Source organism: Cherax quadricarinatus, chromosome 21 (genome assembly GCF_038502225.1).
Source record: "Cherax quadricarinatus isolate ZL_2023a chromosome 21, ASM3850222v1, whole genome shotgun sequence".
Classification (NCBI taxonomy): Eukaryota; Metazoa; Arthropoda; class Malacostraca; order Decapoda; family Parastacidae; genus Cherax; species Cherax quadricarinatus.
Genome location: NC_091312.1, coordinates 876,840 through 1,021,018, shown reverse-complemented (window position 1 = coordinate 1,021,018; position 144,179 = coordinate 876,840).

The following is a 144,179-nucleotide window of genomic DNA, read 5'->3' as shown; positions in this document are numbered from 1 at the left end:
TTTCTTACCATTTGCTGTAGTGTTTCTCTAACCTTCAATTTGTTAAGAATTATACATGTAAAACACCTAAGTATCGTTATGTATTGGAAAATTTTTCTCCAACCAGTGGCTTTTTCAGTCCGATACGGAGATTATATACGAAGACAGTAGATGAGGAGGTAATCAGTCCCTCACATATGTCTTAATTGTTCATCGTGTATGCTATTAGTGTAATGATACTTGTAGGCAATATTTTATTCTTCTGTTCATGTTATTCATCAGTTGTCTCTCCTGCTGTGTTGACACGAGAAGTTACAGCTGAAACTATCCTTGTTTTTCTTTACAGCCTCAATATCCAAGTTCAGGGCAGTTAATTCAGTGTGGGTTGATGGTACCCAGTTTTGAACTCACAGCCATTTCAAGAAGTTGATGATTAAGATCACTGGCGGAACTGGTGGGGTTTGAAGTCATGGCAAGTGAGTCGTAAAACTTCCTGGCCAGGTGGCCAGGTGGCCAGGTAGTTAACGCACTGACCTGTGAGTTTTAGGACTCTCTTGAAATGAGTTCAAACCCCACCCGTTTCTTGGTTAGGTATCTTTATTGATGAAATGTTTCACCAGCGCTGCAGGCTTTATCAGTTCGAATACATACATGAAGAATAGTCCCGTGAAAGTCGTCATGAGGTTCCTCTTCCAAGTGAGGTTTTAGAGAACACGGAGGTGACTCACAATCCTGAAGATAACACTGCATCCAGGATTGTGATTCATCTCTGTATTCGACTGAAGAAGGGCGAAACATTTCATCAGTAAAGATACTTAGCGTTGCACACGTGTCTCGCCCATCACCTTGTCAGTCTCATAAATCGTAATATGATAATTTTAAAGATATCTGGATGGAAATTAGGTATCTTCTGGACGCACTCATCCAGCAATTCCATTACGCTGTTACAATGAGTTGAATATAATTGGATGAGTATAACTAGATAGGTGCGACCAGGTAAGTCCGCGTCTCTCCCCTTCCTCGAGTTATCCCTGTGATGCCACTTCCCAGGAAGTTACGTATCACCCCCTTCCCCTGCTCTCCCTGGCTTAGTTATTTTTGTGTTTTGTAGTGGTTCATATAAGCTAAGTGACGGGTGCTTGCATTCATCTATTAAAAACTACGAATGAATGCTGTTAATAAAGACTGACGTGGACTTTGTTCCCTTTCCCCAGGTGAGTGGTGGTGTTCCTCCCTGCACCGGTTAGTCGTCAACCTGCAGGTGAGTGGTGGTGTTCCTTCCTGCAGCGGTAAGTTGTCAGCCTGCAGGTGAGTGGTGTGTTCCTCCCTGCAGCGGTAAGTTGTCAGCCTGCAGGTGAGTGGTAGTGTTCCTTCCTGCAGCGGTAAGTTGTCAGCCTGCAGGTGAGTGGTAGTGTTCCTCCCTGCAGCGGTAAGTTGTCAGCCTGCAGGTGAGTGGTGGTGTTCCTCCCTGCAGCGGTAAGTTGTCAGCCTGCAGGTGAGTGCACCTGGTGGTCTGAAGGTGAGTGCACCTTGGTTTACTTTGTGTATTGTGAATAAGCTCAACTCCATTCTTCAGGTGGATATACCTTGGAACCTACACGAAGTTGCATATGGATCCACCAGACAACTTGCACATGGGTGTACCTGGCAACCTTCACCAGTAAATATATATATATATATATATATATATATATATATATATATATATATATATATATATATATATATATATATATATATATATATATATATATATAATGTTCTCGGAGTCTTACCTAAAGACATTTAGTTACAATATTTAGTTACAAGATTCTTGCTAAATGCTTCTGAGTGAGCTTTCAGATTATACTACGTCAAAAAAAAAAAAATTCCCTCGAAGGCAGAGTGGTCTTAGAATTCAGTATTAATGTTCTTATGAGCTCTGGTCTTGCAGTACGGTTAAGTATGTTAGTGGGTAAGAAAATGTTTTCTGGGACTTAAGAAATGTTGGTTACTAAGTTCAAGTAGAGACTGGAGGAAATTATCAGGAAGTTTATCGTCACATGTGGGTAAGAGATGGTATTGATGTGGGTAAGAGATGGTATTGATGTGGGTAGGAGATGGTATTGATGTGGGTAAGAGATGGTATTGATGTGGGTAAGAGATGGTATTGATGTGGGTAAGAGATGGTATTGATGTGGGTAAGAGATGGTATTGATGTGGGTAGGAGATGGTATTGATGTGGGTAGGAGATGGTATTGATGTGGGTAAGAGATGGTATTGATGTGGGTAAGAGATGGTATTGATGTGGGTAAGAGATGGTATTGATGTGGGTAGGAGATGGTATTGATGTGGGTAAGAGATGGTATTGATGTGGGTAAGAGATGGTATTGATGTGGGTAAGAGATGGTATTGATGTGGGTAGGAGATGGTATTGATGTGGGTAGGAGATGGTATTGATGTGGGTAAGAGATGGTATTGATGTGGGTAAGAGATGGTATTGATGTGGGTAAGAGATGGTATTGATGTGGGTAGGAGATGGTATTGATGTGGGTAAGAGATGGTATTGATGTGGGTAAGAGATGGTATTGATGTGGGTAAGAGATGGTATTGATGTGGGTAAGAGATGGTATTGATGTGGGTAAGAGATGGTATTGATGTGGGTAGGAGATGGTATTGATGTGGGTAAGAGATGGTATTGATGTGGGTAAGAGATGGTATTGATGTGGGTAGGAGATGGTATTGATGTGGGTAAGAGATGGTATTGATGTGGGTAAGAGATGGTATTGATGTGGGTAAGAGATGGTATTGATGTGGGTAAGAGATGGTATTGATGTGGGTAGGAGATGGTATTGATGTGGGTAGGAGATGGTATTGATGTGGGTAAGAGATGGTATTGATGTGGGTAAGAGATGGTATTGGTGTGGGTAGGAAATGGTATTGATGTGAGTAAGAGATGGTATTGATGTGGGTAAGAGATGGTATTGATGTGGGTAGGAGATGGTATTGATGTGAGTAAGAGATGGTATTGATGTGGGTAAGAGATGGTATTGATGTGAGTAAGATATGGTATTGATGTGGGTAAGAGATGGTAGTGATGTGGGTAAGAGATGGTATTGATGTGGGTAAGAGATGGTATTGATGTGGGAAGAGATGGTATTGATGTGGGAAGAGATGGTATTGATGTGAGAAGAGATGGTATTGGTGTGTGTAAGAGGTGGTATTGATGTGGGTAAGAGGTGGTATTGATCTGGGCAAGAGATGGTTTTGATGTGGGTAAGAGATGATATTGATGTGGGTAAGAGATGGTATTAATGTGGGTAAGAGATGGTATTGATGTGGGTAAGTGATGGTATTGATGTGGGTAAGAGATGGTATTGATGTAGGTAAGAGATGGTATTGATGTGGGAAGATGGTATTGATGTGGGTAAGAGATGGTATTGATGTGGGTAAGAGATGGTATTGATGTAGGTAAGAGATGGTATTGATGTGACAAGAGATGGTATTGATGTGAGAAGAGATGGTATTGATGTGGGAAGAGATGGTATTGATGTGGGAAGAGGTGGTATTGATGTGGGAAGAGATGGTATTGATGTGGGAAGAGGTGGTATTGATGTGGGAAGAGATGGTATTGATGTGGGTAAGAGATGGTATTGATGTGGGAAGAGATGGTATTGATGTGGGAAGAGATGGTATTGATGTGGGTAAGAGATGGTATTGATGTGGGTAAGAGATGGTATTGATGTGGGAAGAGATGGTATTGATGTGAGAAGAGATGGTATTGATGTGACAAGAGATGGTATTGATGTGAGAAGAGATGGTATTGATGTGAGAAGAGATGGTATTGATGTGAGAAGAGATGGTATTGATGTGAGAAGAGATGGTATTGATGTGAGAAGAGATGGTATTGATGTGAGAAGAGATGGTATTGATGTGGGAAGAAATGGTTTTAATGTGGGTGAGAGATGGTACGAATGAAGGTGAGATATAGTATTAATGTAGGAGAGAGATAATATTGATATGGGAAGAGGTGGTACGTATTACTGTAGGTAAGAGATCGTATTAATATAGGTAAAAGATGGTATTAATGTGGGAAGAGGTGGTATTAATGTAGGTAAGAGATAGTATAGGAATAGTAGAAGGTATAGCTACCAATGACAGGACACAAGTTCGTACATCTAAGACATCTTTATAGGACATGTTTGGGTCTTAGGAAGTCAGTCACTCCAAGTGATACATGAGAGTGAGAGAACACAAAGGCCCTAGGACCGAAATGAATCCAGTAAAGATGTAAGTGCATAAGCTGTGTTCCCTCGTCCATAAGATGACATGAAATACAAGGGAAAGTGCAAGGTAATGCTAGGTGAAATGAGTGTATTATGTGAGAGATGGTCTTGTAAAGTTCACCGAGGGTGCCACGTGTTCACTACTGGTGTGGATCACATGATTGTTCCATGTGATGCTGTGTGTTCAGCACTGGTGTGAACCACACGAGTGTTCCGTGTGATGCTGTGTGTTCAGCACTGTTGTGAACCACACGAGTGTTCCGTGTGATGCTGTGTGTTCAGCACTGTTGTGAACCACGCGAGTGTTCCGTGTGATGCTGTGTTCAGCACTGTTGTGAACCACGCGAGTGTTCCATCTGATCTTGCGTGTTCAGCACTGGTGTGAACCACACGAGTGTTCCGTGTGATGCTGTGTTCAGCACTGTTGTGAACCACACGAGTGTTCCATCTGATCTTGCGTGTTCAGTACTGGGGTGAACCACACGAGTGTTCCATGTGATGTGTGTTCATCACCAGTTTGAACAGCACGACTCCTGGTACAATGTGCATGTACAATCTAGACAATAAACTGATGGAATATGATTTTGAAACATGATAGTAACTCTGAATAAGAATCTGTTTATAAATATACCTCATTAGTCATTTGTATAATGCCATTCATTGCTGTTGTTGCTATTATTATTATTATTATTATTATTATTATTGAATTAAATTTTTCGATCCTGCCCCTAGGTAAATGACACGTGATGGTAACATAGCAATGTTTAATGACAGATGGCAGTTTGTTGATGTTTGCTGACAGGTTACAGAGACGATTGAGACCTGTGGGTGTTTACTGGCATTAGAGAGACTTTTCAGCATGAGAAGAGAACCTTACTAGAAATGGTATAGGAATTACGTATATACTGCACAATTATTGTCTAGTGACAGGCAAGTTGAGGTGCAGGTGGAAATCCGTGGATGTTTCACGCCAGGTTACAACATAGGTAGTAACCTGTGGATGTTAATACTGGTTCTTGCTATACCAGAAGGCCTCTACCCACCTGACTTACTTCTCGTGAAGAAATTCTTTACCTTGCTCCTTTATCAATGCGTGTTCCGATTTTCTTCACATTTTCTTGCTCGAGTGTGAGTTGATGATGGTTCAGGACAGGAGCGAAATGTCGTCCAAAATTTTCTTTTAAAAAAATTTTTTTATGGGGAATTAAACTCACGTGAAGACCTTTCTCTTCAGTTTCGTTTTATTTTATTGTGTTTTCTTTGAGGTGCCGCCACCTCTCTAATTGGTTCAGCCTGGTGTGTAATGACGTATCAGCAGGTTGTGATTGACGCTGCTGAGGGTGTAAGACAGCTGGGAGAGAGGGAAGTGGGGAGTAGTGGGTTATGTGGAGGGAGGAAGGAAGACCCTGCCATCTAGATTCCATCACCTATCGTCTCCTTCAACATCATCTTGGAAGTTGCTAGACACGTCTCGTTCAGCTTAAAAGTTATTGTTACCGATCTGTGGCTCACAGTCGGTTCTCGTCCGATATTGAGGTGCATGTGTCTGCTTGTGATTTTTATGATTTGTGTGTCTGCTTTTGATTTGTGTGTCTGTTTTTTATTTGTGTCTGCTTTTGATTTGTGTGTCTGATTTTGATTTGTGTGTCTGTTTTTGATTTGTGTGTGTGCTTTTGATTTGTGTGTCTGCTTTTGATTTGTGTGTCTGATTTTGATACGTGTCTGATTTTGATTTGTGTCTGCTTTAGAGTTTTTGTTCTGTGGATGTTTTTAATGAATATGTGGGGAATTTTGTAGCCGGACAAGCCTGGCCTGGGGCCGGGATGCTGCAGTAATAAAGCTCTGGAAACCAGTCAAAGGTATATCAGAGATAAGCTGTCTTAGAAATTCCGTTCTGTACTTATCTTTCAGTTGGCAATTTGGGTTTCATGAAAGCGTGAACCCTGGTCAGCCTCCCAGGTGATCTCCGACTGTACTCACCCTGGTTGGTTGGCAGAATTTATTCTTGGGGTTACAGATTTTTTTCCCCTCAAGGCACAGTACTCATCTCACTTTTGTTTCTCATTCTTGTAATTGACATAGACTGCTAAGACAAGAGTGCGGCCAACATTAACATCGTGGTTGGTGAGGCCTTGATCCATCAGGAGGCCTGGTCTGTGACCGGGCAGCGGAGACATTGACCCTCAGAAGCATCCTTCACCTAACTACTGGTTTACATTCTCTCCCATTTCACACCTAAAATGTGAACTGGCCAGTGTTTGAGCGCTAAGCTTTCTCTCCTAACAGTCTCGTCAGGTTCCAGTCATGTAATCCCTATCCTGACCTAACAGGACGCTGAGACACCTTTCGCTGACGAGTGCCTGTATCACAAAAATTACATGTATCTCGCTTTGTATCGTTGGAGCTCTGTGTACGTACTTCGTTCATGTGAAGACCAATGTATGTGCGCGGTACATATGGAGAGTGATACAGTGGTGAAAGTGGTGAAAAATACATAATTGCAGAAGGGAATTTAATTGAGACGTTTCGCATGTGGAACAGGCTTCCTTAGTCAAGAAAGAAGCCTATTCCACAGGCGAAGCGTCTCAATAAAATTCATCTCTACAGTTGTCTTCATGATTCACGAAATCGTAATGACACGATTGCAAACAAACAATACCACGGGCGGGATTTGAACCCGCGGTCAGAGAGTCTCAAAACTCCAGACCGTCGCGTTAGCCACTGGACCAACTAGCAACAATACGATTCTTCCAACTAGGTATATTTCTACACCATAGGAAGGTTAGCATAGGCACCACCGTGACCACAAATGCAAGTTTTTACAGACGAATCTCCAGCTAGCGTGGCCGTGACGAACTCTAGCTCAAGTCCCCTCACTGCCATCAACATGACTCACTCATGGCAGTGAGTGCAACGAGAGACCGCCAACATGCACACCGGTTTCAGACCGTGACCTTGAGGAAACTGATGATATGCTCATGCACACCGCCTCCAGCCCGTGACCTTGAGGAAACCACTGATGATATGCTCATGCGCACCACCTGCAACCCCTGACCTTGAGGAAACCACTGATGACATGCTCATGCGCACCACCTGCAACCCGTGACCTTGAGGAAACCACTGATGATATGCTCATGCGCACCACCTGCAACCCGTGACCTTGAGGAAACCACTGATGACATGCTCATGCGCACCACCTCCAGCACCATACTCATACAATTTCATAGTCATAAACAATAGCAAAAGCTCTGTCACATGTCTTAAATATCCCATGGGGATGGAATCTTAGAAACAGCCGTCCTCCCACAAGCTCTCAACATGGCGGATATAAACACCTACCTCACAACGGTGACAGTTAAGCAATCTCAAAAAAAAAAAAAATACCAACAGCACTGACGCTTCACATAACCGAAATATTTTAAAGAGTTTAAAGAAGCAAGATTGCTAAAGATACACATTCACAACAATTGTTCAACCCAGGACAGGACGGGTTTAGAGCAGGTTTTGGATGCTCTGGAAGAAGAGCAAAATGCTGGCGTAATATGCACAGATTTTTGCGACAGCCTTTTGCAAGTGTGAACGTGGTGTGTTAGTAGACAAAATTCGTACAGAAGGAATACCTGGAGAAGTTGGGAGATGAAACTTCGATTTTTTTTCTAACAAGTCAACAAAGTGATATCACGTATCTCCACAGTGAAAAATTCTTCTTTTTAAAGAGCAAAAGACACGATAAGCTGTGAAAAGCAGAGGTGAGACATTTGTTCTAAGAGATAACTCGAATTTCAAGAGCTCAAGGTTTTTCATCGCCATCCCTTCATCTGTTGGTAACTTGATAAAACCCACTATGTGGGCGAAACGTTGTCAGCAAAGGATCACATTATACTCTATTTGCCTCTCGCGCCTCTCTCCATTCAACTGTACGAGGGATTACCTGTAGAGCCCTGACTGTCTTCAAGAGGGATCCTTATAAGAGAAGTTCCCTGAGAGAAGTTCCTCATCAGCCGGACTCGAAGCAGGATTGTTTGCAATAAGCATCAGGTAGTCTGAGTGATAAGGTCATCAATATGGGGTTCTGGTCTGGGGCCGGGTCGCAGGGAACCGTTTACAGGTACATCACAGTACTGATTAGATGACACCAGGTAACCCGTTACCAGATAGATGACACCAGGTATCCCGTTACCAGATAGATGACACGAGGTAATCCGTCACCAGGTAGATGACACCAGGTAACCCGACACAAGGTAGATGACACCAGGTAACCCGACACCAGGTAGATGACACCAGGTAACCTGTCACAGGTAGATAACACCAGGTAACCTGGCACCAGGTAGATGACACCAGGTAACCCGACACCAGGTAGATGACACCAGGTAACCCGACACCAGGTAGATGACACCAGGTAACCTGTCACAGGTAGATAACACCAGGTAACCTGGCACCAGGTAGATGACACTAGGTAACCCGGCACCAGGTAGATGACACCAAGTAACCGGTTACCAGGTAGATGACACCAGGTAATCCGTCATTGATAACCAGTTATCCTTGACCCTCGATAGTCTTGTCCCGTCCCCAGCCTCTTTCCCCTCACACCCCTCTAGCTTCTCTCCTCTCCCATCCTATCCCTTCCCTAGTGCATCTCACCCCTTCCCTCTTCCCTCGTACCCCTCCCCCTCCATTCTCTCGCGTTGCTCTCCCCCCTCTCCCCCTCCCTCACCTTCAGCGCCTTCTGCATGTCATGGTTTAGTCTCCAATTACACAGGATTAACATGGTAATCTGTAGTAATCTTCAGTCCCGTTCACTCTCACAACCCTGCCATCCTGTGTGTGTGTGTACTTACCTATTTGTGGTTGCAGGGGTCGATTCACAGCTCCTGGTGTGTGTGTGTGTGTGTTTGTATCTGTTTGAATTTGTACGGTGAGTGCTCCTGCTGCTTGAACTGTCGACTGAAGAAAAAGTGACAAACGTCATCGAGGTTCAGTTTGACCCTTGTGTGACCCTTGTTTAACCCTTGTTTCTGGCGTCTCATATAGCTTTGTTGTGGGTTCACAGTGTGTGTGTGTAGAGGATATATACATTGTGAGGTGTGCGTCTCCCAGTGTAAATATGCTGAGAGTTGACCGTAATACCTACTTTCGTGAAGCAGTCTTGAGTGGTGGTGAACAGGTGACACGCAGCTTTAATGACCCTCGTGTAATAGACTTTGAGCGGCATTAAACCACCACCCAGAGGTTGATGCACACACTGCCTCTGCTGGCATATTCTTACAACTACCTGTCAACCTGTAGTCAACCTATAGTCAACCTATAGTCTACCTGTAGTCTACCCGTAGTCAACCTGTGGTCAACTTGTATTCTACCTGCAGTCTACCCGTATTCTACCTGTAATCTACCTGTAGTCAGTCCTAGATGTCACCGCTACATAAAACTCGACAAAGATCTAATTAAGCTTTATATCGAAATCTCTTATATTTTAGGATGTTGGAAATTATCAGGTACACGACTTGATAAATTCACATGTGCAACACTTGGGTATCTTCATTGAGGAAACGTTTCGCCACACAGTGGTTTCATCAGTCGTATATGTCAGCGTCATATATAGGCTGAGGCGGAGCAAAGAGAATTTCATATGACAGTCGCTTGTCATAGCCATACAGTGCAAAATGGGACGTCTCAGTTATCGAGCTGTTGTGTGAAGAGTTTAGGTTACACTGCACATCTAGAATGACCTCATCCCATGTGGTACAACTCAGATTGATAGTCACTCTGAGTATCTTTAGGATCGTGCGATTTGTACGTTCAACAAGGTCGTTACTCGCGGGATGACATGAAGATACTGGCTCTAGGTGAATGTTAAATCTAGAGCAAAGGTTCTGCACTGTGGCATTTATGAACTCCGACCCACTGTCTGACAGAAGGACACGTTACCTGGAGGTTACCTGGAGGTTATTCCGGGGATCAACGCCCCCGCGGCCCGGTCCATGACCAGGCCTCCCGATGGATCAGGGCCTGATCAACTAGGCTGTTACTGCTGGCCGCACGCAGTCCAACATACGAGCCACAGCCCGGCTGATCCGGCACTGACTTTAGGTATCTGTCCAGCTCTCTCTTGAAGGCAGCCAGGGGTTTATTGGCAATTCCCCTAATGCTTGATGGGAGGCTGTTGAACAGTCTTGGGCCCCGGACACTTATGGTGTTTTCCCTTAGTGTACCAATGGCGCCCCTACTTTTTATTGGGGGCATTTTGCATCGCCTGCCCAGTCTTTTACTTTCGTAGGGAGTGATTTCTGTGTGCAGATTTGGGACCATTCCCTCCAAGATTTTCCAAGTGTAGATTATGATATATATCTCCCTCCTGCGTTCCAACGAGTACAAGTCAAGTGCTTCCAAGCGTTCCCAGTAGTTAAGGTGCTTGACAGAACTTATACGTGCAGTAAAGGATCTCTGTACACTCTCTAGATCTGCGATTTCACCTGCTTTGAATGGAGATGTTAATGTACAGCAGTATTCCAGCCTAGAGAGAACAAGTGATTTGAAAAGGATCATCATGGGCTTGGCATCTCTCGTTTTGAAAGTTCTCATTATCCATCCTATCATTTTCTTTGCACGTTCGATCGTGGCACTGTTGTGATCCTTGAAAGTGAGATCCTCAGACATTACTACTCCCAGGTCCCTTACATTATTTTTCCGCTCTATTGTATGGCCGGAGTCAGTAGTATACTCTGTTCTAGTTATTATCTCCTCCAGTTTTCCATAACGAAGTAGTTGGAATTTGTCCTCATTGAACATCATATTGTTTACCGTTGCCCATTGGAAAACTTTGTTTATATCTTCTTGGAGGTTAACCGCGTCCTCAGCAGATGACAGCCTCATGCAGATCCTAGTATCATCTGCAAAGGATGATACGGTGCTGTGGTGTATATCTCTGTCTATGTCTGATATGAGGATAAGGAATAAGATGGGGGCGAGTACTGTGCCTTGTGGAACTATGGCAGCCTCCGATTTAACTCTGTTGACCACTACTCTTTGTGTTCGATTTGTTAGGAAGTTGAAGATCCATCTCCCCACTTTCCCAGTTATTCCTTTAGCACGTATTTTATGGGCTATTACGCCATGATCGCATTTGTCAAATGCTTTTGCAAAGTCTGTGTATATTACATCTGCATTCTGATTTTCTTCCAGTGCATCCAAGGCCATATCATAGTGATCCAGTAGTTGTGAGAGGCAGGAGCGACCTGCCCTGAACCCATGTTGCCCTGGATTGTGCAGATTTTGGGAATCCAGGTGATTTGCAATCCTGCTTCTTAGCACTCTTTCAAAGATTTTTATGATGTGGGACGTCAGAGCTATTGGTCTATATTATTATTATTATTATAATCAAGGGGGAAGCGCTAAACCTGGAGGATTATACAGCGCCTGGGGGGGGGGGGTTGTGGAAGGCATTCAGGCTTAATTCGGGGAACTGGAGCACAGATCCAATTCCCTAAATCAAGAGCCCCTCACCAACATCAAGGAACCTTCCTTGAGGGGCTATTGGTCTATAGTTCTTAGCTAATGCTTTGCTGCCACCTTTATGGAGTGGGGCTATATCCGTTGTTTTAAGTGACTGTGGAATTTCACCCATGTCCAAGCTCCTCCATAGTGTACTTAGGGCACGCGATAGGGGTTTCTTGCAGTTCTTAATGAAAACAGAGTTCCACGAGTCTGGGCCCCGGGCTGAGTGCATAGGCATGTTGTCAATGGCTTTTTCGAAATCTATCGGAGTTAGGGTAATGTCGGAAATCTGGCATACATTTATGGAGTTTTGAGGCTCATTCATGAAGAAATCATTTGGGTCGTCGATCCTCAGACCGATTAGTGGTTCACTAAACACAGAGTCGTAATGGGTAAGTATGACGGAGAACAGCATGTTCCCGGAAAGCATTTGCAGCAGTCTCGGCGGTTTTATCAGGGATGGGTACTAGCTTACAGTAAGTACCGTGTGAAGTTATCCACCATTACAAGCAGGTGTTTATTACCCCTCTCCGAGGTCGAGAAGTTCGCCAACAGGTCGACATATACAAAGAAGAATGGTGAAGATCAGAAGGAGTTTAAGGTAATCAGTCCCTCAACCTAGAGTCGATGTAATCGGTCCATCAATCTTGGAAAGCTTGATGGACTGATTACATCGTCTCCAGGCTGAGGGACTGATTTCCTCAAACTCCTTGTGATCTTCACAGTTCTTCTTTGTACAGGACTGATGAAGCCACTGTGTGGCGAAACGTTTCCTCAACAAAGATACCCAAGTGTTGCTCATGTGTTATCCAATGTCTTAGTGAGGGAGGGAAGGAAGGGGGAAGGGAGGGAAGGAGGGAGAAAATGAGAGAAACCTTCAGTTCACATCAAACGTGTCCTGGGATGTTTACTGAAGGATGATACATCCTGACCTAAATCATCCTAATGTTGAAGGATGATGACTATATCCGATACGCTCTCCGGGGTCGCTGCTCAATATTTACACGTTAAACGTTGATATAGAACCAGGGAGGGAGGCAAGGACGAAGGGAGAGGGAGGAAGGGAAGGACTGAGAGAGGAAGGGAAAGCGAGGGAAAGGGAAAAGAGAAGGAGGAAGGAAGGGATGGAGCGGGGCAGGGAGGGAGGGGGTGAGAGAGAGTGGGAGGAGAGAGACAGGGAGAGAGGGAGAAGAGAGGCATTGAGACTAAGGGTGGAGGAGTGAAGTTGGGCACACAGCAAACGTGGCCCAGGATGTTTACCAAGCGATGATACGCGCGGCATAATTAGGTTTGTTGGGAGGGAGGGAGGGGAGAGGGAGCAAAGGAGGGAGGGAGCGGAAGGAAAGGCGAAAAAGGGGAAGAGAGAGTGAAGGAGCCAGTACGTAGGTACCTGGAAAAGACAGGTCACGCTGAGGCTGAAAACTGCAGTAGCTGCTTGTATCTAGATTAAGAAGTTTCCTGTATTATCAATTGTGTATGAGTCAAGGATAGAATAGCAGTGTAGATGGCAGCGGGACAGAGAAGGCAGAGAAAATGGCTGGGAGAACAGATGTAAACGGATATAATGAGGATGGACGGATGTGCAACATCTGGGTATCTTTATTGTAGACGTTTCGCCATCCAGTGGCTTTATCAATACAGATTCTAGGACACAATTAGCAATGCATCAAACCCACTGGCCCAAGTCAGTCAAGTCTAACTCACACCCACCCACACCTACCCACACCCACTAATGTATTTGTCTAACCTATTTTTAAAACTACCCAACATTTTAGCTTCAATGACGCTTTTCGGGAGTTTGTTCCACTCATCTACAACTGTTACTAAACCAGTGCTTTCCTGTATCCTTTCTAAATCTAATTTTATCCAATTTGAGTTCTGTCTTGATTAGAAAATTTAGCACGTTATTTGCATCACCTCTATTTATTCCTGTTTAACATTTATACACCTCAGTCATATACTCCCTAATTCTACGCCTTTCTAGAGAGTGCAGATTCTGGGCCTTCAGTCTGTCCTTGTAGGAAAGATTTCTGATACATCTTTCTTTGTACGTTTTCCAGCTCATTTATATCCATTCTGTACTACGGTGACCAGAACTGTGCAGCATATTTTAAATGAGCCCTAACCAACGATATATAGAGTTGAATAACCCGAGGACTGCTGTTATTTACTGCTGTATAGTCCTTGTGGCTTAGCGCTTCTTTTTGATTATAATAATAATAAATGCTGTTATTTACACTTTTTGATATAAAGCCAAGATGAAGAATTAGATACATGTTCAACATGAATACAATTCTTTACCTTGTAAACATTTCGCCATCCAGTGGCTTTATTAATACAAATTCAAGGATATAATTGGAACTATATACAAAAGATGAGGTAATCAGTCCCTCAGTCTTGGTGCAGAGTACCTTAGTTGTGAAGAATCTGAAGAATAGGCATGAAGATTGACAGTTATATACTGGCGTGAGGTGAGGGACGTGTAGTGGACAAAGACAGTCACTGGTAGGTGGGATTTCCAAGTGGAAGTAGGTCATACCCGACGGACGGGCCAGTAGTAGTTAAGAATTGTGGAGATGTCCTCTGGGCCAAGATTCCATGATGTTGCATGGCTGACAAGTTGTACATGTATGGTATTTAATACCGACAAGATGAAGAATTAAACATGTGCGCAACATCTGGGTGATAATGTCTTCGTTTTCTACATGTCCCTCACCTGACGCCAGTATTTAAGCGCCTGTCTTCATGTCGGTGCTTCACTCTTCACGCCTACGGTGCTCTTCACCAGCTCCAAGGCTGAGGAACTAATTATCTCATCTTTTGTACTTCCAATTATGTCCTTGAATTTGTATTGATAAAGCCACTGGATGACGAAACGACTACAGTAAAGATACCCAGATGATGTACATGCGTCTAATTCTTTATCTTATCGGTACTGTATACTACACACGTACATGAAGCCAAGAATTCTATCATTTGTATTGCGAACACTCAGGCGCTGTTGTCTTGGCTTTAGATTACTGCCAACCAGAACTAAATCTTTATCGCAATAAGTGATATTAAGATCTTCATTAAATTTGTAAGTGTCATGATTATTTTCCTTTCCAACACTTAGAACTTTATCTACATTAAACTGCATCTGCCACTTCTCAGATCACTGCATCAGTCTAATCAACTCTTTTTGCAGCGCTCTAGTGTCCTCGTCAGAATTAATTCGACGGTCTGTTTTGGTGTCGTCGGCAAACTTGCTTATGTCGCTATTTATTCCCTAATCTATTTCGTTTATATAAATTGTGAACAAGAAAGGGCCCAACACTGACCCCTATGGATCACCGCTTGTGACGCTTACCCACTCTAATTTCTCCCCATTTATGCAAACTCTGTTGTCTATCTGTCAACCGCACCACTATCTATGAAAAAATTTCTCCTATTCCGTAAGCCTCTACTTTCCTCAATAGCCTCCATTGTGGAACTCTGTCAAAAGCCTTACTGAAGTCCATATACACATTATCATACTCATTACCATCATCTACCTCCTCAAATACCTTAGTGAAAAAAAGTTAGTAAATTCGTAAGGCAGGAACGCCTCTTTGCAAAACCGTGCTGAGATTCATTAATCAATTTGTCTTTCAAGGTGGCTTCGATTAGCTTCGGCAGTTATTGATTGCATCAGTTTTCCCACAATGGAGGTTAGGCTTATTGGTCTATAGTTCGAAGGTAAGGACCTGTCTCCTGCTTTGTATATAGGCATAAAATTTGCCATTTTCCACTTGTCTGACACTCAGTGGCGTTGCTAGGGTTGATGTCACCCGGGGCGGCATCTTTGGTGTCACTCCCATCAAATCCAAGGACGGGGGGATGGGGGGGAGTAAACCCCAGTTACGTCACTACTGCATAACCAATGACTAATGTTTAGCAATGAGAACGTTTAAGGGCCATAAACCGAACAGGAGAATGCTTCTCAACTTTATTAATGATAAATAATCGTAGTAATGTTGAGGAAACATAAACTCAAATACCACTTTGAGTACAGCCAACAAATCCTACATTTATTCACCTTCAACAATGCAAAAAAAAAAAAACTTGAAAAATAAAGAAAAACATTGCAATATCAGAGAAACACTAGTTCCGATTTGACCTTGAGTACAAGTAACATATCAACGAATAAGATCTTACATTTCCTTGCCTTCAGTCGTGCAAAATCATCTATCATGTCATCAGAATCAATGCTGTCAACTGACCCATTTTCTATGGATAACATTGCTAAGTTAGAGATTCTGCATTGACTCATTGTGAACCGTAAATAGCTTCAACTTGGAGAAACTCCTTTCGCAAGAAGCCACAGAAACACACACATAGTAAGAAACAACCTCAGGCAGAGTGTCAGAGTTGGAAGAGATTCAATGAAATCCCATTCAACTATGACTGTTGGTGCATCCAATGAAGCCCAGTTCTTAATTTTTTCAAAATCAACATCAGCAGCTTGCAGGTGTCTCCTTAGTCTTGGTATTTCAAGAATGAGCTCATTCTTGCATATTTCATTATAGAAGACTAAGTCTTGAAGCCATCACCTCCAATTCTTCTTCAGTAGCTTGCACAAGATTCTTTGTTTGAATGACCGCAAACATGGCTGCCACATCCTTGATTGCTCATGATCGCACCTTGAGTTCATTATGAAAGCGGTCAATGCACTCCAACATCGCCCTCTTGTTTTCTTCCTGTAGAGTGAGTCGGGAATCTCTTGCCTGCTCCCCTGCCATCCTTTTCTTTAACCTAATTCTTCTCTCTGTTGGAAATCCATACTCCTCACATTTCAAAAGTGCCTGTTGTGTTGAATTCTCCACTATGCGATCTCGTCCTTCATACAAAAATAATCGCAGTGCCTCTAACTTCACCACCACTTTGTCAAGAGTTAAATCTTAGTCTGCCAGTACTGCTGTGCAAGTTGAACCTCCCAAAGTATGTCACACCAGAAATACACAGAACAAAAATGTGAAATCGCACACAGCAGGGAGAAGACCTTGTGCTGCTCCTCTTCTGTCCAAATTTTCCTGGGGATCGCAAAGAGCTTCAATCGCTGCCACAAATTTCTCGAACGATTCCGCTATTGGTTTCACTGCACTGTAATGAGAACTCCATCTTGTTGTTGATAATCTTTTCAAATAAACTGCAGTATGGTCCGTTAATACGTCCCATCGATGGGTGGAGGAGGCAAAGAATGTGTACGCTGACTCAAGACTGACAAAAAATTTCACACATGATGAATTCTCGGCAAAAGAATGTTGACCACACAAGTTCAATGAATGGTCCACACAACCACTGAAAATTGCCGCCTTGTTCTTTTCCTTAAGAATGGCTTGTACACCTCCATGGACCCCGGCCATGGTGGCAGCATTGTCAAGTCCCTGAGCACGGCACAGCATGAAGTCCAGTCCATCACTTTCCAGCTTTTTTAGGATATCCAAACTGATATCAGCAGCTTTTTTGTCCTTCAAATGAAAAAAAAAACAAGAAAAGCTTCCTTCACTTGAACTCTTCCATCCTCCATTTGCACGTACCTGATAACTTCTGACATTTGGTCAGTGTGTGTCACATCTGGTGTACTGTCAAACATAACACTGTAGTATACTGCTCTCTTGGTATCAGTAACAAGCTTCACTTTGACCCGATTTGCCAGAACACTTAAAAACTCATTTTGAGTTGATGGTGAGAGATACGAAACTGATGACGTGTGTTCACTTGAGCTGCACTTCAGTCTCATTAGGTGCTCTTTTATCACAGGATCATATTTAGCCATTAATTCAACAATCTCAAGAAAGCTTCTTCTGTTTGATGAGAATTCATCCTCCCTGTGGCCGCGGACTGCTAGGTTCTATTTTGCCAGAAACAGTGTAATGTCCAGCAAACTCTACAATATTTCCCTCCACCTTTTCTTCTGAATTTCCATTGAAACAATTATTTCTGCATCTATGGTTTTGTTCACCCTTAGACCGGTTGCCATGGTTTTCCAATTCTCGAGGCAACGTAGGTGTTCATCAGAAGTTTCATGATTGTAAACTTTTGTATTCAGCTTCCACCACATTTGAAACCCAGACACAAACTTTGATGTTATACTTGTAACACTAGAGGTAAACAATCTATAGCAGTAACAGTATAATTTCCCACTGACTGGCGAGTACACTGTCTGTGATCGCAAAACTTTCTCACCATTCTGCATTTGTTTGTAGAACCATTCTTTAGAAAGCTGACGTTCATCCCCTTCTTCATTTTTTCTGTTTGTAACACGAAAATGACCATCCTTGTTCTGATAAACATAACTACCTCTTTTGACGATTTCAATTCTGGAATGGTCTGGAACTGGAATTTTCCAAGAAGAAACGTCTCACATCGATGCTAACTCTCTGACTCTCATTCCCTTCATTCCTTTCGCTTATATTACCATTGTCGGAGTCAGAATCGATATCAGTGTTATCAGTAAGATCATGACTAAAACCATTTGATGGGCTGACCATTATCGGTTTTCTTGAGATATTGAACCTAGACTCTGCCATTTTTCTCATTAGCTGAATTTTTTAATTTTTTACCTTCCTTTGTTTGACATCCACTAGACCTCTTCGATTTATTCACTCCACGAAGCATAATATTATATCAATGATCTGAAAAAAGAATGCCAGGTTCACCGTTTTGGTTCTACTGAATGTTCGGCAATTTTTAATGGTGATAAACAAACCAATGGTGCTAATTCTATTATGCTACTGAGGATGACCATGAAGTTAGGAAAGGAAATAAATGGGTTATATTAGGATGAAATTAAGACTAGCAAACAATAACTGTTGTTTCATGATTGCAATAATTGTTTCAGTAGAACCTAATTGGAATATTTAACTCCTTTTCCCATCCTACTTCTGTTGCCTTTTAGCATAGAAAAAAAATTAGCCTACTTCCCAATGAATTGGCGAAATAATCATAATGGTCATTATGATTGTAATACTAATGTGTACCATATTATTTGGTAAGCCTCTTGGTCCTATAGGCTTTAGCCCACCAGGATGGTAACAATAATACATGGTTAAAACAGATATCGACATAAATACAGTAGGCTAAGTAGGTACAATGCATCAGATACGTAACATAAAACATGAAAACTTGCAATTAATAAAAATTCAAAGGCAAGGCCAAGTTTTTTCAGTAAATTTGTTTTATGTTTTATGTTACGTATCTGATGCATTGTACCTACTTAGCCTACTGTATTTATGTCGATATCTGTTTTAACCATGTATTATTGTTACCATCCTGGTGGGCTAACTTTACTGGGAATGTGAGTGTTTAAACTATCAAATTAAATCATTTGATCTGCCACGAACACTGTCCCTAAGATAAATAAAATCCCTCAGTGATAGCCATAATATAATGATATAATGGAAAAGTACTTCATCACAGTGAATTAGTTAATACCGAAAAGTCATAACTTCATTAACATTGGTAGTTAGGTACCAGGTTATTTCAACATTTTATTACTGAAAAGTCATAACTTCATTAACATTGGTAGTTAGGTACCAGGTTATTTCAACATTTTATGAATGTCAGTTCTCACCCGTTCATATATCTTGATTCATGACATGACTGACATCACCAATAAGCAAAAGTAAAGCTCAAAAACGATAATTACCTGACCCTTTATTTAACCCAGCCACAAATACACCACCACCTGGACCAAACTCACTCGTGGGCGGTGCAGCAGACACAATGTTACGTCAGTGATGACTGATCATAGTGATGCCAGGTCGATTACGGGTTTTTCCAAATTATTGTAAATAAAATTATCGATTTATCGTAGTTTTTCGTATAGCGTCATTGATTTTCACTATATAGGCCTATTTGTCCTCTGTAATCATATAATAGAAACAAAGGATTTTTCTCTTACGTTGCTGCAGCACTCTTTTGGGTATCGTGTCACCTTCTTTAGAGGCTCCATGGTGTCACCCCTTGATGGTGTCTACCATTGCTCTGTTGCTCTCTTCGTATTCTTTGTTTGGCCTCCTGCAATTTTGTGGTGGGTTGTACATCACTGCAATTACCACCTTACGGGCCCCAGACCGGATTGTTCCTACTATGTAGGCCCTTTTGCTCATTCCATTCATTTCCTCATATCCTCACTGGTTTTTGATGAGCAGTGCAACTCCTCCTCCCCCTCTGCTTCCTGTTAACATCCTGGTGAGTTTCATTTCTGTGAGTGCTATTATGTCTGGGGATGTCTCCTTGATTCTTTCATGCCACTCCTCGCATTTATTTGTTATTCTGTCTGCATTTGTATACTAAACCTTCAACTTATTTTCAAAATTGTGGTCTGGGGGGTATGTTGGGGTTGGGGAAACGGGCGACCTGATGAGGAACTGTGGGCAGTTGCTGTGTAGGTGGAGTTTGTAATGAGGTGGGTGGGGGCACTGGGTATGGCATGTGTGTTTTACGTTAGAATGTTTGGTTGCATTGGTGTTGTCCTGGTTGGGGGGCTTCTGTAGGTGGTCGTGAGGGAGGCTGTATTTGATCTTTCTCCTGAGTTGGGTTCTCCTGTCCATCTCCATCTTTGCCTCTCTTTCCTCCTTTCGTCTTTGTACCCTCTCTTTCAGTTTCTGCTTTTCTTCTCATGTTCTTTCACAGTCGAGATACACCCTCTGGTATGCCGACAAGTTCCTTGGTCATGCTTTCTCCTGCAGGATCCTCTTTCGAGCTGATTCTGCCTTGAATATCACTTTGGCCGGTTTCTTTTTCTTGCAAACGCCCTATTCTCAGAAAATTTGCCAACTGGGTCATGTCATCTCCTATTGCTTTCATGATGCTTTCAATTGCTTTATTCTTCCCTTGTCTTCTTGATTTACAAGTTTTCCCTTCAACTTCCTTCTGACTTGCATCTCCCACTTCCTGCTCTCCATTTTCATGCTGAGCTTTTCTAGCTTCCTTCCCCACTCATGTTCCCTTTTCATGAGCTCTGCTACCCAGTCTTCCTTCCCAGACTCATCCTCTAGTCCCCTGGTTTTCCATCCTACTCTCTGGCAACCCATTATTTTTTTTGGTTGCCACAGAATGAAAAACTTATGTATTTTTGTGTGGGTGTTTGTGATGTGCGTTTGTGTGTGTGTGTGTGTGTGTGTGTGTGTGTGTGTGTGTGTGTGTGTGTGTGTGTGTGTGTGTGTGTGTAGGTGTGTGGAGCAGAGGGAGAGAGAGGAGAAGGGAAAGGGAGGTAGGGAGAAAGGGAGAGGAGAGGGGAAAGTGAGGTAGGGAGAAAGGGAGAGGTGGGGAGGGAGAGAGAGACAGTGGTGAAGGGGGACATGCGGAGGGGGAAAGAGGAGGGAATAAGGGGAGGGATAGTCACAGGGAGAGTGGGAGGAGTGTGTGTGTGTGTGTGTGTGTGTGTGTGTGTGTGTGTGTGTGTGGGAATGTGTGTGTGCGGAACTATGTGAGTGTGGGTTTATTGAATATATGGAGCAACTTGTAAAGCACTTAAGGGGTTGTTCACTACCCTGACAATTAATGACTCCTGCAGTAACCTTGGGTAGCCCTCAAAAACAATAATATTCACAGAGCAATTAGTTGCGACTCGCACACGCGGTGCCCCTACTGTGTGTGTGTGCATACCCGCCTATTTGTGGTTGCATGGGTCGAGTCTTAACTCCTGCCCTCGCCTCTTCACTACTCGCTACTAGGTCCACTGTCTCCCTGATCGAAAAGCCTTATAGTAGCCTCTGCTACTTCGCTCTCCAGATTGTTCCACTTCCTGACAACTCTTTGGCTTAAGGAATACTTCCTAAAATCCCTATGGCTCATCTGAATTTTTAACTTCCAGTTATGTGTGTGATAGAGAGAGAGAGAGAGAGAGAGAGAGAGAGAGAGAGAGAGAGAGAGAGAGAGAGAGAGAGATCAAACTTGCCACTAAAGTCGAGTATATTCTTGAGTTCATATATTGAGGCTTCCCACTTTTTCCTGGTGCAATTCCCCTTGATTGAGATTTATTGCGTGGTACGAGTTAGGATGCTCGTGTTTTATTGCCAGGTGAGCTCAGGTGAGATCAGGTAAGGTCAGGTGGGACCAGGTGAGCACAGGTGTACCCAGGTGAGCTCAGCCTTACCAATTTACTAACTTTTTTCAATAAAGTATTTGAGGAGGTAGATCATGGTAATGAATATTATATTGTATATGGACTTCAGTTAGGTTTTTGATAGAGTTCCACATCGAAGGTTACTGAGGGATGTAGAGGCTCACGGAATAGGAGATATTTTTTTCTGAATGGAGGCGCAGTTGACAGATAGGCAGCAGAGTGTTTGCGTAAACAGGGAGAAATCTGAGTGGGGATGTTTCCTAAGCGGTGTTCCACGGGATTCAATGTTGGGCCCTTTGTTGTTCACAGAATTTACATAAAAGACAGACTAGGGAATAAATAGCGACATAAGCAAATTTGCTGATGACACCAAAATAAGCCATTGAATTCATTCTGACGAGGGCACTAAAGCTCTGCAAGAAAATCTGAATAGATTGATGCAGTGGTCGGAGAAGTAGCAGATGCAAATTAATATAGACAAATGTAAAGTTCTAAGAGTTGGAAATGAAAATAACCACGACACTTATAAACTTAATAATGTAGATCTTAATATCACTGATTGCGAAAAAGATTTAGGAGTTCTGGTTGGCAGTAATCTAAAGCCAAGACAACAGTCCATAAGTGTTCGCAAAATAGTGAATAGAGTTTTTGGCTTCATATCAAGAAACAAATATGAGCAGTCCTCAGGTTGTTCTTCAACTCTATATATCCTTGGTTAGACCTCATTTAGACTATGCTGCCCAGTTATGGTCACCGTATTACAGAATGGATATAAATGCTCTGGAAAACGTACAGAGGAGGATGACAAAGTTGATCCCATGTATCAGAAATCTTCCCTATGAGGACAGACTGAGGGCCCTGAATCTGCACTCTACAGAAAGGCGTAAAATTAGGGAGGATATGATTGAAGTGTAAATGGAAAACAGAAATAAATAAATGGGATGTAAATAAAGTGCTAAAAGTAACAAACCAAGACAGGAGTCGCAACAATGGTTTCAGATTGGAAAAAAATAGATCTAGAAAAGCAACAGAAAAAGCACTGGTTTGGTAATAAAGTTGTGGATGAGTGGAACGAACTCCCGAGTAGCGTCACTGAAACTAAAACCTTGTGTAGTTTTAAAAATAATTAGACAAATATTTGAGTGGGTTAGATAAATACATGAATGGGTGTGGGTGGGTGTGAGTTGGATCTGACTAGCTTGTGCTACTAAATGGAAGTAATCTGACTAGATGGGTCAAAATGACTCACGAAATCGTAATGACACGATTGCAAACAAACCATACCACGGGCGGGATTGAACCCGTGGTCAGAGAGTCTCAAAACTCTATGGTGTAGAAATATACGTAGTTGGACGAATCTTATTGTGGCTAGCTGGTCCAGTGCCTAACGCGACGGTCTGGAGTTTTGAGACTCTCTGACCGCGGGTTCAATCCCGCCCTTGGTATGGTTTCAAGATGGGTCATTGGTCTAAGCCGGGGGTTGACATGGACCTACTTTACATGGGTCAGTAGGCCTGACGCACTGCTCCTTCCTTTTGAAGTGAATGTGACTTGAACTTAACCTAGCATGGGCCAGTAGGCCTGCTGCAGTGCTCCTCCTTATGTAGCTGGCACCAAATGAGATCAGGTGAGGCCAGCAGGAGCCTATGCTGTATTATTATTATTATTATTATTAGTGTTAATGCTGCTCTTTTCTGGTAAACCATACCACGGGTGGGGATAGAACCCGCGATCAGAGAGCCTCAAAACTCATTACCTTTTCTGGTAGTTTGGTCCCTGATCTGTCCTCTGGTTTCCTCTCCATTTCCTCACACTATTGTGGGTTTTTGGTCCAGCACACAAGTTAGGTTCCTGTTCATAGTGTAGTTATTTGTGAATAAGAAAATAGGATCCTAAATAAACAAAATGGGGGAACTGGTTCGTAGAATCTTTTCAAAACCGATAGGGATTCTTCAACAGTGCTGGAGGTTCTTCAACAGTGCTGGAGGTTCTTCAACAGTGCTGGAGGTTCAACAGTGCTAGAGGTTCTTCAACAGCGCTGGAAGTTCAACAGTGCTGGAGGTTCTTCAACAGTGCTAGAGGTTCTTCAACAGTGCTGGAGGTTCTTCAACAGTGCTGGAGGTTCTTCAACAGTGCTGGAGGTTCTTCAACAGTGCTGGAGGTTCTTCAACAGTGCTGGAAGTTCTTCAACAGTGCTGGAGGTTCTTCAACAGCGCTGGAAGTTCAACAGTGCTGGAAGTTCTTCAACAGTGCTGGAGGTTCTTCAACAGCGCTGGAAGTTCTTCAACAGTGCTGGAGGTTCTTCAACAGTGCTGGAGGATCTTCAACAGTGCTGGAGGATCTTCAACAGTGCTGGAGGATCTTCAACAGTGCTGGAGGATCTTCAACAGTGCTGGAGGTTCTTCAACAGTGCTGGAGGATCTTCAACAGTGCTGGTTTTTCTTCAACAGTGTTGGAGGTTCTTCAACGGTGCTGGATGTTCTTCAACAGTGCTAGAGGTTCTTAAGCAGTGCTGGAGGTTCGTCAACAGTGCTGGAGGTTCTTCAACAGCGCTGGAAGTTCTTCAACAGTGCTGGAGGTTCTTCAACAGTGTTGGAGGTTCTTCAACAGTGCTGGAGGTTCTTCAACAGTGTTGGAGGTTCTTTAACAGCGCTGGAGGTTCTTCAACAGTGCTGGAGGTTCTTCAACAGCGCTGGAGGTTCTTCAGTGCTGGAGGTTCTTTAACAGTGCTGGAGGTTCTTCATCAGTGCTGGTTTTTCAACAGTGCTGGAGGTTCTTCAACAGTGCTAGAGGTTCAACAGTGCTGGAGGTTCTTCAGCAGTGCTGGAGGTTCTTCAACAGTGCTGGAGGTTCTTCAACAGTGCTGGAGGTTCTTCAACAGTGTTGGAGGTTCTTCAACGGTACTGGAGGTTCAACAGTGCTGGAGGTTCTTCATCAGTGCTGGCTTTTCTTCAACAGTGTTGGAGGTTCTTCAACGGTGCTGGAGTTTCAACAGTGCTGGATGTTCTTCAAGAGTGCTAGAGGTTCTTCAGTGCCAGAGGTTCTTCAGCTGTGCTGGAGGTTCTTCAGCAGTGCTGGAGGTTCTTCAACAGTGTTGGAGGTTCTTCAACAGTGCTGGAGGCTCTTCAACAGTGCTGGAGGCTCTTCAACAGTGCTGGAGGCTCTTCAACAGTGCTGGAGGCTCTTCAACAGTGCTGGAGGTTCTTCAACAGTGCTGGAGGTTCTTCAACAGTGCTGGAGGTTCTTCAACAGTGCTGGAGGTTATTCAGCAGTGCTGGAGGTTCAACAGTGTTGGAGGTTCTTCAACAGTGCTGGGAGTTCTTCAGCAGTGCTAGAGGTTCTTCAACAGTGCTAGAGGTTCTTCAGCAGTGCTAGAGGTTCTTTAGCAGTGCTAGAGGTTCTTCAGCAGTGCTAGAGGTTCTTTAGCAGTGCTAGAGGTTCTTTAGCAGTGCTAGAGGTTCTTTAGCAGTGCTAGAGGTTCTTTAGCAGTGCTAGAGGTTCTTTAGCAGTGCTAGAGGTTCTTCAGCAGTGCTAGAGGTTCTTCAGCAGTGACAGAGGAGTTTCGTGGTATTAGCAGTGCTAATTACTAATAATTAGTTTGTGTTATTTATGTTACTCTTGAGATATGGTTGGTGTTGTATTTACCCCCGGGTCCTGTTCCTTCACTGATATTTTCTCATTTCGTTCCGGGTGTTGTTGTTGTGTGTCCGGTGTGCCCTTACCTTCTCCGTCTGCCCTTACCTTCTCCGTCTGCCCTTACCTTCTCCGTCTGCATGATCTTGCGCTTGTTTGGATTAAACTCCAGAAGTCACCCTAGTGGCAGCTGTGGGTTTAGTTAATTAGTTGCTAGTTTAGCGAGTCAAGTGCAGGTTCTTGTAGACAAATGGGCGTTTCAAGGAACAACACAACTCTAAACGTTGCCAAACGTAGTTTAGCAAAGTTATGTATGGTTTTAGTGGTGCTAGGTGAGTTATAATAGTAAAGTGAGAGTAGGTAGTCTCAGGGAGACTTACACAATGCAATACAATTTTTTTTTCTTTGCAGGTTTACATTGAGATTCTTTAGTTACAATAATGAGTTGCAGTGCGAAGAGAATCACTATCATGCCACGGCATTATGCATAGACAATCACTATCATGCCACGGCATTATGCAAAGATAATCACTATCATGCCACGGCATTATGCAAAGATAATCACTATCATGCCACGGCATTATGGCCAGACTAAATTAATGGCTTACAGACTACCTAATACTAGAGAAATTGTTTAAGCAGATAGTAAATTAGTCAAACTTACAATCAAGTTATAATCTGGGGATATTACATTGGGACATTTTCAAAGTATGTTGTAGGTTGTGTATATCAGTAGTAAATATTTAAGTTATGCTAGTGGAATATAATATTGAGCGTTGGTGAAAGTAGTTCACAGTATGAGAATGTTACAAGATGGTGTAAGGTAGTATAGTTTTGTGCAGGTATTTATTCTACACTGTAATATTAAGTTATGTATGAACCTTGAATATTTAAATTTTGAAATTTTAAGATTTAGGTAATTGGGAGCTTTTTTTGTAAATTTAAGTTTAGGGTGAGAAGATGGTTTTTGAGGAGTCTTAAATTGATATCCAGACCGGGTTACTTGAGTATTTATTGGTAATGAGTTCCAAATTTTGGGACCCTTTATGTGCATAGAGTTCTTGAATAATGTGATGTGGACACGAAGTACATCGAAAAGTGATCTGTGTCTTATGTTATGGTCGTGTGTCCTATTAAGGTTGGTGAGGAGAAGTTTGAGTGAAGGGCTTATGTTTGAGTGTAGTGTTCTATGTATGTAGTAGGCGCAAGAATAAGTATGGATGTTCTTTACGGTGAGTAGTTTTAGATATCTGAATATTGGTGGAGTATGCTGTCTGGAGTGGGAATTTGTTATCATTCTGACTGCAGCCTTTTGTTGAGTAATTAGTGGTCTTAGGTGATTTAATGTTGTTGATCCCCATGCACAAATTCTATAGGTGAGATAAGGGTATATGAGTAATACAGTGCAAGGAGAGCTGATTGTGGAACATAGCACCGTATCTTTAATAGTGTACCTATTGTCTTAGAGATTTTCTTGGAATTTTGTTGTATATGGGTCAAATAGTGCCAAATAGTGCCAGGAGGCTAGGTATTGGCACTTTAGGGCCAGTCTTGATAGTTGCTAAGAGAATCTGGTCTCTGCTGTGAGAGTCTGGCCTCACCCACCTGATGAAAGATCAGCTGGGTGAGATCATGGCAGGTCAGTTACGCAAGTGCAGGACACTGCGGGGTATGGTGTGTTGTCCATCCTTGCTGCATGTAAAGGGGACATTCTGAGAGGCGACTGAGAGGGAGGAACATGTGAGAGGTAGGAAGATGGGGAGGCGGGCGAGATGGAGAAAGATAAAGAGTGTGAGAGGAAGAGGATGAGGAACCGGTGATAATTCTCGCTTAAAGCTCGTGACGCTGAAAGGATTGACACACCTTGTTTTCTCAGTCTGTACTCGGAGGGACAGTCACCAGCAGCATCCTCCTCACCAAGATACCAGTATCACCAAGAACTCAGCTGACCATCACACTGTAAAGTCAAGTAGAGTCAGCGTGAGAAGTCTTCCAGTGTGACGCAACTTTTCGGTATAAAAAAAAATCTGGGAATATGCTGACATGGAATATTTTTTTTCCTGGGGATAAATCCTATACGTGACTCAACACAGAACACTGCGTTGTGGAAGAATATTTGTATGCAGTCTGGACATTAATTAGAGGATTTAGACAGTCCTTTAATGTCTTGAACTATTCCACTTACAATAAAAATGCAGTGTTATGTTACCCCTATCCATAAAAAAAATCGCATTAAATATGCAAGGAGAAATATGATAGTCCATTCTGACCATAATATAGATAATGGGGTCAGATTGTGTGACTGTCTCTGGAGACCTGACAGCATTATACAGATTTACGATACCATAATAAAAGTGTTGATAAATACCTCTCGGGAAAATATAATAACTTAATCTGAATATTGGTCAGTAATGCACGCAGAGTGTGGGAACTGGTCAGTAATGCATGTAGAGTGTGGGAACTGGTCAGTAATGCATGTAGAGTGTGGGAACTGGTCAGTAATGCATGTAGAGTGTGGGAACTGGTCAGTAATGCATGTAGAGTGTGGGAACTGGTCAGTAATGCATGTAGAGTGTGGGAACTGGTCAGTAATGCATGTAGAGTGTGGGAACTGGTCAGTAATGCATGTAGAGTGTGGGAACTGGTCAGTAATGCATGTAGAGTGTGGGAACTGGTCAGTAATGCATGTAGAGTGTGGGAACTGGTCAGTAATGCATGTGGGAACTGGTCAGTAATGTATGTGGGAACTGGCCAGTAATGTATGTAGAGTGGAAAAAGAGGTACGGTATACACAGGTCCAAGTATATACAGAGGTTAATGACAATACAGAGGTAGTCAAAAATTAGCACATGAGAGCCTGTGGACGGTGGATCAAACTATCAACTGAAATTCAGAAATGTAAAGCAAAATGAAGGGGAAAGGACAACAAGGTCAGGAAATACCAGAAGCTGAGGAAACACTCAGAAGGATAAACAACTCATTTACTCACTGAAACCAAGGTTGAAACTGTCACTGAAAAAATGAAACTGAAAATATAAAACATGTAGATGCCATGCTAAGAGAATATGCAGATATGGAAACACGGGAACACAAACTAGAATACATCCAGATACATAAATCCAGGAAGTGCATGAATAATCTAAAAAAATGAGAGAGTGTCGTTTTGAAAATGAATGCTGGCATTATCACCCTGGGATGTGCGAAACATGGCTTGAGAGAAGCGATATTTCGCAGCCATGTCAGAGGGATGTTATGAGAGGAAAGATCAGATAGAAAAAAAAACGAGTTCACAGATGGAAAAGATTGATTTTTGTAGATTCAGAGAAGTACTGGTAAAATACCAGGACAAACACTGGAAGACAGCAGGTGGTACAAACACTGGAAGACAGCAGGTGGTACAAACACTGGAAGACAGCAGGTGGTGCAAACACTGGAAGACAGCAGGTGGTGCAAACACTGGAAGACAGCAGGTGGTGCAAACACTGGAAGACAGCAGGTGGTACAAACAATGGAAGACAGCAGGTGGTGCAAACACTGCAAGACAGCAGGTGGTGCAAACACTGCAAGACAGCAGGTGGTACAAACACTGCAAGACAACAGGTGGTACAAACACTGCAAGACAACAGGTGGTGCAAACACTGCAAGACAACAGGTGGTGCAAACACTGCAAGACAACAGGTGGTGCAAACACTGCAAGACAACAGGTGGTGCAAACACTGCAAGACAGCAGGTGGTGCAAACACTGCAAGACAGCAGGTGGTGCAAACACTGCAAGACAGCAGGTGGTACAAACACTGCAAGACAACAGGTGGTGCAAACACTGCAAGACAACAGGTGGTACAAACACTGCAAGACAACAGGTGGTACAAACACTGCAAGACAACAGGTGGTACAAACACTGCAAGACAACAGGTGGTACAAACACTGCAAGACAACAGGTGGTACAAACACTGCAAGACAACAGGTGGTACAAACACTGCAAGACAACAGGTGGTGCAAACACTGCAAGACAACAGGTGGTGCAAACACTGCAAGACAACAGGTGGTGCAAACACTGCAAGACAACAGGTGGTGCAAACACTGCAAGACAACAGGTGGTGCAAACACTGCAAGACAACAGGTGGTGCAAACACTGCAAGACAACAGGTGGTGCAAACACTGCAAGACAACAGGTGGTGCAAACACTGCAAGACAACAGGTGGTGCAAACACTGCAAGACAACAGGTGGTGCAAACACTGCAAGACAACAGGTGGTGCAAACACTGCAAGACAACAGGTGGTGCAAACACTGCAAGACAACAGGTGGTACAAACACTGCAAGACAACAGGTGGTACAAACACTGCAAGACAACAGGTGGTACAAACACTGCAAGACAACAGGTGGTACAAACACTGCAAAACAGGTGGTACAAACACTGCAAGACAACAGGTGGTACAAACACTGCAAGACAACAGGTGGTACAAACACTGCAAGACAACAGGTGGTACAAACACTGCAAGACAACAGGTGGTACAAACACTGCAAGACAACAGGTGGTGCAAACACTGCAAGACAACAGGTGGTGCAAACACTGCAAGACAACAGGTGGTGCAAACACTGCAAGACAACAGGTGGTGCAAACACTGCAAGACAACAGGTGGTACAAACACTGCAAAACAGGTGGTACAAACACTGCAAAACAGGTGGTACAAACACTGCAAAACAGGTGGTACAAACACTGCAAGACAACAGGTGGTACAAACACTGCAAGACAACAGGTGGTACAAACACTGCAAGACAACAGGTGGTACAAACACTGCAAGACAACAGGTGGTACAAACACTGCAAGACAACAGGTGGTACAAACACTGCAAGACAGCAGGTTGGGCAAACACTGGAAGACAGCAGGTGGTACAAACACTGCAAGACAGCAGGTGCTACAATCACTGGAAGACAGCAGGTGGTGCAAACACTGGAAGACAGCAGGTGGTGCAAACATTGGAAGACAGCATGTGGTGCAAACGCTGGAAGACAGCAGGTGGTACAAACACTAGAAGGCAGCAGGTGGGTCAAACACTGGAAGACAGCAGGTGGTACAATGGAAGACAGCGGGTGGTGCAGGACAAATACACAGGAGTGGAAGACACAAATTGAAGCATTCAAACCGCAGAATCAAATCTAAAGCATGCCTCACCACCACTATACAAACTCTCACTACTGGACTGGACACAAACTGGAAAAGCTAGAGAATGTCTGAAGGGTTTCAGTATCACTTGTGCCAGAGCTGAGAGAACTGCGGTACCCAGAGAGACCGAAACAACTGCATCCGACACACTATGAAGGAGAAAAAAAGGAATGATGTATGTATGAAATCCTAAGAAGCATTGACATGGGAGATAGAAAATAGGAAGTCCGAGAGGAGGGAACAAGGAAGGAGGATCCACAGATAAAGCTAAAGGCACGGCCATAGCTATGTCAGTGTTGATTTATTCTTAGGTTGGTTGAAAGGTGAAATAAACTAGATGAACCTGGCCCCAGACCGGACTCCCGGAGTGGAACAACTCGAAACTCGTCACAGGTATATCAAAGGTAAGGTAAACGAAGCGGTGGAGGCTTTCCCCAGTCTCAGCTTTAAGAGGTGATGTGGCAGTGTCAGTGAGGCCACATTTCAGTAGATGTTGGTCAAGCTAACCTATGACGCAGGGCCAGCGGTGCTCTCCTGACCTCTCCCCATACAAACTGTTCCCTAAGTACACATCAAGATTTTCAATAAAAAAAAAAAAACAGCCAATGCTGGATGATACAAGAATGTGTATATGGAACAGCACCATACTTAAATAGATGTATTTTGGTCATTGTGTGGTCCGAGAAAGGTATCCCCGGTATTGCATAACCCCAGCCCTCTGCATCTCAATGCACGCGATTGGAATAGTGCAAAATGCGACACAGATTTGAATGCATTTAAATATTAGAGATATAGAATTTTGAGTGAATCTGGAGTGCCAATTACAGGTTATCATATGGAAACTAATATTCCAATTTCTCTAATAATAATGTACATATTAGGACAGGCACAGCCCAACACAGATTCAAACTTTCCAGCAAGAAAAACCTGCTTTAGAAGTTTAGCCAAACTGAGGAGGAATTCTGTAGTTATCTAACAAATATCCCATACTACACTAAGTTCCAAGCCGCTCGGAAGCTACATTGTCAGGTTTGAAACCAAGCAGACAACAACCTCAAATTATCAGAATCAGTAAAAATATCAATTCGGGACCTAACCAGCCAAACTCAGTCCAAACTTTTCTGTGTGTAAGATTGACCAGTGATTAATGTTTAGTAACATAATCTATGGATACAAAAATAAATCCGATACAGTGGTCTTCAGAACACGCAGATATTACAGCTTGTTGCGTACAGGGCCACTACTTAAGCCTGTTTAGCCCTTTCTTGCAACAAATAAACAGGATTGAATATCCTGTTCTAGATGAAATCATTCAAGGTTCAGTAGTAAACAATGTTTCTTTCCGGTTTTTTATTAAGTTTCTTAATAAACCATAGAAGGGTTTTATATTAACTTTAAAAAGGTCGCACCAAAAAACAGTACTCATGAAATTTACACTTAAGTTCACTTAAAAGATAATACACAGTATTATCTTGATTATAGTACTGAACGGCTCTAGTATCATAACACCTCTTCACATAATAACACTTAACTCAATCCAAATGAGACAGAAGACGTAACACTTCAATAATAATTCACTCTTATTCAACTTTCATAATATACTAAGTGAGATTAGGAATATTTTACACTTAAAGGAATTTTGAGGCGAGTCTGTCTCCCATGACTTTTTCACCGTCCTCTTTGAACCAATACTACTTAAATTCACTCCTAGCAGAGCTAGGGACAATCACCAGCGTCTCCAAAACAGCAACACACACTTCGTCCGAGACGTTTCTGTCAGATACCGTCCGAGGTACTGGAGGGTCACTAGGGAACCTCATGTGGGACCAGAAGTTTAAATCCAGGAATCAGGGAGCTTCCCTCACGAGAGGTGAGGAAGGTAAGAACTGAACTCTGTGAGGCTTTACCAGCCCACTTTGCCTCGGTCGGAGCAGGGGTCGAGCAGCTCAAAACACCTACTGGTGCTTGGCCAGGTCACCAGCAGTTGACACTAATTAAATGACCTACCTAAATACAAAGGTAAGTAATACGACCAGATAATATTATAAAGTCGAGTAAATCCATTTTAGCTACTAATGGAATTACTCCTGAATATAATATTAAGTGAAATAGCAAAAATAACATGTAATAGTATACCATTGTGATAATAAGAAGAAAATGAACAAAATGAACAAAATGAACAAAAGGGTGTAACACAGCTAAATAAAAATTACATTATCTATGTATATTTAAGCTGAGATAATTCAGTCAAGTCAGACACTGACTTCTGATCAGCAGAGACATTCTCAGCGAGACCTTGGAACACAGCTTTGTAAAATTGGCAAATTAAAACTTACAGGACTCAAAAGAAAGAGGAAACTTGTTTTGAGAAAAACACATCAACACTATAAGCTTAAAGCTGACCAGAAGTTGTATTATTCAGGTTAAAAAATTAAGAAATTTGCGCCTATAAAACTTAAGCCTATAAACAAAAGTTTCAAGAAGGAAACATTCACAAGCCAAGGTATAAGTCGAGGCATGATACAAGCCAAGGTATAAGTTGAGATATAATACAAGCCAAGGTATAAGTCGAGGTATGATACAAGCCAAGATATAAGTCGAGGCATGATACAAACCAAGGTATAAGTCGAGGTACGATATAAGATAAGACATAAGCCAAGGTATGATGCAAGCCAAGGTATAATCAAAGCCAAGGTATAAGTCAAGGTATATTACAAGCCAAGGTATAAGTCGAGGTACGATTCAAGCCAAGGTGTAAGTCGAGGTACAGTACAAGCTAAGGTATAAGCCGAGGTATGACACAAGCTAAGGTATAAGTCGAGGTATGATACAAGCCAAGGTATAAGTCGAGGTACGATTCAAGCCAAGGTGTAAGTCGAGGTACAATACAAGCCAAGGTATAAGCCGAGGTATGATACAAGCCAAGGTATAAGTCGAGGTACGATACAAGCCAAGGTATAAGCCGAGGTATGATACAAGCCAAGGTATAATCAAAGCCAAGGTATAAGCCCAAGTGTGATACAAGCCAAGGTATAATGCAAGCCAAGATATAACCTGAGGTATGATACAAACCAAGGTATAAGTCGAGGTATAATACAAGCCAAAGTATAAGTCGAGGTATAATTTAAGCTAGGGTATAAGTCGAGGTATAATACATGCCAAAGCATAAATGGAGGTATGATACAAGCCAGGGTATAAATCGAGGTTAGTATATGCTAAGGTATAAGTCGAGGTATAATACAAGCCAGGGTATAAGTCGAGGCATAATACAAGCCAGGGTATAAGTCGAGGCATAATACAAGCCAGGGTATAAGTCAAGGTATAATACAAACCAAGGTATAAGTTGAGATATATACAAGCCAAGGTATAAGTCGAGGTATGATACAAACCAAGATATAAGTCGAGGTATTATACAAGCCAAGGTATAAGTCGCGGTATAATACAAGCCAAGGTATAAGTCGAGGTATGATACAAACCAAGGTATAAGTCGAAGTATGATACAAACCAAGGTATAAGTTGAAGTATGATACAAGCCAAGATATAAGTGGAGGTATGATACAAGCAAAGGTATAAGTGAAGGTATGATACAAACCAAGGTATAAGTGGAGGCATGATACAAACCAAGGTATAAGTCGAGGTATACAAACCAAGGTATAAGTCGAGGTATAATACAAGCCAAGGTATAAGTCGAGGTATAATACAAACCAAGGTGTAAGTGGAGGTATGATACAAGCCAAGGTATAAGTCGAGGTATGATACAAACCAAGGTATAAGTGGAGGTATGATACAAGCCAAGGTATAAGTCGAGGTATGATACAAACCAAGGTATAAGTGGAGGTATGATACAAGCCAAGGTATAAGTCGAGGTATGATACAAACCAAGGTATAAGTCGAGGTATGATACAAGCCAAGGTATAAGTGGAGGTATGATACAAACCAAGGTATAAGTGGAGGTATGATGCAAGCCAAGCCAGCAGAAAAGCTCCCCAAGCTCCTCCAACGTTTATCTGCCGTTAATGGTGCAGAGAAACTGTTTTTTTCCCTGGGTTAGGAAGCAAGCGTGCCAGCAATTAATGACAGAATATATCACCGGCTGCTTTCCCAAGTTTGGCCATGTGGCAACATAGAAGAATCCATTTACTTAATAGTGACGTGACTGTGCGCAGGCAACTGCGTCCAGATTTAAATTTGATACTCGGTCTGAGCTTTAGGGGAAATTGAAATATAAATTCTGTGCGCTGGGCGCTCCGCAATTGTATTATATGTGTGATATAAAGCCCAACTCGTGAAAAGAGGGGGGGAGGGGATTTTTTCGTTCAAACTGGGCGTTCGAGCGCATAAGTACGCATACGTGTGTTTGTGTGTGTGTGTGTGTGTGTGTGTGTGTGTGTGTGTGTGTGATGTTGTGTCTCCTTGCTTCTAAAATCTCATTTTCCATTTCTCCAAGTATGTTCCTCCCACACCCCTTTATCTCTTCCCATCTTCTCCATCCCTTTCAGCCTTTCCGTCTCGCTCCACATCTTTCATTCCCTCTCTCTCCCCTGCTCCGTTCACCTCTCCCTTCTCACCTACCGCATCCCTTTTTCTCTCCCCTATTTCTTGTACCCTTTCCCTCCCACAGAAATCGTTCCCTTCAAAAGCAACAGGCACGTCAGACGATGCAGTATTTCCCCAGTGAAAAACATGTGTTACACGAGTACACCGAGACAACACAGTGAGTGTAAGGGGCCCGAGAATATTCAGTGGCTTCCCACCATACATAAGAGAGATTACCATGTGACATACTAAGAGTATGTTACATTTTATTGGGCGTATGTCACACACCCATATAGGCATGTATCCCGACCAGCGGACCAGGTGCTAGAGGTTTAACAATCAAAGGGGCCCCGCCGTTATACCAGTACCTTGGTTCAACCAGCCAATAACAAGGAAACCCACCAAAGCTGTGAAGCGATGTGGTACACTCGTGAAACAACTTTGGCAGACTTGCCTTCCCTGCTGGTCGTCACGGTTCACCGTGTCTTGTGCTTACATATGCCTCATTGATCACCGTGTCTTATGCTGGCTTTTGCCTAATTGTACATAGTGTAAATACTGTACATAGGCTATAATATATTGTAAATACAATATATAATACTCTGCTGTCTTTTGCTTGTTCCCAAGTGGTAATTGTAGTTCGGCAAGGTGTGCAAGTCATACTTACACCTGTGTTCGTAATAGATCCCTAGCTGTCTTCAAGATTGGACTGGAAAGGTTTCTCAAGTCAGTTCCTGAGCAACCAAGCTGGAGTTCGTACGTTCGACGACTTGCAGCCAACAGTAACAGCCTGGTTGATCATGCCCTCAGCCACCGGGAGGCCAGGTCAAGGACTGGGCCGCGGAGACATTGACCCCAGAACACACTCCAGGTTGATATCCCTTTCACTTCTTCCCTCTCCACAGCCTTTTCACTTCACCTGTCTCCCCTCCCCTCCAACCCTTCCCCGTCTCCCTCTCCCCCAGCCAACCAATACCAGAGCGACGTTATCAGAATTAGATTATCATAAGTTTGTCAGCGTAGTAGCGAGCTTGCTGAGCCAATATTGCTTGGACACAACACAAGCCGCTTAACCCGCTACATAGCGGCTTCTGCTTAACTTTGAACCCGCTCTTATTAGCACGAGTGGGTGATGGGGGAGCGGCCCTACCCAGGCTCTCAGCTGGTGGGTGGTGGAGGAGCAGCCTCAGCCAGTGAGCTGGTGGGTGGTGGAGGAGCAGCCTCAGCCAGTGAGCTGGTGGGTGGTGAGGGAGCAGCCTCAACCAGTGAGCTGGTGGGTGGTGGAGGAGCAGCCTCAGCCAGTGAGCTGGTGGATGGTGGGGGAGCAGCCTCAGCCAGTGAGCAGGTGGGTGGTGAGGGGGCAGCCTCAACCAATGAGCTGGTGGGTGGTGGGGGAGCAGCCTCAACCAGTGAGCTGGTGGGTGGTGAGGGGGCAGCCTCAACCAGTGAGCTGGTGGGTGGTGAGGGAGCAGCCTCAACCAGTGAGCTGGTGGGTGGTGGGGGAGCAGCCTCAACCAGTGAGCTGGTGGGTGGTGGAGGAGCAGCCTCAGCCAGTGAGCTGGTGGGTGGTGGAGGAGCAGCCTCAACAAGTGAGCTGGTGGGTGGTGGAGGTAGCCTTAACCAGTGAGCTGGTAAGTGGTGGAGGAGAAGCCTCAACCAGTGAGTTGTTGGGTGGTGTTGGAGCAGCCTTAACCAGTGAGCTGGTGGGTGGTGGAGGAGCAGCCTCAGGCAGTGAGCTGGTGGTTGGTGGAGGAGCAGCCATAACCAGTGAGCTGGTGGGTTTTGGGGGTGCAGCCTCAACCAGTATGCTGCTGGGTTTTGGGGGAGCAGCCTCAACCATTGAGCTGGTGGGTCTTGGAGGAGCAGCCTCAGCCAGTGAGCTGGTGGATGGTGGAGGAGCAGCCTCAACCAGTGAGCTGATGGGTTGTGGAGGCAACCTCAACCAGTGAGCTGGTGGGTGGTGGAGGCAGCTTCAACCAGTGCGCTGGTGGGTGGTGGATGAGCAGTCTCAACCAGTGAGCTGGTGGGTGGTGGATGAGCAGCCTCAGCCAGTGAGCTGGTGGGTGGTGGAGGAGCAGCCTCAACCAGTGAGCTGGTGGGTGGTGGGGGAGGAGCCTCAACCAGTCAGCTGGTGGGTGGTGGGGGAACAGCTTCAACCAGTGAGCTGGTGGGTGGTAGAGGCAGCCTGAACCATTGAGCTGGTGGGTGGTGAGGCAGATTCAACCAGTGGGCTGGTGGGTGGTGAGGGAGCAGCTACCAGTGAGCTGGTGGGTGGTGGAGGAGCAGCCAGAACTAGTGAGTTGGTGGGTGGTGGGGGAGCAGCCTCAACCAGTGAACTGGAGAGTGTTGGGGGAGCAGCCTCATCCAGTGAGCTGGTGGGTGGTGGAGGAGCAGCCTCAACCAGTGAGCTGTTGAGTGGTGGAGGAGCAGCCTCAACCAGTGAGCTGGTGGGTGGGGGGGGGAGCAGCATTAACCAGTGAGCTGGTGGGTGGTGGAGGAGTACCCTCAGCCAGTGAGCTGGTGGGGCATCAGCCTCAACCATTGAGCTGGTGGGTGGTTGAACAGCCCCATCCAGTGAGCTGGTGGGTGGTTGGACAGCCCCATCCAGTGAGCTGGTGGGTGGTGGAGGCAGCCTCAACCAGTGAGATGGTGGGTGGTGGAGGAGCAGCCTCAACCAGTGAGCTGGTGGGTGGTGAAGGAGTAGCCTCAACCAGTGAGCTGGTGGGTGGTGGAGGCAGCATCAACCAGTGAGCTGGTGGGTGGTGGAGGCAGCCTCAACCAGTGATCTGGTGGGTGGTGGAGGCAGCCTCAACCAGTGAGCTGGTGCGTGGTGGAGGAGCAGCCTCAACCAGTGTGCTGGTGGGTGGTAGAGGAGCAGCCAGGACCATTGCGCTGTTGGGTGGTGGAGGAGCAGCCAGAACCAGTGAGCTGGTGGGTTTTGGGGGAACAGCCTCAACCAGTGAGTGAGCTGGTGGGTCTTGGAGAAGCAGCCTCAACCAGTGAGCTGGTGGATGGTGGAGGAGGAGCCTCAATCAGTGAGCTCTTGGGTGGAGGAGTAGCCTCATCCAGTGAGCTGGTGGAGGATCAGCCTCAACCAGTGAGCTGGTGGGTGGTTGGGAAGTCTCATCCAGTGAGCTGGTGGGTGGTGGATGAGCAGCCTCAACCAGTGAGCTGGTGGGTGGTGGAGGAGCAGCCTCAATCAATGAGCTGGTGGGTGTTGGAGGAGGAGCCTCATCCAGTGAGCTGGTGGGTGGTGAGGAGCAGCCTCAACCAGTGAGCTGGTGGGTGGTACCCCTCAAGGAAGGTTCCTTGATGTTGGTGAGGGGCTCTTGATTTAGGGAATTGGATCTGTGCTCCAGTTCCCCGAATTAAGCCTGAATGCCTTCCACATCCCCCCCCAGGCGCTGTATAATCCTCCGGGTTTAGCGCTTCCCCTTGATTATAATAATAATGGTGGGTGGTGGGGAAGCAACCTGAACCAGTGAGCTGGTGGGTGGTGGAGAAGCAGCCTCAACTAGTGAGCTGGTGGGTGGTGAGGGACCAGCCTCAACCAGTGAGCTGGTGGGTGGTGAGGGACCAGCCTCAACCAGTGAGCTGGTGGGTGGTGAGGGACCAGCCTCAACCAGTGAGCTGGTGGGTGGTGAGGGACCAGCCTCAACCAGTGAGCTGGTGGGTGGTGAGGGACCAGCCTCAACCAGTGAGCTGGTGGGTGGTGGAGGAGCAGCCTCAACCAGGTTGCTGGTGAGTGTTACTGCTGTGAAGCTTGACAATAATGTTCGTGTTCAGTGGTGAGGGTGGTGGTGGGTGTGGTGTTGGTGGTGGTGGGGAGTGTGGTGGTGTTGGTGGGTGTGGTGGTGGTGGTGTGTGTTGTGGTGGTGGGTGTGGTGTTGGTGGTTGGTGTTTGGTACCTGTAGGAGATTTCCGGGGGTCATTTCCCCCCCTACACTGCTCCCAAACAAGGCCTTTACAATCAAAACCTGATGACCTAGGCTGTTATTACTGGCCGCAAGCAGTCCAGCGTACGAACCACAACATAGCTGGTTAGGAACTGTTTTTCAGGATCACTTCCAGTTTTCCCTTGAGAACCGCAGACTTTTGTTGGTAATTCTCCATATGTACAGAGAGAGGGCGTTGAGGAGTCGGGGACCTCTAACACTTACCGAGTTCTCTGTACTGTACTACTCACACCCATGCGTATTATTGGAGATATTTTGTACCGTCTGCCAAGTCTCTTGTAGGGAATGGTTCCGATGTTCAGGGTTAGGACCAGTTCCTAGAGGATTTTCCAGGTGTAGTATTATGTACCTTTCTCACCTACGTTGTTTTCGGTAGTTCTGTAGTTAATTGAGTGTTGGTGGGGGGATTGTTGGGAGTAGTGGTTGTGATGAAATAGGATTGTGGTGATTGGTGGTAGCCTTGTTGGTAGTGGCGGTGTTCATGTGTGGTGGTGGTGCTGTATTTTTTAATAACATTGTTGGTGGTGATATCAGTGATGGTGGTGGATGTTATTGGTGTCGATGATGGTGATGTTGTGATAGTGATGTAGGTGATGGTGGTGATGTGATGGTGGTGATGTAGATAATGGTGGTGGTGATGATGTTGTGATGGTGGTGATGCTGTGATGGTGGTGTAGGTGATGGTTGTTGTGATATCAGTGGTGATGGTGGTGGTGATGTTGTGGTGATGTTGTGATGGTGGTGGTGAGGGAGATGATCAGAGGGGATGGTGGATGTCGTCAACCATGCTGGGAAACAAGACTTTGATGGTTATAACATGAAATTGATAATAGGTGAGTGTCGCTTTCATGTCACTCATTACAACCCTCGCTTCCATTATGAAATTGTGGCGGGGAAGCTTGGGGTAGCATCAGTAGTGAAGCTTGTGGTAGCATCAGTAGTGAAGCTTGTGGTAGCATCAGTAGTGAAGCTTGTGGTAGCATCAGTAGTGAAGCTTGGGGTAGCATCAGTAGTGAAGCTTGGGGTAGCATCAGTAGTGAAGCTTGGGGTAGCATCAGTAGTGAAGCTTGGGGTAGCATCAGTAGTGAAGCTTGGGGTAGCATCAGTAGTGAGGCTTGTGGTAGCATCAGTAGTGAAGCTTGGGGTAGCATCAGTAGTGAAGCTTGGGGTAGCATCAGTAGTGAAGCTTGGGGTAGCATCAGTAGTGAAGCTTGGGGTAGCATCAGTAGTGAAGCTTGGGGTAGCATCAGTAGTGAGGCTTGTGGTAGCATCAGTAGTGAAGCTTGTGGTAGCATCAGTAGTGAAGCTTGGGGTAGCATCAGTAGTGAAGCTTGGGGTAGCATCAGTAGTGAAGCTTGGGGTAGCATCAGTAGTGAGGCTTGTGGTAGCATCAGTAGTGAAGCTTGGGGTAGCATCAGTAGTGAAGCTTGGGGTAGCATCAGTAGTGAAGCTTGTGGTAGCATCAGTAGTGAAGCTTGGGGTAGCATCAGTAGTGAAGCTTGGGGTAGCATCAGTAGTGAGGCTTGTGGTAGCATCAGTAGTGAAGCTTGTGGTAGCATCAGTAGTGAAGCTTGGGGTAGCATCAGTAGTGAAGCTTGTGGTAGCATCAATAGTGAAGCTTGTGGTAGCATCAGTAGTGAAGCTTGTGGTAGCATCAATAGTGAAGCTTGTGGTAGCATCAGTAGTGAAGCTTGTGGTAGCATCAATAGTGAAGCTTGTGGTAGCATCAGTAGTGAAGCTTGGGGTAGCATCAGTAGTGAGGCTTGTGGTAGCATCAGTAGTGAAGCTTGTGGTAGCATCAATAGTGAAGCTTGTGGTAGCATCAGTAGTGAAGCTTGGGGTAGCATCAGTAGTGAAGCTTGGGGTAGCATCAGTAGTGAAGCTTGGGGTAGCATCAGTAGTGAAGCTTGGGGTAGCATCAGTAGTGAAGCTTGTGGTAGCATCAGTAGTGAAGCTTGGGGTAGCATCAGTAGTGAAGCTTGTGGTAACATCAGTAGTGAAGCTTGGGGTAGCATCAGTAGTGAAGCTTGTAGTAGCATCAGTAGTGAAGCTTGGGGTAGCATCAGTAGTGAGGCTTGTGGTAGCATCAGTAGTGAGGCTTGTGGTAGCATCAGTAGTGAAGCTTGTGGTAGCATCAGTAGTGAAGCTTGTGGTAGCATCAGTAGTGAAGCTTGTGGTAGCATCAATAGTGAAGCTTGTGGTAGCATCAGTAGTGAAGCTTGTGGTAGCATCAGTAGTGAAGCTTGTGGTAGCATCAGTAGTGAAGCTTGGGGTAGCATCAGTAGTGAAGCTTGGGGTAGCATCAGTAGTGAAGCTTGTGGTAGCATCAGTAGTGAAGCTTGGGGTAGCATCAGTAGTGAGGCTTGTGGTAGCATCAGTAGTGAAGCTTGTGGTAGCATCAGTAGTGAAGCTTGTGGTAGCATCAGTAGTGAAGCTTGTGGTAGCATCAATAGTGAAGCTTGTGGTAGCATCAGTAGTGAAGCTTGTGGTAGCATCAGTAGTGAAGCTTGTGGTAGCATCAGTAGTGAAGCTTGGGGTAGCATCAGTAGTGAAGCTTGTGGTAGCATCAATAGTGAAGCTTGTGGTAGCATCAGTAGTGAAGCTTGGGGTAGCATCAGTAGTGAAGCTTGGGGTAGCATCAGTAGTGAAGCTTGGGGTAGCATCAGTAGTGAAGCTTGGGGTAGCATCAGTAGTGAAGCTTGTGGTAGCATCAGTAGTGAAGCTTGGGGTAGCATCAGTAGTGAAGCTTGGGGTAGCATCAGTTGTGAAGCTTGTAGTAGCATCAGTAGTGAAGCTTGGGGTAGCATCAGTAGTGAAGCTTGTGGTAGCATCAGTAGTGAAGCTTGGGGTAGCATCAGTAGTGAAGCTTGGGGTAGCATCAGTTGTGAAGCTTGTGGTAGCATCAGTAGTGAAGCTTGGGGTAGCATCAGTAGTGAAGCTTGTGGTAGCATCAGTAGTGAAGCTTGTGGTAGCATCAGTAGTGAAGCTTGGGGTAGCATCAGTTGTGAAGCTTGTGGTAGCATCAGTAGTGAAGCTTGGGGTAGCATCAGTAGTGAAGCTTGTGGTAGCATCAGTAGTGAAGCTTGGGGTAGCATCAGTAGTGAGGCTTGTGGTAGCGTCAGTAGTGAAGCTTGGGGTAGCATCAGTAGTGAAGCTTGGGGTAGCATCAGTAGTGAAGCTTGGGGTAGCATCAGTAGTGAAGCTTAGGGTAGCATCAGTAGTGAAGCTTGGGGTAGCATCAGTAGTGAAGATTGTGGTAGCATCAGTAGTGAAGCTTGGGGTAGCATCAGTAGTGAAGCTTGTAGTAGCATCAGTTGTGAAGGTTGTGGTAGCATCAGTTGTGAAGCTTGTGGTAGCATCAGTAGTGAAGCTTGGGGTAGCATCAGTAGTGAAGCTTGTAGTAGCATCAGTTGTGAAGCTTGTGGTAGCATCAGTTATGAAGCTTGTAATAGCTTCAGTAGTGAAGCTTGTGGTAGCATCAGTTGTGAAGCTTGTGGTAGCATCAGTAGTGAAGCTTGTGGTAGCTTCAGTAGTGAAGCTTGTGGTAGCATCAGTTGTGAAGCTTGGGGTAGCATCAGTAGTGAAGGTTGTGGTAGCATCAGTAGTGAAGCTTGTAGTAGCATCAGTAGTGAAGCTTGTGGTAGCATCAGTAGTGAAGGTTGTGGTAGCATCAGTAGTGAAGCTTGGGGTAGCATCAGTAGTGAAGGTTGTGGTAGCATCAGTAGTGAAGCTTGTAGTAGCATCAGTAGTGAAGCTTGTGGTAGCGTCAGTAGTGAAGCTTGTGGTAGCATCAGTAGTGAAGCTTGTGGCAGCATCAGTAGTGAAGCTTGTAGTAGCATCAGTAGTGAAGCTTGTAGTAGCATCAGTAGTGAAGCTTGTGGTAGCATCAGTAGTGAGGCTTGTGGTAGCATCAGTAGTGAAGCTTGTGGTAGCATCAGTAGTGAGGCTTGTGGTAGCATCAGTAGTGAAGCTTGTGGTAGCATCAGTAGTGAAGCTTGTGGTAGCTTCAGTAGTGAAGCTTGTGGTAGCATCAGTTGTGAAGCTTGTGGTAGCATCAGTAGTGAGGCTTGTGGTAGCATCAGTAGTGAAGCTTGTGGTAGCATCAGTAGTGAAGCTTGGGGTAGCATCAGTAGTGAAGCTTGTGGTAGCATCAGTAGTGAAGCTTGTGGTAGCATCAGTAGTGAGGCTTGTGGTAGCATCAGTAGTGAAGCTTGTGGTAGCATCAGTAGTGAAGCTTGTGGTAGCTTCAGTAGTGAAGCTTGTGGTAGCATCAGTTGTGAAGCTTGTGGTAGCATCAGTAGTGAAGCTTGTGGTAGCTTCAGTAGTGAAGCTTGTGGTAGCATCAGTTGTGAAGCTTGTGGTAGCATCAGTAGTGAAGCTTGTGGTAGCATCAGTAGTGAAGCTTGTGGTACCATGAGTAGTGAAGCTTGTGGTAGCATCAGTTGTGAAGCTTGTGGTAGCATCAGTAGTGAAGCTTGTGGTAGCATCAGTAGTGAAGCTTGTGGTAGATTCAGTAGTGAAGCTTGTGGTAGCATCAGTAGTGAAGCTTGTGGTACCATGAGTAGTGAAGCTTGTGGTAGCATCAGTTGTGAAGCTTGTGGTAGCATCAGTAGTGAAGCTTGTGGTAGCATCAGTAGTGAAGCTTGTGGTAGATTCAGTAGTGAAGCTTGTGGTAGCATCAGTAGTGAAGCTTGTGGTACCATGAGTAGTGAAGCTTGTGGTAGCATCAGTAGTGAAGCTTGTGGTAGCATCAGTTGTGAGGCTTGTGGTACCATCAGTAGTGAAGCTTGTCGTAGCTTCAGTAGTGAGGCTTGTGGTAGCATCAGTTGTGAAGCTTGTGGTACCATCAGTAGTGAAGCTTGTCGTAGCTTCAGTACTGAAGCTTGTGGTAGCATCAGTAGTGAAGCTTGTGGTAGCATCAGTAGTGAGGCTTGTGGTAGCATCAGTTGTGAAGCTTTTGGTAGCATCAGTTGTGAAGCTTGTGGTAGCATCAGTAGTGTAGCTTGTAGTAGCATCAGTAGTGAAGCTTGAGCTTGCGGTGGCATCAGTAGTGAAGCTTGCGCTTGTGGTAGCATAAGTAATGAAGCTTGTGGTATCAGCAATAGTGAAGCTTCAGCTTGTGATAATATCAGTGAAGCTTGTGCTTGTCGTAGCATCGGTAGTGAAGCTTCTGCTTGTGGTAGCATCAGTAGTGATGAAGCTAGTAGCTTCACTAGCGATCTTGAAGCTTGTAGCAGCATTAATAGTCATTTTTTTTATTTTATTATACACTTCATACCCGCCCTGCCCTTATACCTACCCTGCCCTCATACCCGCCCTGCCCTTATACCTACCCTGCCCTCATACCCGCCCTGCCCTTATACCTACCCTGCCCTCATACCCGCCCTGCCCTTATACCTACCCTGCCCTCATACCCGCCCTGCCCTTATACCTACCCTGCCCTCATACCCGCCCTGCCCTTATACCTACCCTGCCCTCATACCCGCCCTGCCCTTATACCTACCCTGCCCTCATACCCGCCCTACCCTTATACCTACCCTGCCCTCATACCCGCCCTGCCCTTATACCTACCCTGCCCTCATACCCGCCCTGCCCTTATACCTACCCTGCCCTCATACCCGCCCTGCCCTTATACCTACCCTGCCCTCATACCCGCCCTGTTTCGGGTAGTGGAAAGATTCCAGTGGCAGGGGGTGTGTCTGGGAGAGTAGGAAGACTGGAAACCCATCAGAGGCGGGTCAGCTAGATACAGTGGTAATGAACTACTCACAAATTTTGTAAGTTAGTGACAATGGCAGTTGAGTGATTCACGCAGCCATGAGTTCATGGCTGCGTGAATGAGGTTACAAGTTATTTTCAACACCCAACATCTAGTAACGTACGGCAGAATTTGTGCAAATTTAAGTTTTCTCTGTTAATTATTTACAATAGGCAAAGTGAGGGTATTGTGTTTATAATGGCTGGTAATGTGTCACTGTAGGTAAAACAAAATGTTGATATTTCTTGAGCATTTATGAGTTGTCATTGAATTCAATATTGGTGGTGCAGCTGATGGAAGCTGCTGCAAACATCAATAATAGAAGGAACACTTATGAAGCATGATGTATACAGGAGGACGGAGAAACAGCAATGCAAAGGAGGAGACGAGTAGGAGAACAAGGGAAGGAGGAGGAGGAAGAGGAGGAGAAGGAAAGTGAGCAAGGAGAGCTGAAAGGAAGTATGTTAGATAATGTTCTCAAAAGATGATGGTAGGGCGGGAAGGGGAATAAATAGTCATGCAGGATGTTGAGATTAAGATGATTATTTTTTTTATTTTAATTTTAATAGCAGCAAACTGCGCTTACTGCTTGCTTCATTCACTATTACTGTCGTGTGCTAGTTATGTCTTGTCGCTGGGAGATGCTGCTGTATCGACCGGTGCCAGGTCCTTGACGCAGAAGAGGCGCTCTGTGTCGATAACCAGTTGTATAATAACCAGATATTCCATTAATACATTTAATAACGTTGGCGGAGAAGGTCCCCGAGCGACGTGGCTTCTCGAGGCTGCTGGTATCCACACGTCTCGCCTGTCTTTCGAACCGATAGTTTATTCAAGCAAGTCCCTTTTCTCGGACTCCTTGGCTGACTAATGTGGACAGTATAGCGTGTGGACCTTTGCTTTAAGGCATTCTCCAGTTCCAAGAATAATATTACCGCCAAAGCAGTATTGATGTTTACCACCAGAGTAGCTAAGTCTTTGTGAAGGCAGACTCTTTTGATGCATCCTAATGTGTGTTTGTGGAGTGCTGGCAGTTTACATTAGATTCTTTTGAGGATTATACGTTCAGTGGTGTTCATGGTGCAAAAAGTTAGATATAGGGCAAGACTTGGGTGGTTTCTTTGTGCTTAACACTCTGACCAGCACTTTCTATGACACTGGTAATCAGCCTCTCAAGACGTATTTATGGCCCGGCGGAACACCATGTCTCCTGCAGGACCCGCAGTAGTGATATGTATTAATTCATAACTCTGGGTGCTGTCCCAGTCTTAATTGCTTGTCCTACTTCATTATGAATTATTTGTGTTAGTAAGTTGGTCTGTGTTTTACCAGTCTATAACTTGTCTTGTGAATCTTATTACCTTTTTAGATGGCTTAGTGTACTGGGACAAGGGGTCTGACTGCCACTCTCCTGAGGACATTAGTGCGTGTTTGCCTGGACTATTAGTTAAACTCAGTGAATGTAAAATACTTTTCTGACAATCTGGTGTGTCACTAAGGTGACCTTTCAAAAGGCTTCCCAGGTGACTGCTACAAGAGCTCTAGTTATTTCAGTGAGGCTCCTTCAGTGGTTCTTCTGGTGTTCTGTAAAATCAGTAATCCCTCTCTATACTGTCTGTAGCTGAATTTCCGGTCTGCTGCCACTTCAGTCGATGCCTGCCTTATTTCTAGCTCTATTAAACTGTCGCTAATTGACTTTATTCATAGTCTTTTTCCGTTGTGTTTTGGTACAGATGGAAGTGCAGCTATAATTGTGTTCGCAACTCAGCCGGATTATTATTATAATCAAGGGGGAAGCGTTAAACCCGGAGGATTATACAGCGCCTGGGAGTGGGGGGATGTGGAAGGCATTCAGGCTTAATTCGGGGAACTGGAGCACAGATCCAGTTCCCTAAATCAAGAGCCCCTCACCAATATCAAGGAACCTTCCTTGAGGGGAACTCAGCCGGAGATCACTAACACCAGCAGTAATCCTTGCAACTCATTTTGCAGATCAGTAAAACGCTGACCAGCTTATAGACACAGTCCATAAAAATCTGAGAGATCCAGCTTGCCACCTTGCATGTGTGCCATTCCCTCCAGTTGTTGGAGATATTCAGCACTACCTCGATATTATGAATCTATATATTTGTATGCAAGTAGTGACTTAGTGTACAGTGAGAACCTTTACTCGAGTGAGAGATATGGGAGAAAGTGTAAAATAAATCCAGTGAGGAGGGGTGCGGTGCGGAATCAACATCCGGGGTCCCAGACAATTCAACATCTCACCAGTAGATATCCTCTTGTTTAAGAGGAAACCGGACAAGTAAGTATCTTCACAAGGTGCCAGATCAACCAGGCTGTGATGGATATGTGGGGCAGCGGGCCTTCAGCAGCAACAGCCTGGTTGACCCGGCAAGCACCAGACGGGACGGGCTCCGAGAGTAGTTAAACTCTCGAAACTCTTCAAAGGTATATCAAAGGTATAAGGTATGTTAAACTCTTGTTCTTGAGATGAAGGTAAGAAAAACATGCATATCTTCGCACACCTGTCCTTTGTGGCAGTGAACATTGCTGGTAACCTGACCTCGGCGTGTCGTCTGTTTGGAAGGTCTGAAGCACGAAGATATCATTGGTTCTGGTGGTGCGAAAAAATAACGTACGACGGTGAGGAGAAAATGGAGGAAAGAGATGACGATGAGGGAACAAGTGGACACCATCTGGGATATGTGACAGAATTGTGAGGCCTTTCCTTGATGTTCTTTCGCTGATACGTCCCGGTCCCTTGACCAGGCCTTCTGGATGGTGGATTTATCAGTTGCAGACTACTGGTCCTTGTAGCTTTTAATACTACGTTTTGCCCATAGCGATGGTTTGATGGAACTTAGCAAGTTTCCTCTGGAAAAAAAGAGCTAAGAGTGTTTTGATAATTTCCCCATATTACTGAAGGGAAGATTTTTAGAAAGATTTGAGCCCTCCCTTTATGTTGTGTACCTATTTTGTGTCTCAGGTATGAATAAAATGTATCAGTCTCACTGCTGCGGGGTGTGCAGTTTGAGAGAGTTCAAATGTTCTCAATAGTTTAGGTGTTTGATTGGATGCGGGCAGTGAATGTTTTTTGTTTTGTGATTAAATAGTTTTGGGCGGAATTGTGGTGTTTGCGAGCAGTGAAGTAAATAGCTAATGTCGATGGAACTCTAGGTTACGATGTGATAGATACTGGTAACTGGTGAGTGTGTGATGGGTAACATGAGTCAACTTCTCTACGTGATGATGAACACCGCGGTAATTTTGTGAGTTAGGAGTATAGGTGGTAACAGCTAATGTGTCACCTGAAATATCTGAATGCTGTGGAAAGACACTTATGTACAGTTCAGGACATTTATTAGAGAAAACGTTTCGCCACGAGTGGCTTCTTCAGTCCTCTGAATGGTTTTGGGAATCATCTACCATGCAGCCTGGTCTCAGACTTGAGGGTCTGTTAAGAGGCATCCTCATGGCTGAAGCTGGCCAAGTATCACATCAGACTGGCGCCTCCCACGCCAGTTGCTATAAAACCGATATAAACTTGAGCTGTTCTCAAAACTCGTTACAAACTCTGTGGACCTCGCATAACCTGGGAAGAGGTGATGCATGTGTGTGTTAACAGCCGGGGAGGAAGGAAGGAGTGGAGGAGGTGTGGGACGGTGTGTCCAGAACATTAGCAGCAGCAGCATAGGTAAAGCGGCGTTTCACTTGAACATCCCCTCCCACATTTACATTCCTTAATTTCCTCAGGTGAGGAGAAGTAAGAAATAGTTACACACATGCAACACTGGGTACACTCATGTTGAAGATATTTCGCCAACCAGTCTGAAAAACCTTGGCTGGCGAAACACCTTCAAAATAAAGATAACCAGGTGTTGCACGTAAGTCAGTTCCTCAGTTCAGTATTGTATACCATATCTTTTATGATAAACAAGAAAATGTTTTTGAGAAGGTGAGGATAGGGCGAGTTAGAAAACTAATGAAGATATAAATGTCAGTGAAAAATTGAGACGTTCCTATAGCAAGCATACTGTAGCATAGTTCCTGCTATGGCAGTCAGCATTTACTGTACTATAGTGTGGAGTATTGATGAAGAGGCCAATGAGACAAGTGTGTATTGAGGTGAGTGTGTGGAGGGAAGAGGGAGGGAGGGAATACCGCTCGTTGTACCTGTCTGGTGAATAGTAGAGGATGGAAAAGGAGGTACTGCTGTTGATCCATGTTAGGAACGATGTCATTCAGAGCAACCTGCATTATGACACGTTGGGGACGTACAGTGTGTGTGTGTGTGTGTGTGTGTGTGTGTGTGTGTGTGTGTGTGTGTGTGTACGTGTGTGTGTGTGTGTGTGTGTGTGTGTGTGTGTGTGTGTGTGTGTGTGTGTGTGTGTGTGAGTGTGTGTGTGTGTGTGTGTGTGTGTGTGTGTGTGTGTGTGTGTGTGTGTGTGTACGTGTGTGTGTGTGTGTGTGTATGCGTGCGTCTGTGTGTCTGTGTCTGTGTCTGTGTCTGTGTTGGGAGTTGAGAACGTGTCAGAATGACTTGAGTGAGAGTGTGAATGTGAGTATTGGTTGATGGGTGGGTGTTAGTTGGTGGGGGTGGGTGTTAGTTGGTGGGGGTGGGTGTTGGTTGGTGGGTGTCATCTAGTGGAAGGGTTGATTGGTGCCACGTAAACGAGATTAGTGTTGGAGGGAAATAGGGGGGGGGGTGAGCCAGAGTCGAATTAATTAATGGTGATGAGGCAGCCTCACGCCCTGTAACTAATTACTGAGCGTGGATCATACAGTTCCATGCTCCATCACTCTCCACCATTCATTACTAATCTTCACCATCCTCCACTAGTGTAAGAGGCCTGAGAGTTTTCAAGAGCTTCCCTTGATACAGGAGGGGAATTACCAAGAGATTTCTGGTTGTCTTTATCAAGTTCTTCAAATCAGTTCTTGATGAGCCGGGCTGTGATGCACACGCTGGACTAATGGCGAATACCACTAACAGCCTGGTTGATTAGGCCATCCATCGGGAGGCCTAGTCAGGGACCGGACCTAAGGGGGCGTCGACCCTCGAAACACACTCCAGGTAGACTATATATATATATATATATATATATATATATATATATATATATATATATATATATATATATATATATATATATATATCAATAAGAACACTGCGCTAGCCAAAGGATTCGAACCCATGTTGTACTGGCCTGCCTAATGGTAAGCGAGAACCACATGACGCTTTAAACGTCTTGTAGGGTTGGGTGGTCCTGTGGTTTAAAGCGTCATGTGGTTCTCGCTTACCATTAGGCAGGCCAGTACAACATGGGTTCGAATCCTTGGCTAGCGCAGTGTTGTTAGGTAAGACACATATGCAACAGTTAGGTATCTTTATTTCGAAACGTTTCGCCTACACAGTAGGCTTCTTCAGTCGAGTACAGAAAAGTTGATAGAAGCAGAAGATACTTGAAGACGATGTAATCAGTCCATCACCCTTAAAGTTTTGAGGTGGTCAGTCCCTCAGTCTGGAGGAGAGCATTGTTCCATGGAATGAAACAATGAAGAAGCCTACTGTGTAGGCGAAACGTTTCGAAATAAAGATACCTAACTGTTGCATATGTGTCTTACCTAACAACCTGTCGGTATTTTATACCATTTTATTATTCAATCTAGCGCAGTGTTGTTATTGATCAATACCACTCGTTCGTGGATACATATATATATATATAATATATATATACATATATATATATAAATATATACATATATATATATAATATATATATACATATATATATATATATAATATATATATACCTGGTTACCTGGAGGTTATTCCGGGGATCAACGCCCCCGCGGCCCGGTCCACGACCAGGCCTCCCGATGGATCAGGGCCTGATCAACTAGGCTGTTACTGCTGGCCGCACGCAGTCCGACGTACGAGCCACAGCCCGGCTGATCCGGCACCGACTTTAGGTATCTGTCCAGCTCTCTCTTGAAGGCAGCCAGGGCAATTCCCCTAATGCTTGATGGGAGGCTGTTGAACAGTTTTGGGCCCCGGACACTTATGGTGTTTTCTCTTAGTGTACCAATGGCGCCCCTACTTTTTATTGGCCGCATTTTGCATCGCCTGCCCAGTATTTTACTTTCGTAGGGAGTGATTTCTGTGTGCAGATTTGGGACCATTCCTTCCAAGATTTTCCAAGTGTAGATTATGATATATCTCTCCCTCCTGCGTTCCAACGAGTACAAGTCAAGTGCTTCCAAGCGTTCCCAGTAGTTAAGGTGCTTGACAGAACTTATATGTGCAGTACTATTATTACTATTATCACACTGGCCGATTCCCACCAAGGCAGGGTGGCCCGAAAAAGAAAAACTTTCACCATCATTCACTCCATCACTGTCTTGCCAGAAGGGTGCTTTACACTACAGTTTTTAAACTGCAACATATATATATATATATACGTATATATATATATATATATATATATATATATATATATATATATATATATATATATATATATATATATATATATATATATATCCCTTATGTTTAAACTTCCTACTCATTGCTCATTGCTGCAACATTGCAAGCTCTTGATGATGTGTTGATTGCAACACGAGAGGCCTACAGCTATCTTTAACCCCCTTTCTGCCATGGTTTTGCATCTTGTAAGGCTTGCTCACGATTTTTTTTTTTTTTGCATACATAGAGGTTCTCGGTCTGATGAATTAGACCCTTAGGTCTTCTTCCTCCAACCGATCCTGAGTCTGCCCAGTTCCCTTCCCCATTCTCGTCTTCCCCATCCCTCCTCTCCCATCCCTCCCTTATCCTTGTCCCGTTTGTAGTCCTGCCCTCTGGCATTACGGCTTCTAGGTAGGGGGAAGTGTGCCAGGGTTCCTCCCACTCTGTAAGGTCCCTCGGGGTGGTCTAATTTGCCGGGGAATCTGGATCGTCTGGAAGCGCCCTGCTCCTTTCCTGGATTTCCGGGGGTTGAGTGGGGTGTTCTGCAGATGACTTAGGTATCTCCAGAGGCTGCCTATCCGTTCTGAGAGGTGGTAACCTAGGGATGTATCCTTTGTGGCAGTATCCGACCACCCTCTTTTTTGTCTGCCGAGGTGACTCGGTGGATGTGAGGTTGCTATCCCGGTTTACTGTAGGGTATAGCATGGGTTCTACACTGCATCTGTGTTGCTGGCGGTGTCGAGGTTCTCTTGGACACGAGGATGGGGGGAACTTACAGCCCTTTCTTGTATTTGGTTTCTGCTCATTCCACCCAGAAACGACCTACACACGACATCCACTTCCTTTGCATATCACATTTACAAGTACACAGTGGACCAAATTCTTTTACTTGCAGCCGATGTCTCCTACTGATTATCTTTCAGGCCATAGCATCGGTAAAACTCTCTTATGACGTGTTGGCCAAAATATATCCTTTCACGCTCTTCAGAGCAGTGAGGTGCAGGCCAAGCTCATGATATCTCCCTTCTTACTTCTACTGATAATGTTCTTTTCACAGTTCACAAGCATGCTACTCTCAATTCTTGCAGTGGTACGGTGGTCTGACTGCATACCATTGTACAGTGCGATTTTCTGTCTTGCGGTAATGATATTTTAGAGCAATCAACTCTCTTAGGACCTTCTGATTCTCAAAATGGATAGTATGTCCTGCCCGCCTGAGAGTGGAGGTGCTTACCCAGTAATGTCACCCATTTAACCTTTGACCACTGTGAGCTCCCATCCTCTGTTTTATATCGTTTATATCACAGGACATTGCCTAAGAGCCCATAAGGTGGCCCCTATGCCCAAACAGTGATGTAATTATTTGCACTTCAGACATCCAGCTAAATACTGCAGGTCTGTGGTGGAGTGCCCAGTTTGCAGTGCCGTGGATCATGCCAATTATTACAACCCAGGAATTCAAAGGCCTGTTATCCTGGGTGTAAAAGGAGCAAAATAAACACAGCAGAAAAACTTTTGACTTATATTATCCTTTCACCAAGTAAGAACAGAAGTTTGTACACTATATACACAACAATAGGTATTATTGTACGCCACGGTAAGCAAGGCAGAATAGATGCCACTAGAGAGCAGACCGTGCTTCAACCAGCTCTAGAATGGAAATGACAAGGGCAGACAGGCAGGTGGTGCAAACAACACCTCTGCGATTACCAGAACCATCTTTTCGGCTGAACCTGGGTACTGATCGAACGATGGGGCCCCATCGTCCGACCCTAGTACTGGTTCGCTGGTTGGGGGAGATAGCCTTTCAATGAGGGTGTGTACATGCACCCAATAAAGGCTATGGGCTCTTTGCATGCCACTCCAATACATCTTGCAGTCTTCACCCCATTTGTTTTAATTGCAACAAAGCTCACCCTTCTTTTTCTTGCTGATGTCAGGTCTATCTTAGTGAACGTGAAATCCATTGTCATAAGAAGAGAGAGGGCCTCATGCTGTGGTTGTCTCTCAGCTCACCTTCAGGGGAATCTTCCTCATGTTCCTTATTCTCGAGTGGCTAGGAGACCTCCAACCTCTGCCTACCAGCTCCTCCGGTGCTGTGTCTTCCAGGGGGTACCAGGGTTACCCCCATCTCTAATTGTTTTACGTTTTTGTCTCTGAAACCCCCACCTCCTTACCTCTTACTACCTCTACTTCTTCATCTTCTTGCCCCCTAGTTTCTAAGTCTGTGAGACCTCACACACTGCACCTTCTTTGCGCCTCTCACCTGCAAACTTGAACCTGTCCCCTAAGCCCAAGTCTTTTTGCATTCCTCCAGTGCTTACAACTCCCCAAGAGGTCTCCTTTTCAGCCTTGGAGCCCAGTTCTCACCCCCTTTCTAGCTCTCACATGAAGATGAAGGTTCACCTTCCTTTGTGTAGTCCCCTCTTCTCATGTTCCCTCCCAGGGTTCTTCTCCAGCCCCCTTCCAGACTCCTTCCTCTCCTTTTTCCCCACATTTCTTTTCTTCTGTCCCCACTGGTACATCTCCCCAGGTTCATACTCCCCTCCCCTCTTAGACCTGCTGGGTTCCCTCCATTGTTTCCCCAGTCTCTACTTGCTCTCCCTCACCTGTCTCTGAAGTCATGGCATCGGCGTCTTGTTTGGCCGTTGAAACACTTGAAGCTATCCCCGATTATATTACAGAGACAAAACCCTTGATGGACACCGGTGCACCCCCATGCTCTTTCTTCTTATTTTTCACAACCCTCACAGCAGTCTTTTTCCTTCACAACATTCCAATTCTTCCCTGCTTATGCGCTTTCCATTGCCTCCACATGTTGATTTCATTGACCCTACTAGCCCATAGATTTTTATCACTTCTCATTGTTGGAATACCTGTTTTTTGAATTATGACTTATTTGCAATGGAATATTCATGGCCTCATGGGTAATTGGGGAGAGCTCCAGGTTTTGCTCTACCAGTTTTCTTAAGTGTGTGTTGGGTTACCAGAGCCTAAAGTTTGTTTAACTGTTATCTGCTCTGTTTTGGGCTACATACTATTGCATTCTTCTGATCCCCTTCCTGATGAAACTTTTAATGAGAGTGCACTTGTGCATGTTGGTATACCATTTCATCAGGTCTGTTTGATCTCTGCTGCATTATACTGCAGCCTATATCTTTTTTCACAGGTGATATATAGTTTGCTTTCTATATCTCTCTCCTTCCCATGCATTATTTATCTTGGATGTTGCATTCTTGATCTCTTCTCTGCTGCTGTCCATCTTGTTGTTGGGTGATTTTAATGCTCATCATTATCTTTGGGGAGGGTCCCACTGTGACTCTAGTGGTGATCAGTTGGAGACTCTTCTCACTTCTCATCTTTCACGTTTTAAATACGAGTGCTCTTGCCCATTTTGACTCGCATTCAGTCTCTTGCATTGATCTTTCTACTTGCTCCTCATCAGTTGCACTTGATTATACTTGGTCTGTTCTCCTGGATTGGCATGACAGGGATCACTTTCCTATTCTATTTACTTCTACTACATATTCCCAACCTCCTCGTAGCCCCCGCTGGCAATTTGGATGAGTGAATTAGGACTTATACTCTCGCCTTACCACTTTTTGTGAGGACCCTTCTTTGTCCTCTACTGATGAGCTGGTGCACCTTTTTTCGACCTTAGTTTTGACTGCAGCATCACATTTTATTCCTCAAATCTTGAGCAGGCATTCTCAGATGTGTGCTTTGGCAGTCTGCGTGTGCACGTGCAGTGCACTTGAAACATGTTGCATGGGGCCATTTTGGATAAAATGGACCACAGATTGTCTTCTGGATTTTAAGCAGGCAAGGGTAGTCGTTTGCCATGACTTCCCTTATGTGTGTGGTTTGGAAGAAGGTACGGAAGTTGTGCGGCCAGTATGCTCTGGACCCAGCTCCTATTTTGGGGGTTGCTGGTGTCAGTGTTGCGGTACCTCTTGAAGTTGCCATGAAAATTGGGAAATATTTTGTCTGTCTTTCCCAAGGACTTCACCTCTGTCCCTCGTTTCTTGTTTCTAGGTTTGCCAGAGAGCAGTCGCCCTTTGGATTTTCCTTCTAATGGGATGGAGCCTTATAAAGTACCTTTTACTCTCTTAGAGCTAGAGTCCACACTTTCACTTGCCGGTTATCGGCAGCTGGGCCTGATATTCACATCCATATGCTACAGCATATGCATTCTACAGCCCTTACAGTCCTTTTGCTTCTTTTCAATCTTGTTTGGGCACGAGAGGTTCTCCCTCAACGATGGAAATTTGCCATTGTACTACCATTTCACAAGCCAGGTAATTCATGGCATGGTACCTCTCACTATCGTCCCATTGCTCTAACCAGTGCAGTCTGCAAGGTGATGGAACGATTGGTGAATAGACATCTGATATGGTATTTGGAGACTCGCTATAGTCTTTCTCCTCACCAATATGGCTTTCGCAAGGGCTAATCTATTCTGGACCCCTTGCTCCACCTAGATACATATGTGCGAAATACTTGGAATGTGATACGGTCAAATATCTTGGCCTTCTGTTCGATCGACGGTTGATGTGGAACCTTCACATTTCCTCTTTGAAAGCAGCTTGCCATGGTCTTCTAAACCTTAAAATTCTTGTGCATCATTCAAGGGGGCAGATTGCAGGACTCTCCTTCGTTTGCATACCGCCCTAGTCTTGTTAAAGCTGGATTATGGCGACCAAGTCTATTCTGTGGCTTCTGCTGCAACTCTTTCTAAGCTAGATCCTCTTCATCATCAAGGTTTATGTTTATGCCTTGGTGCCTTTCGTTCCTCCCCTGTTGAAAGCCTTTATGCTGAAGCAAATGTTCCTTCTTTACCCGATCATCGTGATGCTCATTGCCTTCATTACTTTGTCCACTTTCATGGCCTTCGTGTTCTTTCTGTGTATAGGTTGGTCTCCGAAATTGGTAGAGGTCTGTTATTTGATCGACACCCCTGCTTACTACATCTGGGAATTTCCGAAAGTTCGTATCTGTTCTCTGCGCTAAAGCTCTCATACCTACGACTGCCATCTCTGTTTAAATGGATGGTTCTAGGCGGTGTTCCCTAATGATGTCTGGGGTCATTTGTTAGACTCTGCTAGTATTTATACAGCCGAGTTTTATGCCATTCTCATAGCACTTCTCAATATTCGGCGTTTATGATCGTTTCGGATTCTCTCAGTGCTTTACAAGCTATTAAACAATTTGATTCCTCTCATCCATTGGTCCTTCACATTCAGCTTTGGTTGCGTGGTTAGTGGTATGTGATCTTTTTGTTTCCTCTAGAGGTATTCTATTCAGGGACTATTTTACGTCTCCGATATCGGCCATACTCGTCTTACCCATGGGAATCTCATGGAGCGATACCCTATTCCCCTCTGGGAGATTTGTCAGGTCCCCGTTTCGGTTCTTCACTTTCTTGTGGATTGTCCTGTTTACTAGTGAGCTCATAGAATTTACCTTCATCGTCGTTCTACCACTCTTAATTTATCTTCCCTCCTTGCTGACGGCCTTGACTTCGACTTACACTCGTTTTTTGACTTCTTGTCAGCGATTGCTTTACTACACGAACTTTGACGTATAGCCTTTAGTGTCCCAGCTCTTTTGTTCCCTCACCTCTGATCCCCTTTCCATCTAGCTGTTTAGAGACCCGGCACTATTTTCTGTCCCACAGTGCTGTGTGACCCTTGAGTAAATTAACTGAGACATTCAGATTTTTTTCTCGTAAATACAATAATCTGCCGCATGTCTCTTTTCTCCAGTGTTTCTGGTATTACCCGGGGATTATTTGAAGACTGTTTCGAGGGTCAGTGCTCCCGCGTCCCGTGGACTTCGACAAGGGCTCAGGTAGCGTGTGTTGTCAAGGTAGCGTGTGTTGAGAAGACTCTTTAATAAGTGCAATTATGGGATTTGTGGGAAAGTTTATATGTGAATTTAAACGTGGAGATACACAAGACACATGGCTCATTGATGTAGCTCAGAGGAGCAAAGTAAGGACACATAGTTGATTGATGTAGCTCTGAGGAGCAGCGTAAGGACACATAGTTGATTGATGTAGCTCTGAGGAGCAGTGTGAGGACACATTGGTCATAGAGAAGAAAGAGAGGAAGACAGTTAGGGAGGTAAGAGCTGAGAAAAGGTAACAGAGAAAGGACGATGATACGAGTGAGCTTAGTGGGAAGAGGAAAGGAGGAGGAGGGAGAGCTGAGTAAGAGGAGGAAAGGAGGAGGAGGGAGAGCTGAGTAAGAGGACTAAGAGAAAGAGAGCTCTGGGGCAGAGTGGTGTACCCAGACTGTGATGAGCGCCTCAGTAACTGGGTCCTGGTAACAGTCTTCCGTGGAGCTCCAGTCACTGTTAATGATTCAAGACTTACTCCAGAATTTCTTGTTATTGTTGTTTTCCTTTTCTCCTTTATCAAACTGTCTCTGTGCCTCCCACACACCTGTGTTCTCTAACACACCTGTCTTCACCACACTATCTACATCGTGTGTGTTTCTATGTATGCGTGCGTGCGTGGGCGTGCACACGCTGCACGCCAGTGCACTCACGCTCACACACTGGAACCTAGTTAATTAAACGTATTTTTTTTTTTTTTTTCAAAAAATATATGAAAGGATTGCCTTAGAAAAATCGTCAAAGTCTAGCGATAACTTTGTTAGTCTGTTGATATTTACACAAAGTTCACCTCTGTATTAACAGTGTGACTCTCTCTCTCTCTCTCTCTCTCTCTCTCTCTCTCTCTCTCTGTAAGAAGAAAACCATTTGCTGTTGATGAATGTTATGAACACTGCTCTTGAATACTCTCAGGTTAAGAGCTTTCATGAGGAGACTAGCAGATAAACTACATTAATAGTGAATATATATGTCGTGCCGAATATGTAAAACTGGTCAGTTAGCAAGAACTCATTTAAAATTAGGTCCTTTCTAAAATTTTCTCTTATACGTTTAAAAATATATTTTTTTCATTAATGTTAATGTAAAAATTTTTAATTTTGCACCAAAAGAATCTTAGAAAACTTACCTAACTTTATTATAACAAGTGCAATTTATTTTAGCCTAACCCAACTAAATATATTTTAGATTTGTTTACAATAATTTAATACTAAACAAACACAGTGAAATATATTTTTTTCGTTAGGTTCAGAATGATTTTGGCGAAATTATTGCATACACAAATTTTCACTTGTCCTATATGGCAAGATGAACGTTGCTATTTAAGCCAAGATCGCAAGTTCTGCCTATTCGGCACGACATATATATATATATATATATATATATATATATATATATATATATATATATATATATATATTCATCCCAGTAAGGTCGGAGGCTCTTGGGGTTTGGGGCAAGTGCGCTCTAAAGTTCCTCAGAGAGCTGGGCGAAAAACTCATCACAGAAACCAAGGATCACAGAGCGGCCAGCTTCCTCTTTCAGAGACTCAGTATTGCGATCCAGAGGGAAAATGCCTGCAGCATTCTGGGCACACGACCCACCACCGGGGAGATGGCGGAAGTATTTGAAATGTAGGCTCAGAGATGTTTATGTTGTTCTACTTACTATTGTATTTTTGTTAATGTATTTTGTCTTTAAATAAAGTCATTATATATATATATATATATATATATATATATATATATATATATATATATATATATATATATATATATATATATATATATATATATATACATATTTTACTGGCATAATGTACAGGTACAGGTTGGTTCGCCAGGACAGGTCTCGTCCGTGTCTTCTCCATGTGTACAGGAGTGAAAGGTATGGGAGAATGGATGGAATAAAGTCAGTGAAGAGCAGGGGAACGACGGGAACAACTAGAGATCGTCGTGACTCGAGCCTCATCAAAAGATTACCACCATCAGGTGTCAGGAATATTCCCTGAACGATAAATAGTTTCAAAACACTGGATAGCTTCCTGCTACAAATGCTGATCGGCCAGGTTGTGATGGCTATGTGGGCCTGCTAGCCACTTGTACAAATAGCCTGATTGATCAGTCTATTCATAGGGAAGGCTAATATCAGGCTGGGTTGCGAGGGCATGAGAGAGTTGTCTAGTGGTGCCATGTTGACAGGCACCGAGAGTGTCAGGTGTGTCATCCCATGACTGATGAACCTCAACACTCACTAGGAAGACCACCTTAGTATACACGAGTATATGCTTGGGGTTCCATCAGAATAGATTCAGTAGACTGGATGGAACAATCAGGGAATTTCGAGAGTGGGTATAGTAAGTGTAGAGAGGCCAGGTGTGTGGTGGCGGAGGCCAGGTGTATGGTGGTAGAGGCCAGGTGTGTGGTGGTGGGGGCCAGGTGTGTGATGGCGGAGGCCAGGTGTGTGGTGGTGGAAGCCAGGTGTGTGGTGGCGGAGGGCAGGTGTATGGTGGTAGAGGCCAGGTGTGTTGGTGGAGGCCAGGTGTGTGGTGGCGGATGCCAGGTGTGTGGTGGTGGAGGCCAGGTGTGTGGAGGCTAGGTGTGTGGTGGTGGTGGTGGCCAGGTGTGTGGTGGTGGTGGCCAGGTGTGTGGTGGTGGACGCCAGGTGTGTGGTGGAGGAGGCCAGGTGTATGGTGGTGGAGGTCAGGTGTGTGGTGATGGAGGCTAGGTGTGTGGTGGGGGAGGCCAGGTGTGTGGTGGTGGACGCCAGGTGTGTGGTGGAGGAGGCCAGGTGTATGGTGGTGGAGGTCAGGTGTGTGGTGGTGGACGCCAGGTGTGTGGTGGAGGAGGCCAGGTGTATGGTGGTGGAGGTCAGGTGTGTGGTGGTGGAGGCTAGGTGTGTGGTGGAGGAGGCCAGGTGTATGGTGGACGAGGCCAGGTGTATGGTGATGGAGGTCAGGTGTGTGGTGGTGGACGCCAGGTGTGTGGTGGAGGCCAGGTGTATGGTGGAGGAGGCCAGGTGTGTGGTGGTGGAGGTCAGGTGTGTGGTGGTGGACGCCAGGTGTGTGGTGGAGGAGGCCAGGTGTATGGTGGAGGAGGCCAGGTGTATGGTGGTGAACGCCAGGTGTGTGATGGAGGAGGTCAGGTGTGTGGTGGTGCCAACCAGTGCCTCATTCCCTTGACTTTTCGCAGACATAGTGCCATTATCTTGTATGCAGCAAGAACATTCTTATCTTTGTCATTGCAAGATCTTGTTGCAAGAACAGTAAGTGACGTGAGTAACTCTTGTGTTTGTGTTCCTGCAGTCAGTAAGTGTTGCAAATTCCAGTTCTGTATCTTATCATTTTTTTTATTCATTTTATAAATATTTCTTTGAACAAATTCACTCTTAGTGTAATTTTAACTTCTTTTCAAAGTAAAGTGTTCTCATTGCTCTGAGTAAATTATTTTGCCTAATTTGCAACTAAGAGTTAATGTTCAAACCAGTCTTTCTTAATATTTTTATTATTCAATTTAAACTACGTTTTCCCAGTGTACCTTTTATTCTGCAGTATATTTTGTTGTGCAATTTGTTCTACAGCGATTTCTTTTCTTTTAATTTATATTTTTATATATTATTATAATGTTCAATTGTTGTGCACTTTGACATTGTATAAAATCACCCCAGAGCCGTACGCCTGTCGCCTCTAGTTTGCATTAGCTGTATGTCAGGACGCCATACGTTAGCGTCGCCGAGCTCTCGGTAGTATCAGTTACCAGTAGTGTCAGTAGTATGTGACTCATGCCAACTGTTACTGATTCACCATCTTACTTGATCACTGACCTTTATTTATTCATTCTGCTGACCATAGCATGATGTTTGAATGCTGCCATTGCCCTCCGGGCACTGGGCTAGTCAGTTCACAGCAGGGTATCAGAGACGACGGGTCAGGCTTGGCGTTCCTTCTTTATTACTCATAATTATAAGTGGCCAGCCGTCCAAAGTGTAATTTTACCAAATTCCAGCATTCGAACCCCACATCACAGGTGGAGGCCAGGTATGTGGTGGTGGAGGCCAGGTGTGTGGTGGTGGAGGCCAGGTGTGTGTGTGGTGGTGGAGGCCAGGTGTGTGTGTGGTGGTGGAGGCCAGGTGTGTGTGATGGTGGAGGCCAGATGTTTGGTGGTGGAGGCCAGGTGTGTGGTGGTGGAGGTTAGGTGTGTGGTGGAGGCCAGGTGTATGGAGGCTAGGTGTGCAATGGTGGGCAGGTGTGTGGTGGTGGAGGCCAGGTGTGTGGTGGTAGAGGTAGGGTGTAGTGGTGGTGGAGGCCGTGTGTGGTGGTGGAGGTCGGGTGTAGTGATGGAGGTCGGGTGTAGTGGTGGTGTGTGGTGAAAGCCAGGTGTGTGGTGGTGAAGGCCAGGTGTGTGGTGGTGGAGGTAGGGTGTAATGGTGGTGGAGGTAGGGTGTAGTGGCGGTGGAGGTCGGGTGTGTGGTGGTGGAGGTCGGGTGTAGTGATGGTGGAGGTCAAGTGTAGTGGTAGTGGAGGTCGGGTGTGTAGAGGTGGAGGTCGGGTGTGGTGGCGGAGGCCAGGTGTGTGATGGTGGAGGTAGGGTGTAGTGGTGGTGGAGGTCGGGTGTGTGGTGGTGGAGGTCGGGTGTAGTGATAGTGGAGGTCGGGTGTAGTGATGATGGAGGTCGGGTGTAGTGGGGGTGGAGGTCGGGTATGTAGTGGTGGAGGTCGGGTGTGTGGTGGTGGATTCCGGGTGTGTGGTGGTGGAGGCCAGATGTGTGGTGAAGGCCAGGTGTGTGGTGGTGGAGGTCGGGTGTAGTGGTGGTGGAGGTCGGATGTAGTAGTGGTGGAGGTCGGGTGTGGTGGTGGAGGCCAGGTGTGTGATGGTGGAGGTAGGGTGTAGTGGTGGTGGAGGTCGGGTGTGTGGTGGTGGAGGTCGGGTGTAGTGATAGTGGAGGTTGGGTGTAGTGATGGTGGAGGTTGGGTGCAGTGGGGGTGGAGGTCGGGTGTGTAGTGGTGGAGGTCGGGTGTGTGGTGGTGGATTACGTGTGTGTGGTGGTGGAGGCCAGGTGTGTGGTGGTGGAGGTCGGGTGTAGTGATGGTGGAGGTCGGGTGTAGTAGTGGTGGAGGTCGGGTGTAGTAGTGGTGGAGGTCGGGTGTAGTGCTGGTGGAGGTCGGGTGTAGTGCTGGTGGAGGTCGGGTGTAGTAGTGGTGGAGGTCGGGTGTAGTAGTGGTGAAGGTCGGGTGTAGTAGTGGTGAAGGTCGGATGTAGTAGTGGTGGAGTTCGGGTGTAGTGGTGGTGGAGGTCGGGTGTAGTGCTGGTGAAGGTCGGGTGTAGTGGTGGTGGAGGTCGGGTGTAGTGCTGGTGGAGTTCGGGTGTAGTGGTGGTGGAGGTCGGGTGTAGTGCTGGTGGAGGTCGGGTGTAGTGCTGGTGGAGGTCGGGTGTAGTGGTGGTGGAGGTCGGGTGTAGTGGTGGTGGAGGTTGGGTGTAGTGCTGGTGGAGGTCGGGTGTAGTAGTGGTGGAGGTCGGGTGTAGTAGTGGTGGAGGTCGGGTGTAGTAGTGGTGGAGGTCGGGTGTAGTAGTGGTGGAGGTCGGGTGTAGTGGTGGTGGAGGTCGGGTGTAGTAGTGGTGGAGGTCGGGTGTAGTGCTGGTGGAGGTCGGGTGTAGTGCTGGTGGAGGTCGGGTGTAGTAGTGGTGGAGGTCGGGTGTAGTAGTGGAGGTCGAGTGTAGTGGTGGTGGTGGTCGGGTGTAGTGGTGGTGGAGGTCGGGTGTAGTGGTGGTGGAGGTCGGGTGTAGTAGTGGTGGAGGTCGGGTGTAGTAGTGGTGGAGGTCGGGTGTAGTGCTGGTGGAGGTCGGGTGTAGTGCTGGTGGAGGTCGGGTGTAGTAGTGGTGGAGGTCGGGTGTAGTAGTGGTGGAGGTCGAGTGTAGTAGTGGTGGAGGTCCGGTGTAGTGGTGGTGGAGGTCGGGTGTAGTGGTGGTGGAGGTCGGGTGTAGTGGTGGTGGAGGTCGGGTGTAGTGGTGGTGGAGGTTGGGTGTAGTGCTGGTGGAGGTCGGGTGTAGTAGTGGTGGAGGTCGGGTGTAGTAATGGTGGAGGTCGGGTGTAGTAATGGTGGAGGTCGGGTGTAGTGGTGGTGGAGGTCGGGTGTAGTGGTGGTGGAGGTCGGGTGTAGTGGTGGTGGAGGTCGGGTGTAGTGGTGGTGGAGGTCGGGTGTAGTGGTGTGTAATGGTAAACAAAAAAAATATCAAAACAAAAAATAAAATTGAGAAAGGTAAGATGGAAACAGTTAGAGGCGGCAGCTGGGATTACGACACAGCCAACAGTATTGTGTTTTCCCACAAACTTTTCACAGGCGGGTTTTCTTGGATGGGTTTTGGTATGCATACCCTACCCTCTTGTATTATTTGTTGGGAGAGAGAGTGTGAGAGAGAGAGAGTGAGAGTGAGGGAGTATTCTTGATGGAGAGAGTGTATTCTAAGTGGAGATCGTGGTTGTAGTGTGTATCACCCTGGTACAGTTCATCATCATTGAAGGTATAACAGCAGCCATGCTTCACACACACACATATGTTACTATGTAAGATAGTTGTAGTCATCTAAAACCTGTGTAATTGTACTTATGCGTAATTATACCTATATAAACTTTACTTGTTACTAACCCCATGCCTCGGGCAGTACAGCCATTCCGCCACTGTTGTCACCAGGATGAGACATCATGGCTGCCAGTATACTCTGTTATTGTCACTCAAAATTCAAACCATCTGGACCTATAGGCATGCCCTTTGCTATCAATCATAAGTCTGGTCGTGATGAGACAAGAGCTGCTCCCACAATAATTAAGTCTACAGCTCTAGTCAAACTTAATTGAGTAAACTATAAACTGGCTAGGTAAACTTGCTATCAGCTTACAGCTAACACTTACAGTTAATGCTTAAAGGCGGAGGCTTGGCATCACCGCCAGGCACTGAATGAAAAGGCCTGTCATAAGACTGCGGGTTGACCCACCATGTCTGGACGCTCAAGATTACCCCCTGTCTTCACTGGTAGCGGTAACACAGACTTCTGACTTTGTTTAGAACGAAAAAAAAACATTTGTTTTTCCACTAAGCATCATGGCTGGGCTCGGCCTTCTGCTGCTGCTGCTGCTGCTGCTGCTGTGTGTATACATTATCTACGCAAGAGTGTAGCAACATACATAGTGATGACACTGCCTCCAGGTACCCCCGCTGTCTGGCACCCAACGCCTTCCCTCACTTGCCCCTCGCACCTCATGCAAATTTTCTGCTACGCCTTTCTAGTGCTTGTTGCAACCCCGTTTTTCCTGGACTTGTTGCAACTCCGTCTTTCCTGGACTTGTTGCAACCCCGTCTTTCCTGGACTTGTTGCAACTCTGTCTTTCCTGGACTTGTTGCAACCCCGTCTTTCCTGGACTTGTTGCAAAACACCCTTTTATCATCAGTGTTGCGATGTGTATGTGGGTCTGCCAGATGCAGAGAACAGCAGTCTTAACTGTTCAAAGAAGACTGGTAAAAGAGTAATCAACGAAGTTGAAATAAAAGTTACTTAAAGCAGCATCAGTAGCAGCAACAGCTTGCACCAGACAAGCACCAGACAAGCCTGACCCTGGGCCCGGGATGCGGGAGTGGGAAAACTCGCGAAACTCATTAAAAGTATATCAAAGGCATATATATCTGGATGGATGACAGGTCTAGTCACTTAGTAGTGTGGTCAGATCATGTAGATCTGATTGGTTCTCGTTGACGTAGGGTAGTAGAGCTACTGTAATATACCTAGAGTGGTTTGGAAGCAGGCAGCACCATCCTTTAATCAGCTTATCTCGTATTCCCCCACTCATTAAGTCCTTAAGCAGTTTATTTTGTGACCAGTCGGGTTGTGGTGGAATTTTTCAAAAGTTCCTGACCCCCTACTGGGGAAAAGAACCGTTTCCTTCCCGCTACCCTACTGGAGGTCAGGAGATGGTGAAAAAATCTATCACACGGGCTATTGTCAGATTACCGTCATGAAAACATTGCAAGTACTCCAGCGTGCTGTGTGCTTCCCGAGTGCTGACTTGGCATTATGTTCCCTCATCCATGACTAAGAAGTGTAGGATAACTTTATTATTGTCTTAATTAATAAATAAAGTTAAGAAAATGAGTGTATAACTTCACCCTTCCCCATGTTGTATGCAATTGTGGATTACACTGTAGTTTTCAACTCACATATTGAAGGTAGTTCTGCACTACAACTGATAAATCTGTATTGTAGCCAGGAATAATTAGTGTCATCTTAGCGAATTGCAAAGATTTTGCAACTTAAGGTAATAATCTTAGGTACAAGTGTGTCACAGATTTGTTAGTAGGAAGATATTTAGGGATACGGTCTATTTTAGCTGTTTCCTGAGGAATAAATTTATGATAGTGTATTTTAAATTTATTAGTGTTTATTGCAGAGGAGATAATGTTAATGAGGTGTAGAGACTGCCAGTGTTATTGGTTAAAGCTTTCAGTAATATTAAGGTATTTACTGCTGCTTTGTGAGGAATGAGTATTTACTTGTGTATTGAAAGACAACTAATGAGTGTTCTCTGGTTTCCGCAGGTGAGTTGAAGACGCAGATGTGAGTGTCAGCAGGACTGTGACTTGTGGAGGTTGGTAACTGATTAGGTTTGTCTAAAGTGCAGCAGAAGCCTCTTCCTCCTCTCCCTGTCTAATCCCATTACCAACTTTCTAATTTCACCTTCAATTTATTTTGTGGAATAGGTCTAATGGAAGTTTTATGTATATTGTATCATAATGTATGTCGTATATTATTTCAAATATGAGAGGAAATCCGACACCTAAACTTTTGATGGGTTTCGAGAGTTTTCCTGCTCCCAGTTGTGGATGCTTAGTGTGTGTTGCTCGAGGTAAGGGAAGCTACCTGATACTTAAACTGATTTAATGACACACTGAGGTTAGTGATCGCTCCTTTTTTTTTTAAGAATATTTAACCAGTGTTACCTCGGTAATTAATGGAAAATATTTTCAAAGGTTACTCTAAGCTGCTACTTGCAGCCTTTTAAATGACTTAGCAAATATTTTATCGAGGGCCTGGGGGAATTATTCGACTTCATTTTTTTCTCTTTGCGTATGAACTTCGTCCATGTCAAGCAATATATTTATTGTTTCACAAAGTAAATTGTGTTTCAGGTGTTGCAAACCTGTTACTGAACCATATTGAAGACTGGTTTAAAATAGTCTCCCATAGGATCTTCTTTGTCATCTGTGAACCGGACGATACTGTTAGTAGTTTCTCTCTCTCTCTCTCTCTCTCTCTCTCTCTCTCTCTCTCTCTCTCTCTCTCTCTCTCTCTCTCTCTCTCTCTCTCTCTCTCTCTCTTTCTTTAACTCCAGTCATTGTTTGATAAACAGGGAAAAAGCCTCGCAAATCCAGACCTCCCAGTCACCCAAACCTCCCAGTCACCCAAACCTCCCGTCATCCAAACCTCCCAGTCACCCAAACCTCCCAGTCACCCAAACCTCCCAGTCATCCAAACCTCCCAGTCACCCAAAGCTCCCCGTCACCCAAACCTCCCAGTCACCCAAACCTCCCAGTCACCCAAACCTTCCAGTCACCCAAACCTTCCAGTCACCCAAACCTTCCAGTCACCCAAACCTTCCAGTCACCCAAACCTTCCAGTCTTCCAAACCTCCCAGTCACCCAAACCTCCCAGTCACCCAAACCTCCCAGTCACCCAAACCTCCCAGTCACCCAAACCTTCCAGTCACCCAAACCTTCCAGTCACCCAAACCTTCCAGTCACCCAAACCTTCCAGTCTTCCAAACCTCCCAGTCACCCAAACCTCCCAGTCACCCAAACCTCCCAGTCACCCAAACCTCCCAGTCACCCAAACCTCCCAGTCATCCAAACCTCCCGTCATCCAAACCTCCCAGCCACCCAAACCTCCCAGTCACCCAAACCTCCCAGTCACCCAAACCTCCCAGTCATCCAAACCTCCCAGTCACCCAAAGCTCCCCGTCACCCAAACCTCCCAGTCACCCAAACCTCCCAGTCACCCAAACCTTCCAGTCACCCAAACCTTCCAGTCACCCAAACCTTCCAGTCACCCAAACCTTCCAGTCTTCCAAACCTCCCAGTCACCCAAACCTCCCAGTCACCCAAACCTCCCAGTCACCCAAACCTCCCAGTCACCCAAACTTCCCAGTCACCCAAACCTCCCAGTCACCCAAACCTCCCAGTCACCCAAACCTCCCAGTCACCCAAACCTCCCAGTCACCCAAACCTTCCAGTCACCCAAACCTTCCAGTCACCCAAACCTTCCAGTCACCCAAACCTTCCAGTCACCCAAACCTTTCAGTCACCCAAACCTCCCAGTCACCCAAACATCCCAGTCACCCAAACCTCCCAGTCACCCAAACGTCCCAGTCACCCAAACGTCCCAGTCACCCAAACGTCCCAGTCACCCAAACCTCCCGGTCACCCAAACCTCCCAGTCACCCAAACGTCCCAGTCACCCAAACGTCCCAGTCACCCAAACCTCCCAGTCACCCAAACCTCCCAGTCATCCAAACCGCCTCAGCCACCCAAAACCTTCCTGGCTTGCCACGGTAGACACCGCAATTTCACACACGGGCAGATTTTATCGCTGGCACCGTGACGTTCCTTCCCTTATTTCTAAATCTTGGCTCAAGACACGGTGTCATGGTTCTGTCTGAAGAAACGGCGTCGTGGTCCTGTCTCAAGACACGGTGTCATGGTTCTGTCTCAAGACACGGTGTCATGGTTCTGTCTCAAGACACGGTATCGTGGCCCTCTCTCAAAACACGGTGTCGTGGTCCTGTCTCAAGACACGGTGTCGTGGTCCTGTCCCAAGACGGTGTCGTGGTCGTGTACCCAGCCATTGTTTTTAAGTATATCGCAAGACGAGAGAAAAAGGAGAGAATCTCTTCGGCTTTCAGATTCCTCTTTTTTTTAACCGCCTCTGAAAGAGGGACTGATACCCCTTCCTTAGCTTGTTATTCCCTCCTGAGTATTGTAGCCATTGTCAGGGAGCAGTGAGAGGATCTCTCTCTCTCTCTCTCTCTCTCTCTCTCTCTCTCTCTCTCTCTCTCTCTCTCTCTCTCTCTCTCTCTCTCTCTCGCTCTCTCTCTCTCTCTCTCTCTCTCTCTCTCTCTCTCTCTCTCTTTCTCTCTCTCTCTCTCTCTCTCTCTCTCTCTCTCTCTCTCTCGTTCTCTCAAGAACCATTGACTGAGGTTGATAAGAGCGTATGATTGAATGGGTTGATTTAACACGATAGAGAAATTCTCAAGACAGAGAGAGCCTATTCAACTCTGTTGTCGGTGCACAGAGGGTGGATGATTGATGACAGCAACTGTGATAACCCAAATAGCGTCTACCCCTTACCCATGTATCTCCCCTCCTGATTCACCCATGAGTCTCACCGGACTCTCCTATGCATCCCCCACTCACCCAAACCTCCCCCGACTCATCCATGACTCCCCCGATTCACCCATGCCTTCCCCAACTCTCTCACCCGTGCTTGGCACGCTTAAACCTTCTCTAATTTGCATGTTCAGTCTTGCCAGTAAGCCTGAAATTCCGATAATATGGCAGTCGGCAAATGTGATTCTTAGCTGAGCTCAAATCTTCGTTTTGGGGACGAGGAGATGGCGGGGAAAGGAGGAAAGGGGAAAAAAGGTGGGAAAGGGGATGGTATGAGAGCGAGGGAGGGTAAGTGAGGGTGCAGGGGGACAGAAACAAGAAGGGACGTGTAGGGGTTCGTTCCAAATCTGCACAGTGACATCACTTCCTACCAAAACAGCAAGAGGCTCGTTAGACGGTGCAAAATACTCCCAGTAAAACGTAAGTGGTATAGTGAGTACTGAGTATACTAACAGAGACACCGGACTTGTAACGAGGGAAGGGGCCGAGCCTGTGACGAGGGGAGGAACTTATAACGAGATGGGATCTATAACGAGGGAAGGGGCGGGGCCTATAGCGAAGGGAGGGAAGGGACTTACAACGATGGGAGGGGAGGGGAGAGATCTATAACAATGGAAGGAACAGGGCCCATAACGAAGGGAGGGAAAAGACCTACAACGAGGGGAGGGGAGATACCTATAACGAAAAGAGGGGAGGTACCTATAACGAGGGGAGGGGAGGGACCAGTGACGAGGGGAGAGGCAAGGGGAATACCTGACTATGATGAGTCTCGGCGTTGATGTAATTTATTCTTACATTGATGAGATTTATTCTGATCCTCTGGCGAGGCCGAGGCGCACACTAACTCACTACTGCCTCAGATTACTTCAAAGTTTACCCTGAAACATAGAACCTCTCTGTGTCTTGCTTCTTGTTCCTTCCTCTGTCTGTGTCTTGCTTCTTGTTGCTTTCTTTCTTTGCATTCCTAGCCGTAGCTCTTTTTCCCACTGAAGTTACTAATTTTGGCCTTCAGGGCTCCATCATACACCTAAAACTGTGTTGTGTTTGCCTCTACCAATTCTTCGTCTCGATGAAATGAGTCCTTTTGATAGTTTTTTTCTGAATCTGTTCTTAGGTTAGCTACTGAAGCATATTCCCTGAAGTTTTATAACTGATAAGTGATTCTTTCTGTTGTGATGGGGACTGACACGTGATTCTGTTGTGATGGTGACTGACAAGTGATTCTATTGTGATGTTTACTTGCAGATGTTTCTCCTAACACGTTGTCAGCAGTGCCACACCTCATAGGTTAGTTTCAGTGTCTCGTCTTATCACTCCCTCTCCTCATGACTTTACTTTCTATGATTGAATTATACTAGCTACTCTCTGACTACTCTCGCAGCATATCCAAATTATCTTGGAGTTGTTATGTTTCTCATTAATTTCACATTGTCTGCAATGAATGATACGTAGTCTTCAGTTTCCCTTTGCAAGTTACAGACATAAAATCAACAACAGAATGTGTCCAAGCACTGATCCTTGAGGGACTCCGGTGCCCACTTCGACACCTTTGTCTTCTGTACATTAAGTATTTCTGCCTTACTTAATTTCCCTGCTACTCCAGCTTATTCGTCCAATTTGTATAGCAACTTTGTATGTGGTGCTGTCAAATGCTCTCTTGCAGTGAAGGAGTGTACAGTCTACCCAATCCTTTCTCTCGTTTATTTCTGATGCTGTCTTGAAACGAAGAGATTAGCGTGGTAAGATTTATCATCTCTGAACACATCCTGGTTGTCTCTCGTGTATTCATTCCTTCAAAGTGCTCAAATATTTTTTTATATTGTCTATTCACTATCTATGCTTGTTGATTGGTATGGTTTGGTATGCTTGTTGATGGTGTGTGTGTGTGTGTGCGTGAGCGATTCCATTTTGTTTTAAACCTATTATTTTTTCCTCTGTCCTATTAAGCATGCAAATTTTCTTTAATAAATATTCTCGAGGTCTACTTTCTTTCATATTAACGACTTTGTGTACAAAAGTACATAGGAACACCTTTTTTTCATTTGGGCACTTAAAGTTTGTATTTTATCAAAGAACATTGAAAACTATTGACCATTTGCCGTAAAAGCTTGAGGTAACAAGCCCAGCATTATCAAATCTTGGATACGTGTTGAGCCGGAGTCAAGGCTAAGGTAGAGGTGAAGGTGGCTACACTTTTGTCAAGGTGTGGGGCGTGCTCCTTGAATGCTGCCAGGGGAAAAGGGTTTGATATTTTAGCACAGGTTGAAGGGATGGTGTTTGAATGTTGCAGCGAGGAGGAGCAGGTTGGAGGTTCTGGTGTCTTGGCAGAGGGACAAGTATAATGTGACAATTATACACAGTAAGAAATGAGGAAAATGCGAAAACGGTGTACCATGACGATGTGAAAGTTACGTGGGAGAATGGAAGAAGCAGCACCAGTAGCACCACCACCACCACCAGCCAACCAGGCGGCGACGGCAGCAGCAGCAGCAGCAGCAGCAGCACTACCACCACTACCAGTAACACCACCACCACCAGAAACACCTGCAGAAGCAGCAACACCACCAATAACATTTGTAGCACCACCACCACCAATAACATTTGTAGCACCACCACCACCAATAACATTTGTAGCACCACCACGACCAGTAATATTTGCAGCAGCACCACCACCACAAACAAGCAGCACCACCACCAGCAAGGAGCACCACCGCCAGCAAGCATCAGCACTACCAGCAAACAGCAGCACAACCAGCAAGCAGCAGCAGCACCACCACCACCAGCAAGCATCACCGCCACCAGCAAACAGCACCACCACCAGCAAGCAGCAGCTCCACCAGCAAGAAGCACCGCCACCAGCAAGCAGCACCGCCACCAGCAAACTGCAGCACCACCAGCAAACTGCAGCACCGCCAGCAAGCAGCAGCACCACCAGCAAGCACCACCGCCACCAGCAAGCAGCAGCACCACCAGCAAACAGCAGCACCGACAGCAAGCACCACAACCACCAGAAAGCAGCACCACCACCAGCAAACAGCAGCACCGCCAGCAAGCAGCAGCACCAGCAAGCAGCAGCACCACCAGCAAGCAGCACCACCACCAGCAAACAGCAGCACCGCCAGCAACCAATACCACCACCAGCAAACAGCAGCACGGTCAGCAAGGAGCACCACCACCACCACCAGCAAATAGCACCGACAGCAAGCAGCACCGCCACCAGCAAACAGAAGCACCGCCAGCAAGCAGCACCACCGCCAGCAAACAGCAGCACCGCCAGCAAGCAGCACCACCGCCAGCAAACAGCAGCACCGCCAGCAAGCAGCAGCACCGCCAGCAAACAGCAGCACCGCCAGCAAGCAGCACCACCGCCAGCAAGCAGCAGCACCGCCAGCAAACAGCAGCACCGCCAGCAAACAGCAGCACCGCCAGCAAGCAGCACCACCGCCATCAAACAGCAGCACCGCCAGCAAACAGCAGCACTGCCAGCAAACAGCAGCATCGCCAGCAAGCAGCAGCACCGCCAGCAAACAGCAGCACCGCCAGCAAGCAGCACCACCGCCAACAAGCAGCACCACCGCCAGCAAACAGCAGCATCGCCAACAAACAGCAGCACCGCCAACAAACAGCAGCACTGCCAGCAAACAGCAGCACCGCCAGCAAGCTGCCGCACCGCCAGCAAGCAACACCACCACCAGCAAACAGCAGTGCCGCCAGCAAGGAGCACCACCACCACCACCAGCAAGCAGCACCGCCACCAGCAAACAGCAGCACCGCCAGCAAGCAGCACCACCGCCAGCAAGCAGCACCACCGCCAGCAAGCAGCAGCACCGCCAGCAAACAGCAGCACCGCTAGCAAGCAGCAGCACCGCCAGCAAATAGCAGCACCGCCAGCAAACAGTAGCACCGCCAGCAAGCAGCAGCACCGCCAGCAAACAGCAGCACCGCCAGTAAGCAGCACCACCGCCAGCAAACAGCAGCACCCCCAACAAACAGCAGCACTGCCAGCAAACAGCAGCATCGCCAGCAAGCAGCACCACAGTCAGCAAACAGCAGCACCGTCAACAAGCAACACCACCGCCAGCAAGCAGCAGCACCGCCAGCAAACAGCAGCAACAAACAGCAGCACCGCCAGCAAACAGCAGCACTGCCAGCAAACAGCAGCACCGCCAACAAACAGCAGCACCGCCAGCAAACAGCAGCACTGCCAGCAAACAGCAGCACCGCCAGCAAGCAACCGCACCGCCAGCAAGCAACACCACCAGCAAACAGCAGCGCCGCCAGCAAGGAGCACCACCACCACCACCAGCAAATAGCACCGCCAGCAAGCAGCACCGCCACCAGCAAACAGCAGCACCGCCAGCAAGCAGCACCACCGCCAGCAAGCAGCAGCACCGCCAGCAAGCAGCAGCACCGCCAACAAACAGCAGCACCGCCAGCAAACAGCAGCACTGCCAGCAAACAGCAGCACCGCCAGCAAGCAGCAGCACCGCCAGCAAGCAGCAGCACCGCCAGCAAGCAGCAGCACAGCCAGCAAGCAGCAGCACCGCCAGAAAGCAGCAGCACTGCCAGCAAACAGCAGCACCGCCAGCAAGCAGCAGCACCGCCAGCAAGCAGCCGCACCGCCAGCAAGCAGCAGCACCGCCAGCAAGCAGCACCACCGCCAGCAAGCAGCACCACCGCCAGCAAGCAGCAGCACCGCCAGCAAGCAGCAGCACCGCCAGCAAGCAGCAGCACCGCCAGCAAGCAGCAGCACCGCCAGCAAGCAGCCGCACCGCCAGCAAGCAGCAGCACTGCCAGCAAACAGCAGCACCGCCAGCAAGCAGCAGCACCGCCAGCAAGCAGCCGCACCGCCAGCAAGCAGCACCACCGCCAGCAAGCAGCACCACCGCCAGCAAGCAGCACCACCGCCAGCAAGCAGCACCACCGCCAGCAAGCAGCAGCACCGCCAGCAAGCAGCAGCACCGCCAGCAAGCAGCAGCACCGCCAACAAACAGCAGCACCGCCAGCAAACAGCAGCACTGCCAGCAAACAGCAGCACCGCCAGCAAGCAGCAGCACCGCCAGCAAGCAGCAGCACCGCCAGCAAGCAGCAGCACTGCCAGCAAGCAGCAGCACCGCCAGTAAGCAGCAGCACTGCCAGCAAACAGCAGCACCGCCAGCAAGCAGCAGCACCGCCAGCAAGCAGCCGCACCGCCAGCAAGCAGTAGCACCGCCAGCAAGCAGCACCACCGCCAGCAAGCAGCACCACCGCCAGCAAGCAGCAGCACCGCCAGCAAGCAGCAGCACCGCCAGCAAGCAGCAGCACCGCCAGCAAGCAGCAGCACCGCCAGCAAGCAGCCGCACCGCCAGCAAGCAGCAGCACTGCCAGCAAACAGCAGCACCGCCAGCAAGCAGCAGCACCGCCAGCAAGCAGCCGCACCGCCAGCAAGCAGCACCACCGCCAGCAAGCAGCACCACCGCCAGCAAGCAGCACCACCGCCAGCAAGCAGCACCACCGCCAGCAAGCAGCAGCACCGCCAGCAAGCAGCAGCACCGCCAGCAAGCAGCACCACCGCCAGCAAGCAGCAGCACCGCCAGCAAGCAGCACCACCGCCAGCAAGCAGCAGCACCGCCAGCAAGCAGCAGCACCGCCAGCAAGCAGCAGCACCGCCAGCAAGCAGCAGCACCGCCAGCAAGCAGCACCACCGCCAGCAAGCAGCAGCACCGCCAGCAAGCAGCAGCACCGCCAGCAAGCAGCAGCACCGCCAGCAAGCAGCACCACCGCCAGCAAGCAGCAGCACCGCCAGCAAGCAGCAGCACCGCCAGCAAGCAGCAGCACCGCCAGCAAGCAGCAGCACCGCCAGCAAGCAGCACCACCGCCAGCAAGCAGCAGCACCGCCAGCAAGCAGCAGCACCGCCAGCAAGCAGCAGCACCGCCAGCAAGCAGCACCACCGCCAGCAAGCAGCAGCACCGCCAGCAAGCAGCAGCACCGCCAGCAAGCAGCAGCACCGCCAGCAAGCAGCACCACCGCCAGCAAGCAGCAGCACCGCCAGCAAGCAGCAGCACCGCCAGCAAGCAGCAGCACCGCCAGCAAGCAGCACCACCGCCAGCAAGCAGCAGCACCGCCAGCAAGCAGCAGCACCGCCAGCAAGCAGCAGCACCGCCAGCAAGCAGCACCACCGCCAGCAAGCAGCAGCACCGCCAGCAAGCAGCAGCACCGCCAGCAAGCAGCAGCACCGCCAGCAAGCAGCACCACCGCCAGCAAGCAGCAGCACCGCCAGCAAGCAGCAGCACCGCCAGCAAGCAGCAGCACCGCCAGCAAGCAGCACCACCGCCAGCAAGCAGCAGCACCGCCAGCAAGCAGCAGCACCGCCAGCAAGCAGCAGCACCGCCAGCAAGCAGCACCACCGCCAGCAAGCAGCAGCACCGCCAGCAAGCAGCAGCACCGCCAGCAAGCAGCACTCGCGGCAGCAACATCAGGCAAAGGAATTATTTCCTCATATGACCATAGTGGATGCAATCAGCTGTATTGGCCGGCGCTGCCAGCTGGCTGCAGGGACGACGGCGGCGGCGGCGATGGCAGTGGCGGTGGCAATGGCGTAGGTGGCGGCGGCTTCGGCGGCGAGGGAAGCGGCGGCTTCGGCGGCGAGGGAAGCGGCGGCGACGGCACCACCTGGGATCTGGTACAATGATCCAGTTTCCCCTTGAAGACTTGTATATCTCTTCCAGTAATACCTCTCATATCTGCTGATAGCAGGTTGTATGGTGAGTGCTGAGGGAGTGGTGTGAACGTGGGCATGAGTGCTGAGGGAGTAGTGTGAACGTGGGCATGAGTGCTGACGGAGTGGTGTGAACGTGGGCATGAGTGCTGAGGGAGTGGTGTGAGCGTGGGCATGAGTGCTGAGGGAGTGGTGTGAACGTGGGCATGAGTGCTGAGGGAGTGGTGTGAACGTGGGCATGAATGCTGAGGGAGTGGTGTAAACGTGGGCATGAGTGCTGAGGGAGTGGTGTGAACGTGGGCATGAGTGCTGAGGGAGTGGTGTGAACGTGGGCATGAGTACTGAGGGAGTGGTGTGAACGTGGGCATGAGTGCTGAGGGAGTTGTGTGAACGTGGGCATGAGTGCTGAGGGAGTGGTGTGAACGTGGGCATGAGTGCTGAGGGAGTGGTGTGAACGTGGGCATGAGTGCTGAGGGAGTGGTGTGAACGTGGGCATGAGTGCTGAGGGAGTGGTGTGCGCATGGGCATGAGTGTTGAGGGAGTGGTGTGAACGTGGGCATGAGTGCTGAGGGAGTGGTGTGAACGTGGGCATGAGTGCTGAGGGAGTGGTGTGAACGTGGGCATGAGTGCTGAGGGAGTTGTGTGAACGTGGGCATGAGTGCTGAGGGAGTGGTGTGCGCATGGGCATGAGTGCTGAGGGAGTGGTGTGAACGTGGGCATGAGTGCTGAGGGAGTTGTGTGAACGTGGGCATGAGTGCTGAGGGAGTGGTGTGAACGTGGGCATGAGTGCTGAGGGAGTGGTGTGAACGTGGGCATGAGTGCTGAGGGAGTAATGTGAGCATGGGCATGAGTGCTGAGGGAGTGGTGTGAACGTGGGCATGAGTGCTGAGGGAGTTGTGTGAACGTGGGCATGAGTGCTGAGGGAGTGGTGTGCGCATGGGCATGAGTGCTGAGGGAGTGGTGTGAACGTGGGCATGAGTGCTGAAGGAGTGGTGTGAACGTGGGCATGAGTGCTGAGGGAGTGGTGTGAACGTGGGCATGAGTGCTGAGGGAGTGGTGTGAACGTGGGCATGAGTGCTGAGGGAGTGGTGTGAACGTGGGCATGAGTGCTGAGGGAGTGGTGTGAACGTGGGCATGAGTGCTGAGGGAGTGGTGTGCGCATGGGCATGAGTGCTGAAGGAGTAATGTGAGCTTGGGCATGAGTGCTGAGGGAGTAATGTGAGTTTGGGCATGAGTGCTGAGGGAGTGGTGTGAGCGTGGGCATGAGTGCTGAGGGAGTAATGTGAGTTTGGGCATGAGTGCTGAGGGAGTGGTGTGAGCGTGGGCATGAGTGCTGAGGGAGTGGTGTGAGCGTGGGCATGAGTGCTGAGGGAGTGGCGTCTGCGTAGTGTGGCTGGAGAGGCGTGTGGGTGTATAATGAGGGAGTTGTGATGGTGTGGTGAGGGAGTGGTGTGGGCGTGGGCAGACGGACATGTGGCCGTGGGCATATGAGTACTTCACACAGGGGAGCTGATCTTGTTTGACCGGTTACATGCCCAACATGCAGAGGAATTCTGCTTGGTTCTTGCCGTGTGTGGTCATGCACAACACCTTTGCTGTCCTACGACCCGGTCAACACTAATGCTTACACCTTGTAAAATATACACTCTTGGTAGGGTATGCAGCTGCGCCGGGGGTATGACGGTGGGCGTGACCTCCCTGGGCTGGATGAGGGCTGGGACAACGAAGAAACCCGTGGCAATGTTACTCACCTGGGGAGTATCAGAAAGATAGCCGGGGATAGCTTCTGCAGGTTATCTAGCGAGGATCGTAGCCAGCTGGCCGCCACTGCTGAGGTTTCCTCAGAGATGTGAGGTGTGTTTGGGAGAGTAGATTTGTATTGTCCATCTTGAATGTGTTGTATTTGGTGTTGGTGGAAGTGGAGGTGTGATTGTGTGTGTGTGTACTCGCCTAATTGTGCTTGCAGGGGTCAAATCATAGCTCCTGACCCCGCCTTTTCACTGGTCGCTACTAGGTCCACTCTCTTCCTTCTCCGTGAGCCTTATCATACCTCTTCTTAAAGCTATGTATGGATCCTGCCTCCTTTACATCACTCTCCAGATTGTTCCACTTCCTGACAACTTTATGGCTGAAGAAATACTTCCTAACATCCCTGTGACTTGTCTGAATTTTTATCTTCCAGTTGCGACCCCTTGTTGTTGTGTCACATCTCTGAAACATTCTGTCCCTATCCACCCTGTCAACTCCTCTCAGTATTTTATATGTTGTTATCCTGTTTCCCCTATCCCTCCTGTCTTCCAGAGTTTTCAGGTTGAATTCTCCTCATAGGACAAACCCCTTAGTTCCGGGACTAGTGTTGTTGCAAACCTTTGCACAGTCTCATTAGAGACAGTGTGTTTGACCAGGTGTGGGTTCCATACTGGCGCTGCATACTCCAATATGGGCCTGACATACACGGTGTACAGTGTCGTGAATGACTCCTTACTTAGATGTCGAAATGCTATTCTCAGGTTTGCCAGGCGCCCTATGCTGCAGCAGTTATTTGGTCGCTGTGCGCCTCAGGAGAAGCGCTTGGTATTATGCTTAGCCCAAGATCCTTTTCCTTGAGTGAGTTTTGCAGCCTTTGACCTCTTAGGCTGTACTCCGTCAGCAGACTCCTTTGTCCTTCCCCAATCTTCTTAACTTTGCAAACAGGGACACCTTTGACTCTATCCCTTCCGTCATATCATTCACATATACAAGAAACATCACCGGCCTAGGACTGATCCTTATCGAACCCACTCGATACTCTTGTTCTCTCTAGCCTGGAATACTCCTGTACATTAATATCCCCATTCAAGGCAGGTGAAATTGCAGATTTGGAGAATAAATTCCATCAAATACCTTAATTAACTACTGGGAACACCTGAAAGCACTTGACTTGTACTCACTGGAACGCAGGCGAGAGATGCATCATAATCTTCACCTGGAAGATCCTGGAGGGACTGTTCCCTAATCTGCACACAGAAATCACTCCCTACGAAAGCAAAAGACATGGTAGACGATGCAACATACCCCCAGTGAAAAGTAGGGGCGCCATTGGTACACAATAAGTGTCCGGGGCCCAAGACTGTTCAACAGCCTCCCACCAGCCATAAGGGGAATTGCCAATATTCCCCTGGTTGTCTTCAAGAGGGAGCTGGACAGATACCTAAATTCAGTGCCGGATCAGCCGGGCTGTGGTTCGTACGTTGGACTACGTGCGGCCAGCAGTAACAGCCTCGTTGATGAGGCCCAGATCCACCAGGAGGCCTGGTCATGGACCGGGCAGCGGGGACGTTGATCCCCGGAATGCCCTCCAGGTAGACACACGCACCTTCTCTGACACCTCGTCTCGGACACACACGTTGTTTCCTTCTTGCCAGGTATTTCCTGAATCATTGCAGTACTTTCCCTCCTATTCCTGCCTGCTCCACTATTTTTCAACCAGTCTCTTATGTGGAATTGTGTCGAAACCTTTTTACCGTCGAAGAAGATGCAGTCTACCTATCCCTTTCTCTGTCTCACTCTCCTGTCTTAGTTCTGTTACCTTGTGTGTGTGTGTGTGTGTGTGTGTGTGTGTGTGTGTGTGTGTGTGTGTGTGTGTGTGTGTGTGTGTGTGTGTGTGTGTGTGTGTGTGCGTGCGTGCGTGGAGGGGGAGCGTGAGGAACACATGTGAAGGTTAGGACGCTAGCAAGGTCAAGACTGAAGCATGACAACTGTTGGCTGGCCTCGAGGACAGGTAGTGTCCCCGTCTAACCTCTGGCTTCAAAGACAGGAAGTGCCCCCGTCTGTTCTCCGGCGTCGGGAACAGGAAGTGCCCCCGTCTATCCTCCGGCATTGGGGACAGGAGTGTCCCCGTCTATTCTCCTGCATCTAGGACAAAGGGTGGCTCCGTCTACCGTCCGGACCAGTGTTGTAACACTAATATTTCACAGTTACCCGTCCCAGCGTCGGAGCTGTATAAAGTCTTAACGAAGGCCGCCCACCACCTGCCCTCGCCTGACCACCATCTGCCCTCACTTGGCCACTACCTGCCCTCACCTGGCCACCATTTGCCCTCGCCTTTCATGCATTTTGTCTTCCCTGTCACTTTCCGTCTATATTGCTACCTCCTGCAATCAATTCGGTGCCTAAACCACTTTTTCCAATTACAGCTTACATTGTTCTCTCTTACTCTTCACCCTCTTAACCTAGAGACAACTGTGTGTGTTTCACCACGTAACAGACAGTGTTGTGTGTTGCACCATCTAATATAGACAGTGGTGTGTGTTGCACTATCTAACAGACAGTGGTGTGTGTTGCAGAGGAAAACAACTAACTTAAATCAGTACAGTATGGCAATGCTGAATATTACCTACTTCCTACTAGCCACCATCATGGCGCCTGGTAGCCAAGGCCTATATTTCCCAAATAGTTTATTGCGTCGGAGAGAAAGAGAGAGATGAGTGCAGTATATTGTGGTCATGTTGCATCATTATAAACTCTGAGGTAGCAAGTACGGCAGACATTCTAGTAACGCTTTACCAGACGGAGTTTGAGGATTTTTTTTTTCTAGGATATTTCGCCTTTAGCCAAGCTTTCCTGGTGACAGCCTGACCCATCAAGCTGTTGATATCAGCTTTCGACTAGTAGTGTTGTATAAGCATTAAAATCATCTTGTTTCAGCTATATTTCTAATATTTGGCTTTACATTGTTTCCTCTTACCGTACCTAGCATGACCTTCACGTATTTCCCATATGTAGACTATGCTATATCTGTCTCGTTTACGGTTGTAGAAAGTCCGGGAGATTGCTTGGAGGCAATCCCAGCAGACCAGATGCTTTTATTGTGTGCAAGCACTGTGAGAAAGATGCGAAGCACTACATGTACTGAAAGATTAGGTAGTTGTCCTGGAAGAAGGGGAAGATAAAAGGGAAGAGAAGTAATTAGGAGACGGGCAGAAGAGAGGGCATTGAACTAGAGGGGAAGTAGAAGCAGATGATAGGAGGGAAGGAATGAGAAAGGGGCCAAGACTAAAGCAGGATATAATAGGACGGGAGTAATTATAGGAGAGGGGAAGGAGGGAGGATGAGCTGTTCGGACACAAGGGAAAACCCAAGGTGAAGGAGAAAGAATGATTCTCCTGATGCAGGCACCAGTGGGGCCAGACCTCCCGCTGACCTCTACTAACCCCCGCTGAACACGGCTGCCTCTCTCGAGGTCATCATCAGTTGGAAGGAGGTTGTAGTGGGTAGGCGAACGAGCACTAAGAGAGAGATGTAATGAAAATTTAGTAAAGTGTGCGTGTGCGCGTGTGCGTGTGTGTGCGCTCGTGTGCGCGTGTGTGCGTGTGCGCGTTTGTGTGCTTGTGTGCGTGTGTGTGTGTGGGGGGGGGGGCTGTTTTCAGAAATCCAGCAAAGTGAGAGATAGGGGCTCAGAGTTGTGATTCGACCACTGGAAACAAAGCTAAGTACTATTACTCGACTTTACCTGCGAGGCACAAATAGGTAATTACAGTGTTTGAGACATGTAAGAGGAGGGTGTTGTGAGGATGGCGGCCGTGTGGTGCTCTTCCACCTTGTTTCGTGTCATGGTGGAAATGTGAATCAGTAATATAAACGAGGTAATTATTTATATCTTCTCTTATAACAGACACTTTATACGTTAGTACTTTGCACTTTTAAACTCTGTGTTGAAGGTTTGTGGTGACCATTGTGAAAGGTGAGGAAGGTAGTCTCGCTCTAGGCTCATAAACACTGACTCTTATCCACTTCTCACATCCAACTTTTATTCTAAATTACAAGTTCTTGAATTTAAGCATTTGTACTTCTTTAGTTTTTATAGATGTACGTTCAGCATTACTATTAAGCTTTGTCCGACTGTTAACACTTTATGGTATACATGATGTACTTCCCGTCATTCTTTGTCCTTACACAACCTTGTTACACTCATTACAAGGATCTCAACCTTCCGTTCATTCATAACATACACAGATCTCTCATAACGTCTGTCTTACATTTATTCCATCAGTAAAACGACCTTTTATAACCTCTCATTACATTCATACATATTCATACAACTTCACCAAATAACTTTACTTCTATAACAATAAATATTACGAATATTACAATATTACGAATATTACAATATTACGAATATTACAATATTATAAATATAACTTAGAAAAAATGTAATTGTACGAACTCCAACTTATTGACAAGAGTTTGTCAGGCGCTCGCGCGCATGTGCGTGTGCGTGTATACTCACCTAGTTCTGTTTGCAGGGGTCGATTCACAGCTCCTGGCCCCGCATCTTCGCTGATATCTACTAGGTCACTTTTCCTGCTCCATGAGCTTTATGATACGTCTTCTTAAAGCTGTGTATGGATCCTACCTCCACTACGTCACTTCACTACATCCCTATGTGTACTCACCTAGTTGTACTCACCTAGTTGAGGTTGCGGGGGTCGAGTCCGAGCTCCTGGCCCCGCCTCTTCACTGATCGCTACTAGGTCACTCTCCCTGAGCCGTGAGCTTTATCATACCTCTGCTTAAAGCTATGTATGGATCCTGCCTCCACTACATCGCTTCCCAAACTATTCCACTTACTGACTACTCTGTGGCTGAAGAAATACTTCCTAACATCCCTGTGATTCATCTGTGTCTTCAACTTCCAACTGTGTCCCCTTGTTACTGTGTCCAATCTCTGTAACATCCTGTCTTTGTCCACCTTGTCAATTCCTCTCAGTATTTTGTATGTCGTTATCATGTCCCCCCTATCTCTCCTGTTCTCCAGTGTCGTCAGGTTGATTTCCCTTAACCTCTCCTCGTAGGACATACCTCTTAGCTCTGGGACTAGTCTTGTTGCAAACCTTTGCACTTTCTCTAGTTTCTTCACGTGCTTGGCTAGGTGTGGGTTCCAAACTGGTGCCGCATACTCCAATATGGGCCTAACATACACGGTGTACAGGGTCCTGTGTGTGTGTGTGTGTGTGTGTGTGTGTGTGTGTGTGTGTGTGTGTGTGTGTGTGTGTGTGTCAAGAATAGAACAAAGGTTGTCAAGGGTAGTGTCTACACAAGATATATATCAGTTTATTTATTGAGGATTATTGATCCTGCAGGAGGCCTGGTCTGGGACCGGACCCGCGGGGGAGGGGGTCGTTGACCCCCGGAAACGTCCTTCAAGTATCATCAAAATCTGAACTGTATTACAACTTGCCATAATAAAAAAACGTTAGAAAAATATTACAAGATCATACTTGCTAAAATCCAAATTATTAAAAGAATTATCAAACTAAATTAATATATCTCATATAATACAAGTATTCTCCTGTAATATTATCTTAGTACTGTATTTTATTATTAGTGCAATAATGTTCAGAATCTGATGATGGAAGGAAGATCACCCGAAACTTCAGTAAATATACTACATGTCCTGTGACGATGTTAGTTTTTGACAGCCTTTGTCCTCCTCTTTATCGTAAAAATTCCTTCACACGTGATGCGTGAGCGTGTTTGATAGGAGTGAATGGAGACAAATGGTTTTTAATACTTGACGTGCTGTTGGAGTGTGAGCAAAGTAACATTTACGAAGGGGTTCAGGGAAACCGGCAGGCCGGACTTGAGTCCTGGAGATGGGAAGTACAGAGCCTGCACTCTGAAGGAGGGGTGTTAATGTTGCAGTTTAAAAACTGTAGTGTAAAGCACCCTTCTGGCAAGACAGTGATGGAGTGAATGATGGTGAAAGTTTTTCTTTTTCGGGCCACCCTGCCTTGGTGGGAATCGGCCAGTGTGATAATAATAAATATATATATATATATATATATATATATATATATATATATATATATATATATATATATATATGTGTGTGTGTGTGTGTGTGTGTGTGTGTGTGTGTGTGTGTGTGTGTGTGTGTGTGTGTGTGTGTGTGTACTCACCTATTTGTACTCACCTATTTGTGGTTGCAGGGGTCGAGTCCTAGCTCCTGGCCCCGCCTCTTCACCGGTTGCTACTAGGCCCTCTCTCTCCCCGCTCCATGAGCTTTATCAAACCTCGTCTTAAAACTGTGTATGGTTCCTGCCTCCACTACGTCATTTTCTAGGCTATTCCACTGCCTTACAACTCTATGACTGAAGAAATACTTCCTACTATCTCTCTGACTCATTTGTGTCTTCAACTTCCAATTGTGGCCTCTTGTTTCTGTGTCCCCTCCCTGTGTGTGTGTGTGTGTGTGTGTGTGTGTGTGTGTGTGTGTGTGTGTGTGTGTGTGTGTGTGTGTGTGTGTGTGTGTTTTACATATTATTATGTTTGTATTGTTTAGCTTGTCATTTTGTGGTACAGTTTATTCAGGAGTCTGAGAGATGAGGAAGTGTGTCAGGGTAATTGGTTATGAATTAATGTTTCATATGCGGGAGGGGGGAGGTAGCAACGGCCGATGGAGAAGGGGAAGCGAGTTGTTGGGTGGGGGTAGTGGGTAGCAGGGTTTGAAGTGGGGATAGGAGTGTTGGTTGTGGAAGAGAGCACTTGTGGGGTGGTGAAGTGGGTTATAGTGTGGAAGGTAGGTAGTGGGGTGGGTTATGATGCGGGAGAGTGGGTTGTGGCAAAGTTAGTTGTGGTATAGAAGGGAGGTTTCTGGGATGTCGGGGGTAGTTATGGGGTGGGAGGATGGGGTAGTTATGGGGTGGGAGGATGAGGTAGTTATGGTGTGGGAGGATGGGGAAGTTGTAGGGTGGGAGGGTGGGGAAGTTATGGGGTGGGAGGGTGGGGAAGTTATGGGGTGGGAGGATGGGAAGTTATGGGGTGGGAGGGTGGGGAAGTTATGGGGTGGGAGGGTGTTGAAGTTATGGGGTGGGAGGATGGGAAAGTTATAGGGTGGGAGGATGGGGAAGTTATGGGGTGGGAGGATGGTAGAGCCACCTCCATATGTCTGATTTATGTGCTCAATTTCCCAGGACACGCGAGGGCGGCCCTGCATGGTAGACCCTGCATGGCAGACCCTGCATGGCAGACCCTGCAGAGCAGACCCTGCATGGCAGACCCTGCATGGCAGACCCTGCAGAGCAAACCCTGCATGGCAGACCCTGCATGGTAGATACTGCATGGTAGACTCTGCAGAGCAGACCCTGCATGGCAGACCCTGCAAGGCAGACCCTGCATGGCAGACCCTGCAGGGCAGACCCTGCATGGTAGACTTTGCAGGAAAGGCTACTTGACCTTATCAATGTGCAGTTGCATGCTACTCTGGCTGCAGGAACTGCCTCTGGTTCCATTTGGCCGAGAGGCTGACTTATGACTCTCAAGATTTAATTCTTGTTGCATTTTTAGCAATCTAATCAAGAGAAAATTTAGCTCAGGGGTCAGATCCAAGGTTGGTGGTTCCTCCTGGTCTAGGTCATAGGCCAGAACCCAGTTAAAGGGGTCCATTAGGGACTAAATCAATGGTCCTTTAGGATCTTGATTAAGTGTTTCTGAGGATTTTGGTGATTGGTCAGTGGAAGACTAGGCAAGATATTTATGGGAGTCTAGATCAGTGGGTCACTGAGGGCTTACTTTTTCTTCATGTACTCAGGAGTACGTGTTTACTTTGCACTAGCAATTGCTCACCTTGACCGACATTTAGTGAGTTTCGGACTCGTGTGACCCATCGTACCTACTCTTGACAAGTGTGTTGTTGTTTTCCTTCTCTTCAAATAAATCATCTCGTATTTCGCGACCACTGATGGTAGAGAAATCCTTCCTCACCTTCGTGTGTCAGTGTGACTCGTAAATGGTCCAAGTCGGAAGTAAACGTCGTCATAAGCCTCTCTCTCCTATGTGTGGGTTGTTTGTGTATTGTGTAAATACTTCCTAACAGCCCGGCGGCTTAATTCATTCTCAAGGTTCCGACTATTTCTCCCCTCCAGTCTGTCCACACACGCGATGGTGGCTGCCACTGAGACGAAATCTTAATGAACACAAGGTTTAGGTGAAACCCCGGAAGCTTCCTCCACCCCAGGGTGCCTGCACTCGACGATGCCTGCACTCGACAGTGCCTGCACTCGACGGTGCCTGCACTAGCTTGCCTCCACTCCAGGGTGCCTTCATTAGTGTGCCTCCACTACAGGGTGCCTGCACTCGACGGTACCTCGTCCACTACAGGGTGCCTGCACTAGCATGTCTCCACTACTGGGTGCCTGCACTCGACGGTGCCTCCACCCAAGGGTTCCTGCACTAGCGTGCCTCCAGGTGCCTGCACTAGCGTGCACTCCAGGGTACTTGCACTAGCGTGCACTCCAGGGTGCCTGCACCAACCTAGCTACCAGTTCGTCATTATAAAATAGCTAGGTTATTAAGCTCTGAGATTTATAGTTAACATGAATCAAAGCTAATTGATGCAAAACGGCCTTCATTTTTTTAATTAATATAATTATGATTTGTGGCTGCCTGTAGCAAGCTCTGCTAATTTTGCAGAGGCGTGGTTGTACCTCAGGACACACGCCCTTACTTGGCTCAATCCTCAACCATGTACGGAGGTAACCTAACCAACGAGGCAAGTAAGTACTTCGCACGGTGACTCGTCGTCTGACGCAGTGACGGTGAAGTGAGACTTAATGTATCAAAAACTTCGAGTTCCTGGGATAAATTGGGCACCGAGAAGGAACCCAATATATAATATATAATATTTTTGCCGGTAGTATGGATGAGGTGACAGTTCAGAGGTATTTTACCAAGGTTAGCTTTACTTCTAGGTGCCACGGAATCAGTGACATGTTAAGATATCTTATTAATGAAAATAAGATATCAGCTATATTAGGCAAATTTCTTAAATTTTCTTTTAACAGATAAGTGAACTGTAGATATAAATCCAAATGTACTCCTATTAAACCCTTTTGAGGCCTAGTTCCTAGACCTCTCGTGTATCCATATGCTCTTGCGCTACCCTCCACAGGATGGATGTGGTACATAATAAACTAGCCACTTCGGTGGCAAAATCTAAATCTAATCTATTCAGTCCGCAGTGTTCACACACATTGTTGCTGTTGATTGACTGAACTAGTGATCAAGGTGTTCAAGCAGCTTTCCAGCAGCATGAACGTGAGTTCGAAGAGAGAAAGACATGATCTTACCGCTGTAGTGTTGTTGGAAGTCGATCACGTCTTGGAGTTGAGTGGTATACCTTTCACCTTTGATATAGCTTTGGTGAATTCCGAGAGGCTTTCTACTCCCGAGCCTAGCCCTGGGCCATGCTCGTCTGGTGCTAGCCTGGTCAACCAGGCTGTTGCTGTTGGTGGCCCGCTGCCCCACATATCCATCACAGCATGGTTGATCTAGTGAGTGCTTCGCCTGCTGCGTATGCATTGACCTTTCTTCTTTCATTGTTGACAAGGATAAAATAATTTATTCACAAATAGTCCGAACAATACACAAATAACCCGCGGGTTATTTGTGTATTGTTCCAGTCACGGTATTGTGCCTTCTTGTTTAAAATAATTTAATTTGGATGCACAGCTGTTGACGAAGTGTCGAGGCAACTCAACACATTAGTCCATGACCATCAGTTGACAGTGAACCACCTATAGTACGAATGGTAGGACTGAAGAAATTATAGTAGTATTAGTCAATATGACTCACGAAATCGTAATGACACGAATGCAAACAAACCATACCACGGGCGGGATTTGAACCCGCGGTCAGAGAGTCTAAAAACTCCAGACCGTCGCGTTAGCCACTGGGCCAGCTAGCTTCAATAAGATTCGTCCAACTAGGTATATTTCTACACCATAGGAAGGTTAGCTGGAGATTCGTCTGTAAAAACTTGCATTTGTGGTCACAGAGGTGCCTATGCTAACCTTCCTATGGTGTAGAAATAACCTAGTTGGACGAATCTTATTGTGGCTAGCTGGCCCAGTGGCTAACGCGACGGGCTGGAGTTTTGAGACTCTCTGACCGCGGGTTCAAATCCCGCACTTGGCATGGTTAGTAGTAGTAGTAGTCGTAGTAGTACGACCAGCAGTAGTCTTGACGGAGTTCCACTCCTAAGACCGCGTCGGTAAACGAATTCGTCGCTAAGTGAGGAGCATACTATAATGGTAGTGGATTTGTGTCAACCATCTTTGATATTGCTTTAATGTCGCTTTTGCACCATTTGTAGCATTTCTGGTATATTTTTAAATGAAATCAAACTTCAGCTCAGCTATCTAGACTTTTAACATGGACCGTGAAGTCTCCTGCTGTCACCATGTACTGTTATGTACCGCTTCACCATGTACTGTTATGTACCGCTTCACCATGTACTGTCATGTAGCACTTTACCATGTACTGTCATGCAGCACTTCACCATGTACTGTCATGCAGCACTTTACCATGTACTGTCATGTAGCACTTTACCATGTACTGTCATGCAGCACTTTACCATGTACTGTCATGTAGCACTTTACCATGTACTGTCATGTAGCACTTTACCATGTACTGTCATGCAGCACTTTACCATGTACTGTCATGTAGCACTTTACCATGTACTGTCATGTAGCACTTTACCATGTACTGTCATGCAGCACTTTACCATGTACTGTCATGCAGCACTTTACCATGTACTGTCATGCAGCACTTCACCATGTACTGTCATGCAGCACTTCACCATGTACTGTCATGCAGCACTTTACCATGTACTGTCATGCAGCACTTTACCATGTACTGTCATGCAGCACTTTACCATGTACTGTCATGCAGCACTTTACCATGTACTGTCATGCAGCACTTTACCATGTACTGTCATGCAGCACTTAACCATGTACTGTCATGTACCACCTCACCTGACCACCACTTCCTTCTGGCCGGATAATAGCAACCAATTTTGATCTTCCTCCTCTTCGTCATCCTGCTGCTCCTTCTCTTCCTGTTCCGCCGTCCTTCGCCAGATAATAAGCAATCAGTCCTGCTCCTCTCCTCCTTTTCATTATCATCCTCTTTTATCATCTCCCTCTTCATATTCGACCATCCTACGCCAGATAATAACAAATCATCGTGCTGCTGCTGCTGGTGGTGCTGCTGCTCCTCCTCCTCCCCCTCCTCTGCTTCTGATGTTGATGTTGCAACTGGTGCTGCTGTTGCTGCAACTCCCGTTGTTGCTGCTGCTCTTGATAATCTGTAACTGGTGCTCCTGCAACATGTTTATTGAGGAAGGGAGGAGAGGAGGGGAGCTGCTGGCTAGGGCTTGTAAGACGTTTGGGAGAATTACGAGGAAATTGTGCTTATAGGAACGTAGGAAAGAGTTATTACCCATAGGAACGTGGGCTGGAGTCATTGCCTATAGGAAAGTGGGCAGGAAGGGAAGAATCATGGGGCGGAGGTTGTGATTTTTCTGGGATGGGGAAGCTGCGAAACAGGGTACATGGGGAGGAGGAAGAGAAGGGTGGACTGAGATAAGGAGGAGGGTGAAGGACTGGAATAAGGAGGAGGAGGAGGGTGAAGGACTGGGATAAGGAGGAGGAGGAGGGTGAAGGACTGGGATGAGGAGGAGGAGGAGGGTGAAGGACTGGGATAAGGAGGAGGAGGAGGGTGAAGGACTGGGATAAGGAGGAGGAGGAGGGTGAAGGACTGGGATAAGGAGGAGGAGGAGGGTGAAGGACTGGGATAAGGAGGAGGAGGAGGGTGAAGGACTGGGATAAGGAGGAGGAAGAGGGTGAAGGGCTGGGATAAGGAAGAGGAGGAGGGTGAAGGATTGGGATAAGGAGGAGGGTGAAGGACTGGGATAAGGAGGATGAGGAGTGTGAAGGACTGGGATAAGGAGGAGGAGGAGGGTGAAGGACTGGGATAAGGAGGGGGAGGAGGGTGAAGGACTGGGATGAGGAGGAGGAGGAGGGTGAAGGACTGGGATAAGGAGGAGGAGGAGGGTGAAGGACTGGGATGAGGAGGAGGAGGAGGGTGAAGGACTGGGATAAGGAGGAGGAGGAGGGTGAAGGACTGGGATAAGGAGGAGGAAGAGGGTGAAGGGCTGGGATAAGGAAGAGGAGGAGGGTGAAGGATTGGGATAAGGAGGAGGGTGAAGGACTGGGATAAGGAGGATGAGGAGTGTGAAGGACTGGGATAAGGAGGAGGAGGAGGGTGAAGGACTGGGATAAGGAGGATGAGGAGTGTGAAGGACTGGGATAAGGAGGAGGAGGAGGGTGAAGGACTGGGATAAGGAGGAGGAGGAGGGTGAAGGACTGGGATAAGGAGGATGAGGAGTGTGAAGGACTGGGATAAGGAGGAGGAGGAGGGTGAAGGACTGGGATAAGGAGGAGGAGGAGGGTGAAGGACTGGGATAAGGAGGAGGAGGAGGGTGAAGGACTGGGATAAGGAGGAGGAGGAGGGTGAAGGACTGGGATAAGGAGGAGGAGGAGGGTGAAGGACTGGGATAAGGAGGAGGAGGAGGGTGAAGGACTGGGATAAGGAGGAGGAGGAGGGTGAAGGACTGGGATAAGGAGGAGGAGGAGGGTGAAGGACTGGGATAAGGAGGAGGAGGAGGGTGAAGGACTGGGATAAGGAGGAGGAGGAGGGTGAAGGACTGGGATAAGGAGGGGGGAGGGTGTTGTGGGGGAGGGTAATGTTGTGTGTGTAGTTGTTCACTTGGAGGTTAGGCTGGAGTGGAGTTAGGAGCGGCCAGCAGACAGGATTGTTGTTGCTGTGTTAGTTACCATTTTGTCTTAGGCACATGTCGATTAGACGCGCGCGCGCGTGTGTGTGTGAGAGAGAGAGAGAGAGAGAGAGAGAGAGAGATAAATAGATAGATAGATCATGAGGCAGTAATGTTGTTGCTGTGGTGTGAGAGATATAACTTTGATATAACCTCTGAGTTTCGCAAGTTTTCCTACTCTCGCAGCTCGGCCTTGGGCCAGGCTTGTCTGGTGCTTGCTTGGTCAACTAGGCTGTTGCTACTGGCAGTCCCCTGGCTCACATATCCACGACATGGTTGATCCGGCACTTGTCTAGTTTCTCTTTGAAGACTTGTACATTTACTCCAGCAGTGTTTCTGATATCTTAAGGCAAAATGTTAAAAATGTCTGTGACCACGTATGTTGATACAGTGTTCTCTTATTGTATCCACGGCACTCCAGCCTTTCACAGGGTTTATTCTTTACATCTTCCTATGTCTCTCACTCCAGTGTTATGGCAGTATGCAGATTGAACATTAAAATGGTATAAAATACCGACAGATTGTTAGGTAAGACACATATGCAACAGTTAGGTATCTTTATTTCGAAACGTTTCGCCTACGCAGTAGGCTTCTTCAGTCGAGTACAGAAAAGTTGATAGAAGCAGAAGACACTTGAAGATGATGTAATCAGTCCATTGTTTCAAACTTTGGAACAATGCTCTTCTCCAGACTGAGGGACTGACCACCTCAAAACTTTAAGGGTGATGGACTGATTACATCGTCTTCAAGTATCTTCTGCTTCTATCAACTTTTCTGTACTCGACTGAAGAAGCCTACTGTGTAGGCGAAACGTTTCGAAATAAAGATACCTAACTGTTGCATATGTGTCTTACCTAACAGTATGCAGATTGGGGATTAGGCTCTCGTATGTATATATTATCGTGTATCTTTCTCTCTTCCTCTCCAGCAAGTACATATTTATGACTTTGATGCGTTCCCAGTAATTTCAATGCTTTACTGTGTCTGTGATGCCTGTAAATGATCTCTACATCTATTCCAGCTCTGATTTTTCTCCTGCGCTGAATGGAACCGTCAACACTAAACAACACTCCAGTCGAGAGAGCACAACCGATTCGAAGTGTTGCTAATGGCATTATCTCCTCTGTCCTAAGAGGCCTCATTATCCACACCCCACAATTTTCGTGGCCATCGTGACATTTGCCTTATATTGTTATTTGAAAGAAGGTCAACTGAAATTATTACACCCAGATCCTTCACATGTTTCTTTCGTTCTATTTGGTGCTCCTCTTATGTTTTATAACAGTGTACCTGTTGAGTTCCTCGCTCTTCCCGTGTCTAAGCAGTTGACAGTTGTCACCATTGAACGTCATGCTGTATTCAACTGCTCACTGAAAGTCTTTACAATAGCTTGCAATTTTCCGTGTCTTCTACCAAGGTAATTTTCATGCTTATTTTGGCAACTGCAAATGATGATACAAAACTGTGACGGGTGTTTTTCTTTTATCTATGTCTGCTGTGAGGATAAACAGAAGCGCCAGGACGGTGAGTTACCTAGCTTTTTACTTCGTTAATGCTGGATTATACTCTGGTTACTGCCACTCTTTGTGTTCTTTCTGTCAGAAAGTTAAATATTCATTTCCTTACATTCTCAGTTATACCTATCGCTTTCATTTTGTGGGCAATCACCCCATGATCACAGCTGTCAAAAACCTTTGCGAAATCCGTGTCCACCACATCTGCGTTTTAGTTATCTTCCAACACCTCCGTAATTCTGGCATAATGGTTTAGCATCTGAGACAGGTATGATCTTCCCACTCTACCACGCTGCTCTGGCCTATATAGGCTGTGCTGCTTCATAAAATTTGTAATTTGGCGTCTCATCATCTTTTCGAAGATTTTTCTGACATAGGATGTCATTAGATGCCAGAAATGTGGCTTTTATGGTTGTGTGTGTGTGTGTGTGTGTGTGTGTGTGTGTGTGTGTGTGTGTGTGTGTGTGTGTGTGTGTGTGTGTGTGTGTGTGTGTGTGTGTGTGTCTGTCCTCACCTATTCATGCTCATCTGTTTGTGGCTGCAGGGGTCGATTCACAGCTCCTGGTCCCGCCTCTTCGCTGCTCGCTACTAGGTCCACTTTCTCCCTGCTCCATGAGTTTTCTCGTATCTCTTAAAGCTGTGTATGGATTCTGCCTCCACTACATCACTTTCCACATTGTTTCACTTCCTGACAACTCCATGACTGAAGAAATATTTCCTAACATCCCTGTGACTCATCTGAGTTTTCAACTTCCAGTTGTGACCAGTTGTCGCTATGTCCCATCCACCTTATCCACCTTGTCAATTCCTCTCAGTCTGTTATATGTCGTTATCATGTCCTCCCTCTCCCTCCTGTCCTTTTCACTTTAATTTGTTGTGCTTGACCAGGTATGGGCTCCATACTGGTGCTGCATACTCCAATATGGGACTGATGTACACGGTGTGCGGTGTCTTGAATGGCTCATTCCTCCTATTCTCAGGTTTGCCAGGCGCCCATATGCTGCAGCAGTTATTTGGTTGATGTGCGCCTCAGGATATGTGTTCGGTTTGATACTCACCCCAAGATCCTTTTACTTGAATGAGGTTTGCAGCCTTTGACCCTCCTAGCCTGTACTCCTTCTGTGGTTTTCTTTTATCTTCCCCAGTCTTCATAACTTTGCATTTGGTGGGGTTAAACTCTGGGAGCCAGTTGTTGGACCAAGCTTGCAGCTTGTCCAGATCCCCTTGTAGGCTTGCTTGCAGCAAGAGGGACACTTCTGAATCTATCCTTTCTGTCATGTCATTCGAGGGCCTGGTCCCAAATCTGCACAGTGCCAAAACGACATGCTGGAGCAAGAGATATGGGAGGAAGTGTAAAATAAACCCAGTGAGAAGCAGTGGTGCGGTGGGGACAATAAGGGAACACAGTATCAACATTCTGGGTTCCAGACAATTCGACATCTTACGAGAAGATATCAGAAACGGCTGGAACAAGTGTAGAAGCCTTCAAGAGGAAACTGGGCAAGTATCTTCACCGGGTGCCAGATCAACCAGGCTCTGATAGTTATGTGGGGCAGCGGGCCTCCAGCAGCAACAGCCTGGTTGACCAGGCAAGCACCAGACGAACCTGGCCCATGGCCAGGCTCCGAGAGTATTGAAACTCTCGAAACTCTTCAAAGGTATATCAAAGGCAAAGGTACATGTACAAGAGAAAGCACCGGACCTAGGACTGACCCTTGTGGAACCCCACTCGACACATGCACCCACTCTGATACCTCGTCTCGGTACCAACACTCGTTTCCTTCCTGTCAGGTATTCTCTGATCCATTGCAGTAGTTGCCCTCATATTCCTGCCCGCTCCTGTAGCTTCTCAACCAGATTCCTGTGTGCTACTGTGTCGAGAGCCTTACAGTATGTGTGTGTGTGTGTACTCACCTAATTGTAGTTGCAGGGGTCGAGACTCAGCTCCTGGCCCCCGCCTCTTCAGTGTGTGTGTGTATTTTAATATGGTGTGCTGACTGGTGATGGTACACGATGCTGTGACGATAATACACTATTATGTGATGATAGTAAACGATGCTGTGATGATAGTACACGATGCTGTGATGATAGTACACTATTCTGTGATGATAGTACACGATGTTGTGATAGTACACTATTCTGTGATGATAGTGCACGATGCTGCGATGATAGTACACTATTCTGTGATAGTACACGATGCTGTGATGATAGTACACCAGGCTGTGACGATAGTACACCAGGCTGTGATGATACACGATGCTATGGTGATGGTACACGATGCTGTGATGATAGTTCACGATGCTGTGATGATAGTACACCAGGCTGAGGTGATACACGATGCTGTGACGATAGTACACGATGCTGTGTACCATCACCACAGCACATTGTACACGATGGTACACGATGCTGTGGCGATGGTACAAGGTGTTCTTCTTTTTCATCTTCCTCTTCTTTTATTTCCCCTCTTCATCACCAGCACCATCATCATCAATCTTAACAGCGTGGGTGGCGCTCGTGGCTGGTGGGAGAGAGAGAGGGAGGAAGGGAGGGAGATAGCGGGAGGGATTGAATAGGTTAGATGGAGTAGGAGAGGTGGGAGGCTAGGAGGGAGGAAGGAAAGTGCAAGTGCAAAAAAGATAGAGAGAGAGAGAGAGAGAGAGAGAGAGAGAGAGAGAGAGAGAGAGAGAGAGAGAGAGAGAGAGAGAGAGAGAGGAGAGACAGACAGAGAAACGGAGGGAGGGAGGGCTGGATGGAGGATGTTAGGAAGCGAGGTACAGGACGGGAGCTGGGACAGTATTTTAGAGTGAGGGAGAATAAGAGAGAGAGAGAGAGAGAGAGAGAGAGAGAGAGAGAGAGAGAGAGAGAGAGAGAGAGAGACGATGCAAGGGAAGGAGGGAAAATGAAATGGTCTTGGGTGCACTGGAAGACAGAATACAGATATAGTATACACCGATTTTACAAAAGTCTTTGACAAGTGCGATCATGGTGTAACAGCGCACAAAATACGGGCTGAAGAGATAACTGGCAAAGTGGGCAGATGGATCTTCAACTTTCTAAACAATCGAACACTAGGAGTTAACAGAGTTATGTTAAGGGCAACAGAGTTAAGTTGGGGGCTGCCACAGTGAAAAACTGTTCCACAAGGCACAATACTCGCACCCATCCTGTTCCTTATCCTCATATCAGACATAGAGATGTAAACCGCAGCACCGTATCATCCTTTGCTGACGATACTAGGATCTGCATGAGACTGTCATCCACTGAGGATAAATTTCAACTACTGTTATGGAAAACTGGATAAAATCGACAGAACTGAGTATACTACCAACTCTAATCACAGAATAGAGCGAAAAGTAACGTGAAAGATTGAGGAATGTTATTGTCAGAGGATATCACCTTCAAGGATCACAACAGTGTCACTATCACATCTGCAAGGAAAATGATAGGATGGATAATGAGAACCTTCAGAATAAGGGATGTTAAGCCAATGACCCTTTTTAAATCACTTGTTCTCTATAGGCTGGAATACTGCACGTTTGCATACTAACATCCACATTCAAGGCAGGTGAAATCGCAGATCTGGAGAATGTACAGAGAACCTTTTCTGCACACATGTAAGTTCCGTCAGGCACCTTAATTAATTACTGGGAACACTTAGAATCACTTGACCTGTACTCACTCCCATGGGGCACAAGCGAGAGAGATACATCATTATCTACACCTGGAAATTCCTAGAGGGACTGGTCCCAAAACTGCACACATTCACTCCCTACGAAATCAAAAGACTGGGCTGACGATGCAACATACCCCCAATGAAAAATAGGGGCGCCATTAGTACACTAAGAGAAAACACAATAAGTGTCCGGTGCCCAAGACTGTTCAACAGCCTCCCAACAGCCATAAGGGGAATTACCAATAGACGCCTGACTGCCTTCAAAAGGGAGCTGTACAGATATTTAAAGCCAGTGCCCGATCATCCGGGCTGTGGTTCGTACGTTGGACTACTAGGTAGGAAGTATGGGAGGGAAAGATGGTAGAGAGGATGTAAGAAGTCCGGGTAGGAAAGAGGTTAGAAGGGATTCTGGGAGGGAGGATGAGAGGTTCGGAGGAAGGGGGATGGTAGGGGCTGGGGGAGGGGGATTGAAGGTTGGGAGGGAGGGGCTAACAAGGAGTCATGGTTTACACAACCCACATTCTGTTGGCATAATATTGACCACTCAGTGACTACTACCCTTGTTGCAAGTTTGGGCAGGAGGTAAGGGGTAGGAGGTGGGGTCGTCAGGGGACTGGGGTCGTCATCGGGCTGGGGGTTAGAGGGGAGAGTTTCTCTCTCTCTCTCTCTCTCTCTCTCTCTCTCTCTCTCTCTCTCTCTCTCTCTCTCTCTCTCTCTCTCTCTCTCTCTCTTTCCACAGGGTTTGACAAGGTTAGGTTAAGGATCCCTAGCTTTATTGACAAGCTATTTACAGGTTAAGGATTCCTAACTTTATTGACAAGCTAAGAGCTGTTATCTACATCAGCTCATTTGAAAGCATTTTTATTGTTATGAAACATACAAGTAGAGAATAGGATGAAGTTGGAGCCATCTGTGGGCCAGCATTTTCATTTGATCAACTGACTTTATCTCGTTGACATCATTATGCTGTACGAATGTGTTCCAGACTCGAGTCATCCTGGGAATAAATGATCTCAGATGAAGTGATGTTCTGGAGAAGGGTACAGCCAGAGTGAAGTTGCTGCTTTCTGCCCGTCTTGTGATATAGAAGCTTGCTTCACGCTGCCCTCGAAGTGGAACCAAGTGTGGTACTTTGACAATGTTGGCCTTGTACATAACAGTAAGGCCACCCACATCCCTCCTGTGTTGAAGGCTCTGCTGAAATGACACACTCTCTCTCTCTCCCTCTTTCTCCAGTTCCTCTGAAGAGGCACATGAGTGTCTCTGTTTCCTAATAACATGTTTCCTAATAACATGTCCATTAACTACTATCGCATTTGCTTTATTTGCTTTCGTAAGGTGAAGTGTAGGATCTTTCCTGAAAGATTTGTTAAGTTATACCATGAATTAAGGAAAGATCCTGGACTTCACCTTACGAAAGCAGACACAGCAAATGAAATAGTAATTATGGACAAGGTAGATTATAGTGGAAAAATAACATATTAGAAGACAAGGGAACCGACGTGCCTCTAAAAACTTTGTAAGTTTTCATCATTGGCCCAAAAAGAGCCTATAAAACATTTAAATTACTAGGTACGCCTTGCGGTCTTGTTTTTGTAATCACTGGCGTGGAAACGAGAGAGGTATATGATATGTATATACCTGGAAAGTACCTGTGGATCTAGTTCCAACATACTGGGGTGAGAGATATGGGAGGAAATGCAAAATAAATCTAGTGAAATGTAAGGACACCGTGGGCACAGGAAGAGAACCTATATCAACATCCGGCGTCCCAGATTATTCAACATCTTATCTGAAGATATCAGAGACACTGCTGGGGCAAGTCTTCAAGAGGAAACTGGACAAAATCTGCACACAGAAATCACTCCCTACGAAAGTAAAAGACTGGGCAGGCGATGCAAAATGCCGCCAATAAAAAGTAGGGGCGCCATTGGTACACTAAGAGAAAACACCATAAGTGTCCGGGGCCCAAAACTGTTCAACAGCCTCCCATCAAGCATTAGGGGAATTGCCAATAAACCCCTGGCTGCCTTCAAGAGAGAGCTGGACAGATACCTAAAGTCAGTGCCGGATCAGCCGGGCTGTGGCTCGTACGTCGGACTGCGTGCGGCCAGCAGTAACAGCCTAGTTGATCAGGCCCTGATCCATCGGGAGGCCTGGTCGTGGACCGGGCCGCGGGGGCGTTGATCCCCGGAATAACCTCCAGGTATCCAGGTAACAAGTATCTCAACCAAGTACCAGATCACCCAGGCTGTGATGGATATATGGACTAGTGGGCCGCCAGTAGCAACAGCCTGGCTGACCAGGCTAGCACTAGACAAGCCGGGACCAGGGCCGGGCTCCGGGAGTAGAAAAACTCTCGTAACTCATCAAATATAATGTATCAAGGGGGATACTTTTGCGGAATCCACTCACTGCTTTTCCTCTCAGCTGTTTCATTTCTTACTGTTACTTTGTTTTCTGTCTTTCGAATGTTCCCTGATCCAAAGGAATACTGCCTCTGTAGTTCACCTATCTTAATTTCAGTCAGTGATTTTTGTGGAACTCCAGCGAGTTCGTAAGACAGGAATTCCCACCCCTAAATCCCATCTGGTTTTCCCTAAATATAGTTCTCTTCAGATGCTCCAGTACATCTGTGCCGTAAAATCTTCTCCCAAACTTTATTATAAACATGTTCCGCAGATTTTTAATGATAGTAGCCTGATTCCATTGGGGCATATTTATCTTCCTTTTTTTTTAATATGTTGACCACATTGGTTTTGCTCTTTTCATTACCCATGAAGATGTGTTGTCTGGTTTTATTGTTTCTTAATTGTGAGATGTGTGGTATAAAATTTTATGTTTCATGTACAAAGCCTAATACAGCCAGGAGCAATGACCTTCAATGAGACAGGTGTGTTGATATGCCATATGTGTAAGCTGAGTACAGGTGCGTTATCATGTGGGAGCTGAGAGCAAGTCTGTGGAGAAGCCAGGGAGGTTATCTTGAGTGACGCCTAAAGGATACCTGAAGGATGCTTTCGGGGGTCAACGCCCCCGCGACCCGGTCCCAGATCAGGCCTTCTGGTGGATCAAGGCCGTATGAAACAAGCTGTTACTGCTTGCCACGCATAATCCAACGTATGAACCACAACCCAGCTGGTTAGGAACTGATTGAAGGAACTTTTCAAGCTCTCTCCTGAAAAGCCAGAGGTTTGTTAGTAGTCCTCTTACACATGAATGGGGGGCATTGAAAAGTTGAGGACTTCTGACACTCGTCGAGTTCTTTTTTAGTGTACTCGTTGGGCCCTTCTCTTTATTGGAGAAACTTAGCACCATCTGTCATTTCTCTTGTTTTAATATGGAGGAATTTCAGTGTGTAGGTTTGAAACCAGTCCCTATAAGATTTTCTAGGTGTAAATTATGATGTATCTTTCTTGATTATGTTCAAAAGAACACATTTGAAGGGATTTCGTGTTCCACGTTGTTCAGGTGTTTGTATGCTGTGGTAGGTGCAGCTGGTGCCTGCATCATATTGCAAACGAAGGTGGCACTGCAACACTTGTCACTGAAACACTCTGTGGTTCTGTAATGAACCCGAATATATTGTAATGTCTGCTATTGGTAGGTCGAGTTATGCAGGCAGCTTCCAGTTCGGTGGAGTCGCCAGTGTCCCTCGACATGAAAGCTGTAAGAGCAAGTGTGTCTTATTATTTTTACACTCAAGGGCGATTTCAGTTTGATTGGACAATGTACTTCTTTGAACGAAGGTTTGTGGCTGTTATCCTCGTTACATTGCAAAATTGTATCCATGTGTCAGTGTATCAAAGTGCATCACACCTGCGGGATGGTTGGTGTTAATGTAGCCACTTAGAGAACAGAACTCTGCTGACGAACCTTAATCACAAACCCTGTACCGTAAATATATCTCTGCGGCTTCGTTGGCAGTGGGTGGTAGTTGCAGGTGGAGAGGTTGGACGGAGTGGTGGGTGTTGGTAGGCGGTGGAGAGGTTGGACGGGGTGGAGGGGTGGTGGTGGAGAAGCTGCAGAAATGGGTAAGGGAGCACAGACGGCACAGATAGTGCGAGTGATGACGGATGATGACACTGATGATGAGGCCAGAGTAGTCCATACTCTCCGCTGTCGGTTTTGACCACAGCGGGTGACTGCAGTTCCGGGCACTGACGGTGCCACCCCAGGACCCACTTACCAGCTGGTGACACCCACCACCCACAATCTCCTCATCCAAACCACCCCCTCCTCCTCTCAACCGCCCTACACCCACCACCCCTCCTCAACACCCTCTCCCCACCACAGGATGCTCTCACTTGACCCCACTACAAGCTCTCTATACCTTGCTACTTTACACTTATGCTGCTGCTTTTCATGTATGGAAAGTTTAGCTGGTGCTCCAAGCTTTTTTTCAGGAAGTTTCCAAGGAGGAGAGGAGGTAGTACAACAAACTACACCGTATCTTACTGTATCTTACTAATGAATAAAATCCAGAAATTCTGAGCAGGTATCTTAAATTGCCTTCGGTGATGATGCCTGGAACTGTTACAAGATTTAATAGGTAAAAGTATGACAGATTTATAAATATGTACCCAAATGTACCTCTGTTGGCCCTCTTAGAACCTGGTTCCTCTCTGTGTATCCATATGTTCTTGCTTTACCATCCATAGGATGGGTGTGGAAAGCATAATATGCTAATTGCTTCGGCTGCAAAGTTAAGATACATCTTGGTATTTTTTCGTAAGTTTCTCAAAGTTTTAGCTAGTTTTTTCACGCTTTAACTATGTTCGAAGACTTTTTTGTGTGAATTAGTATTCGAAACTAGATAGCTAATTTATGGAGGTTTAAGTGAGTTGAATTTTTCTTAGTCGTCAGAGATGTTTGTTGTTTGACTGACAGTAAATAGTCCGTAAGGATGATAGTGAAGACAGTTACAAAGATAATGACGCTGCGTCGTCGAACAAGAACTGTCGCATCTGTGATAAGTTAGACCCAGTAATTAACGGCTGGGCGTCTGTGCAAACTAAATTGTTTGCCATAGTAATAATCAGTAATAATCAAAGAGTTCCACCCGTTGATTATTACTGATTCTGCGTCATCATTGAGGTCACGTGACTCTCATAATGACTAACAATATGTTAATTGGAGAAGCCAGATAAAGATATTGAAAAGGCAGAGAATGATGAATTAATGGTAATTATTTAGGGATTCCATCACACATTTAAGTACTCCTTCATGATAAAGTTGATATTTTTTTGTTTATTAACACATTGGCCGTCTCCCACCAAGGCAGGGTGACCCGAAAAAGTAAAACTTTCACTATTCACACCATCACTGAAGAGAGTGGTGAGAGAGTGAAAAGGAGAGCAGATGATAGAGTGGGAGAGACACTGTCAAGAAATTTTAATGAAAATAAGAAAAAAATTTGGAGTGAGTTAAGTTAAGAAAGCCTAGGGAACGAATGGATTTGTCAGTTAAAAACAGAGTAGGAGAGTTAGTAGATGGGGAGATGGAGGTATTGGGTAGATGGCGAGAATATTTTGAGGAACTTTTAAATGTTGAGGAAGAAAGGGAGGCAGTAATTTCATGCACTGGCCAGGGAGGTACACCATCTTTTAGGAGTGAAGAACAGGATGTGAGTGTGGGGGAGGTGCGTGAGGCATTACGTAGAATGAAAGGGGGTAAAGCAGCTGGAAGTGGCGGGATCATGACAGAAATCTTAAAAGCAGGGGGGGGGGACATAGTGTTGGAGTGGTTGGTATTTTTGTTTAATAAATGTATGAAAGAGGGGAAGGTACCTAGGGATTGGCGGAGAGTGTGTATAGTCCCTTTATATAAAGGGAAGGGGGACAAAAGAGATTGTAAAAATTATAGAGGAATAAGTTTACTGAGTATACCAGGAAAAGTGTACGGTAGGGTTATTATTGAAAGAATTAGAGGTAAGACAATGTAGAATTGCGGATGAGCAAGGAGGTTTCAGAGTGGGTAGGGGATGTGTAGATCAAGCGTTTACATTGAAGCATATATGTGAACAGTATTTAGATAAAGGTAGGGAAGTTTTTATTGCATTTATGGATTTAGAAAAAGCATATGATAGAGTGGATAGGGGAGCAATGTGGCAGATGTTGCAAGTATATGAAATAGGTGGTAAGTTACTAAATGCTGTAAAGAGTTTTTATGAGGATAGTGGCTCAGGTTAGGGTGTGTAGAAGAGAGGGAGACTACTTCCCGGTAAAAGTAGGTCTTAGACAGGGATGTGTAATGTCACCATGGTTGTTTAATATATTTATAGATGGGGTTGTAACAGAAGTAAATGTTCGGGAGACGGGTGGTATTAAATTATGGTGAATCAAGTACAAAATGGGAATTAACACAGTTATTTTTTGCTGATGATACTGTGCTTATGGGAGATTCTAAAGAGAAATTGCAAAGGTTAGTGGACGAATTTGGGAGTGTGTGCGAAGGTAGAAAGTTGAAAGTGAACATAGAAAAGTGTAAGGTGATGAGGGCATCAAATGATTTAGATAAAGAAAAATTGGATATCAAACTGGGGAAGAGGAGTATGGAAGAAGTGAATGTTTTCAGATATTTGGGAGTTGACGTGTCAGCGGATGGATTTATGAAGGATGAGGTTAATCATAGAATTGATGAAGGAAAAAATGCGAGTGGTGCATTGAGGTATATGTGGAGACAAAAAATGTTATCTATGGGAGGCTTAGGGACAGTCGCGCGCGGTTGTGCTCCGTCAAAAACTGCGTGTCTTGATAGTAGCAGAGGGAACAGAATGCGGGAAATAAGCGTGTGCAACCATAAAGTGCATATACTCCTTTGAACAAACAAAAAATGAATATCAGTGAACACTAAATAGGAAAATATGGATTATAGTGTCACATGGAGAGTGCCGGTGGAGGAACTGTTACTGTGGGAAATAGACATGACCAGCTCTAGTGAATTATTACCGGATGTCGACACAAGTGGGAATCAACAAATATTGATCTATCTATAAGTAATATAGTGAGTGACAAGGGTATATATGTGCAGTGACATAGTGAACTAAATTGTAGATAAGAGTAATCTTAATTATCCCCCAGTATAGCGTACAATATATAGTGTAGATATGGGAATATCTTACAAGCGACTGGCACTAGCGAACTATTGCCAGAGGTCCAGTGAAGTGTTAATAACGGATGAGTAATTACTATAGTCATAAGAGATAAAACGAGTGGTGGTAGCATTGAGGTGCAGGGAATCACAGCATACATAAATTGATTATACAACCGTTACCTCTACTAAACAGGAAATAAACTTTTCCATAGAAGTGTAGGGGAAAGTTAGCGTAGGCCTAGCTGCTGTGTAAATAATAAAACAATGATCCCAATATAGCGCAGTGAAAAGTGTATTTTGAAAGAATACAGTGTATATCCTTGAGATAAACAGTGTAAAGCACTAAATAAAAGGAAATTAAATAATAATAATAATAATAATAATAATAATAATAATAATAATAATAATAAAAATAATAGTGAAGTGTGGCAGTGTGGGTAAGTCTTGCCCTCACACCCACCCTACACCCACCACCCACCCAACACCCACCCACCCACCCTACACCCACCACCCACCCTACACCCACCCACCCACCCTACACCCACCACCCACCCTACACCACCACCCACATACTGCAAACTTGGTTCGTATAAATACATCTTGCATATTACTGGCACCAGCAAGAGAAAGGTAAAGTGGAAATCAGTTTTCTTCCGTGGCATACAGAGTGTAGTAGGATACAGACAGGATGTCAGCACAGCATATCTGTGGGACATGTAAAAAAATCCTTGGAAGGAAATCCAGAATCACATGCAATCTATGCTCTTCCAAACACCATATCTCTTGTACTAGACTAAATACAGCCTCAAAAAATGACCTCAAACTAGCAAGGTGTTTCTGGTTGTGCAATAAAGATGTAGAACTTTGGGCAGGTATCAGAAAGGTACTAAGGAGAGTAATAAATGATAAAAATAACCAAGAAAACAAAGATGACCTCTTGGATAGTCTACCATAAATATATAAAACATGGGAGCAAGAGATAGTGTATCAAAAAATGCAGAATGTCCATACCACAACAGATGACTCGAAACTATCTAGTCACCCATGGATCCAAACCAGTGCCTTGAAAGGATCAACTTCCTGGTAGCCGAAGCATGTTCTAGGCATATTCCCCTAAGAAAGAAGAAGAGCAGGAGTAAACTGGAGAGAGAAAGATGCTCCCTCTACAGTAGACGACGAAGAGTCACTGAGCTCCTCAGGTGTGCTAGAATATCTGATACACGGAAGGAGGTGCTGACCAGGGAAGTGGAAACTATCGAACTTAAGTTAAATGACTCTTACAGGAAGCAGGAGAGACAGGAGGAGCTTAAAGCTATTAGTGAAATTGAAAGAAATTCAAAATATTTCTTTTCATATGCCAAAAACAAGGCAAATACCACATCTAGTATCAAGCCCTTACTCAGACAGGATGGGACTTACACAGATGACAACAAGGAAATGAGTGAAATATTGAAATCCCAGTACGACTCTGTGTTTAGTGAACCACTAATCGGTCTGAGGATCGACGACCCAAATGATTTCTTCATGAATGAGCCTCCAAACTCCATAAATGTATGCCAGATTTCCGACAGATTTCGATAGATTTCGAAAAAGCCATTGACAACATGCCCATGCACTCAGCCCTGGGCAAGAATCGTGGAACTCTGTTTTCATTAAGAACTGCAAGAAACCCCTCTGCATGCCCTAAGTACACTATGGAGGAGGAGCTTGGACATGGGTGAAATTCCACAGTCACTTAAAATGACGGATATAGCCCCACTCCATAAAGGTGGCAGCAAAGCATTAGCTAAGAACTATAGACCAATAGCTCTGATGTCCCACATCATAAAAATGTTTGAAAGAGTGCTAAGAAGCAGGATTGCAAATCACCTGGATTCCCAAAATCTGCACAATCCAGGGCAACATGGGTTCAGGGCAGGTCGCTCCTGCCTCTCACAACTACTGGATCACTATGATATGGCCTTGGATGCACTGGAAGAAAATCAGAATGCAGATGTAATATACACAGACTTTGCAAAAGCATTTGACAAATGCGATCATGGCGTAATAACCCATAAAATACGTGCTAAAGGAATAACTGGGAAAGTGGGGAGATGGATCTTTAACTTCCTAACAAATCGAACACAGAGTAGTGGTCAACAGAGTTAAATCGGAGGCTGCCATAGTGAAGAGCTCTGTTCCACAAGGCACAGTACTTGCCCCCATCATATTCCTCATCCTCATATCAGACATAGACAGAGATATACATCACAGCACCGTATCATCCTTTGCGGATGATACTAGGATCTGCATGAGGCTGTCATCTGCTGAGGACGCGGTTAACCTCCAAGAAGATATAAACAAAGTTTTCCAGTGGGCAACGGTAAACAATATGATGTTCAATGAGGACAAATTCCAACTACTCCGTTATGGAAAACTGGAGGAGATAATAACTAGAACAGAGTATACTACTGACTCTGGCCATACAATAGAGTGGAAAAATAATGTAAGGGACCTGGGAGTAGTAATGTCTGAGGATCTCACTTTCAAGGATCACAACAGTGCCACGATCGCACGTGCAAAGAAAATGATTGGATGAATAATGAGAACGTTCAGAACGAGAGATGCCAAGCCAATGATGATCCTTTTCAAATCACTTGTTCTCTCTAGGCCGAAATACTGCTGTACATTAACATCTCCATTCAAAGCAGGTGAAATCGCAGATCTAGAGAGTGTACAGAGATCCTTTACTGTTCTATCAAGCACCTTAACTACTGGGAACGCTTGGAAGCACTTGATTTGTACTCGTTGGAACGCTGGAGGGAGAGATATATCATAATCTACACTTGGAAAATCTTGGAGGGAATGGTCCCAAATCTGCACACAGAAATCACTCCCTACGAAAGTAAAAGACTGGGCAGGCGATGCAAAATGCCCCCAATAAAAAGTAGGGGCGCCATTGGTACACTAAGGGAAAACACCATAAGTGTCCGGGGCCCAAGACTGTTCAACAGCCTCCCATCAAGCATTAGGGGAATTGCCAATAAACCCCTGGCTGCCTTCAAGAGAGAGCTGGACAGATACCTAAAGTCAGTGCCGGATCAGCCGGGCTGTGGCTCGTATGTTGGACTGCGTGCGGCCAGCAGTAACAGCCTAGTTGATCAGGCCCTGATCCATCTGAAGGCCTGGTCATGGACCGGGCCGCGGGGGCGTTGATCCCCGGAATAACCTCCAGGAGGTAACCTGCAGGTATGGAGGCAAAGAAGGGAATGTGTGAAAGTATAGTAGTACCAACACTCTTATATGGTTGTGAAGCTTGGGTGGTAAATGCTGCAGCGAGGAGGCGGTTGGAGGCAGTGGAGATGTCCTGTCTAAGGGCAATGTGTGGTGTAAATATTATTCGGAGTGTGGAAATTAGGAGAAGGTGTGGAGTTAATAAAAGTATTAGTCAGAGGGCTGAAGAGGGGTTGTTGAGGTGGTTTGGTCATTTAGAGAGAATGGATCAAAGTAGAATGACATGGAGAGGGTATAGATCTGTAGGGAAAGGAAGGCGGGGTAGGGGTCGTCCTTAAAAGGTTGGAGGGAGGGGGTAAAGGAGGTTTTGTGGGCGAGGGGTTTGGACTTCCAGCAAGCGTGCGTGAGCGTGTTATATTGGAGTGAATGGAGACGAATGGTATTTGGGACCTGACGAGCTGTTGGAGTGTGAGCAGGGTAATATTTAGTGAAGGGATTCAGGGAAACCGGTTATTTTTATATAGTCGGACTTGAGTCCTGGAAATGGGAAGTACAATGCCTGCACTTTAAAGGAGGGGTTTGGGATATTGGCAGTTTGGAGGGATATGTTGTGTATCTTTATACGTATATGCTTCTAAGCTGTTGTATTCTGAGCACCTCTGCAAAAACAGTGATAATGTGCGAGTGTGGTGAAAGTGTTGAATGATGATGAAAGTATTTACTTTTTGGGGATTTTCTTTCTTTTTTGGTCACCCTGCCTCGGTGGGAGACGGCTGACTTAATATATATATATATATATATATATATATATATATATATATAAATACATATATACATATATATATAAATACATACATATATATATAAATACATACATATATATATAAATACATACATATATATATAAATACATACATATATATATAAATACATACATATATATATAAATACATACATATATATATAAATACATACATATATAAATATATACATATATATATATATATACATATATATATATATATATACATATATATATATATATATATATATATAAATAGATATATATATATATATATATATATATATATATATATATACATACATATATATATATATATACATACATATATATATATATATATATATATATATATATATATAATGAATGACCACATTTACCACAGAGAGATTGGTTGCATACCTTGGGTGTGTGTGTGTGTGTGTGTGTGTGTGTGTGTGTGAGTGAGAGAGAGAGAGAGAGAGAGAGAGAGAGAGAGAGAGAGAGAGAGAGAGAGATAAGGAAGTCAGGAAGTACGAGTCAGATTGATCTCCGCCATGTTCAGGAAACTGTAATTCTTTACCCCCCCCCCCTCCCTCCCCCCCGAGAAAAATTCTTTTCCCCAACATTTTCATTTTAAGACGTAATCTTGGGCGGATGACACGATGTATGTGCTGACTTCCGTCCGCAGCTCTTTTTATTGTTGTGATGCCTGATGCAGCAGGTATCTCAACAGGCTATGATGCCAGCTGCGGTTCTGCTAAGTGCTGAGGTGCCTGCTGTAGCAGAACTCGTAGAGCCGCTAAACCTACGAGAGGTCGGTTGAACACCCAAGGTGGAAATGTGTATTCCCTGAGGCCCAGTAATTGTTCCACCTCTATTTCTCATTCATGTAACTTCACACTGACAAAGACACAAATCTGTAACACAGATCTGTGTGTCATCCATCACAGACACAGATGTACCACGATGGCACAGCTGTGTACAAAATCTTTCACTGGACCACTGACAAAAACATGACATGCTAACAATAAAAAATTCTGCTACTACACAGTTCAAGGAACTGTGTAGGAACACAGAGTGGTGGTCAACAGAGTTAAATCGGAAGCTGCAATAGTGAAAAGCTCTGTTCCACAAGGCACAGTTCTCCCCCCCCCATCCTGTTCCTCATCCTCATATCAGACATAGACAGAGATGTAATCCACAGCACCGTGTTATCCTTTGCAGAGGATACTAGGATCTGCATGAGACTGTCATCTGTTGAGGACACGGTTAACCTCCAAGAAGATATAAACCAAATTTTCCAGTGGGCAACGGAAAACAATATGATGGTCAATGAAGACAAATTCCAACTACTCCGTTATGGAAAACTGGAGGAGATAATAACTAGAACTGAGTATACTACAAACTCTGATCATACAATAGAGAGAAAAAAACAATATGAGGGATCTGGGAGTGGTAATGTCTGAGGATCTCACTTTCAAGGATCACAACAGTGCCACGATCACAACTGCAAAGAAAATGATTGGATGGATATTGAGAACGTTCAGAACAAGAGATGTCAAGTCAATGATGATCCTTTTCAAATCACTTGTTCTCTCTAGGCTGGAATGTTGCTGTACATTAACATCTCCATTCAAAGCAGGTGAAATCGCAGATCTAGAGAGTGTACAGAGAATCTTTACAGCACATATGAGTTCCATCAAACATCTCAACTACTGGGAACGCTTGGAATCACTTGACTTGTACTCGTTGGAACGCAGGAGGGAGAGATGTATTAGAATCTACAATTGGAAAATCCTGGAAGGAATGGTCCCGAATCTGTACACAGAAATCACTCCCTACGAAAGTAAAAGACTGAGCAGGCGGTGCAAAATACCCCCAACGAAAAGTAGGGGCGTCATTGGTACACTAAGAGAAAGCACCAAAAGTCTCCTGGGCCCAAGACTGTTCAACAGCCTCCCACCAGCCATAAGGGGAATTACCAATAGGTCCCTGGCTGCCTTCAAGAGGGAGTTGGACAGATACTTAAACTCGGTGCCATAACAGCCGGGCTGTGGTTCGTCCGTTGGACTACGTGCGGCCAGCAGTAAGAGCCTGGTTGATCAGGTCCTGATCCACTGGGAGGCTTGGTCGTGGACCGGGCGTTGATCCCCGGAATACTCTCCAGGTAGACAGTGTTATTGTAACATTCGGTAGGAGGAGTAGGAGGAGTAGGAGGAGGAAGAGGAGGAGTAGGAGGAGGAGGTGGAGGAGGAGGAGGAGGAGGAGGAGGAGGCTGTAGACAGTGGAGGTGGTTTTCCTAGAAGCAAGCGTATCAAGACTGTATTACAGGTGAAGTGAGAGATGTAACATATTGACATGTTCTTGTCATGTTTATACAGCCATTGTCACCTGGTCTGCCTTCATCACCGGAAAACACGCGTAACAGAATGCAAAGTACCTCCATATAGCGTAAATATTTACCCGTGATTGTCTTACAATTCTTTTACTTTATAGGTTTGACCTCGGGAGATGATCTGTTTTTAAGAGAGAGAGAGAGAGAGAGAGAGAGAGAGAGAGAGCATCAGCATCATTTACTTACAGTATCAACACAAAACCTGCAGATAACACAGGTATCGTCCGTGCGTGTAGTGTAGTGTAGTGATATGCTAGGTCCGGTACACTCCGGCCCTCACGAATAACCCACTTGAAAGTCGCTTACGTTTTTTTTTTTTTTTTGTGCTGGAGTGAGACCTGCCTAGAGATCCACTTCATAAAATTTATGATCTGAAGTGAAAACCTTTATGATGAAAATCAAAAATAGATAGATATTAGGAGTAGGAAAGGAAGAATAATAAGGGAAAGGTTGGGTATAAGTGCTGGTGGTGAGACGACAGCGTGTGCTCTTTCCTGCTGATGTGCCGGGTCAGCTGGGTTGTGTTCATTATGTAGGCAATAGTCTGGTTAATCAGGCGGTCACCAGGCTGCCAGGAAACTCTCAGAGTCGCTCACAGGAAGCAAGGACAGGAAACAAGAGTAACGAACACTAAAAAAAACACGCAGACAAGCCATAGATACATTAGGAAATGGCCCGAAATACCATACACTATAGGCTACTACATGTATCTGTTGTTGTTGTTGTTGTTGTTGTTGTTACTATTATTATTAGTAAGAGGAAATACTACTTCGCTCTTTGGGGCTGTGGAAAAGTGGAGTGAGTTAGAAGACGTTGTGGAGGTAAACTTTATACGCAATTTCAAGAGTAGGTATGACCCACCCATCAGAAGGAACGGTAATCAGTAACGCCAATCAGTATTTGCCAGTAATGAGAGCTGTGAGCTCCACAGACCAGAGTGTATATTATACACAAGCACTAGCGGAAGAGAAACTGGTACTTGCAGGAGGAAGGAAGGAAGGAAGGAAGAAGGAATGTTTCAAAGAGGAAAGAAGAGTGTGAACGATGTAACAAAAAGAGAGATGAATGAACACGTCAGCGGCGCATTAGACGTCTACCAAAAACACGAAAATAAATCTTTCCTTAGAAGGCATTGTGGGGGGGAGGGTTAGGGGGAAATGGAAGAGAACGATGGGGGACGAGACGAAGGGATAAATGGAAGGGAGAGGACTGAAATATGTTTACGCGAATATTTCGTAGAATTTTAATACTAGTGAATACAGTATTAAACACAGTACCATCACTGGACTGTTATTTGGTGTAAATGTACTTTTGTGACTAGTTATATAGAGGTTTGTGTGTGTGTGCGCGCGTATGTGTGCGTGTGTGCGCGCTTGTGTGTGTGTGTGTGTGTGTTTGTGCATGTGTGTGTGTGTGTGTGTTTGTGCATGTGTGTGTGTGTGTGTGTGTGTGTGTGTGTGTGTGTGTGTGTGTGTGTTTGTGCATGTGTGTGTGTGTGTGTGTGTGTGTGTGTGTGTGTGTGTTTGTGCATGTGTGTGTGTGTGTGTGTGTGCGCGCGCGCCCCTCTCCTATTTGTAGTTGCAGGAGTCGAATCTGCTCTTGGTCCGGCCTTTCCATTGGCTGCTACTGGGTACGCTTCTGGCTGCCTGAGCTCTATCATACCAATACTTAAAGCTATATATGGATTTTGCCTGGAATCGCTATGCAGATCGTTCCATTTGCTGACCACTCTAAGGCTAAAGAAGTATTTCTTTTTATCTCTATGACTCGTAATTATTTTTTGACTTGCAGCTGTGATCTGGAGTACCTGAGACCCGTCTTTCCGTCTCTCAAGCAGATTCGTCCTGTCCACCCTGTCTGTGTTGTAATCATGTCACCCCTGATTCTTCTGTCCTCTTGTGTCGTCAGGTTTAGCTCCTCTACTCTTTTCTCATAACTCACACCCCTCAGCTCTGGGACTATTCTCCTAGCACACTTTTGCATTTTTTCCAGCTTCTTGACATGCTATGCAGAATGTGGGTTCCATACTGGCTCCTCGTACTCCAAGATGAGCCTGGTATATATCACATAAAAAGTTATGAAAGCTACCCTAAATTTGTCAGTCTCGCGTTAGTTGCGACCGTTACCCAGTTGATGTGTGCCAAAGGTGAAATGCTGGGAAACTGTGCTCACCTTAAGGTTCTCTTCTGGAGAGGTTTGCAGCCTTTGTTCCCTGAGACTGTGCTCTGTATCTGGTCTTCTTTGCCCTTCCCCGATTTTCATACCTTTGCGCTTCCCCTATTTTCATACCTTTGCGCTTGCTGAGGTTAAATTTTAATAGCCACTTGTCAGACCAATCCAGCAGCATGTCCAGATCCATTTGTTTGTATTCTCATTACTTTTACGTCATCTGCAAACGGGGTTACATCTTCTGTCTTGTTAACACACAAGAAACAGTATTGATGCAGGTACTGACCCTTATAGAACCCCTCTCGTCACATTTATCCATCCTGACACCTTCTGGACAATAAATCGTTGTTTCCTTCCTTGATCCACTGTAGCATGGTACGGCAGAAGGGATGGAGGAGTAAGCAGGAGGGATGGAGAAGCCAGCAGGAAGGATGGAGAAGCCAGCAGGAGGGATGGAGAAGCCAGCAGGAGGGATGGAGAAGCCAGCATCAGGGATGGAGAAGCCAGCATCAGGGATGGAGAAGCCAGCAGAAGGAATGCAAGAGCTAGCAGGAGGGATGGAGGAACCAGCAGGAAGAATGGAGAGGCCTTTGATATACCTTTGAAGAGTTTCGAGAGTCTCTCTACTCTCGGAGCCCGGCCATGAGCCAGACTCGTCTGGTGCTTGCCTGGTCAACCAAGCTGTTGCTGCTGGAGGCCCGCTGCCCCACATATCCATCACAGCCTGGCTGATCCAGCACTTGGTGAAGATACTTGTCCAGTCTCCTCTTGAAGACTTCTACACTTGTACCAGCCGTGTTTCTGATATCTTCTGGTAAGATGTTGATAAGTCTGGGGCCACGAATGTTGATACAGTGTTTCCTTATTGTCCACACCGCACCCCTGCTCCTCACTGGGTTTATCTTATATTTCCTCCCATATCTCTCACTCTAGTATGTTGTTATGGCAGTGTGCAGATTCGAGTACTTTCCAGGTACATATTATCCTTTATCTCTCCTCCGCTCCAGTGAGTACATGTTCAAGACTTTAATTAAGGCGTTCCCAGTAATTTAAGTGCTTTACTGGTTCTATGTGAGCCGTAAACGATCTCAGTATTTGCTCCAGTTCTGATATTTCTCCTGCTTTGAACGGGCCCGTCAGCACTGTGCAATATTCTAAATGAGGGAGCACTAGCGATTTGAAGAGTATCTACCTGGAGTCTACCTGGAGGGCATTCCGGGGATCAACGTCCCCGCGGCCCGGTCCATGACCAGGCCGTCTGGTGGATCAGGGCCTGATCAACGAGGCTGTTACTGCTAGCCGCACGGAGTCCAACATACGAATCACAGCTCGGCTAATTCGGCACTAACTTTAGGTATCTGTCCAGCTCCCTCTTGAAGACAGCCAGGGACCTATTAGTAATTACCCTTATGGCTGGTGGGAGGCGGTTGAACAGTCTTGGGCCCCGGACACTTATTGTGTTTTCTCTTAGCGTACTACCCCTCAAGGAAGGTTCCTTGATGTTGGTGAGGGGCTCTTGATTTTGGGAATTGGATCTGTGCTCCAGTTCCACGAATTAAGCCTGAATGCCTTCCACAACACCCCCCCCCAGGCGCTGTATAATCCTCCGGGTTTAGCGCTTCCCCCTTGATTATAATAATAATAATCTTAGTGTACTAATGGCACCCGTATTTTTCACTGGGGGTATGTTGCATCGCCTGCCAAGTCTTTTGCTTTCGTAGGGAGTGATTTCTGTGTGCAGATTAGGACCAGTCCCTCCAGGATCTTCCATGTGTGTAGATGAATGGTTCAGAGAACCGACATGTTGATAAATTAGACACATGTGCAACTCTTGGGTATCTTTATTGAGGAAACGTTTCGCCACACAGTGGCTTCATCAGTCCATACAAAGGAGAATCTTGAAGAACAGGAGGAGAATGAGGTAATCAGTCCCTCAACCTTGAGTCGATGTGGTCAGTCCATCAATCTTGAATAGAATACGGCATACGTGCTGAGAAGGAGCTTATAAACCGTTGGCAGGAGAGGTGCAGCAGTCATAGGTCGTGTAACATTTGTTCAATGTTGAAGTGCCCAAGAATTAGGCAAGCGAAGAATTCCCAAGTATTAAGATCCCAAGAAGTTGCAGTGTCTGACAGGTTTGTAGATGAATGGTTCAGAGAACCGACATGTTGATAAATTAGACACATGTGCAACTCTTGGGTATCTTTATTGAGGAAACGTTTCGCCACACAGTGGCTTCATCAGTCCATACAAAGGAGAATCTTGAAGAACAGGAGGAGAATGAGGTAATCAGTCCCTCAACCTTGAGTCGATGTGTTCAGTCCATCAATCTTGAATAGAATACGGCATATCAGCGGAGAAGCAGCTAATAAACCGTATGGCAGGAGAGGTGCACCAGTCATAGGTGGTGTCACATTTGTCACATTTATCAACATGTCGGTTCTCTGAACCATTCATCTACAAACCTGTCAGACACTGCAACTTCTTGGGATCTTAATACTTGGGAATTCTTCGCTTGCCTAATTCTTGGGCACTTCAACATTGAACAAATGTTACACGACCTATGACTGCTGCACCTCTCCTGCCAACGGTTTATAAGCTCCTTCTCAGCACGTATGCCGTATTCTATTCAAGATTGATGGACTGACCACATCGACTCAAGGTTGAGGGACTGATTACCTCATTCTCCTCCTGTTCTTCAAGATTCTCCTTTGTATGGACTGATGAAGCCACTGTGTGGCGAAACGTTTCCTCAATAAAGATACCCAAGAGTTGCACATGTGTCTAATTTATCAACATGTCGGTTCTCTGAACCATTCATCTACAAACCTGTCAGACACTGCAACTTCTTGGGATCTTAATACTTGGGAATTCTTCGCTTGCCTAATTCTTGGGCACTTCAACATTGAACAAATGTTACACGACCTATGACTGCTGCACCTCTCCTGCCAACGGTTTATAAGCTCCTTCTCAGCACGTATGCCGTATTCTATTCAAGATTGATGGACTGACCACATCGACTCAAGGTTGAGGGACTGATTACCTCATTCTCCTCCTGTTCTTCAAGATTCTCCTTTGTATGGACTGATGAAGCCACTGTGTGGCGAAACGTTTCCTCAATAAAGATACCCAAGAGTTGCACATGTGTCTAATTTATCAACATGTCGGTTCTCTGAACCATTCATCTACAAACCTGTCAGACACTGCAACTTCTTGGGATCTTAATACTTGGGAGTTCTTCGCTTGCCTAATTCTTGGACACTTCAACATTGAACAAATGTTACACGACCTATGACTGCTGCACCTCTCCTGCCAACGGTTTATAAGCTCCTTCTCAGCACGTATGCCGTATTCTATTCAAGATTGATGGACTGACCACATCGACTCAAGGTTGAGGGACTGATTACCTCATTCTCCTCCTGTTCTTCAAGATTCTCCTTTGTATGGACTGATGAAGCCACTGTGTGGCGAAACGTTTCCTCAATAAAGATACCCAAGAGTTGCACATGTGTCTAATTTATCAACATGTCGGTTCTCTGAACCATTCATCTACAAACCTGTCAGACACTGCAACTTCTTGGGATCTTAATACTTGGGAATTCTTCGCTTGCCTAATTCTTGGACACTTCAACATTGAACAAATGTTACACGACCTATGACTGCTGCACCTCTCCTGCCAACGGTTTATAAGCTCCTTCTCAGCACGTATGCCGTATTCTATTCAAGATTGATGGACTGACCACATCGACTCAAGGTTGAGGGACTGATTACCTCATTCTCCTCCTGTTCTTCAAGATTCTCCTTTGTATGGACTGATGAAGCCACTGTGTGGCGAAACGTTTCCTCAATAAAGATACCCAAGAGTTGCACATGTGTCTAATTTATCTTCCATGTGTAATTTATAATGCATCTCTCTCGCCTGCGGTCAAGTGAGTACAAGTCAAGTGCTTCCAAGGGTTCCCAATAGTTAAGGTGTTAGATGGAACTTATATGTGCAGTTCTCTAGATCTGCAATATCACCTGCCTTGAGTGGAGATGTTAATGTACAGCAGTATTCCATCCTAGAGAAAACAAGTAATTTAAAAAGGATCATCATTGGCTTGGCATCTCTTGTCTTGAATGTTCTCATTATCCATCCTATCAGTTTCCTCGCAGATGTGATAGTGGCACTGTTGTGATCCTTGATGGGGATGGGGAGTCAGCAGGAGGGATGGAGGAGCCAGTAGGAGTGATGGAGGAGCCAGCAGGAGGAATGGGGGAGCCAGCAGGAGGGATGGGGCAGCCAGCAGGAGGGATGGAGGAGCAAGCAGGAGGAATGGGGAGCCAGCAGGAGGGATGGGGGAGCCAGCAGGAGGGATAGGGAGCCAGCCGGAGGGATGGAGGAGCCAGCAGGAGGGATGGAGGAGCCAGCAGGAGGGATGGGGGAGCCAGCAGGAGGGATGGGGCAGCCAGCAGGAGGGATGGAGAAGCAAGCAGGAGGAATGGGGAGCCAGCAGGAGGGATGGGGGAGCCAGCAGGAGGGATAGGGAGCCAGCCGGAGGGATGGAGGAGCCAGCAGGAGGGATGGGGAGCCAGCAGGAGGGATGGGGAGCCAGCAGGAGGGATGGGGGAGCCAGCAGGAGGGATGGAGGAGCCAGCAGGAGGGATGGGGAGCCAGCCGGAGGGATGGAGGAGCCAGCCGGAGGGATGGGGAGTCAGCAGGAGGGGAGGAGGAGCCAGCAGGAGGGATGGGGGAGCCAGCAGGAGGGATGGGGAGTCAGCAGGAGGGATGGGGGAGCCAGCAGGAGGGATGGGGAGCCAGCCGGAGGGATGGAGGAGCCAGCCGGAGGGATGGGGAGTCAGCAGGAGGGGAGGAGGAGCCATTAGGAGTGATGGAGGAGCCAGCAGGAGGGATGGGGCAGCCAGCAGGAGGGATAGGGAGCCAGCCGGAGGGATGGAGGAGCCAGCAGGAGGGATGGGGAGCCATAAGGAGGGATGGGGAGCCAGCAGGAGGGATTGGGGAGCCAGCAGGAGGGATTGGGGAGCCAGCAGGAGGGATGGGGAGCCAGCCGGAGGGATGGAGGAGCCAGCAGGAGGGATGGGGAGCCATAAGGAGGGATGGGGAGCCAGCAGGAGGGATTGGGGAGCCAGCAGGAGGGATGGGGAGCCAGCAGGAGGGATGGGGGAGCCAGCAGGAGGGATGGAGGAGCCAGCAGGAGGGATGGGGAGCCAACCGTAGGGATGGAGGAGCCAGCAGGAGGGATGGAGAAGCCAGCAGGAGGGATGAGGAGCCAGCAGGAGGGATGGAGGAGCCAGCAGGAGGGATGGGGCGCCAGCCAGAGGGATGGGGCAGCTAGCAGGAGGGATGGAGGAGCCAGCAGGAGGGATGGAGAAGTCAGCAGGAGGGATGGGGGAGCCAGCAGGAGGGATGGAGGAGCCAGCAGGAGGGATGGGGAGCCAGCAGGAGGGATGGGGAGCCAGCAGGAGGGATGGGGAGCCAGCAGGAGGGATGGGGAGCCAGCAGGAGGGATGGAGGAGCCACCAGGAGGGATGGGGAGCCAGCAGGAGGGATGGAGGAGCCACCAGGAGGGATGGGGAGCCAGCAGGAGGGATGGAGGAGCCACCAGGAGGGATGGAGGAGCCAGCAGGAGGGATGGAGGAGCCAACAGGAGGGATGGGGAGCCACCAGGAGGGATGGGGAGCCAGCAGGAGGGATGGGGAAGCCAGCAGCAGGGATGAGGAGCCAGCAGGAGGGATAGAGGAGCCACCAGGAGGGATGGGGGAGCCAGCAGGAGGGATGGAGGAGCCAGCAGGAGGGATGGAGGAGCCAGCAGGAGGGATGGAGGAGCCGGCAGGAAGGATGGAGGAGCCAGCAGGAGGGATGGAGGAGGCGGCAGGAAGGATGGAGGAGACAGCAGGAGGGTTGGAGGAGCCGGCAGGAAGGATGAAGGATCGAGTAGGAGGGATGGAGGAGCCAGCAGGAGGGATGGAGGAGCCAGCAGGAGGGATGGAGGAGCCAGCAGGAGGGATGGAGGAGCCAGCAGGAGGGATGGAGGAGCCAGGTGGAGGGATGGAGGAGCCAGCAGTAGGGATGGAGGAACCAGCAGGAGGGATGGGGAGCCAGCAGAAGGGATGGAGGAGCCAGCAGGAGGGATGGGGAGCCAGCAGAAGGGATGGGGGAGCCAGCAGGAGGGATGGAAGAGCCAGCAGGAGGGATGGAGGAGCCAGCAGTAGGGATGGAGGAGCCAGCAGGAGGGATGGGGAGCCAGCACTAGGGATGGAGGAGCCAGCAGGAGGGATGGAGGAGCCAGCAGGAGGGATGGAGGAGCCAGCAGGAGGGATGGAGGAGCCAGCAGGAGGGATGAGTTACACGCAGCAGTGATGGTATGCTCTGTGTTGATCAGTATACACTAGTTGTTATCCAAGGAGCACTATAACTCTCAATCGTCCTCACACCCACGCCCCCACACGCCTATCCCACGGTGGGTGGGAGGGCGCGCGTGACGTCACAGTAACCAGCTGGTCGATCCTTGAAGTGTAGAACAATAAAACTATTTTTCCAACACCTCTCTTCCTCCTTCCTTCCTTCTCTTCCACTCTTCTTCCTTCTTCCTTCTTTTCTTCCTCCCTCCTCCTCCTAATATCTTCCTCCTGGTTCTGTACTCCTAGGAGGTGGTGGCATTGTACAGTACAGTGTGTGTGCAGGTGGTGGCACTGTACAGTGTGTGGAGGAGGTGGCACTGTACAGTGTGTGAAGGGGTGGCACTGTACAGTGTGTGTGAAGGGGTGGCACTGTACAGTGTGTGTGAAGGGGTGACACTGTACAGTGTGTGTGAAGGGGTGGCACTGTACAGTGTGTGTGAAGGGGTGGCACTGTACAGTGTGTGTGAAGGTGGTGGCACTGTATAGCGTGTGTGCAGGTAGTGGCACTGTACAGTGTGTGCAGGTGGTGGCACTGTATAGTGTGTGTGCAGGTAGTGGCACTGTACAGTGTGTGCAGGTGGTGGCACTGTATAGTGTGTGTGCAGGTAGTGGCACTGTACAGTGTGTGCAGGTGGTGGCACTGTATAGTGTGTGTGCAGGTAGTGGCACTGTACAGTGTGTGCAGGTGGTGGCACTGTATAGTGTGTGTGCAGGTAGTGGCACTGTACAGTGTGTGCAGGTGGTGGCACTGTACAGTGTGTGGAGGTTGTGGCACTATATAGTGTGTGAAGGTGGTGGCACTGTACACTGTATAAGTGACATTATATGCAGCCTTCCTCACACTCCCCAGCCTCTTGTCCCCCTCTCCCCCAGCCTCCTACACTCTCAGCTCCCCAGCCTCCTGTCCCCCTCTCCCCCAGCCTCCTCCACTCTCAGCTCCCCAGCCTCCTCCACTCTCAGCTCCCCAGCCTCCTCCACTCTCAGCTCCCCAGCCTCCTGTCCCCCTCTCCCCCAGCCTCCTCCACTCTCAGCTCCCCAGCCTCCTCCCCTCTCAGCTCCTCAGCCTTCTCCCCTCTCAGCTCCCCAACCTCCTCCCCTCTCAGCACCCCAGCCTCCGCCCCTCTCAGCTCCCCAACCTCCTCCCCTCTCAGCTCCCCAGCCTCCTCCACTCTCAGCTCCCCAGCCTCCTCCACTCTCAGCTCCCCAGCCTCCTGTCCCCCTCTCCCCCAGCCTCCTCCACTCTCAGCTCCCCAGCCTTCTCCCCTCTCAGCTCCTCAGCCTTCTCCCCTCTCAGCTCCCCAGCCTCCTCCCCTCTCAGCTCCTCAGCCTTCTCCCCTCTCAGCTCCCCAACCTCCTCCCCTCTCAGCTCCCCAACCTCCTCCACTCTCAGCTCCCCAACCTCCTCCCCTCTCAGCTCCCCAACCTTCTCCCCTCTCAGCTCCCCAGCCTCCTCCCCTATCAGCTCCCCAGCCTCCTCCCCTATCAGCTCCCCAACCTCCTCCCCTCTCAGCTCCCCAACCTCCTCCCCTCTCAGCTCCCCAACCTCCTCCCCTCTCAGCTCCCCCACCTCCTCCCCTCTCAGCTCCCCAGCCTCCTCCACTCTCAGCTCCCCAACCTCCTCCCCTCTCAGCTCCCCAACCTTCTCCCCTCTCAGCTCCCCAGCCTCCTCCCCTATCAGCTCCCCAACCTCCTCCCCTCTCAGCTCCCCAGCCTCCTCCCCTATCAGCTCCCCAACCTCCTCCCCTCTCAGCTCCCCAGCCTCCTCCCCTCTCAGCTCCCCAGCCTCCTCCCCTCTCAGCTCCCCAGCCTCCTCCCCTCTCCCCAGCTCATCTGGTGTAATGCTCTCACACGCATGTAAATAGATTTCAGTAAATGTATCTGCTTACGCAGTCGTAAAATTCCTCCACGGTCCAATAAATCACACGAAAGAGGCTGCTCATATCTTGCTTCCTCTCCCCCTCCCCGTACCCTCTTCTCTTCCCCTCCCCCACTTACCCCCTCCTCTTCTCCTCCCTCTCTCCTCTCACTCTCTTTGGAAGGACATGGATGGTAGACAATGGCAAAACCCAACAAGTGGAACTAAAGACACTGGTAGCAGAGAATCCTTTTAATACGTTTCGCCCAAGACTCGGCTTATCAAGGCAGACGAGCATCATGAGGTCAGACTTGGAGAAACACAGGTCACATGCGAGGTCATGTGATAAATATCTTTTAGAAGAAGAATATCTCGAGAAGGTGTTCATCGACTTCTAGTTCCCAATACTCATTGTTTACTCCTGCATACACGAAGTCTTCCTCATACACAGCACACCCAACGAGGATACCAACATCAGTCAACGACTGGCTCTCTCCACCGGGCACACTGTTATCAACACTTACATCACAGTCTGCCTGATCTGGTACTTGGTGGAAGTACTTGTAAAGTTTTCTGTAGAAGACTCCTGCAATGCCGGAACAAGTGTACTGAGCCTTAAGAGTAAGTACCTGTACCAAGGGTCAGGTCAACCAGGCTGTGATGAATATGTGGATAGCGGGCTGTCAGGATTAACAGCTTGGTTGACCAGGCAAGCACGAGACGAGCCTGGCCCAAGGCTGGGCTCTGGGAGTAGGAAAACTCTCGAAATCCATCGCCCCGATTCTGCGAAAAACCGACGTGGATGTAGCTGTTCGTATTACCAGAACTATTATAGATCACCAGAAGCTGCAGTATACAACACTGGGTAGTGGATGCTATACATTCTGTCGAGAAGACCGGCAGAGACCTTCAGATACGGCTTCAAGAACATAAATATATATACCGTCAAGAGGGATAAAACGAACAAGGTATACAAGTCTATCACAACATTCTCACGGTATAGACTGGGGACGCAGAGTTTTGGCAGCAGCAGCGGTGATCCACCTCATCCATACTACTGAGCAAAAAGTGGAGTGTACATTCTGGCTGGGCCTGTTGTCACGATTTATTTAGCAAACATAATAAACTCATCATTTAAAGCTTCACCCTCTACATTCACATTTGACCTCACCTGTACCCGACCTCACACTCGGTCTCCCCATTTTATGACCCCTGTGTGCTCGTTTCCTTTAAAAGGCGGTGTATGTATTTGTTACTGTATACTTGACAAAGCCCGGCCTAGGACAAACCGTTGTATTAAAATGATTCCTTGTTTGCATGACACATTGATACGATAAACAGAAAACTGTTGAGAATCTTGCTGGTTGATGGTGGTGGCATTCCTTCCCTGGTTGAACACGTCCTCAACTAACTTGTTCCTAACAATCTATATATGTCGTGTTTGACATTACTTGTAGACTTCAAAGTAAGGCGTATAAAAGTTGACACATCAGTCTCTAAATGGAACAACAGCCAGGCTTGTCCAGGGCGGGGCTGCGGCAGTACGAAAACACTGGGCACTCTTCAAAGGTATGTCAAAGGTGCGCGTAACTCAAATGGCAGCGGTGTATGTATAATTTGAAATACGAACGTCAAACTTGTGATTAACACTGACAGGTCTGTGAGGAAGATATGTATGTCATTATCAGTACATTTGATAAATTAGACACATGTGCAACATTTGGGTATCTTTATTGAGGAAACGTATCTTTGTACGGACTGATGAAGTCACTATGTAGCGAAACGTTTCCTCAATGAGAATACGCAAGTGTTGCACATGTGTCTAAATTATCAACTTGTCGGTTCTCTGAACCATTCATCTCCATCAATACATTTCTTGAAGCTACGTTTCGCCCACCATTATCCAAGATCCCCAGGACAGGTCTTTGCCCGGGTCTTCTCCATGTGGTGACCCGGCAGCAAAGAACAAGAGAAAATGAGTTTATGTGAGGTGAAGTGAGACTCCCTGCCAGGTACCATGACAGGAGGAGAGGCAGGGCTAAATAATGGCGGTGTTTTGCTTTGGTGAAATACGTTGTGTTAGTAATTTGGATATGATGAAACTCCTTGTAATCAGATTGGGTCCACCTGGTAACTAGTTTGTCATTCATGAAGTCCTTGAGGTGTCCATAAGAGTTGCTGTGAGTCGTTCAAGTCAAGAGCTGTCAAGCGTTGCGGTGGTCATCAATTCACTGTGCGATCTACAGTGACGTGTGTGTCTCATTGTTGTATGGTGACATGTACTCACCTGTATGTGGTTGAAGAGGTTGGTTCTCAGCTCCTGGCCCCTCCCCTTCGCTGGCTGCTTCAAGAGCCTTATCGTACCTCTTCTTAAAGCTACGTATGGATCCCACCTCTACCACTTCACTCTCCAGATTGTTTAACTTCCCGACTACTCTTAAGGCTTTTATATAGCGTAATGATGTTTGTGCGTACTGCGTCATGTGTGTCTAGCATGGTGTAGTGTAGCATAGTGTAGTGTAGCATGTAGTGTAGCATGGTGTAGTGTAGCATAGTGTAGTGTAGCATGTAGTGTAGCATAGTGTAGTGTAGCATGTAGTGTAGCATAGTGTAGTGTAGCATGGTGTAGTGTAGCATAGTGTAGTGTAGCATGTAGTGTAGCATGGTGTAGTGTAGCATAGTGTAGTGTAGCATGGTGTAGTGTAGCAAAGTGTAGTGTAGCATGTAGTGTAGCATGGTGTAGTGTAGCATAGTGTAGTGTAGTATGTAGTGTAGCATGGTGTAGTGTAGCAAAGTGTAGTGTAGCATGTAGTGTAGCATGGTGTAGTGTAGCATAGTGAAGTGTAGTATGTAGTGTAGCATGGTGTAGTGTAGCACAGTGTAGTGTAGCATGGTGTAGTGTAGCATAGTGAAGTGTAGTATGTAGTGTAGCATGTAGTGTAGCATAGTGTAGTGTAGCATAGTGAAGTGTAGTATGTAGTGTAGCATGGTGTAGTGTAGCACAGTGTAGTGTAGCATGGTGTAGTGTAGCATAGTGAAGTGTAGTATGTAGTGTAGCATGTAGTGTAGCATGGTGTAGTGTAGCATAGTGAAGTGTAGTATGTAGTGTAGCATGGTGTAGTGTAGCACAGTGTAGTGTAGCATGGTGTAGTGTAGCATAGTGTAGTGTAGTATGTAGTGTAGCATGGTGTAGTGTAGCATAGTGTAGTGTAGTATGTAGTGTAGCATGGTGTAGTGTAGCATAGTGAAGTGTAGTATGTAGTGTAGCATGGTGTAGTGTAGCATAGTGTAGTGTAGCATGGTGTAGTGTAGCATAGTGTAGTGTAGTATGTAGTGTAGCATGGTGTAGTGTAGCAAAGTGTAGTGTAGCATGTAGTGTAGCATGGTGTAGTGTAGCATAGTGTAGTGTAGTATGTAGTGTAGCATGGTGTAGTGTAGCAAAGTGTAGTGTAGCATGTAGTGTAGCATGGTGTAGTGTAGCATGGTGTAGTGTAGTATGTAGTGTAGCATGGTGTAGTGTAGCAAAGTGTAGTGTAGCATGTAGTGTAGCATGGTGTAGTGTAGCATAGTGAAGTGTAGTATGTAGTGTAGCATGGTGTAGTGTAGCATGGTGTAGTGTAGTATGTAGTGTAGCATGGTGTAGTGTAGCATAGTGAAGTGTAGTATGTAGTGTAGCATGGTGTAGTGTAGCATAGTGTAGTGTAGTATGTAGTGTAGCATGGTGTAGTGTAGCATAGTGTAGTGTAGTATGATGTAGTGTAACATGGTGTAGTGTAACATGGTGTAGTGTAACATGTAGTGTAGCACGGTGTAGTGTATAGTGTAGTGTATCATGGTGTAGTGTAGCATGGTGTAGTGTAGCATGATGTAGTGTAACATGGTGTAGTGTAGCATGATGTAGTGTAACATGGTGTAGTGTAGCACGGTGTAGTGTATGGTGTAGTGTATCATGGTGTAGTGTAGCATGGTGTAGTGTAGCATGATGTAGTGTAGTATGATGTAGTGTAACATGGTGTAGTGTAGCATGGTGTAGTGTAGTATGATGTAGTGTAACATGGTGTAGTGTAGCATGGTGTAGTGTAGTATGATGTAGTGTAGCATGATGTAGTGTAACATGGTGTAGTGTAGCACGGTGTAGTGTAGCACGGTGTAGTGTGGTGGGGAGCAGCGTGGTGGGGCGTAGTAGAGGGGGGTAGTAAGAGAGAGTTTATCATCATTGGGATGATGGGAAGCAGCTGTCAGTGTGTGAAGGCAAGTTATTACTGTATTGGTCATCACGACCGCCACCCCGCCTCTAGTGACAGCTGTCTCCAACACCTTCATCCTCCTCCACCACTCCAGCACTTACTTAATGCATTCCACGCAAACTCCAAACACTCCACGCTTATTCCAGATGTCTTGTTTTAACTCATTTGGATAAAACCGCACTGTATTTTGTATGAAACTTAAATGTTAGGAACACCCGCAGTGTGTATTAAGTACCCTGTCATGTGCTTAGGTATCTCTGTTTTCAAGGTGTTGAGCCGTCCAGTGGCCTTTTCAAGTCATTACTGAGATTATTAACCGGAGATAGTGGAAGATGAGGTAATCAGTCCCTTCAGCCTTGATAGGTGTCTAGTGTCGTATAACCTGCATCAATCTTAAACAGAGGCCGGATTATTATTATTATAATCAAGGGGAAGCGCTAAACCCGGAGGATTATACAGCGCCTGGGGGGGGATGTGGAAGGCATTCAGGCTTAATTCGGGGAACTGGAGCACAGATCCAATTCCCTAAATCAAGAGCCCCTCACCAACATCAAGGAACCTTCCTTGAGGGGAACAGAGGCCGGAGAATGGACGCTTATATGACGAAGCGGTATATAAGCACTCACTCCTCTGCCTGTGATTGACACTGATTCAGGCTGATATACCGAGCTCCTTCTGTCAAGGCTGAGGGACTGATTGCGCCTCATTTTTCACTGTCTCCGCTTCATAATCTTCATGTTGAATTGAAAATGCCACTGGATTACGCAGCGTCTTCAGAATAGAGACCAAGCATCGCACAGAACACGGGAACTAATATACGTGTAGATTTATCAAGATAGTATTGCAGCCTCTCAGGATGACCTGCCTCATACACTGAGTGCAACGATGAATATATGTGTGTGTCCCCCAGTGTAAAGGTGGAGTTGGTTAGTTAGTGGTTACGGTTAGAGGTGGTTCTTAAGTAATGGTTATGTTGGTAGTGGGGGGAAAGGGAAGAATTAGTAGTGGTGGGGAAAAAAAGGGTAGAGTTAGTAGTGGTAGAGATGGAGAAATAGAGGGTTGGTGGTGGTGGTGGTGGTGGTGGAGGTGGTGGTGGTGGAGGGGAGGGTTGGTGGTGGAGGGGAGGGTTGGTGGTGGAGGTGGTGGTGGTGGAGGGGAGGGTTGGTGGTGGTGGTGGTGGAGGGGAGGGTTGGTGGTGGTGGAGGGGAGGGTTGGTGGTGGTGGTGGTGGTGGAGGAGGTGGTGGTGGTGGTGGTGGTGGTGGAGGTGGTGGTGGTGGAGGGGAGGGTTGGTGGTGGAGGGGAGGGTTGGTGGTGGTGGTGGAGGGGATGGTTGGTGGTGGTGGTGGAGGGGAGGGTTGGTGGTGGAGGTAAGGGTTGGTGGTGGTGGTGGAGGGGAGGGTTGGTGGTGGTGGTGGAGGGGAGGGTTGGTGGTGGTGGTGGTGGTGGTGGAGGTGGTGGTGGTGGAGGGGAGGGTTGGTGGGGGAGGGGTGGGTTGGTGGTGGTGGTGGAGGGGAGGATTGGTGGTGGTGGAGGGAAGGGTTGTGTGGTGGTGGTGGTGGTGGTGGTGGAGGGGATGGTTGGTGGTGGTGGTGTTGGAGGGTTGGTGGTGGTGGTGGAGGGTTGGTGGTGGTGGTGGAGGGGAGGATTGGTGGTGGTGGAGGGGAGAGTTGGTGGTGGCGGAGGAGATGGTTGGTGGTGGTGGTGGAGGGGAGGGTTGGTGGTGGAGGGGAGGGCTGGTGGTGGTGGAGGGGAGGGTTGGTGGTGGAGGGGAGGGTTGGTGGTGGTGGTGGAGGGGAGGATTGGTGGTGGTGGAGGGGAGGGTTGGTGGTGGTGGTGGAGGGGAGGGTTGGTGGTGGTGGTGGTGGAGGGGAGGGTTGGTGGTGATGGTGGTGGTGGAGGGGAGCGTTGGTGGTGGTGGTGGTGGAGGGGAGGGTTGGTGGTGGTGGTGGTGGAGGGGAGGGTTGGTGGTGGTGGTGGAGGGGAGGGTTGGTGGTGGTGGAGGGGAGCGTTGGTGGTGGTGGTGGAGGGGAGGGTTGGTGGTGGTGGTGGAGGGGAGGGTTGGTGGTGGTGGTGGTGGAGGGGAGGGTTGGTGGTGGTGGTGGAGGGTTGGTGGTGGTGGTGGAGGGGAGGGTTGGTGGTGGTGGTGGAGGGTTGGTGGTGGTGGTGGAGGGGAGGGTTGGTGGTGGAGGGGAGGGTTGTTGGTGGAGGGGAGGTTTGGTGGTGGAGGGGAGGGTTGGTGGTGGTGGTGGAGGTGTGGATTGTTGGTGGTGGTGGTGGAGGGGATGGTTGGTGGTGGTGGTGGAGGGGAGGGTTGGTGGTGGTGGTGGAGGGGAGGGTTGGTGGTGGTGGAGGGGATGGTTGGTGGTGGTGGTGGAGGGGAGGGTTGGTGGTGGTGGTGGAGGGGAGGGTTGGTGGTGGTGGGGAAGGTGTTGGGGTTGCTGAGGCAATAACAAGGTGATGGAGGTTTCTGGTTAGTGTTGACAGTCCTCTTTTCTTTACTTCCTTGTCTTTGTACAGTATCAGGCGGAGGACTGTTTGTGTAGACGTGGAGGAGTGGAGGGTTGTTTGTGTAGACGTGGAGGAGTGGAGGGTTGTTTGTGTAGACGTGGAGGAGTGGAGGGTTGTTTGTGTAGACGTGGAGGAGTGGAGGGCTGTTTGTGTAGACGTGGAGGAGTGGAGGGCTGTTTGTGTAGACGTGGAGGAGTGGAGGGTTGTTTGTGTAGACGTGGAGGAATGGAGGGTTGTTTGTGTAGACGTGGAGGAATGGAGGGTTGTTTGTGTAGACGTGGAGGAGTGGAGGACTGTTTGTGTAGACGTGGAGGAGTGGAGGACTGTTTGTGTAGACGTGGAGGAGTGGAGGGTTGTTTGTGTAGACGTGGAGGAATGGAGGGCTGTTTGTGTAGACGTGGAGGAGTGGAGGGTTGTTTGTGTAGACGTGGAGGAGTGGAGGGCTGTTTGTGTAGACGTGGAGGAGTGGAGGGTTGTTTGTGTAGACGTGGAGGAGTGGAGGGTTGTTTGTGTAGACGTGGAGGAGTGGAGGGTTGTTTGTGTAGACGTGGAGGAGTGGAGGGTTGTTTGTGTAGACGTGGAGGAGTGGAGGGTTGTTTGTGTAGACGTGGAGTGGAGGGTTGTTTGTGTAGACGTGGAGGAGTGGAGGGTTGTTTGTGTAGACGTGGAGGAATGGAGGGCTGTTTGTGTAGACGTGGAGGAGTGGAGGGTTGTTTGTGTAGACGTGGAGGAGTGGAGGGTTGTTTGTGTAGACGTGGAGGAGTGGAGGGTTGTTTGTGTAGACGTGGAGGAATGGAGGGGTGTTTGTGTAGACGTGGAGGAGTGGAGGGTTGTTTGTGTAGACGTGGAGGAGTGGAGGGTTGTTTGTGTAGACGTGGAGGAGTGGAGGGTTGTTTGTGTAGACGTGGAGGAATGGAGGGCTGTTTGTGTAGACGTGGAGGAGTGGAGGGTTGTTTGTGTAGACGTGGAGGAGTGGAGGGTTGTTTGTGTAGACGTGGAGGAGTGGAGGGTTGTTTGTGTAGACGTGGAGGAATGGAGGGGTGTTTGTGTAGACGTGGAGGAGTGGAGGGTTGTTTGTGTAGACGTGGAGGAGTGGAGGGTTGTTTGTGTAGACGTGGAGGAGTGGAGGGTTGTTTGTGTAGACGTGGAGGAATGGAGGGCTGTTTGTGTAGACGTGGAGGAGTGGAGGGTTGTTTGTGTAGACGTGGAGGAGTGGAGGGTTGTTTGTGTAGACGTGGAGGAGTGGAGGGTTGTTTGTGTAGACGTGGAGGAGTGGAGGACTGTTTGTGTAGACGTGGAGGAGTGGAGGGTTGTTTGTGTAGACGTGGAGGAGTGGAGGACTGTTTGTGTAGACGTGGAGGAGTGGAGGGTTGTTTGTGTAGACGTGGAGGAGTGGAGGACTGTTTGTGTAGACGTGGAGGAGTGGAGGGGTGTTTGTGTAGACGTGGAGGAGTGGAGGGTTGTTTGTGTAGACGTGGAGGAGTGGAGGGTTGTTTGTGTAGACGTGGAGGAGTGGAGGGTTGTTTGTGTAGACGTGGAGGTCGTGAAAATGAAGGTTGGGATTGAACAAAGAGTATAAAGGGGATTGGAATGAAAGGGTATTGCAGGGTGGGAGGAGAATATGAGCAGGGAGAAAGAAAGAGAAGGCAAAGGGGTGTAGTGGCACGAGGTAGTAATCCGTACAAGGAGAGGAAGAGAAGGAACACAAATAGGGTAAGAGGGAAGAGGGAGAAGGCAAAGGAAGAGGGAGAAGGCAAAGGAAGAGGGAGAAGGGGTAAAAGGGTCGTCATTGATTAATGAGTCTGAGGAAACACTCTCAAAGGGTTATCGACTTCTTCTGTTTATCGGCAAATATTAATTTTGTTGGGAGCGTCGAGGCGTGTTTTAATTACTTTGTGAGATTCCTCAACTGTAATGTCAACATGTATGTGTGTGTGTGTGTGTGTGTGTGTGTGTGTGTGTGTGTGTGTGTGTGTGTGTGTGTGTGTGTGTGTGTGTGTGTGTGTGTGTGTGTGTGTGTACTCTATTGATATCACCAAGTTGTGCTTTTGGGGGGTCGAGACTTGGCTCAGGAGCCGGATTTACCATCTCCTAGCCTCGTGATCCTAGTCATATTTGCTTGTCAAATTATGTATGGAGTCTTGATTTCGCTGCTCGGTCTTCAAGGTTATTCCAGAGGATGTAAACCTTCCTAAATCTGACTTGGTTTAACGTGTGTCCATTACTAAGAGTTCTGTTGTAAGTTACATATTATCAGCACCTTCTATATACCGCCTTTTTCTTATTCCTGTCTTCCACATGGACACTTGCCTTATATTCCTCCTCGCTGCCCGTAATAATTTTAAATAAAAATAAGCTTTATCCGAGGCTTGAGAAGCCTGAGGAGCAGCAGCCACACACCGCTGACTCACCAAGTATAATGCTGAATTATTTCCTTGGCCGTAAAATTGCAGAGGCCGGTGGAAATTTTTTCCTTGTAAGCGAACTAAAAATCAAAGGCTGTAAATTCCTGCTCAAGGAATCTGAAACCATAAAACGATGTATGAAGTAAAGAATATGGAATACTTTTATTCATAGTGTTAGTAATCGTGAAGGCGATGCTTTAACATGATACAAGTGCCTTCTAAAGGGAACTTGCAAAGCTCCTGATCAGCCGAGTTATGGAGCTTCGTATTATTTGCATCGAGCACCAACAGCCTCGTTCAGATTGGGCTGTAGGGGTGATTTTCCTGGAGTCGATTTTTGGATCTCCTCCCCCCACTTCCCCCCGCTGCACGGTCTCTGACCAGGCCTCCCTCATGCTGGTCTGATGGACCTGGAACCATGCACAGGTAATCTACTGGCAGCCGTGTGAGACCCTTCTCGGATTAAGCAGTAAATATCTCGTTACCGTTCAGAAGAATGAACATAAATCTTGTTGAGAGTAAACCCTGAAGGATGACTGGCGTCACACACCTTAGTAACCATGTTCAGAGCCTCAAGGTAAGGTAACTTGTGTGAATGAAATTGAAAATGTAATGATCATTTTCCGTGTTTAAGAAAATCCACAAGACAAACAGCTAATATTATAGAACTCATTTGTTGTGATCTGAATCTTAGAGACTCATCAACTGAAGAAGGTCTCAGTTTGAGAGCGAAATATACAATTCTTTTAATTTTCGCCTTTGCCTGTTTATTGGTTTAAATATTAGGAAAACGTGATTAAAAATAGCTAAACAAATTCAGGGAAGATGCTGGATAATAAAACAAAAAATCATGAGATACAAACCGTCAAGTCGTGTGATGATACAAGTGTACACGGGGGTAAGAGAAAGACACTTAGCGAGGAGACACTTTATTGGGTAATGTTTCTCTCAGGTGTACTGTATGTCAGATCCTGCAGCACAACACATTACTATATCTTGTGTGTATACTGAAGAGAGCTGTTAGTGTGTGATGGAGGCGATGCTGAGAGCTGTCTTACGTGAGTATAGTTAATGTGAAGCTAAAAGCTCTCTGAGGGACGATGAAAGCTCTCTGAGGGACGATGAAAGCTGTCTGAGGAGCGATGAAAGCTCTCTAAGGGGCGATGAACGCTTTCGGATTCTGGTGTTTCTTTACATCCACTACACCATTATTGGATGTCTAGTTTATAAGTCAGAGGTTTGTATATTCCATTGTACGACTTGATAAACCTCAGCTATAAAGAAACGTCTGATGTCTCGCTTCCTGGATAATTTTATTGGTTACATTTGACATCAATCTGCGTCAGTCCATTTACAAGTGTGCTAGTGGATAGAAAGGTTAATGAATCACTCTATAAGGATCTAAAAGTGTCAATTCAAGACCGAACTTCAAACGATGGTTTCAACTTTGAAAATTATAGATTTTAGGAAGAATATGTGAGCACTTGTTTAAAAAATAATGATTACAGATGTGAGGAAGTTATAAGGTAGCATCGCTGACGCCATGCATTAATGAGCTACAAATGTAAATTGAATAAACACGTCATTGATGATACTTGGATATTGATAAATTAGACACATGTGCAACTCTTGGGTATCTTTATTGAGGAAACGTTTCGCCACACAGTGGCTTCATCAGTCCATACGTAGGAGAAACTTGAAGAACAGGAGAAGAATGAGGTAATCAGTCCCTCAACCTTGAGTCGATGTGGTCAGTCCATCAATCTTGAATAGAATACGGCATATCAGCTTGCCTAATTCTTGCCTAATTCTTGGGCACGACCTACTTCCACATTGAACAAATGTGACACGACCTATGACTGCTGCACCTCTCCTGCCATACGGTTTATTAGCTGCTTCTCCGCTGATATGCCGTATTCTATTCAAGATTGATGGACTGAACACATCGACTCAAGGTTGAGGGACTGATTACCTCATTCTTCTCCTGTTCTTCAAGTTTCTCCTACGTATGGACTGATGAAGCCACTGTGTGGCGAAACGTTTCCTCAATAAAGATACCCAAGAGTTGCACATGTGTCTAATTTATCAACATGTCGGTTGTCTGAACCATTCATCTACAAATACTTGGATATAAACAGAAGCTTTTCCATATGGCACAATTAGTATTTTACGGTTTTGGATAACTAAAGTGTAAGGAACACTTGTTAATGCTCAGTAATAACCCACGTGGAGACAGAAACTCAGATTAATTGATCTGTATATTTCGAAGTTTATCATTGAGCATATTGCAGTTTTCTTTACTCGTACTTAAATTTACATGACTTGAAGCTAGTTCGGGGAATCGTCAGTCCTGAACATTGGCCCTCACCAGGTCTGGTTGCAGGCAGCTGTCCAACATAACCTGGCTGGACAGGATTGGTTTGTAGGAACTCATCAACTTTCCTTTGGAAGACAGTTGGGGATCTCTTGGTAATTCCTCTTATATTTTAATGAGTATTGGAAAACCTTGAAGCCTTGGCGAATATAGAATTATCTCTTAGTGCTCCTCATTTTAAGCCATTTTGAAAGCTATATCGTACTGCCTTTCCTCTCACTTAAATTATTTCAGAGGATATTTGTAATCAGTCATCCCCAGTATTTTTCAGGTTCATCAGACAGAATCAGAAAAGTTGCCTCGGGAGGATGAAACTCTTCATAATCATTAACTATTTTAAGCGCCGTTCAAATGGGAATTCAATTACTGAAGTTTTCTCCAACTTCTGTATGTATTTTTTTTTTTTGGTGGGGGATTGTGGAGGAGGAGGAGGAGGAGGAGAGGCGTGTGCGTGTTAATGTAATATAATTATACTTCCATTAGTATTGATATCGTTTTTCTAATTCTTTTATGTCTTTGGTAATTGTGATTAGACTGTATACATAATTGTGAAGACATTTGTTTTTGTTGAAGATTGGTATGGCTTGTGGTCCTGGCGGCTACGATTGACGGTGTGTTAAGGCTGGACTCCCACTCTACGAGTAAGGAGCGAGACGATTGTGTGTGTGAACAAATAACTCTTCAAACAAGAGATGCCAAGGCAGTGATGATACACATATTGCTGTGCATTAATAACCAATATTTATGGTAAATGAAACTGCAGACCTGGAGAGGAATTCACTTCAGAGGAATTCACTACACAGATAGGAAAGATAAATAGCTTCCCTGAAAATCTGGAGAATTTTACACCAAATATTATTCTCCTGGAGATTTAAATCTCCCAAATGTAAAATGGAAGATGATGGACAGCAGCAGTGCAGCAGAAATGTACCGGGAAATACTTTAGCCCAAGAACCACATACCAGGGAACGCCGAAGACTTCGCGTAAAGTTTACATTGTACCAATATAATAAATAACAGAACCTATTAGATTTGATGTTCACGAACAATAAGGAATTAATCAGAAAGATGATCTCGCCTACGATAAACTCTGATCACAACCTAATTGATTTATTGAGATAAACTTAAACAATGAACTATGAGACATTCCCTGGGAAACCATCTTAAACACTTAACCCAGAACAGTGTATGGAAAAGCTGACTGTGGAAGAGCACAAGGTCCGTGTACAATATATTCCTTTGAGAAAACCTAAAAGGAGATAGTGTGGAGAACTAAAAAGAACAGAGAGATTGCTGAGCTGCTCAAAAAACGCAAATAGCCTAAGCAAAACTTACAGCGATAAATTGCCGTTACGGAGCATAAACTACAGCACTCGTACAAGACTCAAGGAACACAAAAGAAATACAAAGTTAGTAAGGAAACTGGGAAAAACACTGTACACTGTTTTCGTATATGTGAATTTCAAATACAAAAAAATCTCTTCCAGTATTGATCTTCTAGTCAGAGGAGATTTACACACAGATGACAACAAAGAAATGAACGAAATCTCGTTTTTACTTGCCAGTCCTCGTCTCATTTCTCTTTCTTGATTCTCCTCGCCTCGTCTCCCTTCTTGCCTCTCCTCACCCCATACCTTATCCTTGTTTATTTACCTTCTCCTTGCTTATCTACTTTCTCTTTGCTTCTCCTCGCCTCAGCTGCTTTATCCTTGCCTTTCCTCGCCTCAGCTGCCTTCTCGCCTCTCCTCGCCTCATATGCCTTCTCGCTTCAACTGCCTTCTCCTTGCCTCTCCTCGCTTCATCTGCCTTCCCCCTGCCTCTCTTCGCCTCATCTGGCTTCTTGTCTCACTGGAGCACGTCATTGCAACATGACAGATGTTGGAGGCAAGAAGTAGCTATCGTATATGAGTGGGAACATCAGTCTGCACCTGCCTCGTTACCTCCTCTCTCCCCTCTACCAGTCAAACAGCGCCGCCTGTTCTGCTAGCTATTACTGGTAATGAGGCTGTTAGGGTGACCCTCGTGTTAGACAAGGGCTGATTAAGAGGCATGGGTGGTTGGGAGCTCTGGTTAGAGGCTCGTTGGGAGGCGTGGGTGGTGGAGGCGCCCCCAGAGGAGGGCGGGGAATCGAACTGAAACAGAATAGAGTGGCGAGCCACGGCTTTGGCGGCATATGTAGTCAGTGAGTCGAGTTTGATGAGTTGAAACGCCTGTAACCCCGCATTTATATGTGTTGAATTATGTATAACTTCACCAGACGAGCCTGGCCCATGGCCGGGCTCCAGGAGTAGAAAGACTCTTGAAACTCATCAGAGGTATATCAGAGGTATCAGGGTGTCAGAACTATGTTCATGGTGTCCCCAGTTGAGACTTGGCAGTGGTCCACAAGGAAATAAAACATCACCATACTTCTAAAGGCATGTTCCTGTCCTTAATACGGGTTCTTGGAGAGTTGCTCCAGCCACGGTGTTATTATGACTGTCCTCCGTGGTGTCGCGTCTTGAGTGTCCTATAATTCCGTATACTTGCCACTGGTTATATAACATATGCTGCCACCTGGCCACTACTCCTGAATTATGTCAGCGTATTTGTGAAGAGAAATTTTCATTTTATTTTTACGGCACTGAAAAGATTGTTCTAAGAAATCCTCAGTTCTCTTTTCCTGCCGTTGTGTCTGTCATGTCTCTTCTCTTTCTCCTAGAGCAAGGAAGGTATTTTGATTTGGTCCTCAATGTCTCCTCTTTTTCTCCTGCCGAATAAGGAAGGTATTGTCAGTCTTGATAGTTTAAGAAAGTCTCGTGGCAGACCAAAACAACTTTATTGCGACAACATTTCGCTCTGTCAGAGCTATTTGTGTTTATAAAGCTCGAATAAAGCGAAACGTTGCTCCAATAAAAGCATGATCGGCCCCTGGTAAGTCTAATTTAAACTAAATCCATTTTAGACTGAAATGCTGCTATACTACTGGTACTACTGCTGCTGCTACAACAATATTACGATAAACTTTATAAACCATAGGTGATGTTAGTCTAGGGGATTTTTATGGAGAAATTCTCCAGTTATATCGTAATAAGGTTATAAAGAAATCGAAAAAACTTTGTAAAATGTATCTTAAATATAAAGTAGATATCGTTATAGACTTAAGGCATTTAGTTGCACCTTTTTCTTAATTATATATAACACACAGACTTTATACACAACTCATAAATTAGGAAGACCTTCATTCTTAGTTGAATCTGCCTTTAATATACAGTGGAACAAAAAAGTCACATCCTCTCTCTTTTCTAAGGAGATTAGGCTGTTGACTTAGAAAATTTGAAGTCTCTACACACAAGAACTTCTATGTAATGAAAATTCCACAATATCTCACAATTTCTGGTGACTTTAAAGAATAAAAGCTCTAGACCAAATGCTTCTCCGTTTAGGATAAAAGGAGTAAGCAGTGAAGACCTTCTCTATACCTAGAGAGGTGCTGTCCTGCCTGCTCTACTCTACTCACCTCTGACGTAAGCTCGCGTCATGCGGGTAGTAACCAGAGGTGAGCTCATAAATGGTTATTATCACTGGAAATGATGCACCAGCGCAAAATACATATATATACATATATATATACATAAAATGAGAAAGATGAAAATGAATATGTAATATTATAAAGCTGATTATCGTCGTTTTAGCTAATAACGATGATAATCACGATGTAATACTAGATTAACATATTTAGAGAAATCGCCTGTCAGCGTAACAAACAACAACTACAACAACTACTGTTAATAAGGCTGAGGGACTGATTACCTCAAATTGCCACTTCACCTCTTCCACCGTCTCCAGTAAATATCCTCTGTATTGGAAACAGTCTTCAACACTTACTCCAGGTAATTTGCTGAAGTGTATAAATCGTCCACTGGATCAGTGGATATCAGTTCCGCTGATGTCGATACTAGAGTTAACAATTATTGCAAAGCACTTAGTCGCTTCGATTTAACCTATTATCTTTGATAGTAGTTGGGCTGGTGACTGTGTCAGATCATTTTGTATGTCAGAGGTGGGATATGTTACATGTCGATCACCTGGTAATAAATGTTGAAAATAACTGATGCATACTCGAGGTTTAATGGTGTAAATATAGAGAAAGCTTATTTAAAGGCACTTTGGTCAGGGCTTTTGAAAGTTCTTGTGTTTACGAACCTTGGGGATGAGAACATTGTGTGTGCTGCTGGCGACAGGTGTGTGATGCCCACGGCCTGTTTGAGTTCCCCTGTGTGAGTTCTAGTGATCATGGTGCTCAGGACCCTAGTGGTCATAGTGCCGAGGACCACAATGGTTATGGTGGTCAGGACCATTGATCATGGTGTTGGGGACCCCAACAGTCAGTGCCGGGAATCAAGAAAGTCACTTCATACGCATATACAATGTTTTTTTAATTGAAATGCAAATTGCCTTCTCTCTTTGTACCTGGATGACTATTAGAGGGGAAAGTGTGTGGAGGGTGATAAACGCAGGAGACCCGGATGTTGTAACTGCAGTGCCCCGCCGTAAATTACAACCCCTGCCAGCCTCACTTCCCTCTCGCATGGATTTTTTATTTTTTTTGCTTTACAGTGTGCGACTGATTCATTAAAGAGAAAGTCTAGTGTGGTGGCACTATGTATCTTCCTCTGCAGGGGGTAAGAGGCAGCCTCATACCCCCAGCTCCTCCACCTTCCGCTTTACCAACCTCCTCTTCCTCCAAGTTTCCCTTGCATTTCCCTTCCTCCTCCAGGTTTCCTTGCCTCCACCTGTCCCTTCTTCCTCCTGGGCCAGCCGCAGCCTTGATGCTAAAATCACCGCTTGAGGGAACAACAATCTTTGAACGATCTTTTCCTTCAAGCAAAATTTCCTGGATTACTCTTGGCTCTGCTGAGAAACAAGTATTCGCAACCTTGCATACGAAGAAATATTAAGCGATGATGATGGTAATTTAAGAATTAGCTTACTTAAGGAACCAAAAACTCTAACCAGCTTCTGGAGGCTAGCCTATGAGTATAAGAACGAAGATAAAATGCTGATGTAATATATTCGTATACATAGGCTTTAGTAAAGTCTTTGACACATGTAGCCATCATGTAAACGTAGACACATACGTACAAATGGAATAAGTGTGGAAAATGTGAAGACGGATCACCAACGTTTTCATAAACCCTGAAAGTAAGAGTCATCAAGATTTGATCTATGTTCTGCACCTCATAAGCGAAGTGCGCAATACACTCAAATCAAGAAAGAGACAGAAGTGCAACGCTAGGATTGGACGAAACATTTTCTGAACAAAGTTACCTAATCCTGCAAGTCACTGTCATACACATGTACAGCATCGTGACATCTGTGAACCTCAAGGTGTGATACTCTCCCCAGTTCTCTTCTTCATCCTCATATATCAAAGACATCAATCACTTGGCAGACAACACTAGAGTTTCCATGAGAGTGACATCTTACTACGGCACAACAAACTCCAAGTCATTATAAATAAAATATTCTTGTGGGCTACAAAAGACGTGATCACGGAAGACAGTTTTCAGCTCTGTAATAGAAAAAAAAATGAGATGTAAATTAAAGAGAGTAGAAAATGTAAATGTGAACCAGCGGACCGCCAGCAGCAACAGCTTGGTTGACCAGGCAAACACCAGACAACCCTGGCCCAAGGCCGGGCTGTGGGAAGAGACACTCTTGAAATTCATTAAAGGTATAAAGATGCACTGGACGTGTTGCTTGACTCTACTGTTGATCGTTCAATGACAGATTTAGCGTTTTCTATATAACCACTGTGGCTGAGTGGTTACAACAACCACTGTGGCTGAGTGGTTACAACAACCACTGTGGCTGAGTGGTTACAACAACCACTGTGGCTGAGTGGTTACAACAACCACTCTGGCTGAGTGGTTACAACAACCACTGTGGCTGAGTGGTTACAACAACCACTGTGGCTGAGTGGTTACAACAACCACTGTGGCTGAGTGTTTACAACAACCACTGTGGCTGAGTGGTTACAACAACCACTGTGGCTGAGTGGTTCCAACAACCACTGTGACTGAGTGGTTACAACAACCACTATGGCTGAGTGGTTACAACAACCACTGTGGCTGAGTGGTTACAACAATCACTGTGGCTGAGTGGTTACAACAACCACTGTGGCTAAGTGGTTGCAACAACCACTGTGGCTAAGTGGTTACAACAACCACTGTGGCTAAGTGGTTACAACCACTGTGGCTAAGTGGTTACAACAACCACTGTGGCTGAGTGGTTACAACAACCACTGTGGCTAAGTGGTTACAACAACCACTGTGGCTAAGTGGTTACAACAGCCACTGTGGCTGAGTGGTTACAACAACCACTGTGGCTAAGTGGTTACAGCAACCACTGTGGCTAAGTGGTTACAACAACCACTGTGGCTAAGTGGTTACAACAACCACCGTGGCTGAGTGGTTACAACAACCACTGTGGCTAAGTGGTTACAACAACCACTGTGGCTAAGTGGTTACAACAACCACTGTGGCTGAGTGGTTATGTCATGTGGGTTTTCGATACGTGGATGGGTAAAAATACTCACGTAGGCTGGTAGTACGTATAATATATATCGGGAAGTATGGGAATTGCCAACAGCCGACCTGCCTCTCTCTGCTGCCTATCTTCGACTGACCCACATACAGGGTGAGGGTGTTTGAAATCCTGCTATGGTCAGAGAACAAACAACCTACTGGAAGGTTAGCCAGATGGACCTTGACTATCCAAGAGTTCAATCCCACCGCTGCCACCATATGTCATGTGGGTTTTTGATACGTGGATGGGTAAAAATACTCATGTAGGCTGGTAGTATGTATAATATATATCGGGAAGTATGGGAAGCCCCAACAGCCGACCTGCCTCTCTCTGCTGCCTATCTTCGACTGACCCACATACAGGGTGAGGGTGTTTGAAATCCTGCTATGGTCAGCAGCAATATGAATACAGTCAATGATTCACACAGACGGTTGGTAGTGAGTCATCTACTGGTACACTGGTTACTGGTAACTGGTTACTAGGAACTGGTACTACTACTGAGAGTTACAGCAACCACTGTGGCTAAGTGGTTACAACAACCACTGTGGCTAAGTGGTTGCAACAACCACTGTGGCTAAGTGGTTACAACAGCCACTGTGGCTCAGTGGTTACAACAACCACTGTGGCTAAGTGGTTACAGCAACCACTGTGGCAAAGTGGTTACAACAACCACTGTGGCTAAGTGGTTACAACAACCACTGTGGCTAAGTGGTTACAACAACCACTGTGGCTGAGTGGTTAAAACAACCACTGTGGCTAAGTGGTTACAACAACCACTGTGGCTAAGTGGTTACAACAACCACTGTGGCTAAGTGGTTACAACAACCACTGGGGCTAAGTGGTTACAGCAACCACTGTGGCTAAGTGGTTACAGCAACCACTGTGGCTAAGTGGTTACAACAACCACTGTGGCTAAGTGGTTACAACAACCACTGTGGCTAAGTGGTTACAACAACCACTGTGGCTGAGTGGTTACAACAATCACTGAGGCTGAGTGGTTACAACAACCACTGTGGCTGAGTGGTTACAACAACCACTGTGGCCAAGTGGTTACAACAACTGCTGTGGCTAAGTGGTTACAACAACCACTGTGGCTAAGTGGTTACAACAACCACTGTGGCTAAGTGGTTACAACAACCACTGTGGCTAAGTGGTTACAACAACCACTGTGGCTAAGTGGTTACAACAACCACTGTGGCTAAGTGGTTGTTGTAACCACTCAGCCACAGTGGTTGTTACAAAAAACGCGATTCTAAAAGCTTAGAGATCTCCAGTGAATGCTAGAAAGGACTGCCCTTCTAGCATCCAGCCTGTTACTGGGTTTTCGTAACAATTAGTCAGTATCCTTGTCCAATTATCCATTAGAATTCAGTATGATTCAATAGTGCTTCAGGATTACAACTGGTAGGCTACTAACTAGAGAAATTAAAATTTAATAAATTTATTAAGTTGTCTAGGCGTATATCAAATTAAATTAAATCAATATCAACTCAAATAAATTAATAATAATCACTTCTCTCGTGTACAGTATTATTGTGCTGAAAGCACATATCACATTTATAAGTCTTAAGTACCGTCTGGTACATTAACATTTAATAAGATATTACAAATATGTACAAGTAAGTTTGTATGTATGTGTGTAAGTGCTCTAAGTAGTTCGCTATGTCTCAAGACTCGACTAGACTTAAACAAGTGACTGACAAAGTCCTCACATAAACTAACTTCTTGACCGACTGGCAACCAGAACAGTCTGCTTGAACAATAAAAAGAATGCTAAGCCCAATAGCAATACAACAAGCAACTGCGACACAATCAGGACAAGGAGATAATATAACGACACTAAGTAGGGACCATCTGCAGATCCTCCACAAAAGTCACAAAACTCCCATACTACTGAATCTAAGTTCAGAATAAGAAAATCCCCGACTGTGACAGTACACAGATACCAGTACAAGTTAGGTCAAAAGCTACAGCTCAGGACCTGAGTTGCTCAGAGTGTCTATGCGACACACAACCTCAGTACAACGTCGAAAATTACTAAGTCTATACAATGTTCTGTGAACAAAGTCTCCAGAACTAATAATAATAAGACAAGAGACGATCTTCCAACAAGGGCCAATAAGGGAGATTTACTCCTTGTCTGGAATGCGTCCAACCACCAAGCGAGTCTAGACCAGACTGAATACTTCAGGCGAGGTGTGATCACCCCTCCCTCGATCATAGTAGTGGAGACTGCATAAGAACAATAGTCTTGTGCGATAGACAGTAGACAGCATTCCACTCTTAAGTAGTGGTTGTGGAATGCTATGCAGTATGGACATCTGAGTATGAAACAACTTAAGGTGTGTTGTGAGGGGGGGGGTCTGCGGCAGGACAGTGTTCCGTCACGCAGTACATCGCCCACACCACACTACCCACTCAACACTCAGCTTCTGTCTCCGATTGTCTCCTCCACACACACATATCATCACTACTGTGAATATATCAATAGATTAATTAGACATGAGTATATATAATTAACATGGGCTGGAGAGATTACGTTACTTTACTGAATTTGACATAGCAAGTAACAAAAGGTATTTGGGCATAAAATTACGTTAATTTTAAAATGGGGAAGTGCCCAAATACACGTCAAAATGTTCAAAGGACACCACAAGAGCTAGAGCCTCTTTCTCAATAGTGGCATAATTTTTCTGGTGTCGTTTGAGCTTAGATGAGTAATAACATATAGGATTGAGAATGTCAGTGGATGTTGACTGTTGGAGCAGCACAGCGGCCACTGCATAACTATATGTAAAAAAAGGGAAGATTGAAATTAGGACTCTACACAAGAACAGAGGAAAGCAGATGCTTCAACCTTTTGAGCAAATCTGAACAATCACTAGTCCAGATGAACTGAACTTTGCTACTTTTTTTTTTTATATTTTATTTAAAACAGTGAGATACACAATGATAAATGTATATGAAAAACACACAAAAGAAAGCGGTTAAATTTACAATAATCTCACACGACCAACGATTCCGTACAATATAATGGTAATACACCTTACACACAAAGTATTGACAAAGGTTTTATACTCAGACACAACACATTATACATTATTAAAGAACATGTCTAACTATGTTGTATATACAAATGGCAAGCACACACGGGTAAGTATATAGACTGTATAATAAATCATTGTGTTAAAAAACCAACACACACAATAACACACACACACAAGCACACTCATACACACCAACATAGACACATGTATTAATGAATCGACGACGAGAACATCCAAATATAACAAATACGATGTGTTATTTTACATCTCAACAAATAATGTAATCAATTAAATGTAATATCATATATTACATGTAATAGGAAAACACATCTATACAAATATCAATGATTGGTATACAAGAATAAAAAAGGCAAAACTCTTAACGTTCTGCACATACAAAATTTTATATTTTTATTAATGACATCATCACATTGGAGACATACATACAACATTCACAAACACAAGACATTTACACACAATTAAACGCAGCTGACCAGCCCATTAGATTACCCACTGAACAAACACAAATTATCTCAAATCCCTAAACTCTAACGCTCTATATGCAGACGGGAAATCTTTCTCCCATCTCTCCTCATATACTAACTGATTTCGACACTTAGTTCTAAGAATTGTTCCCGCTAAAACCCGGATTCTGTTATTACCTTCAACATGCCTCATAGCCCATGACATATAAATATAATCGGCTACGACATACGACACTGCACGTTGTACACAGATGTCAACCCCACCCACATCAAAACTCAACGCCCTAAGTACCAACAAACCTCCCCCCCCAACCATTCGTAAAACCTTGCTTAACCACGCACGTACTATACCTAAATCTTCACAGAAATACACAACATGGAACGCTGATTCGTCCTCCCCGCACGCTGAACAACTCCGGTCCTCCTCTACACGCCGATTAGACACCACCATGGACGGCAGAATCCCATGCAAAAATTTAAAAACCACTTCACTTACTCGAGGAAGCAGACGTAACTGATGAACCCACTTCCATATATCACACCTTAACGCTCTGCACGTCTCGCATGCACAGTAACACACTTAGCATCGTATCGCACCTGATTACATCTGCCTGTCCCCACCACCTGCGCAGGTCATGATACATTTCTGTTAAACCACCATGCCTGCCACCCAGTAGGAGAAAATAACATTTCACATAACAAGCAATGACTCGGTCTCTTAAAGGAACAAGACCTAACCCTCCTTGACACATTGGTGTCTCTACCACCGCTCTTGTGAGCCAGTCGCACCCTGAGCCCCACAAAAATCTATGAACTCTATTTAAAAGATGTTTGAGATCCCCCTGTATTAGTGGATACAGCGCAGCAACGTGCCAAACTTTACTATAAAGAAGAACATTAATTACTATCGCCCTCTGGTGTAGGGTTAAATGTCGTGGCCTGAGACTATTTATACGCCTCAAAACACTATTTACCACCCTCCCCGATTTACATGCCCTCGTCTTATCAACCTCTCTCATATACTGTATACCACATATGTTAACGCAGTCAACCACCGTCCACGTCTCTATACCTACCTCCTCACTCGCCCAATCTCCCAACTTCATAATCTTTGATTTTTCTTTGTTAACCCGCATTCCTGTTGCCTTACCAAATACATCTACAAGTCTTCCCACAAAACTCAATTGCTCCCTTGTACGTAATAGGACAGTTGTATCATCTACATAACCTACTATGGCAGGTCGATCACTACCCGAACCCCACGACGAATCTACTCCCTGCCCACAAACTGTCCAATAAAAAGGGTCCTGCATGCAAGCAAAGAGCATTTGAGACATAGGGCATCCCTGTCGAATGCCTCTATTCAATTTGACAAAATCTCCTAACTTCCCATTAATTTGTACTTGAAACCCAGCACCATTATACAAAGAACGAGCCCACTTGATGATCTCATTACCAAAACCCTGCCATCTCATAAACTTCCACAGCACATCCCTTTCTACACTATCAAAAGCAGCTTGTCAGTCTAAAGCCAAAACACCACCCCCGCCCCTCATTCCGCATTCCTCGACAAACTCCCTGATATTCCCATGACCATCATACATCGTCCTACCTGGCACGCCAAACTGACCCTTATGTATTACCTTCTCAAACACTTTCTTAATCCTATTCATTAAAATTTTTGCATGTAATTTATAATCACTACACATTAGTGATATTGGTCGGTAATCCTTAAGTGATATGGGTATGTCACATTTTTTAACTAACACCAAAACCGCTGTACTCTGAGACAAACCTAAACGTCCCCCCTCCTTCATCGCATTGAGTAAACATACCAAAAAAGTCATTATGACCTCCCAATGTTGAATATAAAATTCACACGGAATGCCATCAATACCTGGCGCCTTGCCCTTGCACATTCCCTGCAAAGCCTCCCACACCTTAGTTTCAGTTATAGGCCCACCCATAAGAAAGCGATCATTATCATTCAACTCACATCGTACATTCCGCCCCAATTCCCGTATTGCATCCACGCTTACATCTTTATTTAGCATTTTGAGATTAAACCATTTATCAACATAATAACTTATTCCTTCAGTTGTTGTTACAACCTGACCCTCACTATACCCTTCAATGCCATCCTGCACCACTATACTCACGATTTCGGTCGCCTTCCTCCTTTGTGTCTGACTATGTAAGACACAAGCGGACGGCTTGTCACCCCACACAGCCTCCTCGACTCCACTCGAAATACGCGCCCCATCAAAAACTGTATTTTTCAGCACCTGGATGTGTTCCTTTAGATTGTCAATCTCGTCCACTGGGTAAATTCCAGATACCTCTCCTTGCGCATAACAGTGCTGTAAAGAACCCTCCAGGTACCTCAAAAATCCATACTCCAATCGAGAGGCCTCCTTACCCCGATGTACATAAAAATCCTTAATTCGAGGCTTCATAACCTCGTCCCATTGTCGCACTAAATCACTACCTTCCAAGGAGTCTACTCCCATAGACGTCCATAAGTGCGTGAAGAGTGTCTTATCTTCCGCACTTTGAAGTAAACGAGTATTTAACTTCCAATATCCTTTAAAATGAGTCGGGAGACCTCTCCAGTCGAGCTCTATGAGAACACCACGATGGTCGGAGAAATACACATCTAACACAGGCACTTTGGTTACAACTACCTGCCGAGACACATATACCCTGTCTAAGCGCGCAGCATAGTCCTTACGCACGAAAGTGTGCTCAATCCCCAAGTCACTGCTTCCACTTACATCCACCAACCCCAGCCCAGACAACAAATCACCCAAAATAATCGAACAATAACCCGCTCCCCTCGGTTCTACATCTTTACGGCGCACCACACAGTTCCAGTTGCCACCAACCACTGTTATATCAGGCAGAGATCTCAAATAGTACACAAGAACATCGTTAACAAAAGTATTTTTAATATTAACATCATGTTCAGCTGGCCCATATACTCCTACAAAACCAACCCGTTGAGTACCCCACTCACCTATGACGCATACCACGCGACCCCCCCCCTTCCTCCCAATGTTTCATCACGAACGGGCTGGTCGCTTTTATCAACACAGCCACACCACCTTTCAAACTACTCGAGTGAGCCATATAAACATCATAACCATCTATCACAAACGAACTTCCAACTTTATGGTTATGTTCTTGCATGAAACATACGTCTACTGCAAAGCGATGCAACCACTCATGAACCTGCACTTGCTTTCTGTTATTTTTCATACCATTAACATTTATGGTTATACACCTAACTTTGCTAACGGTGGCTTTCCTCGAGGGACCACCACACTCTTTTTCCCTTTACGTTGACTAATGCCTAAGGCGCCACCTTTACCTTGTACATTCTCTGCTATATTACTCGCTGTCCTGGAACCACGTGATGCCC